The 120,698-nt window shown below is 43.2% G+C and overlaps 1 protein-coding gene across 7 annotated transcripts; it reads right to left on the bottom strand.

The window, feature by feature from the left end:
* Window positions 1-911: 911 nt before the first annotated feature.
* Nf2 (NF2, moesin-ezrin-radixin like (MERLIN) tumor suppressor) lies at window positions 912-100,642 on the bottom strand. Of its 7 annotated transcripts, none has more exons than XM_057771458.1 (17): window positions 100,075-100,642; window positions 62,058-62,183; window positions 60,055-60,177; window positions 57,755-57,838; window positions 47,801-47,869; window positions 45,735-45,817; window positions 42,854-42,929; window positions 39,078-39,212; window positions 32,757-32,831; window positions 31,009-31,122; window positions 27,623-27,745; window positions 26,106-26,323; window positions 23,131-23,236; window positions 20,256-20,383; window positions 17,769-17,934; window positions 15,930-15,974; window positions 912-3,130 (listed from the first exon to the last, which is right to left on the bottom strand). In XM_057771458.1, exons 1-16 carry the CDS (start codon window positions 100,186-100,188, stop codon window positions 15,939-15,941), a joined length of 1,776 nt encoding a protein of 591 aa, XP_057627441.1. In that variant the 5' UTR covers window positions 100,189-100,642; the 3' UTR covers window positions 912-3,130; window positions 15,930-15,938. The 7 variants fall into 7 exon arrangements, with proteins under 7 accessions (XP_057627441.1, XP_057627440.1, XP_057627444.1 ...); XM_057771464.1 differs by lacking the exon at window positions 912-3,130 and adding an exon at window positions 16,401-16,405 and having other exon boundaries at window positions 15,862-15,967; XM_057771457.1 differs by lacking the exon at window positions 15,930-15,974.
* Window positions 100,643-120,698: the final 20,056 nt, after the last annotated feature.

Raw genomic sequence — 120,698 nt, 5'->3', positions numbered from 1 at the left:
GTTGGGGAGACAGAGGAACAGGAGTTCAAGGTCATCTTCAGCTGTGTAGTGAGACTAAGGGTAGCTTGGGATACAGGAGACATTATCTCAAAAAAAATGTTTTGCCAGGTGTAGTGGCATACGCCTTTAATCCCAGCATTCAGGAAGCAGAGGCAGGTGGATCTCTGTGAGTTTGAGGACAGTCAGGGCTACATAGTGAGATCCTGTCTCAAAAACAGTGTGGCCTAAACTGGGCATAGTGGCGCATATCTTTAATCCCTGCTCTCAGGAGGCAGAGGCAGAGGCGGGCCTACAGATTGAGTTCTTGGATAGTCAGGCCAGAAACTCTGTCTTGAAAAGCCAAACAAAACCAACACCACCACAAAATACCCCCTCAAATAAGTGTGGTTTAATCAGTTATGCTACCATTGCCAAAACTTTTATAATTCTGTTATAACTTCATTCCAAAATAGTATTTAACTCGGACACTGGGAAATATGCATCCAGGCATGCATCACCCAGTGATTTCTGAAATGCAGTGTTGGATCTGTCTCGTGATGGCACAAGCACACTCACACAGAGCGCCAGTCATCAGGCTATACAGCATAATGACTTAGTTTATTTAGGGGACAGGTTAGCCTCAAACTTGTAATCCTCCTGCCTCCTGAGAACTATATAGGTGTATGCCATAGAGTATTTGTGTATGAGTGTCCTGCCTGCAAGCATGTGGCTCGGCAATTAAGAGCACTTGCTGCTCCAGGGCAGCCATGTTCAGTTCCCAGCAACCACATGGTAACATACAACCATCCACAACTTCAGTGCCGGGGTCCGATGTCTTCAGACCTCTGTGGGCAACAGACATACATGTGGTGCACATATATACATTCAGATACAATATACAGAAAACAAAAAGCTAAAACAAGTTAGGACACTAATGACAGACTCTAGCAGCTTAGAATTTTTATTAAAACAATCACTTAAATTACAATCACCCCCACCCCAAATAGAAAACAGCTTCATGTTCTGGGCCCACAGGAGTGACACGGGCCTCACAGGAAGAGCTGTTTAATAAGAGAACAGAGGAATGGAAACCCGCGGGCGCTGGCTTGGCCTCAAGGCACCTGGGAGAGGCTGCACACCGCAGCCCCACATCATGAAGGCGCTAGCCCCAGGGGCTTTGAGGCTCTGGCCCTGCTGGCAAGGATAGTTAGCCACTGCTGTTGGCTGGCAGCCTCTGAACTTTTTTGAAATCTGTCTATAAGATGATAAAACAGTAAATCAAGTAGTGCTATGTACATCCACGGGTGTGGTTTAGCAAGGCCTGGCAAGTACACAAGAACTCAGCAGTGACCTCGGGTCAGAGTGCTGCTGTGGTTGAGGTATGGCCTCAGTGTCCTGCACTGAGCAGTGACTGTTTCGGCATCACCGTTCCTCTACACGAGAGCTACTTCCCTTGGTCTTCAGAGATGTCCTTCCTTGACTGTAAAACTGCCTACCACGAAGAACTCAGCCGCAGGCTCAAAATGGGTACTGTTTTCAGTCCTCCTCTACTGGGGCTGGTGGTGCTTTGGGGACCCCAGCCTCTCTCTCCAGGGACGCTCAGGTACTCGTGAGTGAGTGGGTTTCGGGCCCCATCCACCAGGTAATGGTTACACCTGCCACTGCTCAAATACCAGGGTTCCCACGTGGTTATGTAGCTTGGCATTCCCCAAATTTGAGATACTAACAGTAAATTAAAAACAAGGCCTGACATAATTGTTATAAACCAGCATCGTGGTCCTGTGCTCCACGGCCATTGTCAAAGATTAAATTCACAGAGAGGAAGAAAGTCAGTCCTGGAGGAAATTCAGGGATGGGCTGCAGGTCAGAAAGACAGCTCAACATCAGAGCCATGGCAAACTTGACAAATGCCAGCATGTCGAGTCTGGAGGACTTTCCCTCAGCCTTAGGTTCCAGACTAGAGTCCTAGTCCCAAGGAGGCTAGGGTGACACTCAGGGGTGCCTAACTATGGCAAAGTGGCCAGCCAGTGGGAACAGAGTAGCGTGCCTCAGTTTCTCAAAACCAAATTGTACTGTGGAGCATACCTTTTGCTCCCAGTCCCTAGACTCAGCTGCCTTCAGGAACATACATCTTTTCATGGACTGAGGCATATCACCTGCTCTGTGAGGACCTCAGGGTCCCGACTGGCCACAGGAGTGACACCCATCCCAAGAAGGCAGACCTAACCATGGAGTGTATGAGCCACATGGTGTGCGCCTGCTGCCCAGCATGGAGCAACCCATAGGGTTAACACGTGAGACCGCTGACTGTGAGTGGACACCTCTGTCAGGCTCAGGGAAGACAAGGGTGATAGGGCCTAGGTATCAGAGAGAGCTGGGCAGAGTATGATGGGACGGGCAGCAGAACTCTGGAGGTCCACGTACTGAATGGGGTAATGGAGGCCGTGGTCACTGATGGGAAAGTGACCAGGAAACCCCTGGCATAGCACAGGCAAGTGACTGAGTCTGAAGGGAGTCATGATCCCCGCATGGGCTCCTTCAGCTAGCCAGCAGCCTTTCACCACAGCTCCTATCGTAAGCCTGCTTCCTGCCATCAGACAGCTACAACACGGTCTCAGGGGAGCCCGGCTAACGAACCCTCTTTGCTGTCTCTAAGCTAAGTCTGTCCATGCTCCTGCACTGTGTCAGGTCCTCACTGTGGAGGGGGGCACATCTTAGAACCAGTGGGGCAGTCGGTAGCACCAGTATGATAGATTTTAGGCAGCCTCCACACTGGAACACTCACACCACAATGCCTAGAATGTGGGAAGGATGGCATCCATGTACAACAACAATTCTAAAAAAAAAAAAAAAAAAAAAAAAGAGAGAGAGAGAAAAGAAAAAAACAAAGAAAAGAAAGATGCAGACCAGGAGAACTAAAACACCTTGAGAGATCTCTACAGGGCCAAAGTCCAAAACCAACTGCACATGAAGAGGACTGGGCCCTCTACTCAGAGTTCCCAGACAAGCCGGCCCTGTTGATGGCTCCCATGGGGTCAGGCCCACCCTGTGGCTGTCAGGGGCAGCAGAAGTGGCAGTTCCTGAGGTGGCCGGGTCACTGCTAAAGTTCTTCAAAGAAAGCCACTCGGGACTTGGCGCTCTGCAGAGTGAGCTGTAAGAAAGAAGAGAGAAACTGAGAGGGGCTCTGGGATTCACAGCCTAGCCCATCTTGCTGTAGGGCAACAGAGAAGTATGTCCAAATAGATGTTCAAGATACTGGTGGTCAAGCCCGGATAAGGGTCCAGATTGACCCCAGGATTCAAATGTAAATGACACGCCAGAAAGGATGGCTGGTGGGCAGATACACCGCAGCGCAGCGCAGCACAGCGCACCAGGTACACGTCTGTCACACAACCTCCTCCCAGAGGAGGGAGTCTATTTGTGACTCTCATGTTTCTTCTGGCTCCGAAACACCGACTCTCGTCCTGTGCTATCTGGAGCGCACTAGCTTCCCTGGGCTGAGGCCCAGGCTGGCACTACAAGTCTTACACCTAGGCAAGGCGCATGGAGTCAGGCAAGGAAGGCCTGTGACAGATGGAGAGTGTTCTCTCTGCTCTAGATCAGGGCGACTTCAAAGCAGACCTGCCCATGGCCTAGAAGCCAAGAGGCAACAGATCCTCCTTCTCCACAGGACCGGTTACCCCAGTGTCTCCCAGGAGGGTACCACCCAAAAAACTGGAGAAGGGCAACAGAGACAGATATACCTCCCTCTCCACTCCCTGACTCTGAGGCTGCCTCCCAGCCTCTCCTCTGACAGAAGCATCTGGCACAGGCACCTATTTCAAACTATTTCTGAAATAGAGCCCTGGGGGCAAGATTATATGTTCCTGATGCAGCCCAGGGCTTCCCAGAAAGGAATGTGTCAGTAACTGTACACTGTCCATCTTCATCCCCCAAAACATTTACCTTAGAGCTTGGCTCTGAACGAGAGAATAGACTATTTATTGAGCGGATGGAATGGGATATGGGCCACTATTGTAACTAAATGGGAGACACGAGGTTGTTTCCATTCAAGCTCACTGTGTGGCCTCAGTAAACACCCTTGACATCTCTGAACCTCACTCCTCTGGAGGTAAGCCACGGGGCAGGCTACCTGGTCTGGTCCTTCCCTGGGCCTTGGGTAGTCTCTGAGTCTGAAGAATCTGCAGTACTCACCAAAGCTCTACAAAGGGCAGGAGAGGGAGACTGTGAGCCCACCTCACCATCAAAAGACAGGCAGCATTAGTGTGCTCAAAATGAGACAGCTTGAGAGCCGACTCTTTAAATCCTGCCAAATCTTTTGGCCTTGAAGTTCCCGACTAACAAGCTGAATGCAAGGAGGCATCTGAGCTGTTTTCTTCAGCGGAACCAATTCCAGAAGCTCTATAGAAGCCCAGTTCTGCCAGGAATGGAGAGGGCTTTTCTTTGCTGAGGCAGAACACCCTCCAGACAGGAACTGCATTTGGCTCGGTTTCTCCACAATGGCAGAAGAGAGGGGACACTGCGTGTGCGCCCTGTGATAATGGGGACCAGTAAAGGAGAGGAAGATGCCAGAGATCTAGGACAAAAATCTTCCCTGGGGAAGCCTTAAATCAAAAGGTGTCCCCACACTTCTAGGACAACCTTAGGATAAGACATACCCACAACTACTTCCAGTGAAATCTAAGTACAGTGAGACTTAAGGATCTGTCTGTGCAGTGACCAGGTCACAAACCTGCTGGCCTAAGTTCTCAATGGTGACACAGGGCAATACAGCCCCCTCTCAGGGTGGCAGAGAAAATACCCAGCACCGACCTGGTTCATACTGAGAACTCTTCAGCTGTCATATAACTGTGGTGTCAAAGCCTTTCTAGGGGAAGCAAATCAGAGCAAAACCCTGGTTAGATAAGATGCATTCAGAAGAAGGACCATGAACTAACTGTGCCAGCCTCTGAGCCAGGACAGACATTGCCCTGAGAGGCCTGGCTACTTCCCCAGGCAGGACGCCCAGGCTGTGGGGGCCTCTGAAAGTCTCTTGCCTGTTTCCACAATGTTGGCTCCAAGAATTCCTGGATCCACTATCCAAGCATGTTGGCTGTCCCTTCAAGGTGCTTGGGGAGGGTTTTGGCAGCATCTGACTTCAGGTACTCAAGCATGTACTTGTTAGGATGCAAAGCTCTCTTTTTGGGAAGCTGCTTCTACCAGAACCCCACCAGTGCTGCACTGCAGGGTAAAATGACCTATTCTGTTACCAGAACGGGTCTGTCCTTAGGACAGAAGAAAGTACAGGCTGAGAGCACAGCCAATACTGCAATAGCATGCGGATGAGTGGCCTTTCAGGAGCACTGTGCAGGGTAGCTGAGAGCCTCCTGTGGTCATCGCCCATTTCGAAGGGAGGCCTGACTGCCATTACCTCACATTCTACCCTTACCATACAGTTCCTGGCACTTCTAACTCCATCAGGAAACCCAAAGTCTGACGAATTTATAGCATGTGCTTGCTCACTTCCCACTGTGGGAATGCTTCCAGCGGCCACCCTTGACAACTTGTCCCTCAGCAGCACCCTCTATCTTAGGACATCAAATGTCCTCCTTCCGGCAGGACCGGAGGGCAGAGCTCATGCAGGAGGCAGGCAGTGGTTCAAGGGTATTCGGGGGGGAAGTCTTGAGTTTCTTCTTTAGTATATGTTCAAGGAACCCAGGAAGGAGGCATTCCAGAGCCCCCAAAGCCCTTGTTTTGGGGCACTGCTACCTGTTTCTGTCGACTGCGCTCCTGGTTAGGCACTCTGTGGGCAAGCTACCCCCATGGGATCTATTGTTACCTGCTCTCTCTGACATAGGTAGGGCTCATCCGAGAAAGTTGGTTACCACACTACAAGTAGGAGATGCTCATGAAAGAAAAAATGCAGGTTCAGAGGAAGTGGAACTTTGCTTTAAGCCCTCCTTCATAATACCAGTCAAAAAATTTCCTGGGTTTCTTGTGAAACTCTCACATCCAAAAGTCCATGAGCCCCCACAGCAACCCTGGGGCTGTCTTGTTGATCAGTGATAGGGTTGGATCTCTATGCACAGCACAGCAACATCTCTGCTTGTAGGATCCAAGAGTGCCAAGGAGACAACTCCACTAAGGTCCCAGCCTCAGCAGGACATGGTGGCAAAGAGGCAGGAGGATCTCTGAGTTCAAGACCAGCCTGGTTCACAGAGATAGATCCAGGACAGCCAGGGCTACACAGAGAAACCTTAACTTAAAACAAACAAACAAACAAAACACCAAAACAAAAGATTCCAGCCTCATTTCCTTTCACAGGAGCCTTATATCAAGTTACACTGAGTTGAGATTTGAACCCACCCAAGTCCCAGCCACCAGCAGAATCCCAGCCATAACGTTCATACGCTGTCTTAGGCTGTGGAGGTGGGGTGCATAATCCCAGCTATAGTGTTCACATGTGCTTTGGCTGTGGAGGTGCATCCCTTCAATGTGGGGTGCAGAATCCCAGCTCCAGAGTTCAATATATACCCTTTGGCTGTGGAGACAGACATCTTGAATGTGGGGTACAGGTTCTGCTCATACCACTAAGATACCTGGGAGACTGTCTGGGGAACGAGAGTTCTCTATTTCATCAGGTAGTAAAGCTGAGATGTTCAGGACATGGATATGCCCAGGTCCAGTACTCCATGCTGGGACCTGCCTTCTATGAACAAGCTATCTGAGCACGTGCTGACCAGTGACCATTCTGCTATGCAAAGTCCTTCAAAACTCACAGTAGATCCAGACAAGGTCAGCCACAGGATCTGGACAATCAGACCTGGCTGTCTGGGAAGGCTGGAAACCATGAGGAACCAGCTCCCTGAAGATGACTAAAGAACACGTAGCCTCCTCACCAGGCCCTAGGCTGACTGCTCTCTTTAGCTGTCTTCACGTCTGATGGCATCAGCCCTGTGGATAACACAGGAGGAATTAAGTTCTCTCCTGTTGGAACCGGCCGTTAGTCTGTCACTAATCCAATTCCAACCTGAAAAGACCAATGTCCTTTTCTTTCCTGCAGCAGGTCTTCGTGGCTTTGTTTTCATCCTATGGGTCCCTGGTCTTCCTTTCCACCTCGACACACACACACAGGCTCTAGAAGAAGCACTTACCCACCAATGACCAGGCTGTGGAAGGCCCCTTTGTGTTATATGACAAAAATGGACAAATCATCAACTTTAAACAATCTGGATTTGGGAGATATATCTGTCTTCTTAAAAAGACAGGAGTGCCGGGGCTGGAGAGATGGCTCAGAAGTTACGAGCACTGACTGCTTCTTCCAGAAGTCCTGAGATCCATTTCCAGCAATCACATGGTGGCTCAAAACCACCTGGATTGAGATCTGGTGTCATCTTCAGGCCTGCGGGGACACATGCAGGCAGAACACTGTGCACACACTAAATAAATTAAATCTTTTTTTTTTTTTTTTTTAAAGACAGTGAGAAATGGTGGCTCACGCCTTTAATCCCAGCACTTGGGAGGCAGAGGAAGGCAGATCTCTGTGAGTTCAAGGCCAGCCTGGTCTACAAAGCGAGTTCTGGAACAACCAGGACTGTTACACAGAGAAACCCTATCTCAGGGGAAAAAAAAAAAAAAAAAAAAAAAAAAAAAGACAGGCATGCCAAGCATGGTGGACACACCTGTGATCCCAGCACTTATGGGTAGAGGCAGGAGCTTGAAGCCAGGCCAGCTAGAACTACACAACAAGACCCTATTTCACCAAACCAAACCCAAACAAATAAACAAAAGACAACAGGTGCACTGGCACATTCCTGTACTCCCAGGATTCAGGAGGCTAAGACAAGAGCATCCTAAACAGTAAGGTCAAGGCTAGCCTGGACAACATAGACCCTGTCCTAGAAAAAAAAGAAAAAAAAAACTGGCTGGACTTGCTCGTGTTAACCTTTAAATATCAGCACTAGAGAAGCAGCAGGAGAACCTCTGAGTTTGAGGCCACCCTGGATTACACAGCAAGTCCCAGACCAGCTAAGGCTACATAGAGAGACCCTGTCTCAAATGAAACAAAACCAACAACAAAAGCAACAAAAGCCTGGTTTTTCTTACCTTCAAAAAGGACCTGCTACCCACCTGGTTTCCTCTAACCTAAGCAAGGATCTGCAGACATAGCTGTCTCCTGCTCACTGTATGATAGGGATTCCATTAAGATGCTCCTGAGAGGGCTGGAGAGATGGCTCAGAGGTTAAGAGCGCTGACTGCTCTTTCAGAGGTTCTGAGTTCAATTCCCAGCAATTCCCCACATGCATCTATAACGAGTGCCCTCTTCTGGCCCGCAGACATATATAGGGGCAGAATGTTGTATACATAATAAATCTTAAAAAAAAAAAAAAAAAAAAAGATGCTCCTGAGAAACACCTGTTGATGGTTAGAACTACCAAGGCTCTAACATTGACCCCCCCCAAGGATGCCCCCTGCTGGAAACCCACTGTGAGAAGGCAAACTGCCAGCTCTACTCTGCCCATCTCTCCTCTAAAAGTCCCAGAGTGGCAGGAGGGTGACTAAATGGATTCCAGGATAAAGCCCGCAGCAGCAAGGCTGCTTGATTAAGAATGAATTACACTTTCATCAGAACAGAAAGAAAATTGATTCACAAGGCTGCATTGTAACAATCTTGTCCTAATGCTAAAGGGAGCACAGAGGCAGACAGGACAGAGGCACTCTGGTTATCAGTGGGGAGAAAGGAAGCTCTACAATTAAGCGGAAAGAACAAAACTAATCAGGGCACCAGGATTCCTTAAACTAGTCTCTGGGGGCCTCGCCTCAATCCACTTACCCCCAGGGAGAAGAGGAAGATGGGAGGGGGCTGTCTAATTCATTTTAAATAATAAGACCCACAGTGCCAAACCCATTTTAGATACTAACCTAATAACTCCCAGTGCTGAGACTCAGCTCGTCCCATAAAAATGCAGCAAAATTGAAATGCAAGCCCTAAAATCATGCTATACTTCCTCTCCACCACTACATATTGAAAATGAAGGAGCGGGGGAGGGTGGAGAGAGAAAAGGACATGCAGATTCTCTGGCATGAGGATGCACAGGGTACAAGCAGACTCGAGCAGAAAGGTGACAGCCACAGCCAGCACCAGCAGATCCAACATGATCTTCGTTTGGGTAAGATAAACATTCCCCTTTCTAAACTGGAGTCAAGATGGGGAGTACTAACACAGTGGGAAGGGCACTGCTATAAGCCAGGTACACTAAATTCTTCTGCAGTCTTGCTTGTGACAGCTTGCACACAAATGCCTTCTTCATGATGTGTGCATGGAGAGAGCTGTCCACATGCTCATCCCTAAACAGAGGTGGAATGAGAGGCCACATCCATCCCAATAAACAAATCCAATTCCTTTACAGAGAAATCTGCCCAGGAAATCCCTGGGGAATCCACTCTATTTTAATCCCTAGGGACATAAAGCAGCAGCAACGTGCCTGGAAATGTCTGCCTGTGTCTCTTCTGCCCTGTGATGCTAGAAGGGCCTTTTGCTACTCTGTTCTTCCACCTAACAAATGAACTCATTGGCCTGATTCACCTCACTGGGCAGATGGAGGCTAAATGCGCTCTACCAAGCACTCTGGGCAAAAGCCTTAGGAAAGAGGTCCAGATATACTGACATCACTTTTAAATTGCCAATCTCCAAAGAGAAATCATGGCAAAGCTCGTAAGAACAGAACCCCGAGCCTGCAGAATGAGTTTGCATCCCAGCTTTTCCCTCCCACTGTTGCAGCAACAAATCAGGTGCCCTGGGAGCGCTGTGCTGAAAGGAAACCTATCTTCAGAGCCAAGGGGCCAAATGGAATGTTTTACTGCATCAAATAAGGCCCAATAATGGTCACAGGCACTTTCAAATAGTCATAAAACATTCTAGGCCACAAGGCAGGGTTTGTAGGCTCAACACTTCCCAAAGCAAACTCCTTTACAGGGTAAAGCTTCCCAATCAAAACCAGGATCAGGCTGTAGCCTCAGATAGAGGCTGGCAGACTCTTCTATCTGGACCTACCAGAAGCAGGCAAGAAATCAACACCCCTCAGCAGCCACAGGACTCTCAGCAACTGTGTGTTAGAAATGGCTTTCAGGAGTGAGCCCACAGGGTGACAACCAAGAAGAGCACTCTTTTAAAATCTTATTTTATGAGTGTTTTGTCTGTATGTATGCCTGTGTCTGGTACCCAAGGGTAGAAGAGTATGTCAGATCCTCAAGCTGGAGCTACAGATAGGTTGTGAACCTGAGGTGCTGGGAACCAAACCTGGGTTCTCCGTAACAGCAGTTAGAGCTCCTAAATGCCGAGCCATCACTTCAGGCCCAGGAAGAGCTCTTTTGAAACCAGCCTTCAAGCCGGGATTGGTGATGTACACATTTAATCCCAGCACTCAGGAGGTAGAGGCAGGCAGATCTCTTTGAATTTGAAGCCAGCCTGGTCTACATAGTGAGTTCCAGGACAGCCAGGTTATGTAAAGAGATCCTGTCTCAAAAAATAAAAACAAAACAAAACAACAAGACCAGCTCTTAAGGTCTTCTGTATGCTTCCACAGAGCCTGGGCACTGAGGAAGGATCCGGAGGCAATGAAGTTTCTCCTGGGTCTCCTGTGCTCATATCTAGCCTCACTGCTGCCGCCGCCCCACTTCTCTTTCCCTTCTTCCCTGAATGTAAAATAAAGGGAGGATTCTGGAGCCTGAGAATGCTGGTTTTTGTCAGGACTGAGGATGTTCTACCAGACAATCCCCATTTCTGAAGCAATCAGGGTCACTCAGTCCACAGGCTTACAGTGAAGGCTAGACACATGAACTGTGCATTAAACTTCTTAGCAGCAATCTTTGAGGCTATCCATGTATACTAGAGGGAACCAGAGAGGCCCTGGTTGCTTGTTTTAATTGTGGGAGATGCCTTTCACGCATATTCAATTTCTCCCTGTGATTTATCACTTCTCCAGGTGCCTGAAGTGTCCTACTTCATTTCGCAAGCCCTGCATCTCCAAGGAGACTCTGCAGAGATTGAAGATGACATTGGACTTTTCTGTCTTCCTGATCCAGGAGGCAGCTGGGCTTCCGATAAACATCAAGGCTCTGCTTTTCCTGCTCCTCCACAGTGGGAAATGTGGTTCAACACTGACAATCTAAACCATCTACAAATGAAGTAAGCTTTTTCAGCTCCACAACCCCCATAATTCCTCATCTGTCAACTTCCTTTGAAACCCTCTGCTCTGCTGGAGGCTATGGGCATGACGATTTGTTTGCTGGCTCTTGGCCCAATTTCAAATCAGAAGACTGACTTAGGAATCTTGAGAGAATGATGGGATGGCCCCAAAGGATACCTGCTCCAAGATGTTTTCACCTCCAGAGGGCGGTGGCTAAGCTAACCCATACCTGGTTACCTGTTATCAGCACTGTGGCTCTGAAGCCCAAACACTCAGGTCAAAGGTGGTCTGTGTGCCCATGCAGCTGGATTGCTGGGTTCCCTCTGTAACTCAGGGCTCAGATGCCAGGAACATGTGTCTCTGTCTCTCTGAGAGTGAAATAAATCCTGGTTCCCCAGGGCAGCTTGCTGACTCAGACGCAAATGCCACACCAGTTGCTTTAATCATCAGTCGGAAAAGGTGGAAGATGTAGGGACATCAGATTAAAAGGAGGAGAAAAAAAATTGTAACCTTGTAGTCTCAAAGCTACAACTGGAAAAGGAGTCAGAAAAACCAAATCTGGCTCTAGAAGTTTTTTTTGTTTTGTTTTGTTTGTTTTTTGTTTTTGTTGTTTTTGTTTTCGAGACAGGGTTTCTCTGTAGCTTTGAAGCCTGTCCCGGAACTAGCTGTTGTAAACCAGGCTGGCCTCGAACTCACAGAGATCCACCTGCCTCTGCCTCCCAAGTGCTGGGATTAAAGGCATGCGCCACCATCACCCAGCTGCTTTAGAAGTTTTTCACCTCTATCATGTCAGTTAACACACCTACTGCTGACTACCAGTGTAGACTTAAATGTGGTGGTGCAACCCAAGATTGCTCCTTCTTCCATCATCGCTGGTCCGCAAGCAGATGTTCCTTTTCATGCTTTAAACCCTCACTGTGCAGGAAGTGCTTCATGTGACTTTTCTCGTTTGACCTCAGAACAACCCTGGGGATGGGGGAAGGCGGAGGACAACGGTAACGATGGTGATGATCTGAGGCAGGGTCTCACTGTGTAGTTCTGCTTGGCTTGGGACGAAATACCTGGTGAATTACTTTTATGATCTCCGTGCTACTGGGATCTAACACAGGGCTCCACACATGCTAGCAGGCGTTCTTCCTCCCACTGCCCTCTCTCTTTGAGACAGTATCTTGCTTCATTATTGAACTGTCCTTGAGCTTCTGATTTCCTGCCTCAGTCTTTTATGAAGCTGGTTTATGAGTATGAACCACTACTAGGCTTCATTTATCTTTCACAGATAAGAATTCTATCTTTTAAAAAAGCAAAAGCTTTTTTTTTTTTTTTTTTTTTTGAGTGATGGCTCAGTAGTTAAGAGTACTGGCTGCTCATTCAGAATTCAATTCCCAGCACCCACATGGTAGCTCACAACCACCTGTAACTCCAGTTCCAGAGGATCTGATGCCATCTTCTGGCCTCTGTGGACACCAGGCATGCACATATTATACAGACATACATGCAGGCAAAATATTTATACACATACAAAATTTTAAAAAGAATGTAAAAGCTACTGAGAAAGGATGAGAGCCCCACTATTTGACATTCTGAGTGTCAGGTCCAGAAGAAACTTAGAACAAATGGCTAGCTGTGGCGTCTATCAGCATACAAAGGACGAGCTGGCCCACGGAACACTCAGTACCTGTGGCCCTTTTCAGCTCCTCACCCCATGTCCCTATCCTAAACTTCTTCAGCTCATAGGTTTCTCTTCCCCTTGCTCTTGCTTCCTATATAACCCTGACATTTCAGCCATGTGCTCTCTCAGCCCCTCCCTCTCTCATGGTCTCTTTTGCCCACACTCTTCCTTCCCTTCTCGCTTTCCCCCACCTCCTCTCATGGCCATGGTCAGTCTTTCTCTCCCTGCTCTGGACTCTTCCAGATGCCCTGGCTCCACACTTTCTCATATCTACAATAAAAACCTCCTCAACCATACCTTGGAGTGGTCATGTCCTCACTTTATACACTGAGAAACCCAGCCTCTGAGTTAGCTTTGGCCTTTCACAGCCTCCAAGGAACCTCCATGGACCATGTCCAAAACAGCTCCTTGGTGAAGCAGAATAGTGAAAGAACCACCCCTGGATTACATTGAAAGACCTACTCCTTGAAGAAACCTATGATCAAAACTCATGAAAACAGAACAAAAGTCACTGCTGGCTAGTTTGGACACAGGATAACAGGCTCTCAGGAGACTGAAAGCGCTCCAAGTCACCATCAGCCTTTATAGCTCTATGGTGGTTTGAATAGGAATAGCCCCCATAGGCTCATTGGATGCCTGGTCATTAGGGAGTGGCACTGCTTGACAGGGATCAGCAGGTATGGCCTTGTTGGAGGAAGTGTGGCTTTGTTAAAGGAAGCATGTCACTGAGGTTTTGAGGTTTCAAATGCTCAAGTCAGGCCAGTGATCTCTCTCTTCCTATTGCTGCTGAGATGCAGAACTCTCATTTACCTCTCCAGCACCATGTCTGCCTGTATGCTATTATGCTTCTGAAGTAAAAGCAAGCTTCAATTAAATGCTTCCTAAGAGCTACCATAGTCATGGTGTCTCTTCACAGCAAAAGAAACCCCGACTAAGACAATCTCTCATCCCCAGAGCTCTTCCCTTGACATGTAGGAACTCACAGTACCAAAGTCAGAAGGCTCACTTTTCTGCTAGGCTAGCATTGTTCAGACAGTAGTGGGAATGACTTGTGAGCCACCTCTACACAGGCAGGTGCCCATCAATCATGAGCCTTTGCTAATACCTATGAAACTTTCTTCAGACTTCCTGTACAGCGAAACCTACCAGCATTTAGTTTAGAATTGCTGAAAGAACTTACATCATATTGAAAGCCAAGTTCTTGCTTTTAGTAGTCCCTGGTTAATCAGAATTCTTAATTAAATAGAGCCTAGCAACCTGTTTTGAAAACAACTTCACATTAAGACATTCATGTGAATGAATGAACAAACGTTTCCATATATAGTCACTTGCTGCTTGATGATTGGCCATGCTGTGAGAAATGTGCCATTAGATGATCTCATCACTAAAGGAAAATCATAGAATGTGTTCTGAGAATTTCGGGAGGCAGGATCGCCATTTCAGACTGAGGTAGAGGTTAGAGCCAATGGCTGGCTGTTTAGCTTTTCTGGTCCTCAGGCTGAACTCTAATATCTGTCTCTGGGTTTTTATTAATCATGCTACAGACCAAAATGGCTACAATGCAGTCAAATTCAAACTTATACAACCACCACTATGTACTTGGTCTGTCATTAGCCAAATGTCACTATGGCTATATAATAATACAAAGCTGACTAAAAAGGAAACTTCCTTTGTCTATAACAACTCAGTGAGAACCGATGAGCAAAACTAGGACCCTGAAGAATGTAAATATGCTATATCACAAAAAAGATAAACCCACATTCACATGAAACTGGTTAATTATATGCAGGGAATATCTGATGCATTAGGTAAAAACAAATCAGGATTTTCTGCTTGCCCTGTGTTAACCAGAGTTCATGAACCACCACAGATCCACTTGTACCTTAGTGCCATGGGGTCACCACTTAGGCAGAGATCCACCTGTCCACCTGTTCTGATGGCCTGCTCAAAACACACACTGCATGGTGTCAGGTTAACAACACCAAAGTGGGCATATGAAGCTGAAAAAATAGGAATCTATTCACTGTCAGGCTCAAATGACACTCAAAATTGTGTTCAGGTCATGGGTTCTTGGGACTTTGTAAGTTCCTATTCACCTGATGAAAGATCTACCTGGAACTTCAATACCTCTTTTTCTGGGACAATGAGCAAATATGAATCTCCTGGGCACAAGGTTCAGAGTTTCTTCTACTTGACTACAGTGAGGCTGCTAAGGGAAAGAGCCTACACTTCTGTCAGAAAGTGTCAGAAGCACAGTGGTACGGGGATGACTGGGATGACTGGGGATTACGATAACAGAGGCAGGGTGACAGTTTAATACTAGTCCTGTCCTAGGCAAAATAAATTCCTTCTACTGCCTAGGCATGTTGAAAGAACAATCTGCGATGCTTTGATTAACTGACTCAACACAAATGTTGCTTGCTCATCTCCTGGGTATCTGCAATAGGACTGTCCATGTGCAGTTCCCTCCATGCTGCAGGGGGGGTGGAAACCAAAGTGACCTTAGAGTGGCCATGGGACAGCCAGCTCATGGCAACTGACTCAAAGATGCACAGTGCTCTGGGTTTGCTGGAAGAAAAGAGGTGTGCAAAGAATGGGAAGCTTGAGAGAAAAATGAGAACGAGTGACCCGCACCCAGAAGCCACCAGCTGTGATAAGTCTGAAGAGTGCACCACCACAGGGTAGGAGTGATCTTGGACGAGAGACACCAGTCTTAAAAGCATCAGAATTGACCCCACTCCATGCTAGAGTTATCTATCAAAGGAGTACACCACCAAGAAGACAAAGGACTTAGAGACAGATCTGATTGGACAGGAAGCCATGACCTTCCGCAGCCCAACAGTGACACAAGATAGACAAAGCAACGGGTCCTGCAGCCCCATGACATGCTCTTCAGAATGAGGCAGCCTTCTGGGCCCCAGAGGCTGGTCTGGGCCCCTCAGGGTGGACACCTGCTCTCACCCTTAAAGCATGCTGTGGCCAGGCCCCAGGCTTCACCTGCCCTCGGGAGGGCTCCATGTGGCCCGAACACAGAGACAGGCAAGCTCATGCATGGGTTAGTATCACAGACGGCAGGACCATCACCACAGACAGAATACCTGGGAATAACCTACTTTGAGGACTCAAATGCAGATAGGTCTTCTGCCTTGGGCTTGAGGCTAAACCAGCAAAATAAAATGAAAAAAACAAAGATATACCCTGTGAAATCAAAATGTCACATGTGTCATTTGCAAAATGCTCAGAAATTGAGACAAGTGACTTCATGTACTTTCATGGTTTGAACACTGGCCTCTCTGGTTTTCAGGACTCCAGGCTCTTGTGGCTCAGAGGCCAGCTCACCACTGAGCGGGAACACAGGTATCCAAAAGACAAGGAGGCACGATGAGGGTCTGAGGTTGCTCCCTCAGGGCTGTTTTGGCTTAAGGGTAGAGGCTTCCTTTTTACCTTTTTATTCCCCTCCCTTTATAAGACAGGGTCTTATATATTATATAGCACAGGCTGGACATGAATTTTTTTCTTTCTTTTCTATTTTTCCTTTTTTAAGACAGGGTTTCTCTATGTAGCTTTGAAGCCTGTCCTGGAACTTGCTCTGTAGACCAGGTTGGCCTTGAACTCGCAGAGATCCACCTGTCTCTGCTAGGATTAAAGGCATGCGCCACTACCACCCAGCACAGGACATGAATTTTCTATGTAGCCAAAATGATCTTCAATTTTCCTGCCTCCTCCCCCTGAGTTTGGTGTGCCACCATGCCTGGTTATAACCCCCCTTTGACTTTTAATAATTTTGTTTGAAAGGAGAAATCCAGAAAACAACAGGGGCTGTAGAAAAGAGGGTGTGGAGGATGCAATGCCTCCCTGGTAGGTCATGTGACTGCAGTGGCTCTCTACTTGGTGTCCACTGTAACATTGTTTATCTATCCACCTACCTACCTACATACCTGTGATTATATATATATATATATATATATATATATATATATATATATATATATATAGAGAGAGAGAGAGAGAGAGAGAGAGAGAGATATGATGATGATGATGTGATGGCAGGGAGACATAGGTTTCTCCAAATTTTCAGTAACAACTTAATCATTGAAAACAGAGACAGTCCTTAAGCTGGGGACTGCTTTACCAACTGAAATAAAGCATGAAACTTAACCACATTGGTTATCATCCAAACTCAAGGAAAAGGAGACAAGGTCTTATTCTGTAGACCAGGCTGGCCTTGAACTTGCAACTCCAGCCTCTCCCTCCTAAATGCTAGGGTTACAGCTGTATGCTACCACAGCAATCACTTTCTAATATCTGTCTTACAGGGGCGATCAGCTAAAAGCAGAGCATTAATTGGCCCAAATAAGAGGTATATACATTCTTGTGCTGATAAGGAAGACTGAGTAACTCCTAAATCCCTACAATGATGAGCACTCTAAATATTAGGAGAGACAGATGGGATTCTGTGAGCCTCAGAAATGAAGTCTCATCTTATTAAACATTAAGGCTCTCCTCTATACTTCCTTTTAAGTATGAAAAAGTTGGAGATCTAGAACATGGTCTTACACAAAGACTAGAGGGGACTCCATTCAACAGCCTTTAATTCATTGTGCTCTCTCATTAAGTAAGGCAGCTTCCTTGAACGTAAGTCCCACTGGCTTTAAAGACAGAATCGCTTTAGTGCTCAGTGATAGATCAAAACCCATCCTCAAACAGGGACTCATTTCATCAGAGCTCTTAACACAAGCTCTACTTCTATCAAGCCAATGGGTTCATGGTCACTGGCAGCTTAAATTCTTTTTCTGTCAGGAGTTGAAAAACTCCCTCAACTAAGTACATGTTTTAAAAAGAAAGAAAGTAAAGAAAGAAGGCTAATGACTGGGCTCCTGAGGAGACTAGATGCCAACTTCACATTTCATTAATAAGCACCCTGTTCAGCAAAACCCAGGAGACTTGGGTACCTTTTTAATGGTATTGTGCTTGCTACTGGAGCCACCCCTGTCTGAGTTCTCGTTGTGTAGGATATCCAAGGCTGTCTCCCTCTCTTTGAGTTTCAAGGCCTCGATTTCTGTCTTGAGTTCATTGAGCTGCTCTTGCAGATGCTTGCTCTTCTCCATGTACTCCACTCTGTCAAGACGAAACCATGCATCAGAACTGGGCAGACATTGAGATATAGAAGAGACTTGCCATGACTCACAAGTTTTCAGGAGCAGCCTGGGGTTCATACCTGAACCTGTCCACTCAGAAGTGAAGGAAGCTTGGGCTACCCACTAAACTGCTATGAATCTCTTTCCACATCTGTGCAGTTGGGAAAATAATTACAGGGCCTCCAGGCAGGAAGAAATAAAGTGTAGGAAGAAAGCTCCATATAAACTTTTGGAGTGCTCTCCAAATAACCTCTGCTACAGAGCGCTTTCAGTTCTGTATGAAAAGTCGTATCAGGGCTGGAGAGATGGCTCAGAGGTTAAGAGAACTGACTACTGTTCCAGAGGTCCTGAGTTCAATTCCCAGCAACCACATGATGACACACAACCATCTATAATGAGATCTGGTGCCTAGAACACTATATACATAATAAATAAATTAAAAAAAAAAGAAAAGTCACATCAAACAAGGCTTCTGAACCCCACTCTTCTGCTTCTACCCTTCCTGAAGCAGTTAACCACATCTACTCTCCCGCTTATCTCGAGACCTTTAGGAAAAGATGGCAGACATTCCACTTAGCCAACACTGAGAAGAAATAGGTTGCCATTTTCACCTGATGAGGTTAAAGTGTTTAACTATAAGCGTGAACAGAAAACATAAGCAAACATTCCGAACAGATTTCTGTAGCCAGTCGATGGGCTCTGCAGCTTGTGTAGAAAATAAGTGCTACGGGCTGAATATAGTGTTGTCCCATTCATATGCCGTGGCCAACTCACCAATGTGTTAGGAGGTGAGGCCCTGGGCAGTGATTAGTTCATCAGCTTTATGATGGATTTATGGCCTTAAAAAAGAGACCCTAGAGAGATCCTGATACACATGGGCACACAGCAAGGTACCATCTATGAACCAGGAAGAAAACTCATTGAACTCTGAGTTGGCAATGCCTTGATCTTGGATTTCTAAGCCTCCAGAACTATGAGAAGTAAATTTCTGTTGTTTATAAGCTTTCCAGCCTCTGGTATTTTGTTATAACAGCCAAACACACTAAGACAGTAAGAAAATACAAACTATAAAAAACCACAACACAGGACAGGATGTGGCCTTATGCTGATCACAACCACATAAACACGTCCATCTGGACAATGAGAAAGGGACTCAGTCTGATGCTAGCAGCAGCAGCTCTGGATCACAGCTCCTTAGCTGTCCTCAGTAGAGGGATCACACACAGGAGGATAGCCTGGTTCTTGACGGTTCATGCTGGACTGCAGAGCACTATTCTGAGTACCACAGTGAGTAAGGGTTTCAGTCCTTGACCTGTTCCCCATCAGCTATGTGATGCTGGGTGACTCATTAAACTAAATCTAGTCTATTTTATATGATCAGAACACTACAGCAGTTTTTTTGGAGATAGGGCCTCATGTAGCCCAGGCCAGACTTAAATTTGCTATGTAGCCAAAGATAATCTTGCAGTTCTGATCCTGCTATCTCTACTTCCTGAGTACTAAGATTACTGGTGTACCATGCCTGACCTAAGCTGTGCCAGAGACTGAACTCTGGGATTTGCGTATGTTAGGCAAGCACTCTACCAACTAAGCCACACCCCCAGTTCCTAAAACCCGCCTTTGATGCCAGTGGGATGTTTGTTAATTAGTATGAATTAAATGAGACTCACAGGCGCTTAATCCATAGGGCCTCTGTGATTGTTCTCTGCCAGCTGTGGCTATTAACCAATTTACTTCTGGCTCAAGGAATGAGAGGATCTTACTTAGATTTCATCTACAATGAAACTCCTCTCCATCTCTGTTCCACTTCTGACCACAAAGTGGAAGTGGAAGCACTTGACAGAAGTGGCTGTGGTCTGGCTAGTTGCCAGCATAGGGGAACTGGTTCCACCTGGACCCAGGCTTTGCTCAGCCTAGAAACCGTGTTTTTTTCCTTTTTCTTCACCTTTGTTCTAGACTTAGGAAGCACTGCTGAAGAACATGATCAGAAGAAAACTAGTTTAGTACTATGCGAACAACAGTCTGACTGAGGGGATAGGACCCAGTCCTATTCTTCAGTCAAGGTTTGAACCGCTATAAATTCCAGGCCACCAATCAAATGTTATTTTTATCCTGGGACACTGACTGCTGTCTTGATCTGTTATCTTTAATTTCTAATTAGGAAATTTGTTCTCTAGTGGGTAACAACAGATCAAACCTTTGCAGGGGTAATATCTGGCTGCTGTGGTGACCTCTGTGTCCCTAGGCCAAATCCACTCTCATGTGCATGACTGCCCCAAGCAGGCTACAGAGGGTACGTACTTTTCTTTCTCTATCTCCATGGAAAGTCGCTTCATGTCAGTATCCTTGAAATCAAATGACAGGCTGTCACCAATGATGTTGAAGCTTGGTATGTCAGGAGGAAGTGGCGCTGGGATTGGGTTCATGGGCTGTCAGTGAGAAAGCTCAGATTAGGTGGTTTAAATTACACAGGACAAAATCCTCTACACTTAGTACTGCCAGGTAAGTGGTCCCAAAGCACCCACATTCAGAGAAGTCACTCTTCTCTTCTCAAACCTCATCTTTCCACGATCACTTCAATCAAATACAAACTTGCATTCAGCTTTTCAGGAAAGAAACTCCCAGGCACGGGGCTACGAGCTGGACAGAGAGAAGATACGCTCCCTGGCTCTAAGCACATAAAAGTCTTGTTCAGGAAGCAGATGTCTGCAAATCCTCACAGTTCAGTAAGGTGAACAAGAGCCAGGGTGAGAACAGCAGCACGGTTGTAGATAGGGTGGAGTGGGTCCAACAGGAGCCCTGGGCATCTGTAGTGCCCTGTAGGGAGGCTGGTAAGAGATTGGCTTTGGACCAAAAGGTTTTTGCACATATGTTAAGGGCTTAGATTCAGAAGACAGAGCCAAAGGAGGGCTTAAGATAAAGTAAGATGAAGTCATTAGACTTGTTTTCAGGACCTTTTCATTCCAGAACAAAACATCACCTAATATACAGCCCCTATCTGCTGCTCAAGTGTCCCAATAATTTGTCCTGTTAAATTATAAACAGTACTGCTTTTTATCCCTCGGGGCATGGCCGTTTTCCCATCTGTGTACTTCTGTATATTTCCTTCTTTCTTTTCCTCCCTGCTGCTCTCCTCTCTCTTCCTCTTTCCTTGTCTTTTTCTGTGGTACTAGGGATATGCACGCTAGGTAAACACTACCACTAAGCTATCTCCTCACCACATATCCCAAGCTGGTCTCAAACTGGTGAGACTTCTGTCTCAGTCTCCTGAGCACTAGGATTACAGGTGTATGCCATCATTTCTAACAAGTTTTCCATTCCTTGTTCAAGGTTCTCAACTCCTTCAGTTTCTCACCAAAGCTCTTCAAGACCCCTCTTGGCAACATGGCTGCTTTTCCCCTTTGCAGTTCTTTAGCACAGTGTGCACAGTGCTGCTACAGGTCTATAGCACGGTGTGCACAGTGCTGCTACAGGTCTTTAGCACGGTGTGCACAGTGCTGCTACAGGTCTTTTTTTTTTTTTTTTTTAAATATTTATTTATTATGTATACAATATTCTGTCTGTGTGTATGTCAGCAGGCCAGAAGAGGGCACCAGACCCCATTACAGATGGTTGTGAGCCACCATGTGGTTGCTGGGAACTGAACTCAGGACCTTTGGAAGAGCAGGCAATGCTCTTAACCTCTGAGCCATCTCTCCAGCCCCTGCTACAGGTCTATAGCACGGTGTGCACATTGTTGCTACAGGTCTATAGCACAGTGTGCACAGTGCTGCTACAGGCCTTTAGCACGGTGTGCACAGTGCTGCTACACTACAGGCCTTTAGCACAGTGTGCACAGTGCTGCTACACTACAGGTCTTTAGCACAGTGTGCACAGTGTTGCTACAGGTCTTTCCCTCAAGCCCACACTGCAAAGTTCCCTCCTTTCATGTCTTTGTCTTTCTATGTCTACAAACTTTCTAAGGGCACACTCTGTCTTTTTCATCCTTGGATCTTTTCCCAGTATGGAACAGTGTGTGGAAGGAACCTCTGAGCTTTCATTTATGGCAATGAGGTCTAAGGCAGGGAAAGTGGCAATTGTCAAATGTGGCTCTGAGCAGGGACATCTCAGTGCTAAATATACTCTGTTTTCAGGAATGAATGCTGGATATATGAGAGAGTCTGGCCTGTGAAAATCCATCAGGCTGGATAGCTATAATTTGGGTGCATCTATTTATCTTACACGTCAAAAAAAAATTCCCAGAAAAGAAGAGCACTAGCTGTTACTCTTCTGGTGAGAGCAGAAACAAGCATAATCTCTTTGGTAAGTATCACAAGTGAGCACCTGACCTCACAGTTCTACTTATGAGAACTGATTCTACCAATACTGTCAAATATATGTGCAAAGATTTGTATTCAGGGATGTTCAGTGCAGTTGTATTCAAAATTGCTACAGAAATCATACTGAATACTCATCTATAGGGACTGGCTAGCTGAATTATAATCCACCCAGAGGACATGATGTCATTAAGGAACTGGTGTTTTCTCCTCCCGGACACATTACTAAAAGAAAGAGCAAAGGGATAGTAATTTATAAAATTTGTTCCAATAGATGTTTAGACACATCTATTTCAGGTACATAGCCTAGCTGAGCCCTCATACTGTCACAGTCCCAGCTGTCACAAGAATGTGACCATCTGAGAGATCTTGAGAGAAGACATGAGTCTGATTAACACACCATGCCCAAGAGACAAATAAATGGTTGCTTGGGGTTATCTGTTACTCAGGAGTAGATAACAAGGACACACGGCAATAGCAAACTGCTCACATTTCTCCAACTCATACCCTAGGCACTTATGTCTGTGTCCTGAATGCATCTGTGCAATATGTGAATGTGCCACGTGCACAAATGTGCACTGTGTCTGTCATGCACAGCACTCTCTTGAAGGTAGAGACTGGAGTAGTAATAAACATTCCAGAGCTGGAAATGGCCCTATGGTCTGTTATCTAAGTAACAAGAGTGGTAACTGACTAGTCAGTCCAGGCTAAATGGAAGACTAGGAGGGTTCTATTCAGGCTCTCTATTTGCTTTGCTTTGTCACCCTGAAGGCACTATGAGGTGAACTAAAGGGCTGTGAGGCTTAAGGAAGTTGCTAGACCAAAGCAGCCAAAGGCTGCTAGACTCAGCCCAGACTCACTGGATATGTAGGCTTGGTGGCGATTTCCAAGAGCTTCTGCTTGGCTCTTCGCTCTGCTTCTCGGGCTTCCTGCAGGTCTTGCTTTAACTGATCGGCCTCTTTGGCTCTGCAAAGAAAGAAAGAGACATTAGCTTCACAGAAAGGGACAGGGAGAACATGTAGACATTTACCTTACATCTAGAGCAAGAACCTAACTTAACCCCATACATGGCACCTAACAAGGCAAACAAGGACAATGTGACAGGAACATTTACAGGAAGCCAGAACTTCCAAAGTAAGAACAGTATTCCTGGGTATTGTTCATCTCAATGGTAAAGCTAGATTATAATATGGGGTAGCTGTTGGGAAACAACCAAAGTGGCAGTTTTGCAAGCCAGCAGAAGTACAGTGGTTTGTGCCTATGGTGCCAGCTACCCCAAAGGCTGAGGCAGGGGAACTGTGTAAGGCCAGGAGTTGGAGGCCAGCCTGGGCAATAGAGGCAGATGCAATCTCAAAATAAGAAAAAAAAAAACCAAAAAACAAAAAAACTAGTGTTGGTAGCCCATGTCTTAAACTCCAGCACAATGAGGCAGAGGCAGGCAGTGTAGAGTTATTTCATTTGTATTTTAAATAAATAAAGCTTGCCTGAAGATCAGAGAGTAAAACATCCCTATTGATCAGTCTTATAGACCAGGCAGTAGTGACACACACCTTTAATCCCAATAGTCACACTAGTTGCCATAGAAATCGGGTGGTGCATGCCTTTAATCCCAGTGGTGAACACTTTTAATCCCAGCACTAAAGAAGAATATAAGATGGGGGAGACAGCTCTCAGACACAGTCTTATTCTGAGATTCCTGGAGGCAGGATCGCCATCTCAGATTGAGGTAGAGGTAAGAGCCAGTGGCTGGCTGTTTTGCTTTTCTGACCTTCAAGTTGAACCCCATTTCTATCTCTGGGTTTTTACTAATCCTGCTACAAAGCAGATTTCTGAGTTTGAGGTCAGCCTAGTCTACAATAGTGGATTCTAGGACAGCAAGGGCTACATAGTAAAACCCTGTTTCAAAACAAAGAAACAAACAAACAACATCAGCAACGAAACCAACCCACCTCTGAAACAGGTTGAGAAAAGAGAGAGTGGGAAGGGCCCAGAGATACTATGCTTATTTCTGGGTGAAGAGTGGGCGGGGCAAAGGAGGGCATCATCACAAGCCTTACACTGGGGCCACAAAGGGAAGAGCGTAAAAGAGTTTTTCCTTCATGTCCCCAGTAAAACACTTGTAGGCTGGGCTGGAGAGATGGCTCAGAGGTTAAGAGCACTGACTGCTCTTCCAGAGGCCCTGAGTTCAATTCCCAGTAACCATATGATGGCTCACAGCCATCTATAATGAGATCTGGTGACCTCTTCTGGTGTGCAAGCATCCATGGAAGCAGAATGCTGTATATATAATAAATAAATAAATAAATAAATAAATAAATAAATCTCAAAAACAAAACAAAACATTTGTAGGTCAACTGTTAACTTTTTTGGGCAGGAAGAAGTCCTGCCACTGAGTCTTGGTGTAGAACCCTGCTCTATGAGTTAGGTGTAGTATAGAAGTCTTGTACAGGAGTCCAGTCCTAGAGATATGGATCCATATCCATATCCCTATGGGGCCTGGGGTGGGCAGGCATCAAGGAACCATATTCTCATAATGACATGCAAAAGTGGTGAGAGGAGCTGGGGAGATGGAACAGCAGTTAAGAGAACTGGCTGCTCTTCCAGAGGTTCAATTCCCAACACCCACATGGCAGCTCACAACTCTAACTCCAAGATCTGACAGCCTCACACAGACATATATGCAGGTAAAATACCAATGCACATTGAAAAAAAAAAAGTGGTGAGAAAAACTGTAGTGAATGTACCTTAGTAGCTAAGAGCCAAATTCAAATGCTCTAAACGAACAGAGCCAGATGCTGTGGGGAATGTGCCAGTGTTTATCTGAAGGCTACAGGACTAGAACAATCCAGAGCCTAGAATAGTCTAAAGACTATAGACAACAGTTCTGTCCTTCAACCTGGCCACAAAACACACAGCCGCTCTGTTCCCCTATCTAACTGCCTGAAAAACTGTAGGGAAATGGCACTTAGTTTCTGTTTTGAAGTAAATAATTACCATTGATCTGCATCAAAAGGAAAGAGAACCAAGCTGATTATGTGGGTGTGGGCAGGTGCAGAGGTCAGTGTGGGATGTAATCCTCTACTGCTCTCCACCTTAGTGGAGAGTCTCTTACTAAATAAGTAGCTCATTAATTCAACTAGCCTGGCTGGTCAGTGAGTTCCATGGATCCGCTTGTCTTTGCTTTCACTCCTAACTGTGTGCCGAGGCTATGGATAAATGTCACTGTGCTTAGGTTTTACATGGGTGTTGGGATACAAACACAGGTCTCCTTATGCTTGTGTAGCAGGTACTTTACTGATTAGGCCATCTCCCTGGCTCCACTTCCCTCTTGAAAAATTATTTTATTATGTGTATGGGTGTTCTGCCTGCATGTATGTTTGTGTACCAGGTGCATGCCTGCTGTCCATGGAGGCCAGAGAGGGGGTTGCATCCCCTGGAACTGGAATTATAAATGGTTTTAAGTCACCATGTGGGTGTTGAGAATCAAACCAGGTTCTCTGGAGAGTAGCTATTGCTTATAACCTGTGAGCCATCTCTCCAGCACACTGCTTCCCCCCCTCTTTTAAATGTAAAAAAGTCTCTTCTCAATTCTTTGGCAAACAACAGTCTATGGATATGTTTAAATGTTTTTTTCCTGCAAACTTCACTATTAGAAGGTGTAGAGGCATGACAGACAGGTTCCCTAGGCAAAATAACTATGTTCTATCCCAGTACTTCCATCCTACCAGCCTGTCAAGGAAGGAGTCATATAGTCCTGTTTCCACAACACAGAAGAAGGTTTGGAACCAAGTAAGCAACCTTTTACCAGGCTCCAGTGCCGAGGACAACCACTCACCTCCTCTCTGACTCCTCAGCCATCTTCAGTGCCAGCACTTCAGCCTCCAGCACCTTCTGCTCCATCAGGCGCTTCTCCTCCTCTGTCCGAATGGCTGTGGCCTTGATTCGCTGCATCTCTTGTTCAGCCTCTGCAGCCTTTTGTGCCAGAAGTTTGGCCTCCTCCTCCGTGATCTGTGCCTTTTCGGCCAACAGGTCAGCTGTTTCCTCAGACCGCATCTGGGAAGGAAAGTACTCTCAGATAGTATATATGCTTATCTTCCCACAGACTCCCCCAACACAGCAACAAGAACAAATATTTTTATGTATAGGTGTTTTGCCTGCATATATGTTTGTGCACCTGCACGTGCAGTGCCTTTGGAAGCCAGAAGGGGCCAACGTATCACTTGGGGCTAGAGTTATAGAAGGTTGTGAGCTGCCATGTGGGTGCTGGGACTCAAATCTAGATCCTCTAGAAGAGGAGCCAGTGCTGCTAACCACTGAGCCATCTCTCCAACCTCCAGGAACCAGTCTTAACCTCCCTATGAATTCCCACTGAGAGACCCCCAGTCTGTCACACTAACGATTCAGCCCTGCAGGCCTTGCAGGCTCCACCACAGGAAAAAAAAATCATCCTATATAGAGAATGCATTTCAGCAGAAGCTTATGTTTGTGGGGGAATAAACAATTTAAGCTCTGTTCTGTCCCTTTCAGTCAGTGATTCAAAAGTAGGAGTCATGCCCACTGTCTACTCCTGAACAAATGTCTGGAGACTATTTTCCTGCAGTGCTGGACAATCAAATGTAAGATAAGCTGGGCATGGCAGGTATGCCTCTCCTTCAATCAGGATCTAGAATACATAGTTTTCCTTGACTTTATAATGAATTCAAAGTCCAGTCCAGGGCACCTGAAACTTGTCTTCCAACTCATCACACCGCCAAACTGAATACATAAAAATGAGTAAAAACGTAGAGCCTTGGCGGTGGTGGCAGCGCAAACCTTTAATCCCAGCTCTTGGGAGGCAGAGACAGGCGGATCCCTGTGAGTTCGAGGCCAGCCTGGTCTACAAAGTGAGTTCCAGGACAGCCAAAACTAACAGTGAAACCCTGTCTTGAAAAATCAAAACCAAACCAAAACAAAAAACACTCCACATAAAGTCTTGGGCATGCTAGAAAATAGCTCTGCCGCTGAGCCATATCCCAGTCCTAGGGTATTTTTAGACTGGAACGTCATTACTGGCAGTTAGCAGGTAGAGGTAAGGACATAACAAATATCCTTCAATGCAGAGAACCATTCTGTTAGTAGTACCAGATTTTGGTTGGTACTACTTTCCAAAAGTTGGTAGGGCCAAGGCCAAGAACCCTGACTCAGAGGCAAGTCAGTTATGAAAGTGGAGTTTGACTGCAAATGAACTGAACCTAAATTTTCCAAAAAGAAAAAGTACTGGTGTTTTAAAAAGTGAAATAAATTCACAGTCCACAGAAGGCCTAATTCACAAGTCCCATGTCACCTCCAAGAGCCCTAACCCTCAGAAATCACCAGAGCTTCGTTGGCCATTGTCGCTTCTTCTTTCATCTGCAGAAGCCTTCTCTCTAATTCGTCCCTCGTTCGCTCGGCCTCCTCCCGCATCTGCTTCTCTCGAGCCAACCGCTGACGCTCCATCTGGGGGTAAAAGAACAGTTCCAAGTCACAGTGCTGCAGAAACCCAAGAATGGGCAGTTTCTGGAGCCTTACTCTCCTCTGGGCTTCTTTCCAGTGTCTTCACTTGAGGTAGCCTGGGTCATTCTTGTTGTCTGCTGCTCTCTGTCCTAAACTAACTGCAGAATTAAAAGATGTACTTCTTGAAACAAATTCCAGTGAGTACAAATTACAAAACCCAAATTCAGTCTCCACATGAAGAGAAAAGAGCATACTTGTACACAATATGATATGACCTTACAAAGCTCTGTTATTTGGGAAACCTCACATGGCTCTGTTCTCTGAATGGCAGTTCTCCATACAGGTTCCTCCTCCCCAAAACAGTGGCCCAGAAAAACACAGCTCTCTTATCTGTTCAGATGAGCTACCTTGACATTTTCGGTCCCTACGGCCCCTTCACACAATTTCATCCACAATAGCACCACTTCCCCCTCTGCTTACAGAGAATGATAGTTCCCACTCCGAATTTCACAGCAGGAAGCTGCAGTGGCTTTGTACAGTCTTGTACAGCCCCATGTGGAGGCAACTCACAGGCAGGCAGGAACACAGACCCCATCCTTACAGAAACAGTACAAAGCCTCTACTGCCATCTCCTAGCCTTCGGGATCACAATGTTAATTGGGCCACCTGCCAACCTTAATAAGTGGACCAAGACTAAAGACAGCACAGTTCCCTGTAATTCCAGGACACTGAGTTCAGAAAGCAGAAGCCAGAAGTGGCCAATGTACTATTTTCTGCCTTAGATAACAAAATCATGTTTAATTACTCCTTCTGGCTTCAATCTCACCCAAACTCTAGTACTACAAGGCCACCCTTTCTAAATATGAAGTTCCCTAAGTGCCCTGTAATTGAAAAAATCATGCAAAATAGATAAGCAATAAAGTTCTTTGATTTTCCTCTTGACCTCAGTGAACAGTTGGCAATCTGTTCTTCAATTTCCACTAAAATACAATTTCCATTTCCATTATTCTCCTTTTGGGAAAAAAAAAAAAAGGACCAGGCTGTCCCTAGTTCCCAGCCTTGTACTTTCTATGAGACCTTCACCTAAATAATAAAGGACTTCCTGTCCTTATGAAGATTTTCAGATGCAATCCGTCCTCTAAAAAGAGGCAGCACCAGTTCCACTTGACAGATGAGAAAACTGAGTCACACAGATGAAAAGATTTAGCTTCAAGGTTGCCATGTTCCACCGGGCAGCATTTGCACTATTTTCTCCCAGGGCCCAGGGGCCGTCATACTCCTCTAACTTCTAAACTTTCCTCTGCTGAAAGTAAGGTCAACGAGTATGTTTCTTAAAGTTGTCACTACTCCTCCATGCTAGCGTAGTAGCACTTTTTTGTTCAGTAGAACCTATACCATTATCCCTAAAGCATCCAAAAGAAGACACTGATGGTCTACTATTCCAGAAAGCAGAGGGCAAGCTCACAGCTCACTGCCTTACACTGGGTATTTCTCTCTAAAGCCTGGGGCTAGGAGCCAGCCTCTCTGGGGTTCCCAAATCAGAGAACACCACACAGACTAATTATTACACCTCTGAGCTTGCAAGTCCTGAGGGGAGCCAACTGCAGCTGTAGCTACTCCATCAAACAGTTCATCCCAGACCACAATTGAAATTCTCAGCAGCAAGGCTCAAACTAGCTGTGGATTTCAGTGAGCAGAGAATGTCTGTGAGTAGAAAACATCAATGCAGCCAGTCCAGTCTGCTGATAGGTGCTGCCAGCACCTCCTGCAGAGGCCCAGCCATGTGCGTCCAGCTGACCTGCAGCAAGGAGTGCAGCGGGAGCCTTATTAGCATCCACAACATGCACTGAAATGCCGACTTCTATTCTATCACCATCTAATTAGAAAGGGCACTGACTTGGCAGGGAAGACAGATGTAAAGAAGGACAGCTAGACAGACAGGGAGACAAAACCATGCCTGGTTACCTTGTCCCAAGTCTGTGATAAGTACAGAAATGACTAATGATCTTGGTTTTTGTTTTTTTTTTTAAGATATGCTATTGGAACTTAGTATGAATTTCCCTTAAAATTTTTATTATGTCTATTTTATTCATATACGTAAGTGTGCACGTGACAGCCATAGAACAACTTGTAGAAGTCAGTTTTCCCCTTCTACCATGTGACTGCCAGGCATCAAACTCAGGTTGTCAGGTTTGGTGGTAATTACCTTTACCCACTGAGCCATCTCGCCAGCCCAAGTGCTTAGTTTCATAGTCGACAACCCATTATCTGAGCATTAGCTAAAAAAGATCCAACAGGAATGGAATAAGACAGGAATTATCAGGCTGACAACAGTCATCCTTTATCTCGTAGGCTGAGACTGACCAAAAGTAATATCAATTAAAACAAGGTCTTTAGGTCGGGTGGTAGTGGCACATACCTTTAATCCCAGCACTCAGGAGGCAGAGGCAGGCAGCTCTGTGAGTTTGAGGCCAGTCTGGCCTACAGAGGAAGTTCTAGGATAGCCAGAGCAGTTACACAGAAAAACCCATCTCAAAAAAACAAAAAACAAAACAAAACAAAAACTAAACCAAATCAAAACAACACAAGATCTTTAATGATTATTATTCATTAAAGTGTATGAGAACACGGAGTTTGCGGCGCATGCCCTATGTGATGTGTGGATGTCAGAGGACAACTCTGTGGAGTCTGCTCTCTTTCCATCTTTCCATAGGTTTCAGATATCACATGAACAATGTCAGGTTTGCACAGCAAGTACTTTTCCTTGATGAACCACCTTGCTAGCCCTAAAACCGTGTCTTAGCTGGGCATAGTGGCATGTCCGTGATCCCAGAATTAGGGAGGCTGAGGCAAGAAAACTGTCTTGCGTTTGAGGCCTGACTTGGCTCCACAGAGTGTACCAGGCCAGCCAGGACTACATAGTAAGAATGTGCCTTAAACAAAGAAGATAGAGACTGGAGGGATAACTCAGTTTTAAAAAAGTACTTGCTATGGAAGTATGAGTACCTGGGTTTGATCCCTAGCACTCACAAAAAAGGTCAGGCATAGTAGTAGCATTCTAGGAATGTAGAAACAGCCAGAGCCTAGGGCTTGCTGGCTTAGCTTATCAGTAAATCCCTGGCCACTAAGAGACTTTGCCTCAAAAGATAAAAGTAGATGTTCCTGAGGAATAATACCCAAGTTTGACCTTTGGCCTACAAAATCAAGTGCACAGATACATACATACACAAACCAATGAAAGAAACAAAACCTGCAGTCTTACTCACCTGCTTCCTAGCCTTCTCCTCCCGGGCCTGGGCTTTCATCTGCTGAACTTCTAAAGAGTCAGCCTTCCTTCTTCTCATAAATAGGTCGTGGTTCCCAATACATAGCTGGAGAATCTATGGCACAGAAATAGGAGGAAATATGGTAAGTATATAAATTTACTTTGCGCAGCACTCGGGAGGCAGAGGTAGGCGGATTTCTGTGAGTTTGAGGCCAGCCTGGTCTACAAGAGCTAGTTCCGGGACAGGCTCCAAAACTACAGAGAAACCCTGTCTCAAAAAACTAAACCAACCAACCAAATAAATAAATAAAAATGCCATTTAGCTGGGCGGTGGGTGGTGCATGCCTTTAATCCCAGCACTTGAGAGGCAGAAGCAGGTGGATCTATGTGAGTTTGAGGCCAGCCTGGTCTACAGAGCTAGTTCCAGGACAGGCTCCAAAACTACAGAGAAACCCTGTCTCAAAAAACTAAACCAACCAACCAACCAAATAAATAAATAAAAATGCCATTTAGCTGGGCGGTGGTGGTGCATGCCTTTAATCCCAGCACTTGAGAGGCAGAAGCAGGTGGATCTATGTGAGTTTGAGGCCAGACTGGTCTATAAGAGCTAGTTCCAGGACAGGCTCCAAAAGCTTCAGAGAAACCCTCAAAAAAAAAAAAATTTACTTTGCTGTCTACCAGCCCACCATGGCACAGCTGCAATCTGAGGAAGAAAGGATGGAATAAAACACAAAAGCCGTGTTCTCAGTTCTGGGAGCATACACAGTGAATAGAGGATGCTCCATTCATCACCACAGTATCCTAAGTCAGGATGTGGCAAGACAGATGGCAGATCAGGGACCATCAGCCAGGATTGGGTTGAGTCAAAGATTATTTATATGGAAGGAAATAAGCTGGCTTTCTCCCCCATACCAAAAAGCTGATTCCAGTTTCAAAAGTAACTTTTATTTGAAAACACAGAGTATTTTTTTAAATCAAGATAAGACGTCAAGTAAGAAAACACAGAAGAACAAATGATCGAGGTTTTTTTTTTTTTTTTTTTTTTTTTTTGAGGAGGGAGGTTCGAGACAGGGTTTCTCTGTGTAGTCCTGGTGTCCTGGAGCTCGTTTTGTAAACCAGGATGACCTCAAACTCACAGAGATCTGCGTGAGATCCGCCTGCCTTTACCTCTCAAATGCTGGGACTAAAGGCGTGCGCCACCACTGTCCGCTCAGTTTACGACGGAGATGTGTTGACATGAAAGGTGGAAATGTTTACTCGCCATGACATCATAAAGAAGGAAAACGAGCCTCACAAGGAGGATAATAATTAATAAAGAAAACAAACAAACAACCCAAGAGAAAAGTGGTCAAAAGACCCAAAGCAAGAACTGAACAGGAAATTAGATTTGATCAACAGGTATAAAGATGTAACTTCATTAGTAATTATAAAATGCAAATCAACATGGCAAGTGGAGAGCTGAGATGTACCTCAGGTAGAGTGCTTTCTGACATGCACTGACATGCACTAAGCTCCAGATTTTATCTCCACTTCCCACCTCCCCTCCCCTCAAAAAGGTTAATTGTATAGGTTAAACCAAAGAGAAAAGTATTTACCAAATCAAATGTCATTTTATAGTTCTTAGCAAGAGAAACTAGGGCCAGCTCCCTGGCAGAGAAGCATGTGTATGTGTATACATTCATACACACAGATCATTTAATTCCTTAGAAAAGTTAGTTCTCTGTCATGAAAACCAGGCTCTCAACTTACCAGCTTATTAACACGAAGCTTTGAGGAGTTAAATTTGAAGACATCAATTTTCTTATCCAGTGGCTTAATAGTAAACTGGAAGAAAGGAGTACAGTTTCATATGACATCAACCGGGAATCCATAAAGTAGCAACTACACCGCCTCTAGTCCTGGCCTCCTGGTGCCCAGGAATAAAGCCTTGTGTAAGTCTGAGGCATACAGGGCCCAAGATTGGGGCTACAGAATTTCATGACCCTAACCGTCTTGGGTAGCTATGAGGAACTGACAGTGGCACCCAGTCACACTGGCACAGCTCCTTGCCTTCATAAAGTTCGCAGTCTAATAGGACTTAATCCAACAACACCATATATCAGTGTCTCATTGGTGGGACATGTCACAAATACCCTAGAGGTTTAGAGCAGATCTAGCACAATGGGAGGTATTACAGTTGGTCTTAGAAGTATATGGCAGAATAGCTAAAAGACAGGGTGGAGGGGCATTCTAGACAAGTCAAGTAATAAGAATAAACTCAGTATCTAGCACTGAAAAGTAGAAGAGGAGGATGGTGAGCAGGATACTGACCATATTAGCTCTTTAGTAATTTGCACTGATACAGCAGGCTTAGATGGATAGGAATGCTGATAGGTGGTGAAGAAGAAAAACCTCAGAGGGGGTGACTGTTGTGGAATATTATTTTAACTGGGCAAAGATGTGTTACATTTGCTTATGCTGTGGAGTATTTAACTGTAAAGGTGTGTGGCATTTGTTTCTGCTGCATTTGTTTAATTATTAAAAGACGTGTTGCTGTTTCACATTGCTGGCCTAAGGCATCTGATTGATCTAGTAAAAAGCTGAATGGCCAGTAGTCAGGCAGGAGAGGGACAAAGCTGGCAAACAGAGAGAATAAATAGGAGGAGAAATCTAGGTTGAGAAGAGAAGAGGAACAAAGGAGGTAAATAAAGAAGAACAAGTTAATTTAAATTAAAAGAGCTGGCCAGAAATGAGTCTAAGCTAGGTCAAGCATTCATATCTAATAATAAATCTCTGTGTCATGATTTGGGAGCTGGTTGGTGACCCAAAAAAGAAAGCTTGGTATAGGTGACACTTAATACAGCAAGTTACTATGGGTTTCTGAACATGGTCAGTAGGTAAAAGATGCTAAGAGAAGAAATACAGTATGAAGAAAAATAGATTGCTGTAAAAGAGAAAAATACAGTTCCTGAAATCAAAAGGATTTTGACAACTTAGAAAGAGAAACTTAAAACACATAGACATACAGAGACATACACACACACACACACACACACACACACACACACACACAAAGTCAACTGCTACTCTGAACCACTGAGGAGACCAGAGAGCTCCCAGATTCCAAGAATGCCCCTGGAAATGTAACTCTCAGCTGAACATGATAACACACACCTTTCACACTGGCTCTCAGGGAGGAAGATCATATGTTCGAAGCCAATCTGTTCTATATAAAGAGTTCCAGGCCAACCAGAACAACATAGACCCGCTTCAAAACCAAAACAAGGGGCTGGAGAGATGGCTCAGAGGTTAAGAGCACTGGCTGCCCTTCCAGAAGTCCTGAGTTCAATTCCTACAACCACATGGTGGCTCACAACCATCTGTAATAAAATCTGGTGCCCTCTTATGGCCTACAGACATACATCAGGCAGAACGCTATACATAATAAAATAAATCTTTTTTTAAAAAGCATATCTAGATCAAATATATTTTTTAAATATTTATTTATTTATTTATTATGTATACAATATTCTGTCTGTGTGTATGTCTGCAGGCCAGAAGAGGGCACCAGACCTTATTACAGATGGTTGTGAGCCACCATGTGGTTGCCGGGAATTGAACTCAGGACCTTTGGAAGAGCAGGCAATGCTCTTAACCGCTGAGCCATCTCTCCAGCCCAAGGTCAAATATATTTTATATGCACATATAAAAATGCCTTCCTGACACCCATTACTTTGTACAATTAGTATATGCTAACAAATACTGTAAAAGTACACACACATTCCCAAGAAAGACTTGTACAGCCACCCCTAGCAAAGCCGGAAAAAATTTAAAAAATGATTGAGCCAGATATACAGGTCTTGCCTGCATGTGGTTTCCATTCTCAGAACCACTAAATATAAAACAGAAAATGGAACAAAAAAATGAGTTGCTTAGCAAATAAACTTGCCGAGGAAGGCAAATTCTTGGATATTTCTTTACATGTTTCTATTGTCCAATAAGAAATGAGCACACATAGAACGATGACAAAAAAATTCTTTGTTTAGACTTTGGACAAGTTAATTTAGTCATAGTATTGCTCTGGTGTAGAATATTATTTATGAATTTCATAAGCTTATATTTAGCCTTGCTAATGAACCCTAGAGCTGTGAGTGGGAAGTCACAAAAAGTACGGAAACCACAGACAGGCTCTCTGTCACGTCAGGCCACACACAAAGAATCACTAACTGTTTTAGCAGGATGACTGCTATAAATAAGTCCCATAAGGCATGCCCAAGTAGCTTGGAGTCTGCTTGCTGTGCAAGATACTGATATGATAGAACATGATGGAACCCCGCCCCTTGAGAGGGCACGTTAGAGTTGGTTGTGTCACGGGGTATACTAGGGGACCTTAATCCTTGAGCTCTGAAAAACAAGTATTTGAGTAACCATTGGCGAAAGCGGGAGGCAAAGGACTAGTTACACAGTGGAACACTGACTACTTTAAGTCACGCGGAGATTCCAATTTAAGAACCTGAAAACAAACAAACAAACAACTACCTAATGCTCACTTCTCAGGACAACCAGCTACAAAACCAACTGTCAGAATGTTTAGATTAAGAAATGCAATTGGCCTGGCAAATGGCTCAGCAAGTAAATAAAGGTAATTGTTACCAAACCTTAAGAATGGAATGTGACCAGGCAGTGGTAGTGCACACCTTTAATCCCAGCACTCAGGAGGCGGGAGCAGGTGGATCTCTGTGAGTTCAAGGCCAACCTGGTCAACAAAGTGAGTTCCAGGAGAGCCAGGCTGTTACAAAAAAAAAAAAAAAAAAAAAAGAGTGTGACCCCTGGTACCAACATGGTTAGGGAGAGAAACGACACCTAACAAGTTGTCCCCTGAATTCTATACACTCACCCTGGCACATACTACACCCCCTTCCTTCAATAAGTAAATAGATAAATGTAAAACAAGCAGCTCACTTTGAGTTCGGTGTGATAATGCCTAACCGTAACACCAGCATTTAGAGGTGTTGGGACAAGAGGACTGCTAAGTTCCAGGCTATGCAGAAAGACCCTGTCTGAAAGGCAGAAATAGAGGGAGAGGAAGGGAGGAGGAAGAAGAGAGGCAAGTACAATTTGCTTCAGCAAGCATGGTTGAGTAATCTAAACCACAGACTGGAAACAAGGGCCTAGTATTGCTTTCCTTGAGCTGCTAAAATAGAAAGAAATTTGCTCCAAGACCTGCAGACAACATGAAACATCACTGTCATTCATGGCCTACTCTGCGTGGATGTGCACAGGCCAGGCTGCCTGCTTCTGCCTGGTGTCTTGTGTTCTCAGGGTCCGTCTCTGGAACGCCCTGATAAGCAGAAACCACTCTGGTTCCCAGGCCTTGCCACTCTACCCATCAGACACAAGATATCAATGTACCTGTTTTCTGGTGACATGGATATCAAACATATCCCTGCCTTTACAGTAATTTCTTCTGAGAACTTGATCAGACAGCCAGAGTTAATGCACTTGTAATGGAGGCCCTCCACAACAACATCATCAGCTCCTCACACTTTACTCATTTATTTATTTATTTACTTACTTACTTAAAGAAGGGTGGAGTACATGCCCAGGCAGATGTGTGAAGGTCAGAGACAACCTGTATAAGCTAGTTCTTTTCCTTTTCCATCATGTGGGTCTTAGGAATTGAAGTAGAGGTAGTTCGGCTTGATAGCAAGTACCTTTACTCACTGAGCCATCTGAGCAGTCCACGTTGTATTTTATGTACTAGAGCAGTCAAGGCATTACTGACTGGCGGGCTAATGCTGGACTTTCCTCATTTCTGTTTGCTCTCTGGCACAAAGCAGATGTTTAATAATTCTTTTAAAATTAATGAATAGGAAGCCAGGGTAATGCTCAGTAGGACAGCAAGAGTCTTGCATGTGCAAGGCTCTGGGTTTGATCCCCAGCACCGTATAGTAAAGATTAAAAAAATAATAATGAATACATAAAACATAGGACTGCTGCATTTGAAGAAAGTCATCATCCTATATAGAAATATATGAATCCACTCTGGGCATATGCCTGTGATCTCAGAATTTAGGAGGCTGAGGCAGGAGTATTGCTGTCAGTTCAAGTTATTTTGGGCTACACAGAAATATTCAAACCTAATGAATGTTACCTAAATTCCTTAAACTATATCCCCTAACCCTTCTAAATATAGATGGCAGCCTGCTATCTTCACTCCTGTTACTGCTGAGAGAAATACCCACTGATGGCTAATCTTGGTTGTCAATTTGAGACTGCACCTAGAATCAAGGAATCAATTAAAACCCAAGCTGCTAGACACTCCTGTGAGGGCTTTTCTTTTTTCCTTTTTCCCTTTTATTTTTTGTTTTGTTTGGTTTGTGTGGTTTTTCCAGACAGGGTTTCTCTGTGTAACAGTTCTGTCTACACTAAAACTTATTTTGTAGACCAGGCTGGCCTCAAACTCACAGAGATCCGCCTGCCTCTGCCTCCCAAGTGCTGGGATTAAAGGCGTGAGGGATTTTTTTTTTGTTTTGTTTTGTTTTGTTTTTTCGAGACAGGGTTTCTCTGTGGTTTTGGAGCCTGTCCTGGAACTAGCTCTTGTAGACCAGGCTGGTCTCGAACTCACAGAGATCCGCCTGCCTCTGCCTCCCAAGTGCTGGGATTAAAGGCGTGCGCCACCAGGGATTTTCTTAACCAGATTAGGAAGCAGGAAGACCCACCCTAAATCTGGACCATTTTTTTTCTGGTGGTAACCCACATAAAAGGACATAGAATAAGGAAACTTTTGCCTGCTTGCTCTCACTCTTGCTAGCAAGTTTATATATATCCCGGTGCTATAGCATTCCTTTACCAATATTAGAGCTGACTTCAATGGGATTACAACACAGACTAAAAACCAGAAGTTCTTCAGGAATCCCCCAGGCCTTCAACAAACATTGAGACGGCAGAGACATCTAGCCTTGTGGATTGAACAACTTCTGGATTCTCAGTCTCTCCAGTGAGATGGCCATTGCTGGGCTACTTGGGCTGCAGGCTGCAAGCCAATCTAATGAATACCTTCTAATATACATATTCATCCTATCTGTTCTGTTTCTTTAGAGAATCTTGACTATACACCTCTTGACAAAAACAAAATATATAATGATGGAGGAGTTACTTTCATTTAATAAAGAAACTGCCTTGGCCCATTTATAGGCCAGCCCTTAGGTGGGTGGAGTAAACAGACAGAATGCTGGGAGAAAGAAGCCGAGTCAGGAGTCGCCATGATTCTCCCACTCCAGACAGACGCAAGTTAAGATCTTTCCTGGTAAGCCAGCTCGTGGTACTACGCAGAATATTAGAAATGGGTTAAATCAATATGTAAGAGCTAGCCAATAAGAGGCTGGAACTAATGGGCCAGGCAGTGATTAAAAGAATACAATTCCGGTGTAATTATTTCGGGGCATAAGCTAGCCATGCGGGCGTCCGGGTGCCGGGGACACAGCCCTGCCGCTCTTATTACAACAATATAACTGTCAACCTGGCATGGTGGTTCACGCCTTTAATCCCAACATTCAGGAAACAGAGGCAGATCTCTGAGAGTTTAAGGCTGGCCTGGTCTACTGGTCTAAATAGCAAATACAAGGTCAGCCAGGACTACACAACGAAACCCTGTTAAAAATTAAGACAAAGAACCCTCCCTCCAACATGCGCTTTCTCTCTCTGTCTCTCTCTCCCTCTCTCTCTCATGCACTTTTCCACTACATGCATCAAACACAGTACATAGAGAAGCTTAACATAGACCACACTTAAAACAAAAGAAATAGAAAGTCAAGTTATCAGAAATGTTCCTTTTTCCTTCTTCTGTTCTTTGGGGTTTAGTCTTGACAAGTTGAGCTGCTCACTCTCCTGTTAGTCAATAGTGGGCTTTAGCCATGCCCTTTGAAGAAGGGATGCCAAAACCATTCCGTAAGTATTTTAAAAATCAACAACCAAAGTTCTAAAGCCTGGGAATTAAAAGACTTTCACTGACAAGGAGATGGCCTGGATTGGGACCTTTTGCAGGACCGCTGTACCACAAGTGGCACCTGCAGTGTAGACATGTCCTACCTCCTTGTCGCTGTAGGAGATGTTTCGGATTTCATTCCACGGGAAGGAGATCTTGGGGGTCAGCCTGTTCTCGGGGTCATAGATATGAAGCCCCAGAGCATCCACACCAAGTAGCAACTCTGTGCCCTTTTTATTCTGCAGAGCCAATAAAGAGCAGCTGTTGTCAGCTTCCAGCTGGGGATTTTAGTCAACTTTCTAAAGAATTTGGCATACACTGTTATATTTGACAAGTTTCAACAAGTCTCAACAGAAATCACAGCTCTCTTGTAACCCAGGAGGCTTCCAGCTTCTGAATTTAGGGAAGCAGAGGTAAAACAACACCATTTTTGTGATTGGTGTGTCCCCTTGAGTCACTGTGGACTCAGGCTCTTGTCACCGGCTTGGTGGTTGAAGAAATGGTAATTTAAATGTTGTGAATACTACTTAAATAACCAGATTATCAGAGGAGGACAGAATCCACATGTTTGAACATTTCTCCTATTATAGGAAATGGTAGCATCATGGTGCCGCGGTTACTTTGTGGCAATGTTCTTGTCTGGCACATACAAAGCCCTGGCTTTGATCATCATCACACACATAAAAGTTGCTGGATGGCTAGAAGGAAAAACTTCAGTCTAGGAACTAGATGGTTTTATTTTAGATTACAATGCAGTCTTGTAGTTTTACTATACTATAACCCAATATGGTAAAACATTAACTGCATTTTGGGGGTAGCTACATGGTGGGTATATATGGCATTCATTGAAAACTTAATTTTCCCATATGTTTCAAATGCCTGATAATTAATGTTGGAAGAAATGTATACAAATTATACTTCAATGAAGCTGTTTAAAATACCAGTTAGTTATATAAATGCTGTATCTCTGAGAGGACTCCTGGGCAGCAGTTAGTACAACCAGAGGCTTAGTGCCCTGTGCTCCATGTTACTGACCCAGCTATGGAGCCATTGGCTCCATCCTCACAGGCAGACCAATTTGCCAGTGTTGTTTAGTCTTTGTAGTGGAAAGAAACTCCCTGTACACACAAGGACACGATAGCTCCTGACTCCTTGCTGACAATAAGGAAATTGAGCCAAGACTCAAGGGTAGGACAGCAAATCTGCACACTGAGAAGGTACTTGGTCTGTGATGAGAAGTACCAATCTAACAGCAGGTGTTGGATGGGGAGGTGTGTGCTCTAAGATAAATCTCTCTACTCGTTCTAACACCTGAAACCAGGCACTGCCACCCAGGCACAAGAGTGTTCTTGTCTGCAAAGCTTTTCAAAGTGATGTGCTAACAGAAGTGAGACTTGTGTTCTTACATCTGTACCCTGTTTTGGAAAATAAGATATTTCTTTATGTTTCTGATGATTTAATTAAAAAAAGAAAGGATTCTACCTTTCATTATCATTATGACTACAACACTCCTAGAGACTAGAGAGGGTAGCATAATAACTCCTCTGAGATTGTTTTAATCACCTAGTACCCCATTAATATGTTCAAATACCTAATTATCAGTTAAAATAAAATGTTTTAAGCATTTATCTTTCCTAATGATAGAATTTAAGATCTCTAACATAAAACTACTAAAATGTCTTTAACTTTGTCTATTGTTCAACATAAAAAACAAACAAAAAGTAGTTCATGCTCATCTGATTCATGTAGAAATATTCCTATGAAGAAGCAGCAGCTGGTTTGGAGACTGCTGAGTACTTGGTAAGTCAAATTGCTTACTGCCACACCTGATGACCTGAGTTTGACCCCCCAAAACCCACATGGTAAAAGAAAACTCTAGCATATGATCCTCTGCTCACCACCAGGAATAAATAGATAAACAAATGAAACTATATATATATATATATATAAAATTTTTTTCTTCTAAGTAAAATAAATTTATAAGGAACATTAGTTTGTTTTTTTTTTTTTTTTTTTTTTTGGCTTTTTGTTTGTTTTGTTTTATTTTATTTTTGAGATGGGTTGTTTCTCTGTGTTGCCCTGGCTGTCCTGGAACTCACTCTGTAGACCAGTCTGGCCTCAGACTCAGAGATCCACCTACTTTTTGCCTTCCGAATGCTGGGATTAAAGGTGTTCACTATCACTGCCTAGACTAAGAGGGTTTTGTTTTTTGTTCTTGTTTTTTGGAGACAGGGTTTCTCTGTAGTTTTGGAGCCTGTCCTGGAACTTGCTCTGTAGAATATAGGCTGGCCTCAAACTCAGAGATCCGCCCGCCTGCCTTTACCTCCCAAGTGCTAGGATTAAAGGCATGTGCCATCACTGCCCAGCCCTAAGAGGTTTTTTAAGGACTGCAAAATGTTTTCTTCTTTTCTTTTCTTTCTTTTTTATTTAAAGACAATTAATAGTGGTGGTGGGTAACGGAAATTAGGTGGGTTGACAAAACCACAGAAACCTACTAAATTGGCCTAACCTCAAAGAAGTGAATGTTATGAAGAAATGAATGAATCTTTTAATTATTTAATATTTATTTACTTATATATGTTGAGTCTGTGCATGCATGTTTATGCTACAGCATACATGTGAAGTTCTCAGGACAATATACAGGAATCAGTTCTCTGCTTTGATCATGTAGATTCCATGGACTGAAGTCAGGATATCAGGCCAGGCAGCAAGTGCCTCATCTACTACTCATGAAACATTAGAAACAACCTTCTACATTCTTTTTTATTTTTTTTAAGATTTGTTCTTCTTATTATTTTTAGTTAGATATTTATATGTCTGTACACATAAGTGCAGGTGCCCTCGGAGGTCAGAGGCATCAAATTCACTCTGGAATTGAAGTTTCAGGCAATGTGAGCCTCCCAAACTGGGAGCTGGTAACTGAACTCAGGTCCTGATGCAAAAGCAGTGTGTGCTCTCAACTACGGAGCCGTCGTTCCAGCCCCTGCAACCTTCTGCATTCCTATAAATACCTTTTTAGGCACCTGCTTATTATAGCAGAACATTTCAGTGTGCCCTGTTTTGTTTTTTATGCAATGAAATCCACAAACCCTGTATTTAGAAAACAAATTAAGTAGAAAGCTATACTGGATATGTGCTTAATTCCATTTACTCCAAGTTAACATAAAGATGTAGGAACCTGAAAAAGGAAAGCAAAGATCAACTGGAATCATAAAGACAGAAGATGACTGCAGGTGATCTATTCATCTGTGGCCATCTTAACAACCACTCATCCACCAGGGAAGAAAAGCTTGGGTGTACAGCATGGACTCTGTTGGAAGAAGCCATGGATAGATACACTGCAACCAGAAGCCAAATCCCACAACAGGAGAAATGCATACTCTAGGGCCACATCTGAACAGAACACAAATGCCTTTCTCTGCAGAAGCACTGGTTCCCAGAGGCCTGGGGACCATTAATGGTCTGAACAGAAAACTAATTAGCCTCGCAGTGAGAATAAGAGTTCCACCCAAACAAAACAGGAATCTGTAAGAGCAACCTTACTTTCTATGGGCCCCAGGGAAAGACACTATTTCCAGGTGCTCCTTGGATCTCACAAGAGGCCGGAATTATCAAATATTACATGGTCAGCATTCCAACAAGTTTCGCTGAAGAGAACCAGGTCTATGTCCCAGAATGTACCACTAGCAATTACCTCTGATCTAATTTGAAGTCCCCAAATAAAAGAGGAGGCTCTAGATCCCTGTCTTTCTCTTTTCTTGTTTACCACTGAACCATAAAAGACTCTAACTACCCTGGAATGAGGAAGTAACCCACTGGGCTCTGTGGCCCTGGCTCAGTCTATCTGGTAGCCCGGAAACTTGGGGAGGAGTCAACACACCCGGATTGCAAAGTAGTTCACCCCATACATCTCCAGGTCCTGCGCTATCTTCAGATACTCCATTTCAGCTTCATCCCTGTAAGGAGAATGGAAGAACACGGTCACTGGGGCTAAGTGACAAGGGTGGAGGACAGACACTTGCCAAGCCAAGTATTCTCAGCATGCCTATCCTATGGATTTACGACACTTGCAGAAGATAGGAGACAGACGAGACACCAGCAGAGCTTTTCCCAATCCAGAGTCTATTAAACACAAGCAGCAGAATTTCCCATCCCCGTGAAAATAAGAAAACAGACTCATTACACTGTCTCTTGGCTTCAATTTCACAATCTGCCCTTGGTAAATAGTGGCATCTGTCTCAAGTGATTAAAAAAAAAAGAATGTGGGGGTTGGGAGTGTAGCTTAGTGGTACAGCACTCACTTAGCACGTGCACAGCTGAGTTTCATCCCTTGCAATAGTAAAAAGAAAAACCAAAACCATGGTGTGTTATTTTCAACCTCAGATGAATTATTTAAGCTGTTGCCTTATCTCTGTGCACTTTCTTAACCCAGAGGTTTTAGGAGTGAACAAGCTTTTCTACACACTATGACAGCTTCTATTTTCCTGACTTTGTCTCTTGGGGTTAAGAGACAAAGGGGTTACTGTTGAAGGTTAAGGCAAGAACTATCTAAGCCATGAAACCCAGGACAGTGGATGAATATTTTGTGTTATAACTCAAACTTAAAGCAAGCTCTGAAGCAGCAGTGACTTGCAGAAAACTCCCCAATAGTTAAATGTATTGAAGTAATTCAACTCAAGCTTCCCTATGTGACCTTGTCCTTGTCCTTCTCTCTCTCTCTCTCTCTCTCATCTCAAAACGCTCTCAGATGGATTTTAAAAATTCACCCTGAGAGAACGCCAAGTGTTGGCAAGCAGGTGGAAGAACCAGAAATCACACACACTGCTGATGTAAATTGATTCAATTACTTTGGGAAACTGTTCAACATTACCTATAACAGCAAAAACCAAGAAACAAACCAACAACTCAAGAGTCCTTCAACAGTAGAATGGATAAATAATCTCTTATACTAGTATACTGGAATTCTGCACAGCCATGAAAATGGAAAAATTATTGCTACATGCCATGTACTCAAATCTCACACGATGATCTTGAGAAAAAAACAACTTAATATAGAAATTGGTGCATTTAAAATGGATGATGGTGGACTAGAGATGCAGCTCAGTGATAGAACGGTCAGCTGCCCAGCATATGAGAGATCTTGTACTTGATCCTCAGCACTACAGACTAGAAATATAACAACGGTAAATAAAATAAAAAAATCAATGGGCAACACCGGTCTATGGGAACACTAATTAGAAACTGGGAAACTGAATTAGGTGTGATGGCACAAGCCTTTAATTTCAACACTGAGTAGAGGCAAGTGGACTTCTGTGAGTGTAGGCCAGCCTGAAATACATAGCAAGATCCAGGACTGCAAGAGCTACATAGTAAGACTTTGACCATTAAAAAAGAAAAGAAAAGAAAAGAAAAGAAAAGAAAAGAAAAGAAAAGAAACTGGAAACTAGTTATCTCTGGGGAGAAAGTCATGGGCTATTTCTTATCTTTTTGTGATAAGTGATCAAACAGTATACTTATGATCTGTCCATTTTGTAGGTATAAACAAAAGAGATACCTCAGTAGTTAAGAGCATTGTCTGCTCTTCCAGTGGACCCACGTTTAATTTGTAGCACCCATAGTGCCCCAAAACCATCTGTAACTCCAGTTCTGGTGCCGCTTTCTGGCATCCTCAGGCACCAGACATGCACACCAGGCACGGTACACTGACATACATATAGGGAAACATCCATATACACACAACAAACAAAAAATATTGTAGGAAGCTGATTTGAAGGATTAGGGTGTGGGCTAACACAAAGATGATCAACATTTAAAGCTACCAAAGGAATCCTTACAACAAACTACAAATTTTTGTGTTTTAATTTTAATTTAGTAAAATTGTAAGTTGAATAAAAAATATTGAAAGAAACCTAGGATCGCTTCTCGGCCTTTTGGCTAAGATCAAGTGTGAAAGAAACCTAGGGTAGTGGGAACATTTTACTAACACTGGTGATGGACATGTGCCAAAAGGCACAAATTTTTATTTATTCATATTATTATTTTGTCTGTTTGTATGTCTTTCAAGACAGGGTTTCGCTGTGTTAATAATTATGGCTATTCTGGAACTCGCTCTGTAGACCAGGCTGGTCTCAAACTCAGAGCTCCACCTGCCTCTGCCTCCAGAGTGCTGGGATTAAAGGTGTGTGCCACCCCTGCCCAATTACAATTATTTAGAAAGTAATTTAGTTTCACCTATCAAAACACAAAATGTTCACGTTCTTTGATCACTCTCCTCCAAGAATCTACCCTCAAGTCTTATACAATTATGTAACAACATAAAATTATACATTGCAGAGTAAAAGTGAAAAGCAGTCAGATATTATAAATGCCATCAATGTAGGCCTGAATATAAAAAAAAAAGGGCCTTCAGACAGAATGTTAAACTAAACTGCCAGTGAATGTATCAGACTTGGATATCCTGATAGGCAGAGCACAAGACCACTTTTAATTAATTAATTTATAAATTTGTTTTTCAACCCAGAGTCTTACACAGTCTAGGCAAGCACTCTACTACTGAGCTACATGCCCAAACTGTCATATGTCATTTTTATAGCACAACAACAAGGATGCACATGAAACTGAAGACCAACATTATTCCCAGTTCTCGCTTTTCCTTTTATATACTTCAGGACTGCATTTTGTCCTACAAGCATGTCCTAGTTTTATAGTTCTTTACGGGGGGAAGGTATGAAGAAATGTAAACAAGGATGAAGCAGCATTACCTGGCTCTGCCCCGGTGCTCCGCGTACCAAGCAGTAATTCTCTCCTCCCACATTTCCGGAGTCATCTGATATAGATTTATCACCTACCAAAAAGACAGCAAGAGAAAATCCACATGCAAAGCAAGTCTGGATATTGTTTGCCATTTTTATAATTATGGTTCATTTTTACAAAACAGCAAAGCTATTTTTAAAAAGCTGCATACAGGGAGAGTCACACACAGAGGTGGGTGTATACACAAGCACCATTCCGCTGGAGGATCAACCTGCAGGCTGAAGCATTCCTCAATCCTAACTGCACTCCTGGGCTGCCAGGGTGTTCATCTCAGGGACCACCTCTGACAGTAAAGCAGTGTTTACTTACGTTGGCCTTCAACTGCAGAGAAGCCATCAAAGGATAGGTAAAGGCAGGGAAGGATTGGGGAAAGTCTTTATTACCCAGTGACAGATGATAAGCAGGGCTATAAGAAGGGAAACAGCCAAAGGCTGCTTCTGTGTCTAATGAGTAAGATGAACAAGAGGATTAAAAGCCCCTCCACCTCATTTTCTCCATCCCAAACAGCTCAATTCTGCACAGAGAACACAAAATCTCAAGGCTCCTTTAAGTCAATGCTACTCAACCGCCTTTAGAAATTGCCACACCAGAAAAATAATCTACCTGCCACACACTTCCTAGCAATTCGACATTAATTCCACAAGCTCTTGCATTTTCTCATTTGGAGACTGAATCTCACTCTGTAGTTCAAGCTGGCCTTAACCTTATGATTCTCTTGCCTCTCTCTGCCTCTTAACTACTGGGAGTTCAGGCATGAACCATATGTGCAGCAGCATCTTTTGCTTTTCATATGCTTGATCAAGTGCAGTGGTATATACACCTGTAATTCTAGTACTCGGGAGACTGAGGCAAGAGGGTAGTGAGTTCAAGACCAGCCTGGACTACAGAACAAGGGCCTATCTCAAAAAATAATAATAGGAGCTAGAAAGAAAGCTCAGTAGCTAAAAGTGCTTGCTCTGCAAACATGTGGACTTGAGTTTGAATCCCCAGTAATATTAGGAATTGATAGCTCTTGGGAGAAGGAAAATCAATTTTCTTAAAGTAGAATGACCACAGCCCAGGCAGCACACTCAGGAGTAGATGGCTAACACAAATTGGAATCCACTACTTTTAGTGGTTTCTGTTGTTGTTTAAGAGAGAGAAGAACATAAAGTTGGGTGTACAGGGAAGTGGAGGGATATAGGAGGAGGTGGAGGAGGAGAAAGAATATGATCAAAATATATCGCATAAAATTCTCAAGGAGCTGGGTGGTGGTGGTGGTGCACACCTTTAATTCCAGCAGAGGCAGAGGCAGGTGGATTTCAGTGAGTTCAAGGCCAGCCTAGTCTACAAAGTGAGTTCCAGGACAGCAAGGGCTGTTACATGGAAAAACCCTGTCCCAAAAAACAAAAAACAAAAACAAAAAATTTAAGGAATAAGCTGGGTGGTGGTGGTACATGCCTTTAGTCCCAGCACTCAGGAGGCAGAGGCAGAGGAACTCTGTGAGTTCCAGAACAGCCTGGTCTACAGAGCAAGTTCCAGGACAGCCAAAGCTATTACACAAAGAAACCCTGACTTGAAACAAACAAAAAAACCCTCAAAAAATAAATAAAAACATTAAAAAAAACATAAAAAGGGCAGGCATGATTGTATATACATGCCTATAACCACAGCACTGAGGGGTAGAGACAGATCTGGAATGCTCACTGCCTGGCCAGCCTAGCTTAAATGGAAGCTTCCAGCTGAGAAACCTTGTCTCATGACATAACAAAGAGAGAATAAATAGAGGAAGACACCTGAAGTCCTGCTCTGGCCTCTGCATGTGTGAAAGGGCTCATACACTTGCATACTCACAGGCACACACAACACAACACACACTAATAAGTAAATATGCTTAACCAAGAGTCCATAGTCTTTTCAAGATTATGAACTATGTAAATGAGCTTGCTTTGTACTTCCAACACTTCTTCAAGTCATTCAGAGGCTTTCATTCAGCTACATTTGCTGTTTTCCCAAAGAGAAACTGATTTCTTACCCTTTTTGGAAGCAATTCCTCTTGGGCTAAAAATCCTCGTTTATGCACAGAGGGGTCATAGTCACCATACTGGAAGGAAAAGAAAAGAGATCGTGTGATAGAGATTCTAAAGACTATTGTCATTTCTGAACAAGGCTCAACTCAGTTGGTCCCTCCTTCCAGTTCCAGGGAGCAATTCAATTCTGATGACAAGATTTCAACCTTGCCAGTTTGTTATCCTTGAATGAAAATACAAAGCTGATTATATCTATGGGCAGAGTTGCAAAATCCCATAAGGGATGGATGGGTGATGTGCTAATAAGAATGTGACATTTGTATGGAAATAGTCTGTTTCCTAACCCTCAAAGAAAGTAGTCATTTCCAAACATTAGCGTTGGAATGGAAACACCAAAATGCACCTGTGAAAGTTGTGATTAGCAAAGTGTGATAAGGGCCTTACCTACAAATGCCTCTAAGTGACTGGTAATTGAAGCCAATTGCTAGATGGGACCAGGGAATATCGCAGGCAATATTTTTAGTACTTTTGCTCAGGGCTCTGAAAATTGCTTTTGGAAGATCTGCTAGCAATATTCTCTGTCATTCCTACTGCACAAAGAAACAAAAGGTTAACAGATACAGCCAAAGCTGTAGAGCTGGGAACTAGTGGGACTTGCGATCTACATTTCTCCTCCAGAGGAAACAACTCAGATATTTATTCTCTTTTTTAAAAGAGTACTCCTTTGTTTTGTAGAAAACTTAGGTCAGACCAGAGAATCGTATCAAATCAAAGAACGGGCCGGGAATGATGCTCAGTGGCACAACACTAGCCTAGCATGCATAAAGCCCTAGGTTTAAGCCCCAGGCCCAGGTATAAAAAGAGACTGTGGTTCAGCATGGTGGTACACACCTTTAGTCCCAGCCCTTGAGAGGCAGAGGCAGCTATGAGTTTGAGGTCAGTCACGGTTACATAGTGAGACATTGCCTCAAAGTAAAATAAAAATAAATATGTGAGAGAGACAGAAATATATGCACAAAATCTATCTCTGAGCAGTCAGCAGTCAGTGGGTTCTCTCTCTTTTACATCTACTTATTTGGGCGAGAGTACAATGCCTCAGTGCTTATGTGGAGTCAGTCCTTTCGTTCCACCATGTGAATTCCAGCGGTCCAGCTCAGGTTGGAAGGTTTGGCAGCAAGTGCCTTTACCCAATGAACCACCTCAGCAGTCCAGTGTTTTATATCTCTCTTTTCTTTAATTAAAAGTTTTATTTCATTTTATGTGTATTAGTGTTTCACCTGCACATTGTATGTCTATGCCCCATGTGTGTGCTTGCTGTCTTTGGAGGTCAAAAGAAGACATCAGATCCCTGGGAACTGGAGTTACAGATGGCTGTGAATCACCACATGGGTGCTGAAACTCAAGCCTGGTTCATCTACAACAACAGCTCCAGGGAAGTCAGCTCCCTATACTGGCCTCTGTGGGACCAGGCATGCACACAATACACATGCATACCACAACATAAAACATTCATACAAATAAATTAAGAATCATTTATGTATGTATGTATGTATGTATGTATGTATGTATGTATGTATGTTTTTGTGTGTTTGTTTGTTTTTGGAACAAGGTTTCTCTGTGTAGCTTTTAGGAGCCTGTCCTGGAACTTGCTCTAGATCAGGCTGGCTTCTAACTCACAGAGATCCACCTGCCTCTGCCTCCCAAGTGCTGGGGTTAAAGGTGTGCGCCACCACTGCCCAGCTAAGAACTAATAATTTTTTATAAAAAATTTAAAAGAAAAAAGATCAAATCTCTCCAAGTCTAAGTTTTCTTAAATGAGAGCACTGGTCCTGGAGGACCCTGAAGAGACCACTAGAGGGCTGCTACAGAGGTCTTTAAACAAGGCATCCTTTCTTAAGCCATAGCATCCTCACCTGGAAAGCAAGGAACAAACTGTAAAGAAACCCAGGTAAGCATTCTGGGGTGGTGCTGGACCCTGGTGAACGTCAGGCATGAGCATTATGGCGACCTGTGCATTATTGAAGACTTCATAGAGATGACTGAAAACCATGTTAATTGTATTTGCAAGCTTTTCAACACTTGCGAACCAAATTTTAATGCAAAAGTAAGCATATATGCAAAGTTAAAGTTGTAAATTCAGGTCTCAAAAGCTTGTAAGATTAACGACCCCCATTATTAAATTATACCAAGCTCCCAGCTACTACACTGATCAAATATATCACATCTGAGCAATGCAAAGGTGGTGAAGATTCTGCTGAAAGAGTTTCTTCACCGAACTAACTCCACTCACAACATTAAAGCTACCTTGATGTCTATTTAAACATCTATTTAAAAAACAAAGGGGAGCCAGGCGGTGGTGGTGCACGCCTTTAATCCCAGCACTTGGGAGGCAGAAGCAGGTGGATCTCTGTGAGTTCGAGACCAGCCTGGTCTACAAGAGCTAGTTCCAGGACAGGCTCCAAAAAAACCACAGAGAAACCCTGTCTCGAAAAACCAAAAAAAAAAAAAAAGGGGGGAAAATGCTGGTGTTGTGGCAGTAAATATAAAAGAAAGCCATACCACACTACAGATGGAAATGACTATTCCTCATTTTTTATGTAACAGAAGCATTATGATAAGATTAAGGTGAATTTACTGTGAAAGTAAGAAAGCTGAAGTCTCAAAGCTCTGCAGCTTTGAGGATCTGTTTGTAATCTTATATTAATCATTTGGTATTCCTGTATTAAAGAAAAACCCCTAAATTTCCTAAATTTCAGAGCCTACAAAACCTGTTTTTAGGGGCTGGAGAGTAGCTCAGTGGTTAAGAGCATTGCCTGCTCTTCCAAAGGTCCTGAGTTCAATTCCCAGCAACCACATGGTGGCTCACAACCATCTGTAATTGGTCTGGTGCCCTCTTCTGGCCTTCAGGGATACATGCAGACAGACTATTGTTTACATAATAAATATTTAAAAAAAAAAAAACCTGTTTTTATGCTGCCCCTTATAAACATCTTAAATTTAAATGCAAGAAAGGGAAGATTGGGGATGTAGATCAGTGATGTAGCTTAGCATGTAAGAGATCCATGTCCAATTTTTAGAATTAAAACAAACCAAGCAAATATCATCACTTTGAAGAACTGACAATTAAGATAAAATTCTTGGGGTTGGAGACATGGTTCAGTAGTTAAGAGCACTTGCTGTTCTTGTAGAAGACCTGGGTTTGATTCTTAGCATCAATATAGTGAATGATAACCATCTATAACTCCAGTTCCAGGATATCTGATGCCCTCTTCTGGTCTCCTTGGACATTGCATGCATATGATACATAGACATACATGCAGGTAAAACATCCATACACATAAAAATAACTAATTAAAAAAATTTTCAGCCGGGCAGTGGTGGCTCACGCCTTTAATTCCAGCACTCTGGAGGCAGAGGCAGGCGGATCTCTGTGAGTTTGAGGCCAGCCTGGTCTACAAGAGCTAGTTCCAGGACAGGTTTCAAAGCTACACAGAGAAATCCTGCCTCGAAAACCAAAATAATAATAATAATACTAGTAATAATTTTTCTTGGGTTTGTGATATAGCTCAGCAGTTAAATTTTTGCTGCTGAGTCTAGTGACCTAAGTTCTATCTCAGGAACCCATGATGGAAGGAGAGAAATAACTCATGGAAGTTGTCCTCTGACCTCTACATCCATGTCTTGGTAAGAGTTGCATCCCATCACACCCTCACCCCTGCTAAATGAAAAAAAAATATAATTTTTAATTATTGAAAAAACAAACAAAAACCATCGTACGTCTGTGAGATGCCTCAGCAGGTAAATGTGCCTTTGTTGAGTCTGACGACCTGAGTTCAATTCCCAGGACCCACATGATGCAGGGGAGAGAACCGACTCTTCTAAGTAGTCCTCTGACCTCCACATGCACGCTATGGCAGGCACACACACAATAATACATAAATATCTAATTAATTCTTTTAAAATATCAACTTCTGCCAGGCAATGGTAGCATACACCTTTAATCCAAGGACTTGGAAGGAAGGGGCAGGCAGATCTCTGAGTTTAAAGTCTACAGGGCAAGTTCCAGGACTGTCATGGCTACACAGAGAAACCCTGTTTCAAAACCAAAAACAACAAAAACAAAATAATTGTTCTTTGCTGCTTTGGGCTGGGAGTAGAGCTCAGTGGCAAAGTGCTTACTGACCTGAGTCTGACCTCCAATACTACAATGTCAAAGAACTCACCATTTATTTACACAATTCTCCCTCTCTCTCTCTTGCTCTTTCTCTCCTATTTTCAGGAGGCTAGGTGTGTGGGTATCTCCTATGTTGCCCAGGCTAGCCTCAAACTCCTGGGTTTGAGCAATTCTCCTGCCTCAGACTCCCTAGGAGCTAGGGACAAGTCATCTGAAAAGCCTAAGCTAAAAGGAGTCTCTTTTTGGGTATTGATTTCCTCTCTGTATGCAATGGAAAAATCAGACCAAATGTTCTAAATGGGTTCTAATAAACAAAGTTTGACATTTATTTTTCTTAATCTCTCTCTCTCTCTCTCCTTCCCCCCTTTCTTTCTATTTTTTTTTTTTTTTGAAACATGGTTTCTCTGTGTAACCCTGGCTGTCCTAGAGCTCCCTATGTAGACCAGGCTGGCTTCAAACTCCTGAGTGCTGGGATTGAAGGCATGTGTCATCATTCCCAGTTTATATATTTTCTCTTCTTTTCTTTGTAACCATCTGTGTAAAACAGATATCTATTACATACTAAATTCCATATAAATCAAGGATATAAACCTATAAACAAAAATCCATAAAAGTACCAGACAAGAGAGGGTGGGAACAATAGTGGTTGGTGAAGTCATTCTCAAGACTGACACAGAATAGCAGACAAAGGTTGCTATCACCATAGATGAGCTCCTATAAATCAATAAGACAAAGACAAGAACATAGCAGAAAAGGGGCAAATCATAAACAGTCACTGCAGAGTAAAAAAGAACAAATGCCCAGTTAACCCAGGAGATGCTTAGTCCCACTGCAAATCAATACATTTAAAAAAAAAAAAAACAAAACAAAAAATAAAAAAACAAAACCCACTGTTTTTCTGAAACAGGACAGCGAAACTTCAGAAGACTGACCATATTCATTGTTGTGAAGGATGTACAAAAGCACGTGTTCTCAAATGCTGCTGCTGTAAGTTAGATCAGAACATACTTCTAGAGGCATTATTTGAGGAAAAATTTACCTACAAGAAATTTACTGAGTTTTTCTGACACAGTCCCACTGTGTAGTTCTGGCTGGCCTGGAATTCACTAGGTAGACCAGGTGGGCGGGTCTTGAGCTCAGAGATCAGTCTGCCTTGGCCTCAGAGATCAGTCTGCCTTGGCTAGTGCTGGATTAAAGGTATGTGTCACTACGCCTGGACTGTTCTGGTTTTGAGACGGGGTCTCATGTAGTGCAGGATGGCCTTGAACTCAAGCTTCCTATATAACAGAGGATGGTCTGAACTTTAGTTCTGGGAGTTGGACTCTGCCTCCAGGATTATATACATGTACCACCACTTTCCATTCGTATGTTGCTAGGTGCATGTTAGGCATTTACTACTAACTAGGCCACATCTCCAATCACCTCCTTGATATATCCATTATTACCTGAGGTGGGAACCTCACAGTCTCTGATGAGGACAACCACTACAACTTTCTATAGATCTCCCTCACTGTTTCTAGACTTGTCTCACTCTGTAGCCTTGGCTGGTCTAGAATTTTCTATATAGCCCAGGCTGGCCTTAAATTCATAGAGACCCATCTCCCTCTACCTCCCCAATGCCAGAATTAAAGGCTTGTGGTGTAACACTGGGCACTGATCTATCTGTTCGTTATGTAGGCACCAAAGGCTCCATGTAAAATATAAACCCTTCACTGGCTCAGCAGCACCGATGGGCTCATGGGAAGACCTTTCATGATCTCTCCCTAAAGGGCTTTTGTCTTCAGCTCTTGCCACTGTACGTGTTTTATAAGTACTCAATTTCTTACTGAATTGCATTTAACCACTGTCCCTGACACTTTAGAGTAAGAAACACTAAGCTTCTCTCACTGTTTTTTTTTTTTTTTTTTGGTTTTGTTTGTTTTATTTTTGAGACAAGGTCTCTGTATGTAGACCTGGCAGACCTGAAACTGGTCAAATGCTGGCCTCAACACTCACAGAGATTCTCCTGCCTTTGCTTCCCAAGTGCTGGGATTAAAGGTACGCACCACAAAGCCTGGGAAGACTTATTTATTTTTAATTTATGTGTATGTGTGTGAGCCTTTGTGTATGAGTATATGTGTACCACATGTGTGCAGGAGCCCTCAGAGACCAGAAGAGGGAACTGAATGCCCCAGAATTGGAGTTACAGGTTTGTAAACTGCTGAGAAGCAGATCCAGGTCTGATTCAAGAACAGTAGGAAGCACTCTTAGTTGTTGAGCCATCTCTCCAGCTCCATCTCACACTATTCTTTTCTTCCTTCTGAAAGAGCCTACAGGCAGCACAAAGTTTCATGAATGATACCTTATTCTCTCCTAGTAATTTTCAGTACAAACATATTTCAGAAAGAAAGAAAACACACTTGAAACACTAAATTGTCCATATAAAATCAACAGGTGGCTTAAAAACTGCAAGATGGTTTTGCTTGTCATGTGACTGATCTATTCTTTTGATTCTAGCATAACTCAAACAAGAACCAAGAAATATGGTTCTTGTTGACTGAACCATGTGATTAATATTTGTATTTATATTTTGAAGTTAATTGTTTCTTTATGCTTTGGGATTAAGTGTGTCTATATCATCCCAACAGCTGAAATACTGTAATGAATACATTTGCACACAATTATGTTCCATGTGTTAATGAGCTCAGTTTCACTTCTCCATATTTCTAGAATTTCTTTCTGTTTCAGAATGGCTAGGAAGAAAACAAACTGTACATAATGGAAGGAATAAGTATGGATTACCTAAAAGTTCAAGTTGTTTTTTTGTTTGTTTGTTTTTGTTTTTGCAAAGTAAGAAGTCAAAGTGTATTTATTTGAAAATGACATGATAGTATACATTATGACCCTAAAAATTCCACCAGGAAACTCCTACTGATAAAAACTTTTATTCAAGTAGTTGAATACAATGTTAACTCACACTCCTATGTGTAAATGAACCAAGAAAGAAATCAGTAAAATGACAGCTTTTTCAGTAGCCACAAATCACGTAAAATATCCTGGTGTAATTCTAACCAAACAAGTGAAATATTTACATCATAAAAACTTAAAAACTTAAAGACATTTAAGAAGGTATCAGTGATGACGGGCAGTGGTGGCACATGCCTTTAATCCCAGCATGTGGGAGGCAGAGGTAGGCAGATCACTGTGAGTTCGAGGCCAGCCTGGTCTACAAGAGCTAGTTCCAGGACAGGCTCCAAAACTACAGAGAAACCCTGTCTCAAAACACCAAGAAAAAAAAAAAAAGGCATCAGTAAATAGGAAGATCTAATTCGTAAAATTAATATATTAATAATGAGCATCCTACCATCAAGTTGTTTTTGTTTGTTTATATTTTAAGTGAATTGGTACTTTGCCTTCATGTATGTCTGTGTGAAGGTGTAAGATCCCTGGAGTTAGAGCTACAGTTAATGGTGAGCTGTGTGTGAGTGTTGGGAATTGAACATGGGTCCTCTGTAAGAGCAGACAATGCTTTTACCCACTGAGCCATCTCTCCAGCCCCAGTGTTCATCTTGTAAATGAAACCAGAATTTAGTGAAAGTTAATGTTTGACCTCCACAAACTTCACTAGACAGTGAAGGGGCAGGAACAAAGTGCTGGGTCAGGCAGCCTAGACACCTGGGTTTCCAGCCTGGCTCTACCCTTCGTCCCACTGTTTCAATCTTCACAAAGAGGCATGTACGGTAGAGCACTTGCCTCACATGTTGGGCTTTGGGTTTTGTCCCCTGTACCATGAAAACAAAACACAACAAAACAAGTGGCTTGTACATTTCATAAGTATAGAAATAACATAAAAGCATTTTGACCCTGAACAAACCATTCATCTTTTTTGTTTGTTTTGTTTTTCTTCAAGACGGGGGTTTCTCTGTGTAGCCCTGGCCTGTCCTGGAACTCACTATTATAGTTCAGGCTGGCCTTGAACTTACAGAGATCCTCCTGCCTCTGCCTCCCAAGTGGTGGGATTAAAGGTGTGTACCACTACGCCCAGCTCATTCATCTTTTCTAACCTTTAATTCTGTCAGCAGGAAAACAAACATAAGCTTTGGCTTCCAAAAAATACTACATGGGGTATCTTGTGAAATAGTCTGCTGAGCACTTTGATAAACATTATAGGTAAGGCTCATCCTACATATGTGCTCACTATTAACCAGTAGTCTGAGAAGCTGGTAACATGATTTCCTGAATGCAAACAGGGCCTCACTCTACAGCCCTTGCTGGCCTGGAACTCACAGGGATCTGACTGCCCTATCTAGTATTAAAGGTGTACACTACCACACCCAGCCTGAATACAGACTTTAAAAGCTAGAGATTACCTGTATTTATAATATTTCTAAATTTAACACCGGAAAAAATAGTTCGAGCACCTACCTCCATATGAACCACATATGTTGTCTGTGAATCACTTTCATCTCCAAATTGGCAGAAGGCAAATAAGTAGGGCTTTCCTGCAGTGAAATCTGTTCAAGCAAACATCTGCTGGTTCCTTGAAAACGATCCCACCCCTCTGCTCCCAAATAAGTGGCCTTTGAATTTGTGACCCAAAACCCATAGCCTTTGAGACTGAGGTAATATCCTTGAGAGCTTGGTTGGGTTTCACATAGGAGAAAACATGCAAAAAAGGAGCTCAACTCTGAGCCAAGTACATGGATTTAAGGAAAGTAATGACTGCTTTGTCACTGTTAGGACTGAAAGGATACATTTTTCCTGTTACTAATATTCTTAATCAAAGCAAAAAAGGAGCATAGGCTTTACTTGAACCACAGCCCATTTTCTGTTTTCTCAATGATTCCTTTTTTCAAGGAAGGTATAAAATATAACTCTAAAGCCATAGATTCTGTCTCTAGCTTCACCCATGAAGCTACCAAAGACCTTGGAGAATCACTGAGGGCAGAACTTGCTCTAGCGCCTGCATCAGACAGTTAACAAGCCTCATGTCTCAAGCCCTGTCCAACTCGCAGACACTAATGTGTCATCAAATGACTAAACTGACTCTGTGCTTCTACTGGCCTGACCAGCACACACACTTTGAAGCCCTTTTCCCATTCCAAATGGCAAACAAGTCATTCCTGGCTTTGATCTGAAAATGTGATTACGGTGGGAAACTCAAGGGTCATGAAACACTCTAGTTGGCCTTATACATGGGACAGACACTCAGTGATGCTCCTCTCTCACCACTCCTGGTCTGCTGTCTAAACGAGAATAAATGACTTTAGGCTGGTGAGACAGCACCAATGGGCCCAGCAGGCTCAGCAGACCCAGCTTCTAGCCACATGCACAAAGTATACTTACTGGGGCCTCACCAGGAGTGTGGCTTCTAAGAATGTATTCTCTGGAAAGATGAGTTTGGATAGAGAATCTGGGTCCTGCTCACCTAAAGGCCTCATTTGATCATAATTAGAGACCATAAATTCACTTTCTCTGACTAATAAAACGAAGCTGATGCAATGAATGTAATGAACCACATATGCATAATGAGATTACATAGAAAATCCATCTTTTTGAATGAATTAACTTAGAATGAATTGTAAGTCATTAGAATGATATGCTTGTCACTTGTATACACAATATACATATACACAAAATATGCAGAAGTTGTGGCAGCAACAGTAGATACCCAACTCTCATGACATCTCATTTTCGGGGGCAAGTTGTTCTGAAGTCTCCAAAATCCAAAAAACATGGAAAACTGGAGCCATGCTGTGGCATGTTAATGTTAAGGAAGAACGCATTTTTCTTTCTTTGGACCCACCTTGGCCTGGACAGCATAGGAAGCCAAGAGCACTGAAGCCTCAGGAGGGCAGTAGATCTTTTCATCCAAAATCTGTTTCTTCACCTGAAAGGGGCAAAGAGAGAGAGAGGAGAGAGAGAGACAAAGACAGAGAGACAGAGACAGAGAGAGAGACAGAGAGGGAGGGAGGGAGGGAGGGAGATTATGAGATGGCATGTTTGGAAGATAGCAGTGCCGCCTGGTCACAGCAGATGGCTGCAGGGTATTCTAAATGAGGACTGCCAAAGCAGCCTATTAATGATTTTCTGACAAAAGAGACTTTTTTTTTAAAGTGTTGCAGACCAGTTGAGAATTCAGCCACTAAGAAGTTACCAGTAAGCTTGCTGCACAAAAGCCCTCATCTCTTCTCCTCACAGTCAAGGCTGGAGAGTAAATACGATCTGCTTGACTACAGCAGAGACTGACGGGGGTTATGGCTAAGGGTGGCTGCACTCTGTCTCAGTCTTGGGCCCTGTGGAGCACACACAGTCCTAGAAGAGATGGAAACTACTTTCAAATCTTCATACAAGACAAAAGGCACCAAGGCCACTGAATTATGACTGTAGAAAAAGTCATCTCTTTCAATGTGCTGCTCTAAGGAAAAAGGAAGCAATAAAATTTGATCGATTCAACTTTTAAGTACACATGAGGTTCAGGAAATATAATTCCTAAGCCATAATATTGAATTAACATATCTCACTGCACCTAACTCTGTACAGTGGTGCAGTATATGATGTTTCAGACACAAGAACAAGAGAGCCACATGAAGTGGGGGTACATTAAGGAAAGCCAACTCTTTTCACAGATTCCTATTAGCAGACGTTGCCTTGCTTACTCACAAAAACAATCTAACATCTCAGTATGAAGGAAAATCAAGCAAAAGTCACAGGAGGACAGGTGCTGCCTCAAGTACTCACAGGAAAGTCATTCCTATAATACTAAGGTAGTCTGGTCTCGTGTAGCTTAAGGTGGTCTTGAGCTCTCTATGTAACTGAAGATGACCCTAAATTTCTGATCCTCCTGTGGATTACAAAAGTTCGCTATGCTCAAGGCTTCATGAATACAAGGCAAGCACTCTATAGAGCTATATTCCCAACCCCAAAGAAACTTCATGTGGCTTTATTCACACATACAGTTCTCCCCAGGTTTTAAACTAAGTGAAAATGAAAGCTGAGATGTTCTAAAGCAGTGAAACCTTCAGATCTCCTAGTTTCTTTACAAAAAGATAAAAAAGAAACCAAAATACAAAAAATCTGAAAGGGCTACCTTTTGACCTAAAACACACATGTATGCATGCATGCAGGAAACTCCTTTGTAAAAGAAACTAGTTAGCCAGGCATGGGGCACACATTCCAGCATTCTAGAGGCTGAGGCATATGAGCCTTAGCTATGGAGTGAGATCTTCTTAACAACACACACAACACAACACAGCATTATACAGAGAGTAATGTCACAGTTCACAATCTATACCCTGAACACCATACAGAGGCTCCATATTACAAGGATTGTGTGAAGAATCACAGGTGTACTTCTGGGAAGTCAATGCATTTAATGCCCTGTTACAATCTGTCACATCACAGACAGTGGGCTACCTTGGGGCACATAAGCAATTTCAGCATCAATCACCAGAGATAGCCATAAAACTGAGGAGGCTCTCTGACAAAGTAAGGTTTCCATCCTTAAATAAGCAACTCCCTGTGTCCCTAGATGGTCAATTTGTAATTCTGGAACGCCCAATTTCTTCAGTTTGGTTGAAGAATTATTTAAGAATACCAACTGTATATTCAACAAGCCTATCTTTAAGGGGCCTGCAATCCAGTGAAGGAGGAAATGACAATATACACCCAGAGTAGCACAGAGCAGGCTGTTTGAAATGCCTTTGGCAAGGGTCAGACCAGAGTCACTGCCATTCAGAAGAACTGCCTTGATGTCGGCAGTTAGAGGAACTAAGCTAAGCCTCTGAAGCTTTTCTTTATAACCTCAGAGTGCTTTCAAGTTAGCTAGAAGAAACTGGGCTCCATGGTCACGGAGGTTTATAACCTGCTTCTGTCTGTGCCGCATCATCACACCTCTGCTGACACCAATTCTCATCACTCGGGGAAAGGTCTATTCTGAAGATTTTTTTTTCCATTACTGAACCAAAAGGACTATTTGGAGGCAGAATATTTTCTGCGGTATAGAAGCATTTGTGGTCAACTCCAAGGGGTTGGCCTGGGCTGCTTCTGTAAACATACTCAAATCGGTCCTCTTAGTACTGGGGGAGATAGCATGAGCCAGTGTACCTGTAAGAAAAATAAGTGTTGCGTGATCTCTTGAACTAGCTCCTCCTCAGCATTCTCAGGATAAAATTTGGCCAGGAAGTGAAACGTAACCGGTTCTTCCTTGGAAACATCATGATCCAACACCTGCAGAATTTCAGACAAAAGACAAGCTGCGCTGGCTCCTCTTCTTCACGTACTGTCATCAGAGTATGTTTTGCAGGGAAGGTATGAAATCCCTTCCCTTGTTACAAGCATCCCATTTCCCAAAGGTTGGTTGTATTTTTACAATTGGAAGGATTCACAGAGCCATCCATAGCAAGAGATAATTTCCACTTCGCATAGGGGGTTCTGAATCAAACAATCAATAAACTCAAGGGGTGACCAGAGCTACAGAGACAGCAGCAGTGTCAAAGCCACAGAAAATAGTTATAAAACTAGAATGTATAACTCAAAGATCTTGGGCATTATCCTTTATGAAAAACTGAAGATTTATTCTGAAATAGTAACATCTTCCTTTATTATTATTTTTTTTTTTTACTGACCACTCTAATAGGTTCCCCTGGAAGACAACTTAAACACAATAAACTAGATCTTTGTGACATCATTATATGTTATGAATACTAGAAGTAAAACATGGCCATCACGGCAATGCTTTGTTGGTGGAATCTTTCAGAGATGATCACAAAATGCTTGTCATGCAGTAAGTAAACCACTGTCTTTAATCTTCTAACAATCCCACCACCCCCTGAAAAGATTGGACCATCTGCTCTCCAGAGTGAATTTCATTTCAGGACATAAACATGCTACCAGGCTCGATTAACATGTGTCATAATTTATTTCCTTTGAGCAGCAGGTTCTATGACTCCTGATGCCCCCAATCTAATATCCATTTGGCTAACATTCAGGTATGATTTAAAATTCACTTTGCTGAGAATCATAAAAAGACATAGAAAGTTTTGCTGTGTTTCAGAATTCTCCATATGCCAGCCTAAATTCCAGTGGCAGTCTCAGGGGACTCACAATAAGTCTAATTTAGTTGCCCTCCTCAGCACTGGCTCTTTGTGGCATCTGGAGTTTCTAATCATTGGAACTGACCACGGAAACTGACAATGATCGGGAGTTCTAAGCATGAAGGCAATCACCACATACATGCTGTGAACACAATTTGAATATCTCACTTAACACTAGTAAGATGAGACTTTTGCTGGTTATCACATTATGCAGGAGATAATTTCAGGGGCAATTGACAGGGGCACCATTTAGGGTCAGAATTGGACATGGAGTCACTTTGGGAATCAGAGGTCTTTTGGCCATGTTCTCCAGCTGTGTTCACTGTTAGGTAGTCAGGAAAATAGACAGGTGTGTCTTTGTGTGGATATATGAGCCCATAAATGGGCAGCCTCCCTGAGCCATTTCCAAGCCACCTTCAAATTACTAGAAACCTAGATTTCATGTGCTTAAGAAACCCCAGAGAATCCTGAGGAGGAAATGGGCATTGCTCCTTCTCCTCAGGCTCTTTATTCCTTAAGTCTTGTTAATGATTAAGTCAGTTGGGTCTTGGTGTTCTCAAAGACTTATTTAAAATAAAAAAGAAAAATGAACATGAGCCCTAGGAGAATCTCTCAAAGGCATAAATTGTTGGTTTTTTTTTTTTTAAAGTATACAAAGGTAGTAGTAATGTTATCCATAAAACCTGACTAGTGGTTCAATAAACAGAAGGGCATAATGCCAAAAAAGCAGACAGGGTAGTGACAATGGGTAGAAAAGCTGGTCAAGGTTTAGACATGGTGAATCCTGCTTGTCTGGGAGAGTCTTTGGAGAGCAGAAATGCCTGTAGGACTTGTTTTCTAAATATATGACTTAATATTAAAAATTGCCCTCTTCTTTACTATGTCCTTGTGATGCCCCAACAATAAGCAAATAAGCTAAGTGCACGCTCAGGAAGAAACCAAACAAAACAACAAAAGCAAAACAACTGGAAAGTACAAGCCTCCCCCACTGGTTTCATGGAGATCTAGCCCAACCTTCTTGTCCATTTTGAGCCAGGCCACAGTGTCCTTGATTGTGTACTGCAGTCCAAAAAACCAGGTTTCCCGAAGCCCCAGTGTCCGGCACACCAAATCAAACAGGTCCTTCCCTTTCCACTTCATCTGCAATATAACAAATCAACAGGGAAGGACGTTGTAAGCAAAAATCATAATCAATTCATACACAAAACTGTTCTCAGCACTCTCTACTGTCACCAAAATGGCTGATGAGCACTGAATTCCTCAATAATTTCAAAGCTTCCAACACAAAACCATGAATGGGAAAATACCAATTAGAGCTTAATGGCTCAATTGCTGCGGAGCACACATAATACCTCCTTGGACAGTTCTGTACAGATCGCAATATCCCTGAAGCTGCGAGTTTAGCAAACCTGGTAAGTAAGTAGCCTCATTTAGGAGAGTCAAGCATCCTAAATTAGCCCAGGAAGATGGCTAGATGGCTAGTTTGTGAAATGCTACCTCCCTTGAGATTGGGTTTTTGTTTTGTTATTTGGTTTGTTGAGACAGAGTTTCACTGTAGCTTTGGAGCCTGTCCTGGAACTAGTTCTTGTAGACCAGGCTGTCCTCAAACTCACAGAGATCCACCTGCCTCTGCCTTCTGAGTGCTGGGATTAAAGGCGTGCGCCACCACAGCCTGGCTTGAGTTTTTTTTTTTTTTAAATCATGACTCTGCCGTTTGATAAAAGGTTAAGTATTCTCTTTTTAACTTAAAGACTAGTCTTACCAGAAAAAAAATTAAATATATGGAAATTATAACCAAAGCCACAAATTGTAAAGCTGAAGAATCATGAGAGAGCAGATAGGCCAGTTGCAGGTCTCTATCAGGATGCCTGGTTGGGCCCAAGCAGAAGCAACTTGCCCACAGGCACAAAAAGCAATTCCAAATGCTCAGTGTCCAACCCATGTGATGAATATACAAATTAACTATGGCATGTTTATTCCATAGCCTCACTTTCAAAAACACTTAAATCTCTGCTAAACCATTTTCTTTTTCTCTGCTATTCAATGGTGTAGGTGGAAAAAGCAAGTTCAAACATCTTCATAGGAAAAGAGGATGCAGGGCAGCTGAGTAAATGTTGCCACCTAGTGGATTTCAGTCAATTAGATTTTTCCTATATTACCTCTTAGTTACTGCTTACTGGATATCCACTCCAGCCATCCCATGTATCAAATAAACATTCAAATAAACACTTGAATACAGTTATGATCATATGAAAAATATGCAAGAGCAATCCTGAGATGTGAATGTAAAGGAATAATAAGATCACCTGACTATAGAAGTATCTGCTCTTCTCCCATCCCCACCAGGAAACCTCCACCCTCCTGCTCTTCTCCCATCCCCACCAGGAAACCTCCACCCTCCACCAACCTGAGTTGGAACCCAGCACTCATGTAAAAAGCTGGATGTGAGCCTAGCGGTGGTAGCATATGCCTTTAATTCTAGCACTCAGGAGGCAGATCTCTGTAAACTTGATACCAGCCTGGTCTACAGAATGAGTTCCAAAGACAGCCTGGGTTACACAGTGAAACCCTCTTGAAACACCCCCACACAAAAAAAGTTAGTTGTGGTGGCCCATGCTTGTAATCTCGGGGGTGGGGGCGTCAACCAGTCTAATAAAGGAACCCAGGTCCCACTGAGCATAAAGCTCAAAAAAAAAAAAAAAAAAAAAAAGGAGCCAGCAATGGTGGTGCAGTTCTTTAATCCCAGCACTTCACTTCAGAAGCAGAGGCAGGAGGGTCTCCAAGTTCAAGGCCAGCCTGGTCTACAGAACAAGTTCCAGAACAATCAGGACTACATAGAGAAACCCTGTCTCCCTCCACCACACACCATGGCATTCACATCACACACACCCCCAATAGATAAACATGAACAAGGTGAATGGCTCCTGAGGAACCAGAGGCCGACCTCAATGTTTGTGTCGGGTATGTGAAATGAATGTGTGGAGCTACATGGCTCTGGGGACCAAACTCTTGTAGACAGGCTTGTACAGTAAGTGTTCTTACCAACTAGACATCTTGCCCACCCCTTTACCATTCCCCTCACTCCAAGTGCTAGGGATCAAACTCAGGATCTTGCACTTCTTAGGCAAGTATCCTACTACTGAACCATACTCCCAGCTTTAATAGATGTGAATGTAGAGCCTTCTTCCAGCACTCAACAGGAAAAGCCAACTCTCTGTGTGTTTGCAGTCAGAGTCAGCAACCCAAATGGTTGGACACCAAGATCACAGCACACAAGTGGCATATTGGCTTTGGTCCTTTACCAAGCAAGGCATTTCTCCTATCTGTCCTGCAACCTTGGCCCAAAACCCTCTCTGACTATAATCAGGTTCCTCAAATACTACAAAGAGGAAAATCTTAAGATTTTTTTTTTTTTCCGAGACAGGGTTTCTCTGTGGCTTTGGAGCCTGTCCTGGAACTAGCTCTGTAGACCAGGCTGGTCTCGAAAAGATTTTTGAGTAGGTAAAAAAGGTTTTATTTTATTATTATTATTATTATTTATTTTTGTGGTTGTTCGAGACAGAGTTTTTTTTGTAGTTTTGGAGCCTATCCTGGAACTAGCTCTTGCAGACGAGGCTGGCCTCGAACTCACAAAGATCTGCCTGCCTCTGCTTCCCGAGTGCTGGGATTAAAGGTGTACGCCACCACCACCCAGCTCAGTTTTATTTATTTATTTATTTATTTATTTATTTATTTATTTTGGTTTTTTTCGAGACAGGGTTTCTCTGTGGCTCAGTTTTATTTTTAAAATATAATTACTTTCCCCCTTTTATAAGGCTGGATAATAGACACACCCATTTGACAACTGGATGGAGAGTTTTTTAAATCTTTGAAGATCTTAATTCCTACAGGCAGACTTAACTGAAAAAATGTTATTTTGGAGAACTGGAAGCTTCAGGATGCTGATTATCCTCTTGTCTCTATTTTAAGCAGCACACAGTATATAAATTATAAATGCCTACCTTGCCACAAGATAATGTGCCACTAAAGAACAGGCTTTAACTCCCGGAAGTTAAACACCCAAGGGCCAAGAGGATCAGGATATCACTCCCAATTCACCATAACTCACTGGCACCGCAAGGCCTGGCCTTGGCTGTCAGAAAGCAGGGTGAGTAGAGCCCTGGAAGGAAAGTGAACTTCCATACTGGAGAGCTGAAAATCTCAACGTAATACAGTATTACTGCAGCTTTCTTGTACCCCTTCCAATTCTTTCTTTTTAAAATGCGGGCCTATTTTTTTGTTAAATGCAAAAAGACAATGTCATTGCCCTATGGAGCTTGCAATAAAGTGAGGAGACAATTCTCCAAATAATCCAGAATGCCCTACTTACATTATTTTCCCTACTCATATCTTAACATTGGTGCAAAGTACTACTGATTACTGGAGCTGGAAAGGAGCCTCCGGAGTCACCACTGTGAATAAATGCTCTTGTAAAACTAAGTAAGTAACCTGAGCCACCAGCTATTTGGCAGTCTACTAAAATGAACACTGGTCTGTTTTTTCATGGTGATCCAAGGTAGGCAAACCCCTTATCTCACAAAAAGCCTTTTCCAGCTCTGTGATCATCAAATCTTTTCGCCCCTACCTTGGCCAGTAATGACCAATACTGAAACAGAACCCCTTCTGAGAAGAGTCAGACACAGCTCATTCACAGCTCTGTGTGAACAGAGCCTGTTTTCCAACAAGTACTGTAGAGCATACCCAAGTGTCACACACTGAGGCTACACAATGGCAAAAGCAGGGTGTCTAGAGGAGAAAAAGGCAAGAACTCAGGTCAGAGGAGAATTGAAGAACAAGTGAGGGTTCAATGATGGAGGGAAGTAACACTATTTTAAAAACAAAACAAAAGACCATGATCATTACAGGGAACTGCAAATCTATGTGATGGGATTGAAACTCTCAGGCAACCTCAGGGGTGGGGATGGCGGAAATGACACTTGATGCTGGAGCAGGTGTCTCGCCTCAAAGAACAACCTCAGGCTTTATGCCAACAGGCTGAAGAATAAGCTGCGGGAAGGAACAGTTGCAGGATGGACAAGAGCACAGTGCAGGTGACCCCTCCAGACCAGCCTGGTCTACAGAGCTAGTTCCAGGACAGGCTCCAAAGCCACAGAGAAACCCTGTCTCGAAAAAACAAAAAAAAAAGGCAAAGAGAGAGAGAGGCTGAGAAGCAGAAGGAGGCAATCCCAGAACCAACACTTCAATAGGCTAGAAGGAGAAAAACTCCAGGACACCTACCTGCATTTCCAGCTGGAGCACCTGGTATCCCACTGAAAGAAAGAAGGAATACAGAAAAAGCAGCAAGTTTGGGGGGAAAAGATGAACATTAAGTTTTAGACAAGATTAGTTAAACTAAAGAAAGCAAGTGATCTGGTGGAATGTGCCTTTAATTCCAGCACTCAGGAGGCAGAGACAGGCAGATCTCTGTGAGTTCAAGACCAGCCTGGTCTAAATAGTAAGTTCCAGGTCAACCAAGTCTACCCTATCTCAAAAAAAAAAGGAAAACAAGGAAGGAAGCAAAGTAGAGATGTCCTAAATATATTTAAGATATATATATATATGATAAATATATATCAAGCTCTCTGAGCTGAGGAGCTAGTTCAGCCGCACTGCCACAAAGCCTAAGAACCAATGTTTCTTCTCTGAGACCCACGTGGTAGGAGAGAGCTGACCACCAGAACAGGCAATAGGTCATCCTCTGACCTTCGTATATGTGCCCCCAATACAGACACAAAGTAAATAATTTTAAATATTTTTTAAAGAACTTAAAGACCGGGGCTGGAGGCCGGGCGGTGGTGGCGCACGCCTTTAATCCCAGCACTTGGGAGGCAGAGGCAGGTGGATCTCTGTGAGTTCGAGACCAGCCTGGTCTACAAGAGCTAGTTCAGGACAGGCTCCAAAACCACAGAGAAACCCTGTCTCGAAAAACCAAAAAAAAAAAAAAAAAAAAAAAAAGACCGGGGCTGGAGAGATGGCTTAGTGGTTAAGAGCATTGCCTGCTCTTCCAAAGGTCCTGAGTTCAATTCCCAGTAACCACATGGTGGTTCACAACCATCTGTAATAAGGTGTGGTGCCCTGCAGGCATACACACAGGCAAAATATTGTATACATAATAAATAAATAAATAAATAAATAAACAAACAAACAAACAAATAAATAAATAACTTAAAGACCTTCATTTATAAAATAAAACATCCTAAGGTGAGTCAGGAAGATTCGTGGAGCCCAGGAGTCTAAGATAACCCTGCATAATACAGTGGGGCCTCATTCCAAAACAAAAGAAAACGTTTTACATTTGTCTTTAAGCAATTAGTAAGGTTTTTGGCCAGACATGTTGTCTTACACCTGCATTCTTAGCACTTAAGAGAGACTGAGGCAGGAGCTTTGGCTAAATGGAGAGATTAAAAAAACAAACAAACAAACAAACAAGCAAAACAAAACCCAGTCAAACAAAGAAAAAAGACCAAGAAGTTTTGTTTGGTTAAATTTAATCTCCATGTTACCTGTAAAAGGTTGTATTTTCAAAACTCAAATCCAAATGGATCAAAGACCTCAACATAAAGCCAGCCACACTGAACCTTATAGAAGACAAAGTGGGAAGTACACTTAATGCATTGTCACAGGGAACCACTTCCTAAATATAACCCCAGCAGCACAGACACTGAGAGAAACAATTAATAAATGGGACCTCCTGAAACTTAAAAGCTTCTGTAAAGCAAACAACATGGTCAACAAGACAAAACAATAGCCTACAGTATGGGAAAAGATCTTCACCAACCCCACATCAGACAGAGGTCTGATCTCCAAAATATACAAAGAACTCAAGAAATTGAACACCAAAAGATCACATAATCCAATAAAAAAAAAAATGGAGTACAGACCTAAACAGAGAACTCTCAACAGAGGAATCTAAAATGGCTGAAAGACACTTAAGGAAATGTTCAACATCCTTAGTCATCAGAGAAATGCAAATCAAAACAACTCTGAGGTTACATTTTACACCTGTAAAAATGGCTAAGATAAAAAACACTGATGACAATTTATGTTGGAGAGATTGTGGGGAAAAGGGAACACTTCTTCGTTTTTTTTTTTTTTTTTTTTTTTTTTTTGGTTTTTTTCGAGACAGGGTTTCTCTGTGGCTTTGGAGCCTGTCCTGGAACTAGCTCTGTAGACCAGGCTGGTCTCGAACTCACATAGATCCGCCTGCCTCTGCCTCCCGAGTGCTGGGATTAAAGGCGTGCGCCACCATCGCCCGGCTTAAAAGGGAACACTTCTGCATTGCTGGTGGGAATGCAAGCTGGTACAACCCCTTTGGATGTCAGTGTGGAGATTTCTCAGAAAATTAGGAAACAACCTTCCTCAAGACCCAGTAATACCACTTTTGGGTATATGTCCAAAGAATGCTCAATTGTGCCACAAAAGGACATGTGTTCAACCATGTTCATAGCAGCTTTGTTTGTCATAGCCAGAACCTGGAAACAACCTAAATGCCCCTCGATTGAAGAATGGATTAAAAAAAAGGTGGTACATTTATACAATGGAGTACTACACAGCAGAAAAAAATGACAGCTTGAATTTTGCAGGAAAATGGATGGAGCTAGAAAACATTATTTTGAGTGAGGTAACCCAGACACAGAAAGACAATTATCACATGTACTCACTCATAGGTGGTTTTTAAACATAAAGCAAAGAAAGCCAGCCTACAAACCACAATCCCAGAGAACTTAGACAACAATACACAAAGAGAGACTTACATAGATCTAATCTACATGGGAAATAGAAAGTATAAAAAGACAAGATCTCCTGAGTAAATCAGGAGCATGGGGACCTTGGGGGAGGGTTGAAGGGGGGAAGGGAGCGGCAGGGAAGGGAGCAGAGAAAAATGTAGAGCTCAATAAATATCAATAAAAAAAAACAAAGCAAAAAGATTTAAAAAAGGTTGTGCTTTAAAACATGTTCTTCTTCAAATGCACATCCTTTGTCTTCCTTATTTGAGTTTTGCTTCTCTATAAACAAGAACTGTTAACCATGGGTGCTCTAGAGAGTTTTCAAGTTCCTGTGGAAGGGAGGCTGGGCTTTCTTGGTACAAGATGGCTTGCCTGAACATGATTGTTTGTTTTAAGTTATGTTGATGCTTTGAAGCGACTCAGTGGCATCTGAAGGTCTCTAGACTGCAGGCACCTCTAACTAGGACAAGCATTAGTCATCATCCCCAGTGACCAATGTAGAGTATACAGAGTACACAAGACACACTCAACAGCAGCTGTCTAATATGACTGACCAAATGACTTTAAAACCCAAGGCCCAGAGACATAGCACACAGCCTATACATCCACTCCTACAAATGTACAGTGAGCACACACTGTGTTCAAGTACAGCCCAAGGCACAGAGGTTCATTGGGGAACAAGGGACAAGTCTTCAATGTTTTGAACACAAGTCAGTCAACAAGAGATGTTCATCACAGGTAAGGGTTTTAGCACAGAAACACTTGCATTTTTGACAGGGATACCCAGGAACTGTGGGACCTCCTAAGAAAGAAAGCCACCTTCTCACAGAAAGACATCTAAATTGACTCTGGAAAAGAGAAGCCAAGTGAAGACTGGGTTTGGAGAAGAAAGCAGGGAAGGGTGTTGCAGGCGAGAGAATACTGTATGCAAAGGTCTAGAGCAAAAAGGGTCCTTAGGGGAATCAAAATATTTTAGTTTGATTGGAAAATACATCTGAATTTACAAAAGAAGCAAACGAGCCTGTGAAACAGTTCAGAGGTAAAGGGACCCTGCCACCAAGCCTAATTTGATCCTCAGGACCCATTGATGGCAAGAAAAAAGAAATTTCCCATTTCCTCAGCACAAGTGAGCCCAGGAGACTTGGGGGAAGGGAGCTTTACTGAGGAGACACTGGATGAGCTGAGGTCTTGTGGAGAAAGGACAAAAGAAGAAACAGCATTCCGGACTTGGGTCCAAGGAGCTGCAAAAGGAATGTTCTTTGTACTTTCCTAAATTTTCTGACCTACACAACTATACAAGCTATCTCTCTCTCTCTCTCTCTCTCTCTCTCTCTCTCTCTCTCTCTCTCTCTCTCTCTCTCACACACACACACACACACACACATAATGAGAATCACATCTATGGTCACACATGGTATCACACACCTGTGATCCTAGCACTCAAAAGGCTGAAGCAGGATGACTGGGAGAGTTCAATGTCAACCTGAGTTATATAGCAAGACTCTCTCAAAAAACAAAAACAAGGGACAGGCACTGGTGTAGCAGCCCACAACTTTAATCCCAGCACTCAGGAGGCAGAAGCAAGCAGATCTCTATGAGTTTGAGGCCAGGCTGGTCTACAAAGTGAATTCCAGTCCAGTCAAGACTACATAATGAGACCCTATCTCAAAAAAACAACAAACAACAATAAAATCCCTAGCATCTAAACACAATGTTTTGTCAGCTGTCTAATTTTACTTGTGGCATCTAACCACAGAACCCAGAAACTAATCTGGTGACTATTTTCTCCAGTCTCCTAAGGATAGAACACAACTGGTACCATTCTAGACACACAAAAGGCAAGTTAAATCATTACACAAGATAGATGCCTCAAGATATCAGGGCTTCTTTCCAGGAAAAGCATAGGTCAGTGAGTTATCTGCCACCAGTATATCTCAGTACTGTTACTGTGTGACCTTGGGCAAGTTATTGAACTTCCTCATGCTTTAACAAGGATAATGAGCAGAACCTGTCTCAGCAGATTGATCTAAGGATTAAGTGCATTAATACATTTAAAGAGACTAAGACAGTGCTGGACCCAGAGCAAATAAGGAGTAGTTATTGTTAATTCCCACTCTGTCTGCCTGTCTTGATTCTCAAGTGGTGCTGCTTAAACCCTCCCAGCCCCACTTCATATCACAATGATGGATGGCAGATGGGAAAGGGCACCATCGATTCTCATCGAGCTAACCATCCTATCACTCATTTGACAAACATTTATTGAGCACCCACTATGTCCTAGTCTTTGTGCTCAGCACAGGAGATAAATGATGACTTCAGTCAACACATGGTCCCTGCGCATGTCTGACAAGGAAGACAGGTAGTAAATGGATAAGGAAAAACAGAACAGGCTGTTGTGGGAACACAAGGGAGCCCAGGAGACTTGGGGAGAAGGGGCTACACTGAGGAGACACTGTCTGAGCTGGGTCTTGTGGAGAGAGGACTGACAAAAGGAAGGTCATGCCAGCCTGAAGGAACAACGTGCCTTCACTTGGGTCCAAGCTGTTGCAAAGTAAAGGAATGTTCTCTGCACTTTTTCTAGGATCTGACAAACAGCATGATTTCCAATCTGCGGTACTGAATGTTCAATGCAGGAATGAATATGTAGCTTTGGCCTGGTACATGTGACAATTCTCATTCTGCACAATCGGTCTGGGACCAGGCTGCGTCAGGGCACTGGATCAACACATCCTACGATAATATCTGTAGGAGTAGAAGCCAGGATGAGTGGGATGAGTCTATTTATTGTCCTATTAAAACATTCATACCCTTGATGGTACAAGTCCCTAATTGTGGCACTCTGGAGAATGGACACAAATTCTGAGCTAGCTTGAACTGTGGAACAAGATCTTGCCTAGGGAAAGAAAAGTGTTTCTGATACTTAGGCCTTTCAGATCTACATTTACACTATGATACAACTTTAACACTTTTGTTCTATTTTTGATTATTTGAGTATGTATGTGTAACCACATGTGGTCAGAGGACAATTTGTGAAAGTTAGTTCTCTCCTTCTACCATGTGGGTCCCAGAGTTTTTGAATTGAGGTCATCATGCTTGGTGGCAAGTGCCTTTACCTGCCATGAGAGGGCCCTACAGACCTTTAAAATAATCTTTAAAATTGCACTTATTGGGGGTGGGGTGCATACACACATGTGGAGGTCAGAGGACAGCTTGAGGGAGTTGGTTCTCTCCCTCCACCATGTGGATCCTGCAGACCAAATTCAGGTCACCAGGGTGACTAGAGAGAAGGCTCAGCGGTTAAGAATACTTGTTGTTCTTGCAAAGGATACAGGTTCTGTTATCAGCACCCACATGCCAGTCCGTAACTGTCCTTAACTCTAATTCCAAGAGATCCTGACACCCTTTTCTGGATCTGGGACACCATAAACATATGCAGTACACATATAACACATGCAAGCAAAACATATACAATACACACAAAATAGAAATTAATAAATCTTAAAAAAAAAATCAGGTCAACACGCACCTCTACCCACTGAGTCTTCTTGCCAGCCCTGTACGTGGGGAGTCAAGGAAATCAGAACTGAGTGAATATGTAAATAGTGGATGAAGTCCTGAGTCAGTGTGTATCATTGACAAGGCCATGTCCATGTTAAGGATCAATGCCTCAGACCCACTGGAATTTAACAAAGTCTTCCCACTGTGGGGAGGCTTAAAATTGCAAAGCCTCCATCCAGTCCAAATGTCAGTGTTTACAAATGATTGACCAGCATGTGCAAAACCTAGGAACTGTAGTTTCTCCTCAAGGATGCTGACAGCCTGAGACTTCTTGTCTACAGGTGCCTCCTACCAAGAGTAGTCACCCACACTCTGCTGTACTTAACAAATACGCAATTTGTTGCATTTAGAGTTTGTCCATCAGAGCACACACAGCCCATTCAACCCCAGTTTTTCTGTGTATCTTGGTTGTTTCTTTAGTACCTGTCTTTTCCTCATTCCCTCACTGCCCCTAGTCAAGTCAAGGAGCCAAACTGTGTAGTATATGTGGTATCTGTAGGGTTTTTTTTTTTTTTTTGGTTAGGCTTATAGTCTTTTCCAAACAGTTTGTCAAAATAGAATTTGTCTCCGTTTTTCGATGAAGTGAACATTTAAACCGATCTCTTCCCATCTGGCCAAAGTAGTCTACTGTTCTACTCACTTCTGCAGCCCTCTTCCCTGGTCTTAGCTTAAAGAACAGGAGAGGCTAAGAGGCAGGTGTTCATTTTGCAGAAGGAAAGAAGGTGGTTTGCAGAAAGAAGAAACCCATGAAGGAGTGGAAATTCAGCCTCTATTAGGTGGAAGTATCCCCTCTGCAGGCCTCCTGTTCTCAAAGTGCCCTTCAGGCAGAGAGGCTATAGGGTAGACCTCTGGAAGCTGCTTGGCTCTGTGCTTGTGCTTGCTTTCCTGTTACTTTAACAGGCTGCAGTGTGATGTCATGGATATATATTGAGCCTGTATCAAAGACAGACGCGTATGAACTTTATAAACAGGACTAAGTGCTGTCAGCTTGTTATTTTTTATAGGGGCTAGATTTACAAGCTTTACCCAGAGTGAAGTACTTGTCATTTATCAACTTTAGAATGTTTTAAGTAAATAGCACTGAACACTTACCCTCCGCTGCGGGAATATAGCTAGAATGCAGTACTTTTCAGTTATAGGAAGCAAATGCCACCAATAACCCGTGGGGTTGATTGGAGTCTATTAGCTTGGAACAACCATCTTACCAGTTGGCCAGGGTTTCATGAAATCCTGAAACTGCCATTTGTTTTTTGACTTTGCCAGTCTTCACACTGCATTTTTTTGTCTCTGTAGCAAGCCCTTTATCAAACCCCTTGTACATGCCGACACTACATTGCCAAGTGAGAGGAAACTGGCCACAGGCTAGGGAAAGGCCACAGCAAGACAAGGTCCACTCTCTTGAAGAAACTAAACCCAACTTTGAAGCTAGATATAAAATGTCTAAGAAGTAGAGCCCACAGAAAAACTTAGGCTTTTCACCCAACTCACAATTGGAAGAGCCAAGACAGGCCTCTCTCAGAGATGGAGGTGGGTCCTCAACCAGCAGTCATACAATGGTGATGCTTCACTATTGACTCCAAAAAGGAAAAGGAGAACCAGAAAACCCCATTTGCTTATCATGTCCTTCTAATTATCTCACAAGCTGCTCCAGCATTTGCCATAAAAACTGTAGTGTTGGCTGGAGAGATGGCTCAGTGGTTAAGAGCACTGCCTACTCTTCCAAAGGTCCTGAGTTCAATTCCCAGCAACCACATGGTGGCTCACAACCATCTGTAATGAGATCTGGTGCCCTCTTCTGGCTTGCAGGCACACATGCAGGCAGAATACTGTATACATAGTAAATAAATAAAATCTTTAAAAAAAAAAAAAAAAACAGAAAAAAAAAACTGTAGTGTTGCGGGAGCTCCTTCTGCTCCTCCAGCCAATAGCCGTTGAGATACCAGCCCATTGGGGCGTGGTCTCTCTCCCTTTAAAAAAGCGGCCACTTCCCTCTCCTCTCTCTCTTGCTTCCTGCTCCGCTTCTGGCGACTAGACTCCCTTCCTGATTGCGCAGAGGGCTGTTGTCTGGGACGGTGATCTATAAGTTTTTTCCCCTTTAAATAAATAACCATTCTATTAATCATAATTCTACATTGGTGTGGGATTGTTTGTGACTTACGCCTTCACTGTAGAAAGGTTAGAACCCTTACAGACAGAGTGACAGAAGGACTATGCTTCCCTGGCTCAGGGCCTGTGCCCATGTGTACCATTATTCAAACATGGAAGACTCAAGATGACTGACATTTCCCTTTCAATGCTTATCTACAACTAAATTTGTAGTCACAGGTGGTCTATGAGAACAAACTTATAGAAGACGTGTGAATTTAAGATGGTTGTATAAAAGATTCAAACCTAAACACAGTTTTTATTTATTTACCTGTTTTGAAAAAGGAGATATCAACAGGCAAGGTTTGCACAGAGTTTGAATCTCAGTATATATAGGCAGAGAGCCAGGCAGCTCTTTATGAGCTCAAGGCCAGCCTGGTCTGCATAGTGTTTCAGGCCAGAACACACACACACACCCACAGAGACATAGCAAATATTTCAGCTTATATACTAAACAGCCAGGCTAAGCGGGTGGTGCACTCCTTGTAATTCTTATGAGGTAGAGGTAAGAAGATTACTAAAAGTTCAAAGCCTATTTATTATACATAGCTGGTTATAGGCCAGCCAAAACTACAGAGTGACACCCTGACTCAAAATATCAAATGCCAAAACAAACAAAAAACACAATGGAAAGAGTTATTAGGGGCTGGGAATGCAACTCAGTGGCATAATACTTACCTAGCATATTCAATCCCCAGCAACCTGCTCCTAAACATTTATATACATAACTTTGCTGTGTGACAAGTGAATAATGAACGCCATTAAAATCCAACTAATCAAAGAAAATTTAAAAAGCAAGGAGTAAAACCATATAACAAAAGCAGGCTTTTCTATCTCTTGAACTTAAACTGCAAAAACAGTTACCTTTTTGGTCTTGCAATTAAGAGATATCTGTTGCAAGTGGGCATTACTGCTCAGTATAGGGAAAAAGGGATCCTCCAAATAGAAACAAGAATATAGCAGAAAATTTTATTTGTGTTTGCTGCTCTGCCAGTCCTGAAGCCTATATCACTCATCACAAGCTGAAGCTTCCTCTTGGCAGAAAAAAAAAATAATTTAAAAAATCCTCCAATTTCCTACTCTGTCAGTTTCTGCCATAATCAACTACAGCAATTAATTTTCCTCTTCAAGTCCCCAGTCCTCCAATCATCTGTTATTGTGCCCAATCTATATAAATTATTAGTTTCAAGGTTTTCCACCAATTGCTTCTTCTCTCCTTCAACCAATTACCCAACCTTATTACAACCCAGTCTACACACTCAGCAGAGCTACGTGCTTCTAGACCTTTCTAAGAACTATTCCTTTAACTCTTCACTATTCACCCCATATCATGCAAGAATCAGCATGTACTTCACGTATATGGAAAAATGAGTTTATCTTCCCCAAGATTCCTGTCTTTTCTCCAGTGCTACAGATCACCATTCCTTGAAGCCAAGGACATAATGCACACTCTGCATGGATATACACACATACTTTAAGTCTCTCAGAATACAGGCAAGTGTTGCACAATCTGTGGACACTCCGATAAGTGCTTGTGGTTGGCTGGTGATGTTGATGATAATGATGATGATAGCTAGATGAGGCTTCTGAGCAGAACACTCCTAAGTAATGATTGCAATGAAGTAAGAATTTATGACACTCCTTATTAAAATTCTAATTGCATAACTAGGTCTTAAGATACATATTTCCCCCTTTGGTGACACATACTGATTCTCTCTTTCTAAAAATATCTTGGCAAAGAAATCTAAACCTCAAAGAACCAAGAAGAAAATTTTCCACAGAACAAAAGACACTAGGAAGAAACAAATCACAGCACTTTGGGAAGCCACAAAATGTAGGTTTTAAACTCTGGTTAAGTCTTTAGTCTTTCAAAGCAGAATAAGTTACTGTGTTTTAGGGAGCAAAAGTCCTGATGACTGCAGTTTCTGGCATCTTCCCTACTGAAGTAGAGAGTGACTATCAGATCAGCAGTGAGTCCAGAGAAGAGATCAATGTTCCAGATCCCTCCTTCAACCACCACAAACAAGCCTGTGAGTTTGGTCAACCATACTTCAAGTAGGCTCCAGTGTTTTCATCCCTAATTCCCCTATGCCCTGTGTAACCTCCAGATTTTGTGCTGGAGCAAATCAGCTGACAGATGACCAAGCAAAAAAGAAACAATTACAGTGTTATAAAAGCAAGATAGAGTCTGTCCTCCAAAAGCCAAGAAGAGTATCATCTGCAGAATTTAGCTCACAACATGAGAGCAATCATAGCTCTGTCACACAGCCACAAACACCTCAACCTGCCGTGTTGGATAAGTCACTTAACCTTTCTGGGGGCTTGACTGCTGTAGTCATCAAGTGGTCACCCCCTGAGTCCATGAGCTTGAGAGGGTTTTGTATAAATCATATAGCACTTTTTTCATTGCTGTAATAATTTTCTGTCAATTATTTAACAACCCATTCTGTTATCTTAAAATCATTTCTAGGAATGTAACAAATACTCAGTACTTCATTTATGTGTACTTTGTACAATATTTTCCCTTATTCTGGGTTCTGCTAGTATGGTCCTTATGCCTCACAATCATAATTATACTATATAGCCAGAATGGTATTGTATATCTGTAATCCCAGAACTTGGGAAGTACAGACAATTGAATCAAGAGTTTGAGCCAACCTTAGCTATAAAGCCAGTCTGGGATATAGAAGACACATTCTCAAAAGGAAAAAAAAAGTTGACTGAATAGATGTATTATGAACTCTCTAATGCAACAAAAATGGTAATTATAAATACTGCTGAAAAGTAAGATTTTAGCAGATAGCATGCTGTGGATAATATGCAATTAGCAATGATTACAATACTTGGCATACCGAAAATAACAATTCTCCAGAAACAATAGTAAGAATTGTTTGGTAGGGATAAGAAATGAAGCTAAGCCAGAAATGGTAGATGATGCCTGTATTCCCAGCACTCAGGAGCCTGAGGCAGGAAGACAACTGAGAGTTTGAAGCCAGCCTGAGCTAAAGATATTGTCTCAAAAAACAAACAGAAAAAAAGATACAAATCTGAATTTTTTACATTAAATTAAATTTTTTTAAAAAATTGGGAGACAGAGGCAGGCAGATCTCTGAGTTTGAGGCTAGCCTGATCTACAGAGAGAGTTTTAGGACACCTAGAGCTGTTGTTACACAGAAAACCCCGGCCTCAAAAAAAAAAAAAGTGTCCCTGTCTCAAAAAACAAAAATTATGTGTATCATTAGGATCTTCCCTGCAGATGAAAAAAGAAAAGCCAGACAATGGTGGTTCATGCCTTTAATCCCAGAACTCGGGAGGCAAATCAGACTGATCTTTGTGAGTTTGTGGCCAGCCTGGTCTACAAAGTGAGTTCCAGGATGGTCAGAATGTTACACAGAGAAACTTTGTCTCAAAACAAAACAAAAAACGAAAAGAAAAAATTATAAATTATATGTAATATTATATTTTGCCTGCCTGTATTCCTGGTGTATCAGATCCCCTGGAATTGGAGTTACAGATGGTTGTGAACCACCATGTGGCTGCTGGGAATTAAATCAGAGTCCTCTGGAAGAATAGCCAGCACTCCTAATCACAGAAACTTCTCTCCAGCTCCAACAATCCTAAATTTCAAGCCCCAACATTAGGCAAACTAGGAGATTATCAAACACAACCCCAGCAGAATGTTACCTAAATGATTATTCATGTCCTAGATATTGGTTTTTTAAGCTCCCAACCAGACTAGTGACACAGCTTCATGATTAGAAATATTCGGGAGGCTGAGGAGGAAGAGTATAAGTTTAAGGTTAACTTGAACAATCTATTGATACCTTGACTCCTAATAAATAGTAAAATAAATAAATAATGAACTACAGATATAGGTCAGTTAGAGCACTTACCTAGCACACTCAAAGCCCTGGGCTCAATCTCTAGTGCATAACCCAACTAACCTCTCAGTGGTACTGGGGACAAAACTCAGCAGAATAGCAAAGGCTGGGGAAGCATGGGTCCAAACCAAGCACTCCCTCCCCCCAAAAAACAAAACAAATCCTGTATAATAAAACCAGAGAATGCAAACCAGTTCATGCAGCATCCAGAAAATATAAACATTCTGTCTAAGATTTAACACCGACAAAACAGTAAGTTACAGGAGTGGGAAGAAGTGGTAAGAAGTTCTGTGGATGGATGAGAACTACTGAGGTCTGAAGACCTTTTAAAAAGCGTATTTACAAGACTGACTTAATCTGAAAATCAACAAGAGTAAGATAGCAGATAAAGACACTGCTGAGGAATTTAAAACCACAGATCAGTACAGATAAGTTCTACAATTACTCTAGATTCAGTTTTATCTGAAAGTCAAACTAACAAACTACTGAAACAAGAAGACCATAGCAACAAATGAATAAAGACTTTCTGTGAATTTCCAAATCTAGGCCCAAATTTGTCAAAAGAGAAAACAAAAATTGGAATTAAAGAGGTAAAGAGTTTAAAAAGCCCAGTGACTTAGAAAATACTGAGTTCTGTCGCCACCTAGTGGTGTCAGTGATTCCTGAACTGGGACAAGAAGCTTGAGCCTCTCAGAACCTGCTATTGTTTAAGGTTTAAAACCTGGGGACGTGAGTACTCTCTTAGATATATACAGATCGACATGAGAATATAATGTGGGAGTTGATGTATGCTGGAATTAAGTTTTATTGCCATTGGTTAATAAACAAGCTGCTTTCAGCTAATGGCTTAACAGAGTAAAGCCAGGCTGAAAAAGATAGAGAGAGAGACTAGGCAGACTCAGGAGAAGCCTTGTAGCTACTGCCAGGAACAGACACCTGTGCTGAAACCTGCCAAAACTTTGCCAGTAAGCCACAACCCTGTGGCAATACACAGATTAATAGAAATGGGTTAAATAAAGATATAAGAGTTAGCTATAAATATGCTTAAGTGATTAGACAAACAGTAATATAATTAAAATAATTTCTGTGTGATTATTTTCGTTCTGGGCACCCGGAACAAACAAACAGTCTCCCCCTACAAGAATATGTACACACACACATGAACTGCACATGAATGTTCATAATAGCTTAATTCACGCTTCTTACACATAGTACACACTGAAAATGTTACACAAATATAGTACGTGGAATAAAAACAAGCTCATTTTATATCTAAGAGAGTACTCATGTTCAAACTGTATGCAACTTACATTTATTGATTCCAACAAGAACTGTGGTGGTAGATCACTTTGCTGGACCCATATATATTTGTGGAGGACCATAGAACACAAGGAAAGTCATGGGAAGGATACTCAGTATCCACAGTCTAGACCTGAATGTATCCCAGCTGGAAGCCTGACACTGAAGTGACTGAGCAGAAGCAGAGGCCCAGACAAGAGCAATCCTGTTTCAGGAGGCTGCAGGCCATCAGGCGGTGCTCACAGCTCAGCCAGGGCAGGAACCTGAGGAGCAGATGCATAGAGCAGACAGCAAGGGAGGTTCCAGGATCCATCAGGGTTTCTTCCTCTCACTTAAACATGTTACACAGTCAATAAAGATCCCAAAGACCAAAAAAAAAAATAAAACCTGGGGACGTCCCTCGGTAAAAGAGGGCTTGCCTAGGGTCATAGAATCTATCTCCAACACAATAAAAACAAACTTTCTTCTTGAAAACCAGCATTACTTTACTGACAAGTTTCTGCATGCTAAAAGTATCCTAAGACGTGAATTTAGACTAAATTAGATAAAGCACACACAGGACAGAATACATCATCCTGTAACAAAACAGAGAAGCCTTGTTACTAGCGAGCTAGAGCTATCAGTAGCTCTGAGAAAATGCAGTTCTGGGTTTTCTAAGTTTTAAACTCTGAAATTAAAACTAAGCAAGTGCCAAAAAATATTCTCAGACAGTAATATAAAACTAGCACAAATCACTGGGGAAGTCATCAAAAACCAAGAAAAAGGTTGGGAAGGGTGATGTATGCCTGTACTTACTACCAGCACACAGGAGGCTAAGGTAGAAGGATCCAGAAAGAAGCCAGCTGAGTCTACACATTGAGATTCTGTCTCACAAAAACAGAAGGTGGGAATCATTCTTCTAAGGCAGAAGCTTAAGACCTTTGAAATGTGACTTCTTCCCTTCATTGTACAGATGAACAACTAGGGAAGGTGTTTAACATGCCCGAGAGAGCTCAGCCTAGAAATCAGGTCTTCAGAGCCTAGCTCCAGGCTCTCGATGATTTCATACAAGTGATAGAGAACCACATACAGAGGTGTGTAGACCAGAGCCCAACTCTAGTCAAGTTTGCCCAGTGAACTCCCTCCCACCGCAGGCCTTGGTTCTCACCCTTAATCTTGGGAACTATTCATATTTGGTAGAAGACTCTTGTTCTTACACTCAGTTGACCCTTACATCTGCCTGGTTTTGTTCCAGGACCCGCTGCTATACATGTTTCTAAAAAGTTTTTGCTTTGTTTTTTGTTTTTTTTTCCCCAAGGCAGGGTTTCTTTGTGTAGCCTTGACTGTCCTAAAACTAAACTAGCTCTGTAGACCAGGCTGGCCTCAAACTCACAGAGATTCATCTGCTTCCCAATTGCTAGGATTAAATTCATGTGCCACCATCATCCAACTTTGCTTTTTTTTTTTTTGGTGGTGGTGGTGGTGGCGGCGTTTTTGTTTTTAATTTTAAAGAGACAAAAATCTCAATACATTGCCCAGGATGGTCCTAAACTCTTGGGCTCAAGTAATTCTCCCACCTCAACCTCCTAAGTAGCTGAGACTACAGGCACACATGCCACACAGTACATGACTTCTATCCCAATTTCAGTATGATTCCAAGTACAAAATGTTTGAGGTGTATATGTGTATATACACAGAAACTTTTTACAGTATCTTTTCATATATATGTTTTGCATCTCCAACTAGACCATGAACACCTTGGAAAGAAAGTCAGTACCTTTCCTTGGTCTCTCTCTCTCTCTCTCTCTCTCTCTTTCACACACACACACACACACACACACACACACACACACACACACACACACACAGGAGCTATTCCGAAACTGAAAAAGTCATGCAACTGTAATATGCTTGTAGTCCCTTTCCTCTTACTGTCCAAAACTGTGCTCTGATGATCTTGATTTGGGCTCCTCTAAAACTGAACTATAGACACAAATAGAGGAAAGGGAGAGGCGAACTTCTAAAAAAATAAAGAAAATTAAAACAAGACTGGGGATGTAGCTCCTTGATAGAAAGCTTGTCTGGCATGCTGCAAGCCCAGGTTCCAACCCCACCAGGCAAAGAAAAGGAAACAAGGTAACCAGTTGATGTCTATGTGGGCACACGAAAAGTCTTGGAAGGACAGACTGAATACAGAGAAGAACCACTCGGACCATAAGGAATGTGAAATATTCAACTAGAAAATACTCAACTACTGTGAAATAAGCTTTACTTTAGGCCAAAAGCTTGAATTCCAAGCTGATCATGGGCAACTGAAAAAGATTCACTTACAAAAAATTTTCAGGTGACCCCAAGGACAAACTAGATATCCAGGCAATACAGCAGGGGTTGTTAGTCATATCATTACCCAGAAAATATAAGCCCACTGGCGAGTTTGCAAAATGGTTTTGAGATAGAATCTTACACCAAGTGCAATAAATAAAATAAAATAATGACAAAGACAAATAAGTTGTCACATTATTAAAGGTGGTGCCTGCCTTTAATCCTAGGCAGAGGGAGGGAATCTCTGAGTTTGAGGCCAGGTGGTCTACAGAGTGAGTTCCAGGATACCCAGAGGTACTCAGAGAAACCCTATCTAGGGGAGAAAAAAAGAAAAAAGAAAGAAAAAGTTTATTCCCACTTTTTAAACTATTTACCAAATACTTAAATGCTCAGAAGTCAGGGGGGTAACATTTCCTTCTTTCTGTGTGGAGATTCCTACTGAGTGTCATATATAGTGGAGAAAGGGCTGGCTTGAAAGGTTCCCTGGATTCAAATCCCAGGCCCACCTTTAAGTAGCAATGTGACATCCAGCACAAAAAGCAAGCTTCAACTGCAACCTAAATTAGTAATATTTAGAATCAGTAATTAATTTAAGAATTAATTACTAATTAATTTAAGAATTAATTACTAATTAATTTAAGAATTAATTACTAATTAATTTAGAATTATTAATATCTCTATTTCAGGAAACAAGTGAGGAAGGCATTCGAGTCACTGGGCTGGCCCATACAAATGCTCTGTGAGCAGAGACTGGGAAAGTAAATGGGACAAGAGGATGTGTGACAAACTGTAGGAGAGGCTGAAAGGAGCAGAGAAATGGTAAGGGGCTCAGGACATATTTCCACTTATGCAAAAGCCCTTATATAGTCCTACTTTGTGCCAGGTATTGGCCTAAGTATTTTGCCAATAATGATACAAGAAGAATCATGACAACTCCCATTGTTTCCTTTAAATAGTTTATTTATTTTTATTTTATATGGATTGATGCTTCACCTCCATTCATGTCTGTGTGAGGCTGTCAGATCTTAGAGTTATACACTGTTGTTAGTTGCCATTTGGGTGCTGGGAATTGAACCCAGGTCCTCTAGCAGAAGAGTCAGTGCCTTTAACTGCTGAGCTCTCTATCTTACAGGTGATACAAGCGAGAGGTAAAAACTCAGTTCCACAGAGGCAGCACCCTCTAACTCTATGACTCCAGGTCATCCTCTTCTACACAGCGAGTTCAAGGCCATCTTGGGACATCTGAGTTCCACCTTATAAAGATGGAAGGAAAGAGCCGAGTCCACAAAAGCAGTCCATGTGCATGCCCTTTCACCCCAGTAATGTTTTTTAGTTTAATTAAAATTAAAAAACTAGCTAGGTGGTGCACACCTTTAATCTCAGCACTTGGGAGGCAGAGGCTGGTGGATCTCTGTGAGTTCAAGGCTAGCCTGGTCTACAAAGCAAGTTCTAGGACAACCAAGACTACATAGTGAAATTCTGTTTCAAAAAGAAAACAAAACATTAAAATCAAATATAAATAAAATAAAACTAAACAAAAAATAATAGGCAATAGAAAATTTCTAGTTCTGCTATAAACTTATAGGGACACTACCATACATGTAATGGAGTGTTGAATGGAACATCATATGGCTAGTGATTTTAATGATGTGCCCATCCTTCTCTTCTTGAATAGACAGTGGTTCCACTGAGACATTAGGTAAGCTCTTTACTCTGTCTAATCCCCTTTCCCCCACCAGAAACAAAGTAAACAACACTCATGTCCAAAATGATGTTGATCACTACTAGGTGATGCTGGCTGCCTCAACCATGTGGGAACTCAGTATCTCCTGAATAAACAAATAAAGCCCTGTTGTACCAAATGGAATCATGCATTTAAAGCACTGAACATTTCACATGACACACAGTCATTGCTATTCCCTAGGCATTCCTCCCATAAAGACCAGACACGGGATTCATGGAATAGTACTAAACCAGCATGCTCCCTGCCTCTCCACTAGGTCACCCTCAACCTATCCTGTCCACATCACAGGCCACAGATCATTCAAAGGCACTGTTTATATCCATAGAACACACGTAGTAAAAGAGGGTGATGGCAGCCTTTCTTCTGTGATAAGAAATTCCTTAAGCCGGGCGGTGGTGGCTCACGCCTTTAATCCCTGCACTCGGGAGGCAGAGGCAGGCGGATCTCTGTGAGTTCGAGACCAGCCTGGTCTACAAGAGCTAGTTCCAGGACAGGTTCCAAAACCACAGAGAAACCCTGTCTCGAAAAACAAACAAACAAACAAACAAACAAATAAATAAATAAATAAATAAAAAAGAAAAAAAAATTCCTTAGTGCACACACGCAGTCCTAACATCCTATCAGACTACAAAATAGTCACAACCATAACTTCCAGGTGTTATTTGCTGACATTTTGGAAAGTATAGGAATAAATGTCCTACTAAAATTACCAAAATTATTCCTTCTGCCCTCCCATTGAAGGTTCTTTCTGTTACTGAAAAACTATGTCTACTTCTTATATAGTGTAATGACCTGTAATGCTGGCATTCAATTGATCATAAACACATTGGTTGTTGTGAAAACATTTAAAATGTCAAATAACATGAGAAAGCTTTGTTTCCTATGTAATACAGTATAAGAATCTCCCACAACTCAATTTTGAGACATTTTTCAAATTTGGCTATCTTACTGATAGATTGAATTATTAGAGCAAAATTCCAGCCTAGATAAGAAATAACAAATCCATTTAGCCTCCTGGCAAATTACATTCAGCACCCACTTTCTCAAGATGACAAATATCAAATCTCTCAAGTGGAAAATTTTTCTAGAGCATCGAGCCAATTGTGCAATGCAGCAAACAGAGCAAGAAAGAGAGTCCACCCCCATCTCTACAGCAAAAATCCTGAACTTATTGCCATAAGGTAACCTGACTCATATGCCAGTTCCCATTGGTTCTAAAATCGAGTCCTTCTTGGAAGGTCATTACCATCTGACCTTAACAAAGCCAAGAGTTCCACAAGTACCGGCTTTCTCTTTTTACTGGAGGCATATCTGCATCTCCTTGCAGAAGCTTGGCACAAAAGCATGGCAGAGAGTGAGACTATTTGCTTCTCCACGCTCCCTCTACCACCACAGAACAAACTATTATTACTTTTAACAGAATATTCAAACATCATTTATAAGTGGTGTTTCCACTGTAATTTGATGTCCAGGGAGATACAATGACTTAACAAAAACCACAAGAAGACAGTGCCTAAGGTGATGCAAGCCTCCTTGTTCAGGCCAGTTATATAGCCCTTTCTGCTCCTTCTTCCTTAGGCACTAAGCATCACACAATCTTGAAACAAGTGTGCAGGGCCAGCACTATCAGTCCCACTTTACTGGTGTGGAAACAGCCAATAGAGCATAAATATCACATCCTAAGCAGAAGTGGATAGGAAAAGAGGCAGAACTTTGAGACTCAGTCTGTCTTATTGCAAAGTTCATGTGCTTTCTATTGCTGCTTTGCTACTTAAATTGTGGTCACTGGGCTAGCACCACTGGCATCATCTGACAGCTAATGAGAAATAGATTTCTTAGTTCCACTACAGAATTCCTAGATCAGAATCTACCCAGGTTTTATTAACATCTCCACATCAACGGGCAGTGATGGCACATGCCTTTAATCCCAGCACTTGGAAGGCAGAGGCAGGCAGATTTCTACGAGTTCAAGGCCAGTCTGGTCTACAGAGCTAGTTCCAGGACAGGCTCCAAAGCTACACAGAGAAACCTCCATCTCGAAAAACCAAAACCGAAACAAACAAAAAATCCAAAACAAACAAAACCCCTCTGTGTCATTTGGAAACTGCCCTACTATACCATTATGCTTCTCTGACTACCACCACTAGTATCCCTTTCTACAGATCTGCACTGGGTTCTCAATGTTGGGGGGAACACTACACCAGGGACATTTAATGTTTGAATATATTTTTGTCACAACTGGAGAGAGTTAGATGAATACAGCCAGGATCAGAGGCTGGAGAACTTGATAAAAATCCTACAGTGCCTCTAGACCTGGTAGCCCGAGCCTATAATCCACACATGGAGTAAAATCCCTACAAGCTTGAGGCTACAAGTTTGCCGTCTAGACTACATAGTAAGTTCCAGGTCAGCCAGGCCTACATAGAAAACTCTTTCAAAAATACAAAACAACAAAAAGAATCCTACAGTGTACAGGAATGCTATCCATACAAAAGATTACCCTGTCCAAACATCAACAGTGCCAAATCTGAGAAACTACACCCTAGTTGATAATGCTACCTATTATTTATTTTTGGATCTACAGATCATTTTTTAAAGATTTATTTTTACTATTTTTAATTATGTGTGTATGTAGGAGTCTATGTGTAGGTATGTGCACATGAGAATCCAAGTGCATATGGAGACTAGAAGCCTAAGATCTCTCCGGAGTTGGAGTTACAGATGATCCTGACATGGGTGCTAGGAACAAAATTCAAGTCTTCTGCAAATTGCAACAGTATATGCTCTGTTTCTGTTGTTGTTGATTTTGTTTTTTCTTTCAAGGTTGGGTCTTAATATGTAGCTCTAGATGTCCTGGAATTTACTATGTAGACCAAGCAGTCTCAAACTCAGAGATCCACTCTGCCTCCTGAGTGCTTGGATTAAAGGTGTGTGCCACTGTGCCCAGCCAGAACATGGTCTTAACCACTGAGCCATCTTTCTAGCTGGGCATGAAGACACCTGCCTATAACCAAGCACTTGGGAGACAGAGGCAGGAAACAGGTAATTCAAGGTCACCTGCAGTCACACACCCAAGTTCAAGGCCAACTGGGCTATAAGAAACCTTGGTCTGCTTCCCTCCCCCAAAAGAAAGTGGTGTAACACTTGCCTGCTAGACATGAAGTTCAATCCTCAGTGTCACACACCCCTAAAAAAAGGTTTTCTTGACAAAATTATGGTTGAATAAATGTCGAACAAAATTCTTTTCCCTACTGGCTAGTCGATCACACTCTCTCATAACGTTAAGCAAGAACTTATTAGAGGCCATCAAACTATGGTCCATAAGACCCAAAATGTCCTCGGGAGGCAGAGGCAGGCGGATCTCTGTGAGTTCGAGACCAGCCTGGTCTACAAGAGCTAGTTCCAGGACAGGCTCCAAAACCACAGAGAAACCCTGTCTCGAAAAACCCAAAAAAAAAACCAAAAGACCCAAAATGTCCTTATTATACATAGAGCTAAGAATTATTTTTTACTTTATAAAACTTTTTAAAGAGGTATTTTATTTTATAAGTATTCTTCTGCCTACATGTATGTCTGAGCACCATGGGCATGCCTAGTGTCCATAGAGGTCAAAAGAGGGCATCAAATCTCCTAGAACTGGTTATTGGCAGTTGTAAACCATGTGGGTGCCAGGAATAAACCCCAGGTCTTCTGCAAGAACAAGAAGTGCTCTTAATTGCTAAGTCATCTCTAACTCAAAAAACTATTTTTTAGGGGCTGGAGAGATGGCTCAGTGGTTAAGAGCATTGCCTGCTCTTCCAAAGGTCCTGAGTTCAATTCCCAGCAACCACATGGTGGCTCACAACCATCTGTAAAGAGGTCTGGCGCCCTCTTCTGGCCTTCAGGCATACACATAGACAGAATATTGTATACATAATAAATAAATAAATAAATAAATATTTTTTTAAAAAACTATTTTTTAAATATTTCTTTATTATGTATCAGTATTCTGTGTGCATGTATGCCAGCATGCCAGAAGAGGGCACAAGATCTCATTATAGATGGTTGAGAGCCACCCTGTGGTTGCTGGGAATTGAATTCAGGTCCTCTGGAAGAGCAGCAGAGTCTCTGAGCCATCTCCCCAGTCCCTCTATTTTTTCGTTTTTATCATCCATAAAATTCAAATTTCTGTGTTCATAAAGTTTTATAAATTACAACAGAGTAATAGCCACTGCTTAGATTTGGCCTAAGATGGCTTTTATAAAAGTGTTTTTTTTTTTTTTTTTTTTCGAGACAGGGTTTTGCTGTAGATTTAGTCTGTCCTAAAACTAGCTCTTGTAGACCAGGCTGGCCTCAAACTCACAGAGATCCGCCTGCCTCTGCTTCCCAAGTGCTGGGATTAAAGGTGTGCGCCACCACTGCCTGGCAAAAAGTTTTTTTTTTTAAAGATATAATTCACATGCTTTTAGAATTCATCTATCTAAATTGTACAGTTCAATTTTTTTAGCATATTCATAAGGTTGTATAACCATCATGTAAGCCTCTCAAGTCACACAAGGAGCCAGACCCTTCCAAAGGCCATCTGTTTACCAGGTTCCACCCATAAAATACCCTAACTGCTGGAACTTGCCCCCACCCTACAAAGTAAAAACCTAATCTCTAGACATGAAATCCCACTAATCTCCAACCTGGAAGCTTCACCCTGAAAAATTCCACTCCCTTCCCAAGAAACTCTATACAAGTCCTGTTATCTTGTTTAGTTTGCTGCTGTTTATCGTCTAAGCAGAGGCAGCCTGCTGTGGAACATTATTTTACAATGTGTTACATTTGTTTATGATGTGGAACATTTGTTTTAATGATGCAAAGATGTTGCAATCTTTTATGTTGCTTTTGTTTAACTCTGTGAAGCTGTGTTACTCTGCCTGTCTAAAATACCTGATTGGTCTAATAAAAGAGGGGAACAGCAACAGCAAGGCAAAAAGATAGGTAGGGTTAGCAGGTAGACAGACATGAAAAGGAGGAGGACTCCAGGGGCCAGCCACAAGCCAGGCACAAAATAAGGAGGAAAGAAAAGATATACAGAAATAGAGAAAGGTAAAAGCCCAGAGGCAAATGGTAGACAGGCTAATTTAAGAAAAGCTGGCAGCTGGGCGGTGGTGGCGCACGCCTTTAATCCCAGCACTCGGGAGGCAGAGGTAGGCGGATCTCTGTGAGTTCGAGGCCAGCCTGGTCTAGAAGAGTTATTTCTAGGACAGGAACCAAAAAAAGCTACGGAGAAACCCTGTCTCGAAAATAAAAAAAAAAAAGAAAGAAAGAAAGAAAAACTGGCTAACAGGTGGTGGTGGTAGTGCACGACTTAATCTCAACACTCAGGAGGCAGAGCAGGTGGATCTCTGTGAGTTTGAGGCCAGCCTGGTCTACAGAGAGTTACAGAACAGGCTCCAAAAGCTACACAGAGAAGCCCTGTCTTGAAAGAAAAAACAAGAAAAGAAAGGGAAGGGAGAGGAGGGGAAGAGAGGGGAGGGTACGGGAGGGGAGGGAAAGGAGAGGGGAGAGGAGGGAGAGGGGAGGGGAGGGGAGGGGAGGGGAAGGGAGGGGAGGAGAGGAGAGGAGAGGAAAAGGAAAGCTGGCTAGAAACAAGTCAAGCTAAGGCCAGGCATTTAAAAGAAAGAGTAAGCCTCCAGGTATATTTATTTGGGAGCTGGGTGGCAGGTGTTTCAAAAGAATAAAGAGTAAAAAAGCCAACAATCTACAGATTCAACGCAGTGCCCATCAAAATCCCAGCAAAATTCTTCAAAGACCTCGAAAGAACGGTACTCAACTTCATTTGGAAAAGCAAAAAACCCAGGATAGCCTGTCAGGGCCCGTGGGCCCCGACATAGAACTATTTTCCCTAACTGGACCGGTACGGAGGCGCGAGAAATAACCAGACATAGCTTACACCGTCATCACGGAAGGGCATCTCAGGCTTCTCTCCATCCTGAATATCTACCTGCGTTTATTACCTCAAACATCTCTTAATCCCGCCCCTCCCCCATAACCCAAGGGCAATAAAAAAAACTTCTGGAGGCATCCCTGACTTCAAACTCTACTACAGAGCTACAGTACTGAAAACAGCCTGTACAGACAGGCGGACCAATGGAACCGAATAGAAGACTCAGATATCAATCCACACATCTTCGAACACCTGATATTTGATAAAGAAGCAAAAAATATCAAATGGAGAAAAGAAAGCATATTTAACAAGTGGTGCTGGCATAACTGGATATCAACATGCAGAAAAATGAAAATAGACCCATATCTATCACCACGCACAAAACTCAAGTCCAAATGGATCAAAGACTTCAACATAAAGCCAGCCATACTGAAACTTATAGAAGAGAAAGTGGGAAATATATTTGAACGCATTGGCACAGGGAACCACTTCTTAAATATAACCCCAGCAACACAGACACTGAGAGAAACAATTAATAAATGGGACCTCCTGGAACTGAAAAGCTTCTGTAAAGCAAACGACACAGTCAACAAGACAAAACAACAGCCTACAGAATGGGAAAAGATCTTCACTAACCCCACATCAGACAGAGGTCTGATTTCCAAAATATACAAAGAACTCAAGAAATTGAACACCAAAAGATCACATAATCCAATTAAAAAAAAAAATTGGAGTACAAACCTAAACAGAGAACCCTCAACAGAGGAATCTAAAATGGCTGAAAGACACTTAAGGAAATGTTCAACATCCTTAGTCATCAGAGAAATGCAAATCAAAACAACTCTGAGATTACATCTTACACCTCTAAGAATGGCCAAGATTAAAAACACTGATGACAACTTATGCTGGAGAGGTTGTGGGGAAAAGGGAACACTTCTGCATTGCTGGTGGGAATGCAAGCTGGTACAACCCCTTTGGATGTCAGTGTGGAGATTTCTCAGAAAATTAGGAAACAACCTTCCTTAAGACCCAGTAATACCACTTTTGGGTATATATCCAAAGGATGCTCAATCGTGCCACCAGGACATGTGCTCAACTATGTTCATAGCAGCTTTGTTTGTCATAGCCAGAACCTGGAAACAACCTAAATGCCCCTCGATCAAAGAAAGGAGAAGAAAAATGTGGTACATTTACACACTGGAGTACTGCACAGCAGAAAAAAATAACAACAGCTTGAATTTTGCAGGAAAATGGATGGAGCTAGAAAACATTATTTTGAGTGAGGTAACCCAGACACAGAAAGACAATTATCACATGTACTCACTCATAGGTGGTTTTTAAACATAACAAAGAAAGCCAGCCTACAAACCACAATCACTGAGAACTTAGACAACAATACGGACACTAAGAGAGACTTACATAGATCCAATCTACATGTGAAGTAAAAAATATAAAAAGACAAGATCTCCTGAGTAAATCGGGAGCATGGAGACCCTGGGAGAGGGTTGAAGAGGGGAAGGGAGAGGCAAGGAGGGGAGCAGAGTGTAGAGCTCAATAAATATCAATTTAAAAAAAAAAGAAAAAAAAAACCAATAGCAGCCACCCTCCTGTTTTGTTTTTTTTCTCCCAATAAATCTCTTGTATGAGGTTTGCTGTGGTATTCCTTGGCTCCCAGCTGCCAGATTACATATTGCCCATAGTAATTTTGATCTTATTTGTTTTTCATCACTGGGAATGGAATCTAGAGCCTTATACATGCTGAATACACACTCTAACCTTCAGCTTCAAGAACATTTTCATCACTTCAAGAAGAAACTTCATATCCTAAAGCTAAAATACCCCTAAACTCCCATTCGCTTTCTGAGTCCTGAGCAACCACTAATCTATAATCTGTCTCCATTAATATCCTACTCTAGATTTTCCATGGATGGAATTATATGTTCTTCTGTGACTCCTGTTTTAAAGGTCTGTTGAAACACGTATTGATACGTCATTCCATTTTATTGCCAAATCACATCCCATAGAATGCATAAGCTATCTGTTGGTGGACAGCAGAGCTGTTTTCACTTCTTGGCTATTGTGAATAATTCAGCCATGAGTTTCTCTGTAAACACATCATTTCTGTCTGATGGGTCTATGAGTAGAACTGCTAGAAACTATGCTGAGGGTGAGGAACTACCACACACTTTTTCACAATGGCTTTCTCCACATTCACAGCGACACTACATAACTTTTCATTCCTGGAATCTTGCTGCCTTTGCAGTAAAGCTCTCATGTGCTGCTTCTGATTTATTTACACTTTCTGATGATTAATGACACTGAGTATCTCTTCTTGTGTTTACTGGCTATATGTCTTCATTAGAAAAGGTCTAATCTGGTCTTATGTCTATTTATTAAATGGGTTGTCTTTTGATTATTGAAATATAAGAATTATTTATAAGTCTAGAGAGATGACTCGGCACTTATTAGCACTGGCTGCTCCTCCAGAGGACCCGATTCAATTCCCAGCACCCACATGGCAGCTCACAACTGTCTGTAACTCTAGCTCCATGAGTTCCGACACTTTTACACAGATACACATGCAGGCAAAACACCAATGCACATAAAAATAAAAAGAAATCTAAAAAGAGTTATGTTTTAGATGTAAGTCTGAATTAGCTTTCTTGTTGCAATAAAAAGCAAATCAGAGAGTTTATTCTGACCCACAGTTTCAGAGGATAGTCTATTATGGCAGGGAAGATATGGTGGCAAGGTCATTATTAGGCAGCTGCTCATATTACAGGAAGCAAAGAGAGATTCAGCTTGCTTTATCCTTTTTATTCAGTCTGACCGGAGTCTATGCGATGATACCACTCACATTCAGAGTGTGGCTTCCCTTTTTAATTAAAACTGTCTGGAAACATACTCAGATATTTTGGGGGTAAGAGCTGAGGGAATGTTAGACAGGATTTCAATATGTAACTTTGGCTGTTCTGTAGGTCAAACTGGGCTTGAACTCACAGAGAACCGTCTGCCTCTGTGACTGCTGGGATTGAAGGCTCAAGTATGTTTCTTTTTTTTTTTATGTTTTATGTTAGTACTTCTTTTTTTTTCTTTCTTTATTTATTTATTAAAGATTTCTGCCCTCCCCGCCACCGCCTCCCATTTCCCTCCCCCTCCCCCATCAAGTCCCCCTCCCTCGTCATCCCTAAGAGCAATCAGGGTTCCCTGCCCTGTGGGAAGTCCAAGGACCACCCACCTCCATCCAGGTCTAGTAAGGTGAGCATCCAAATTGCCTAGGCTCCCACAGAGTCAGTACGTGCAGTAGGATCAAAAACCCATTGCCATTGAACTCACCAAGGCCAGTTGGACTGGGTCTGAAAAAGCATGGGATAAAACCGGACTTGCTGAACATGAACATAACGGACAATGAGGACTACTGAGAACTCAAGAACAATGGCAATGGGTTTTTGATCAAGTATGTTTCTATGGTGATTATAAATCCAGTCAAGTTGACACTGATGAACAATCATCATAAAGTCCCTTCTCAACTATACTATTTGTTTCTTTTTCTCTTCATTTAACTCTGCCCTTTGAAGCACAAAAGTTTTAAATTTCAATTAAGTCTTTTTTTTTTTTTTTTTTTTTTTTTGGTTTTTCGAGACAGGGTTTCTCTGTGGCTTTGGAGCCTGTCCTGGAACTAGCTCTGTAGACCAGGCTGGTCTCGAACTCACAGAGATCCACCTGCCTCTGCCTCCCGAGTGCTGGGATTAAAGGCGTGCGCCACCATCGCCCGGCTTAATTAAGTCTATTTTTAATGTATGTAATTAAATCTATTTTTAATGTAATGTCATGTGGGGGGTACAGTGTATGTGTGTATACATGTGTGCCAGCGCACTGACCTGTGTCAAATGTCTTCTTCAAATTATACTTCACCTTTTTTTTTTTTTGTTTTGGAGACAGAATCTCTCACTGAACCTAGAGCTCAACAACTGGCTGGCCACAAAACTCCAAGATTTACACATCTCTACCGTGTTCTGACCGCCAAGTGCATTGTACACATGTGCTGCACATATATACCCACATGAAAAACACTCATAAAGTAAATTTAAACTTTTAATTTTCTTAAACATTTCCTACGCCAGACACTAGTGGCACACGTCTTTAATCCCAGCATTTGGGAGGCAGAGGCAGGCGGATCTCCATGAGTTCGAGGCCAGCCTGGTCTACAAGAGCTAGTTCCAGGACAGGCACCAAAAACTACAGAGAAACCCTGTCTCAAAAATTAAAATAAATAAATAAATAAATAAATAAATAAATAAATAAAAAATAAAAAACCATTTCCTTTAGGGTGTGTGTACACGTTGGTCTATATGTATATTTGTGTGGAGGCTGGAGGATAACTTGCTGCAACTCATTCTCTCCTTACACTGTCTGAGTTCCAGGATCAAACTCAGCTTTCAGACTTGGCAGCAAGAACCTGCTGGGCCATCTCATCTGCTCATTGATCTTACCATTTTAAATGAAACATATTTAAAATTTTATTGATGTCAGGTGTGTTGTGGTGTGCACCTTTAATCCCAGCACTTGAGAGGCAGAGGCAGGCGGATCTCTGTGAGTTCGAGATCAGCCTGGTCTACAAGAGCTGGTTCCAGGACAGGCTCCAAAGCTACAGAGAAACCCTGTCTCCAAAAACAAAAACAACAACAAATAGGTAAGGTATTTCATGCCTTTAATCCCAGTATTTGGAAATCAGAGGTAAATGGATTTGAGTTCAAGGTCAGCTTCTTCTGCAGAGCAGAGGCTACACAGAGAAACCTTGTCTCAAAAAATGAAAACAAACCCAAACCAAATAAATAAATTTTAATAACCTTTTTCTTTTTTAAAGAAAGATTCATTGTTTTGTGTATGAGTATACTGTCTGCATGTAGAATGCCACATGAATGCAATGCCCATGGAGGTCAGAGAGGACATCAGATCCCCTGGTACTGGAGTTACAGTTATGAGCTGACATATGGGTGTGGGAACCAATCCTGGAATTCTGGGTCCTTTGCAAGAGCAACAAGTGCTCTTAACTACTGAGCCATCTCTCTAAGTCCTGTGTTCATATTTTTAGATCTACTAAAAGTAGCAGCTCTGGAGCTTATCATATAATCTTAACTTATCAAAATCAACTTCAGGTTTACATTAGTTCACTTTAAGTGATCCAGAAATGTTCTAATGTGGTATTAGTATAGACATATATCAAATTTACATACACACTAATTCATTATTACAGCTATTCTGTAGTCATTTCCTTAACCCATTATAGCTTTGTTTCAACACATTTCTTCTGTTATTGTTACCAAATGTATTATACATAAAATACATATTTTATGTTTAACATTACAAGCACTTAAACATTTTTAATCAGTTAAGGAGAAAATTATGTGCTTACAGCATCTTATATGATCACATAATTACCTTTACTATTTTCTCATGCACATTTGAATTACTGAGGTCTCTTGCTTTCAGCCTGAAGAACCCCGTAACCCCTTGTAAAGTAGGTTTTTGAGCAACAAATCCTCCCAGTTCTTGGTTATCTCATCTTCACCACTCTGAAATGACTAACCTATATTCAACTTTATTAGATCTAATTCTTAGTTGACTTCTTTCTTCTGACAGTCCAAATTTATAACTGGGGTTCCTCTATTGAATAATTTATTCTAGCTATTGGACTTTTCAACTCTAGAACTTTCATTTGACTCTCTTTTATAATTTCTCTCTTTAGTGACAACCATTTGATCTGGCAGTATCCTGTTGCCTTATTTTACTACTTTGTGCTTCCCTTAAGTTCTGGGAATATATTTATAATGGCTAAATCTTGTGTGTGTGTGTGTGTGTGTGTGTGTGTGTGTGTGTGTGCATTCAAGAATGTGTGCTTATACATGGATGTGTACTTGTGTGGTGCACATGGAAATGTGGAAGCCTTAGGTCAATATCAAGTGTCTTCCACTATTACTCTCTACCTTTGAGTGACAAGGTCACTCACTGACACTAGAGCTCAATGATTCAGTTAAACTGGCTGGCCAGCAAGCTCCAGAGATCTTCCCGCTTCCACTCTCCAGCACAGCTTTTAGATGGGTGTTTAGGATCAAAGCTCAGATTCTCATACTTGCATGGCAAGCAGTTTAAAGACTGAACAATCTACCCCTCCCTGTAGATTTTTGTTAACTCTGACCCCTGTTCGCTCTCACAGGGACTTCTGTAGCTAGCTTTCCCATACCCACCTCCTCTTCCTTCCTTGTACTGGTCATATTTTCCCGTTTCTTTGCGTATCTCAAAGTTTTTGATGTTTTGGACATTTCAGTTAATATATTTTAGTGACTCTGGGTACAGATGCCCTAACCAGGGCTTTTATTTGGTGGGGGAAGGGCAGCACTCTGTCCTTGTGTTTTTGAGACAGGACTTGCTCTGTAACTCAGGCTGGCCTTGACTGCTCCATTCCCCTGCCCTCAGTCTTGAAAGAGCTAAGATTACAGACAGACCATCAAATCCAACTTCAAGACTTATCATTTACTTATTTGTTTTGTGACTGGTTGGATGACTTTAACAAAATCTATTTATCTCACAGTGTGAAGGCCTGTGACTTTTCATCACAGGGAGGTGTTTATTTGGGTAGTGAACCTTGAATGACATGGCTTTAGTCTTCCCTTTCCATGACCATCTAGCTAGCTGTTAAATTCTAATTGTGCCTTGTTTTTCTAATATTTGTAACAATGCCCTGGGGCACAACCTGTATACAAACTAGCCTACTGATTGCTGGTTACTCTGAGGGAGCTGCTGAGGTAAATGTTTGATCTCTATTCTTACCTAAGAAGAGTTCCCTAATAATTTCTTGCAAACTAGAAAACATGCAGTCTAGGCTGTGTCTTCATGAAATCCAATCTTTTCTCACTAAAACCTCGTACTCTCAAGACTGTCTTCAGGCATAAACTTTCCCACTGTTTTTCAGGTTGTTGGACCCTGAAGTCCATCTACTAGGAGGAGTCGCCCCAGAGACCACTCTCACACCACAGTTGATGTAAAAGCAGAGGATTTAATTCTGTCGCGACAGGGTCTTTCAGCATTCGAGAAGCCAAAAGACCCCAAATAGCTGGTATAGGCTACTTTTAAAGTAAAAAGCCATAGAAACAAGGGGGGGGGGACCCTCATCTGAGGCACGGCGAGAGAGTGGTTGCTAGATCAGGCGAGGTAAGAGGGAAACATCTGTGAGTCATCCTAACCATATCCGAGGAACTGAGTCAGTATCCCCTAACCAAGGCCGAGGAACTGAGTCAACGTCTAAGGGTTATCTTGCCCCAATCCCAATAACTGAGTTCTATTTGGAGAACATTCACAAGGACTCAGGGAGATGGGAAGTTCCCAACATTCCAGTACGTGCATGTGTAGTTGTTAGGTCTTTGGTTCCCAGGGGGAATAAGGGAGCACTACTGCTGAGAGGCCTCAGAAATGGCCTCAGACTTGTCCTAGAGTTTTTCAAGGTGAAGTTATGTCCTCTGGGGTAAGATTAGGACAATCTGAGTTTTGTCTGTTTGTGGGTTTGGTGCTAGGGGTTTAATCTGGGCCACTTGCATCAGCTTTATTAGAGCTATCCCCCCCTAGTCAACAACTCTGTTTAAGTCCTGCTCCCTCCATTCCTCAGGTAAAATCTGAACCAGGACTCTGGAGATGGGGACAGGGATAATGGCAAGCTTTTCTCTGTCCCTTTCCCCACCAATTACAGGACCAAGTTTTTGGTGGAAAAAAAACACAACAGGGTGAGGTTTCAACTTGCCTTTTCTGAGGTCAGTAACTGCCTCACAAGTCAAGGTCAAGGAAAGACAAGGAAAGAGCAGTTAGGTCCTAAACCTTCTGAGAATGCCACGCCCTGTTCCACAGGTAGGGATTGGGTAGGAAAATGCGGCCCCACTCTCCAGGACACCTTCCTAAGACTCAGTCAGCCTCAGCAACAAGGACGGAACCCATCTAACTCGTCCGAAGGGGGAAAGAAGCACTGCCAGTCTTGAAGTCTGTATCCAAACTACTGCCTCCATCTTACTGAACTTCCACTGATTTCTTGCTGTAGCAGTTGTTCACCCTTACAGCTATTTCCAAGGTGTGTTTTCAGAAGCATGTTCTCTAGTTGTGGAGTAGAATATATCAGTGGAGCTCCTGATACAGTCAGCTAAAACCAAAGCTGAAGAGTTGAGTAGTTTGTTCCAACAGTTCCCAGAGCCTGTAGAGCTGAAATGATTGACTACTACACAGCCATGTGTACAAACTATCTGCTAACTCCTGACTTACTGTCACTCCTACTAATGTTGCTGGTAGCAAAGACTAAATTAAGTACCAGCCTGGCTAGAAGCTTAGTCTAAAGCTCAAAATCTTGAGGCACTCTACATATGTAAGAAGGAAGGAAATATTAAAGGTTTTTTTCCACATTTTTTTGGGGGGGGTTGATTTTTCAAGACAGGGTTTCTCTGTGTAGCCATGGCTTGGCTGTTCTGGAACCGTTTTGTAGACCACCCTGGCCTCAAACTCACAGAGATCCACCTGTTGCTACTTCTGAAGGATCATCACCGCCCCTTTCAGAGGCTACTGTCACATTCTATAGCCCACCTAGCCTTGAACGCTCACGATCCTCTGGCTCAGTTTCCTAAGCATTGGGTGTGAACTGACACACCTGGCCAAAAATATTTCAACAAAATGTTAAACAATAAAAATTAAAAAGTTAAATAAGATGGGGGCAATATCAACCAATCAAACAATTCTTTCTTTCATCAGATACCAGCTGAGTGTCCTTTAATTGAATTCTGACACACTACTTGGAATGTTAAATCTCATGGGTTAAAGTGTCAGCCACATAAGTCGGCCTCCTGTGTCTGATGCCAAGCACAGGCTTCTGACTAGCAACAAACTGAGGTGCCACACTGCCTCTTTGGGTTCAGTTTGTTTAGTAGAGCACCCCACACTCATATTTACCTATTTTTTTAAATGAGGGATATTACAAAGGACACAAGATTATTACCAGCTTTCTTAAATGCATAAAGCAAAGAGTGTGGGAAAGGGTGCAGAGTTGTATGCCCACTCCTAGTACACATGTTCAAATGGAAGCTCTCTAAACACCTTCCTTTTGGGAGTTTATGGAGGCTTATTATAAAGACATTATTGATTAAATCACTAGCCTTTGGTGATCAATCTAACCATCAATCCCATCTTGAGCGAAGAATTGAGAAGTCCCAACCTTAAGGATGCTAACTAAGCCTTTCTGGCAACCAAGCTGTATCCTAAACTAAACCCAATTTATTAGCACGCAGAAGACACTTATTACTTTGGAGATTTCAAGAGTTTTAGAAGCAATGGGCCAGGAAACCAGATCGAATATATTCCAGGGTCATAATCCTGACTGATTTTTTTGGTGGTTGTTTTGTTTTTTGAGAGTTAAATGTATAAATGTCTGTGGATATAACCCAGTGATGGAGTGCCTGCACAGCACGCACACACATACACACATACACACACTTTCAACAGATGATAGCTATTATTACCATGTTAGAAACTACGGAAAGGCCGGGCGGTGGTGGCACACGCCTTTAATCCCGGCACTCGGGAGGCAGAGGCAGGCGGATCTCTGTGAGTTCGAGACCAGCCTGGTCTACAAGAGCTAGTTCCAGGACAGGCTCCAAAACCACAGAGAAACCCTGTCTCGAAAAACCAAAAAAAAAAAAAAAAAAAAGAAACTACGGAAAGTAAACGTAAGTCACTCTTTCCTCAGAGTTTTTTCTAGAAACTTTAAAGTTTTGAACAGGGAAAAGTACAAACTTTCAACAAAACTAGGTGCAACTTTTTGGTTTTTTGTTTTTGTTTTTCGAGACATGGTTTCTCTGTAGTTTTGGAGTCTATCCCGAAACTAGCTCTATAGACCAAGCTGGCCTCCAACTCACAGAGATCCGCCTGCCTCTACCTCCCGAGTGCTGGGATTAAAGGCGTGCACCACCACCTCCCGGTTAGATGTAGTTTTTAAGATCTAGCGTACATAATAATTCCTAATGAAAAACTCCCTGGAAAACTAAGCGCAAGCCCTACACACTGTAAACTAGTGCATTACTATGGAAGATTTCAGTTTTTTCCAATAACAAATGAATGAAAATAACTTTCAAGAAGTGCCAAACCCAAGAGACCCACGTTTTGTTTTTAAAAGGCAACAACTAGCTTTAACTTGTGATCTGGGCCTAGAAAGTCCTTTCCGGTTCTGACCATCTCCACCCTTGCCCAGAGATGGTATATACAGAATCCCTCAAGCTTCCACCTCGACTGTCACCGCAGCGAGGGCGCCCCGTGGGTGGGGACGCGCACTCCGGCCGGACAGGCAGGGATTCCGCGGCTCTCCGCTCATAGTCCGTCGGGACTGGCGGCCGGTTACCTCGCAGTTGAACTCCATCTCGGCGTCCATGGTGACGATCCTCACAGTGAATGTCTTGGGCTGCTTCCTCTTGAGCGAGCTGAAGCTCATGCGGGAAGCGATGGCTCCAGCCATGGCGCAGGGTTCTGGCCTGGGACCCTCTCACCCCTAGGCCCGCGCTCTGGGTCTATTAGCCCCCCTGGAGGAGCTGCACAGGCCTCAGGGCCACCATGGTGGCCGGCTGGCCGGCCCGAGACAGACCTAGGCTGCGTGGGTCCCCAGCGGCCACCATGGGCCGTGAGGACCCGGCCCTCGGAGCGGAGAGGCGAGTTAAGGACAGTCTCTGACGGCAGCGGGGACGGGACGCGGGCAGGAGCGGGCGAGGCCCGGCGCTCGGAGCCTCGGGCTGGGGACGCCCGGGGACGCCCCTGGGCTGGAATCCTAGACGGCTGCGGCGTCCTCTCAGCGGCCCGACGGGGGTCGCGGGGCCGCGCAGGAGTCGGGAGCGCACGCACGCGTGCGCGTCTGTCACCGGCTCGGCTCCGCGCGCCCTCGGGAAGAGTCCTCCACCAACCCCCACCGCAGCGACCCGCCGGGCCTCCGCCCCGCCCTCAGGCCGCTCAGAACGCTACACAAGGATGCAACCTAACCACATCTCAGACGCTATGATTGGCTGGAGTGCCAAGGAAGGCGGGACTTCCTCTACGTCCCTCCTCCTCCAGGGCCACTTCACCAATTGAAAGTTGCACTGAGCCAGGGGCGCGGGGTTGTGCTCGGCGTTGAGTGGCTAGAGAGGCGGTCACTCCGAACGCTTTTGTTCGTAAAGCGTACGCCTACTCTAGCAAGACTGGTGGAGAAGCGCAGGCGGCCCCTTTCCCGGGAAACCTGTGGACGCTCGGGCCGCACCTCACGAGGTGCTTCGTGGATGGAGACCGCCCCTAGAGAAACGCATCGTCCCGCCGAAATTCCATTTTGGCCCCCACTTACCTTCCTGATCCTCCAGCTTCTCTTTACGAGAACTGCAGTTACCAAAGGGACCGTGATTGTCCTTCCTTACCTTCTGGAGTAGTTGAGGAATTTGAAGCTTGTTTAACACATACAGCAAGCTTTTGAAAGGTGCCTGACACCTACTAGGTTGAATCCTATGAAACTGAGCTACATCAAAAGGGGTGAGAAAAATGAGAGCATTTTCATTGTGTCCTCTGCATTTTTTGTTTTTCCACAATACATACATGTAGTACTTGTGCCTTACTGCTATCAAGTGTTATGTATAGGAGAATTTCAGCTTTCAAGGAAAGTTGTAGAGTTTTGTTTGTTTTAAAGATCTATGTCCCAGTTACTGTCCTGTTGCTGTGAAGAGACACCATGGCCAAGGCAACTCTTCTAAAAGAATGCGTTTAATTGGGGGCAGGCTTAGTTTCAGAGATTTAGTCCATTATCATCATGGTGCTGGAGCAGTAGCTGCGAGTTATATCCTGATCTGTAAGCTTATAAAAAACTGATGCTGGGCTGGAGAGATGGCTCAGAGGTTAAAAGCATTGCCTGCTCTTCCACCGGCCCTGAGTTCAATTCCCATCACCCAAATGGGACAGCTCACAACAGCCTGTAAATCCAGCTCCAGGGGATCTGATGCCCTCTTTCTGGGCTCCTCGGGCACCTGCACTCACATGGGGGTTCCGACACACACACAGACCTAATTACAAAATACAACAAAACAAACAAAAAAGAAAACACCACTAACAACAACAAAAAAGCACTGACCGCTCTTCCAGGGAACCCAGGCTTGTTTTCCAGCACTTGTCTAGTGGCTCACCACTGTCCGTAACTCCATTTCCAGCAAATCTAATGCCCTCTTCTACCAACTCAAGCACCAGGCACACAAGTAGTGCACAGACATGAAAGAAAAACACATACCCACATAAAAAGTTTAAGGAACTGGAGAGATGGTTAGACGGTTATGAGCACTGATTATTCTTCCAGAGGACCCAGGTTCAATTCCCAGCACCCACATGGCAACTAGTTAATGTTTGTAACTCTAAGATATGACACTCTCACACAGACATACATGCAGGCAAAACACCAATGCACATAAAATAAAAATGTAAAAATCTTTAAAAAAAATAGATATGGCCATTTGTTGTGGAATATTAACTATGTAAAGATGTGTTACATTTATTTATGCTGTGGAATACTACTTTAACCGTGTAAAGGTTATGGTACATTTGTCTAACAATGTATGAATGTGTGTTTAATTATGTAAAGATGTGTTACATTTATTTATGCTGTGGAATACTACTTTAACCGTGTAAAGGTTATGGCACATTTGTTTAACAATGTATGAATGTGTGTTTAATTATGTAAAGATGTGTTGCATTTGTTTCACTTTGTCTGCCTAAGACACCTGATTGGTCTAATAAAGAGCTGAATGGCCAATAGCTAGGCAGAGAAAGGATAGGCAGGGCTGGCAGGCAGAGAGAATAAATAGGAGGCAGACTCTAGGCTCTAGAAAGAACAAGAAAGGGAGAGGAGGAAGGAGAAGAGAACAAGGGACACACCTGGGGCAAGACACCAGTAAGATGTACAGAAGGAAAGAAAAGTAAAAATCCCTGAGGCAAAAAGAAGATAAAGAGAAACAGGCTAATTTAAGTTAAAAGAGCTAGCCTAAAAGGAGCCTAAATTAGGTCCGGGTCATGGGTCATGATTTGGGAGCTGGTTGGTGGCCTAAAAGAAAAGCCTGATGGGGGTTGGAGAGATGGCTCAGAGGTTAGGAGCACTGCCTGTTCTTCCAAAGGTTCTGAGTTCAATTCCCAGCAACCACACGGTGGCTCACAACCATCTGTAATGGGATCTGGTGCAGAATATAGTATATGTAATAAATAAATAAGTTTTTTTATAAAAGCCTGATACAGCTCTTTTCGAAGTGACACACACCTTCAATTCCAGTACTCAGGAGGCAGAGGCAAATGGATCTTATGAGTTCCAGGCAGCCAGGGCTACATAATGAGACTGAGATAATAAAGGTTCACACAGAATCCTTTTGGTGGAAACACATAGAAGACGTGTTTTTTGTGATGCTGTTGATGTAGCTAGTTAATTCTGTGCTTGCCTAGCATGCACAAAGTCCTGGGCCCATGGTGCTGCAACCCTATGATCCTAGCACTCCAGGTGAAAACGGGGGGTTCACAAGTTCAGGGTCATTCTCAACCGTGCCGTGAATTTAACACGGACCAGTTACTTGTATTTCTAATGACCAGTTAAATAACATATTGAGATTTACAGCCTTTTAAAAGTAAAGTAATCTGTATACATCTTATAAAAATTGAAGCCAGGTTTGATGATGCACGCATGTAATTCTATCACTCAAAAGGCTGAGGCACTAACGATGGCAGGAGCTTTGAGGCCAGCCTGTTCTACATAGCAAGAACTTGTCTCCCAAAGAGGAATGGGAAGGGAATGAGTTGGGCAAGTCTGAGGAGAGAAATGAGGAGTTGGGGCTAGATATGATATCAAATACATTGTTTGCATGTATGAAATTATCAAAGAATAAATGTAAAAGGAGTTTTTTTTTTCTAAAAAAAAAAAACCCTCCACTTTTGGAGATAAAGGCAGGAGGATCTCTGAGTTCCAGGCCAGTCTAGTCTATGTGGTGAGGCCCTTTCTCCAAAAATGAAGAGGAGCTGAGGAGGTGGTTCAGTTAGTAGAGGGCTTGCCTTGTTTGCATAATGCCCTGGGTTCAATCCTCAGTACCAAGTAAACCTGTTCCAATAATTCCAGGATTCTAGAGGAACATCAGAAGTTCAAGGTCATCCTCCCTAACACAGTTTCAGGCCAACTTGGTATATACGAGTTCCTGCATCTGAAAAAAGGGGGGAGGCAGAGGATAGGAAAGAAAAGAGGAAGAGAATGGGGGTAGAGATGAGGCTGCAGTGTAAGGGTAGAGGACTAAGCTAGTGAATATGAGGCTAAATCCTATCTCTGCAGCAAAATAAAATCAAAAAGAACCAGTGAAATGGCTCAGTGGGTAAAAGCCCCTGCTGCCACGCCTGGTGACCTGAGTTCCGTTCCTGGGACCCACATGGTAGAAGGAGAAAAGGACTCCCAAAAGTTGTCCTCTGACCTGGGCAGTGGTGGCACGTGCCTTTAATCCCAGCCCTCAGACAGATTCCTGTGAGTTCAAAGCCAGCCTGGTCTACAAGAGCTAGTTCCAGGTTACTGTCTCAAAAAGTAAAATAAAAAAAAAGTTGTCCTCTGACTTCCACAGCTGTGCTATGGCTTGCACAGGCGCTCTCTCTCTCTCTCTCTCTCTCTCTCTCTCTCTCTCTCTCTCTCTCTCTCATACACACACACACACACATAGATAAAGGTAAATAAATGTTGAACAGAAAACTATCTCATTCTGAAATGACCTCCAGTGGTCCATGGCCTTAGATAATACACAGCTTCAAGTTGGAACAAACCCTATGAATTTGGCAGGATAGTCCTCTTGTTCTTTTTATGACAAAGGGATTTCAACACGTGTAATCTCTAATCTTTTGTGTTTATCGAAAGAGGCTGTGGTAGTGCCTTTGAGTAGGATATGCTGAAGAGGCAGAGGCAGGAGAATCACTAGTTTGAGGATAGCCTGGGCTACACGCACACACTTTAGGCTGAGAGATGGCTTAATAGCACTTGGATCCACAGGATCAGAGGATCAGAGGATCCACATTCAATTCCCAGCACCCACATTGTAACTATAGTTTCAGGGGATCTGAAGCCCTTTTGTGACTTCCTCAAACAGGAAACATGCATGTGGTACACAGATATACATGCAGGCAAACATTCATATAAAATAAATCTTAAAAAAATTATCATTTTTTTTTCAAAGGGTGCGGTAGTGCACGCTATCCTGGAACTGTTGACCAGGCTAGCTTGGAACTTGAAGATCTGCCTGTCTATGCCTTGTGACAACTGGGATTAAAGCCATGTGCCACTAATTCATCCAAGCCAGCCTTTCTTTTCTGTTTTTGTTTTGTTTTGTTTTGTTTTGGGGGGGTTGTTTGTTTGTTGCCTACACAGGGTTTCTCTGTGTAACTCTGACTGTCCTGGAATTCATTCTAGAGACAAGACTGGCCTCAAACTCCCAAGTGCTGGGATTAAAGTCATGTGCCATCACTGCCTGACTCTCTCTTTTATAAAAATTATTACTACTTGGTGGCATATGCCTTTAATCCCTCCCTCAGGCGTCAGAGTCAGGCAGATCTCTGAGTTCAGGCCAGCCTGGTCTACAGAGGGAATTCCAGGACAATCAGGGCTACACAGAGAAACTCTATCTCTGAAAAGACAACAATGTATTTCTGTTTTATGTCTGGGGCCTGAGGAGACAGAAGAGGGTGTTCAGACTCCTGGAACTGGAGTTACAGGTACCTGACAGCCTCCGTGCAGGTGCTAGGAACTGAACCTGGGTCCTCTGCTAAAGCATTCTTACCTTTGAACCCCTCTCCAGCTTCCTGAACTAACTTTTTTTTTTTTTTTTTTTTTTTTTGGTTTTTCGAGACAGGGTTTCTCTGTGGTTTTGGAGCCTGTTCTGGAACTAGCTCTTGTAGACCAGGCTGGTCTCGAACTCACAGAGATCCACCTATCTCTGCCTCCCGAGTGCTGGGATTAAAGGCGTGCGCCACCATCGCCCGGCTTCTGAACTAACTTTTAAAGGATCTAGAAGTAGAAGAAGTAACATACTCCTGCTGGCTGGGAAGAAAGCAAACATTTAAATTTTGAACTTCCTATGGGGCCTGAGAACAAGGAACTCTGGGTGGTCTCAGGGACCCAGAAATTGTCCCTAGCCAATAGTGAGAGGCCACAGGCTCTCAGTCCTGCAGTCATGAGTAGGTAGTTTCTCCAATAATCTGAGTGAGCTTCACGAACCTCCATGAGCTCCAGATGGGAATTGTGGTGTCGTGACACATTGTGTCAGTCCTGTGAAACCCTGAGCGGGAATTCCATGTTAGACAAGTGGATGTTTGGGTGCTCATAGGTTGTTTAGAGCCACTGAATATGTAGCAACTTGTTACCTAGCAATAGAAACTTGAAGTGGCCAGAAATCAAAACAGACTTCAATATGTATAATCCACTGGTTTTTGCATTCACAGGCTGTTTATCGTTTTATGATTTGCTGATTTTCTATTCATTAACATGTAGAGCTGGGTGTGGTGCTGTAGGCCTGTAATCTCAACACCTGGGAAGCCAGGGCAGGAGGACTGACACAGATTCAAGGCTTGGTTGGTCTCTGTGGCAAGTCAGAGCCCAATCAGAGCTACAGAGTAAGACCCTGCCTCAAAAAAAAAAAAAAAAAAGTAAACAATTTTTTAAAAATATTTATTTATTTATTTATTTTCTTTTTCGAGACAGGGTTTCTCTGTGGTTTTGGAGCCTGTCCTGGACCTAGCACTTGTAGACCAGGCTGGTCTCGAACTCACAGAGATCCGCCTGCCTCTGCCTCCCGAGTGCTGGGATTAAAGGCGTGTGCCACCACCGCCCGGCTTATTTATTTTTATTTTATGTGCATTTGTGTTTTGCCTGCAATTATACCTGTGTGAGAGTGTCAGACTCCCTGGAACTGGAATTATAGACAGTCATAAGCCACCATGTGATTGCTGGGACTTGAACCCAGGTCCTCTGGAAGAGCAGTCAGAGCTCTTAACCTCTGAGCCATTCCTTTAGCCCCAGTAAACATTTTTTTTAAATGTCATGAATATATTCCATATTATTAAATATTCTATGATATATTTTTCTAAGAGCTGCACAGAACTAGTGTAAGCAATCTTGTTTTCTTCCTGGAATTTGCTATTAGGAGACTCAGGACCTCTAGCAGTTCCACCGGGCTTTCCTTATGTCTGGCTTCGCTCTGTTCCTTCTGCCCTTATTAAGTTTGCGATGGCTTTCCCCTACCCATTGCTGTTTACTCATTGTACTAGTTTTATGTCTAAATTTACAAATCTCTTGCTTTAAGACTCATTTGGGTTTTTTTTTTCTTTTTATTTTATTGAGACATGTAGCCCAGGCTGGCATCAAACTGAGGATGACCTTGAACTGATCTTCCTCCACCTCAAAAGTGCTGGGAACACAGATATGTACCATCACACCCTGTTTTATGTGGTCCAGGTGATGGAATCCGGGGCTTTATGCATGTTAGGTAAGCACTACTCTCCCAACCCCTTGTTTTTCTTAGGTTAATACTTTATACTGTATCAATAACTAAGTGATTTTTTTCTTGGTTTTTCGAGACAGGGTTTCTCTCTGTAGCTTTGGAGCCTGTCCTGGAACTCCCTTTGTAGACTAGCCTGGCCTCAAACTCAGAGATCTGCCTGTCTCTGCCTCCCTAGTGCTGGGATTTAAGGCGTGCGCCACCACTGCCAGGCCATAAGTGATTTTTTTTAATAATTTATTTTTGTTTTATGTACATTGGTGTTTTGCCTACATGTGTCTGTGTGAGGATGTCAGACCCCCTGACTGGAGTTACAGACAGTTGTGAGCTGCCATGTGGGTACTGGGAATTGAACCTAGGTTCTCTGGAAGAGAAGCCAGTGCTCTTATCCATTGAGCCATCTCTCCAGCCCATGATTTTTTTGAGACAGAGTTTTACTATGTAATCTTAGTGATCTGGATAGCCAAGAGTTTGCTTTGTAGATCAGGCTTGTCAAGCAGAGATCCGCCTGCCTCTGCTTCCTGAATGCTAAGATTAAAGGCGTGCACCACCACACTCAGCCCACAGAGTTCTTTTTTTTTAAATATTTATTTATTTATTTATTATACAATATTCTGTCTGTGTGTATGTCTGCAGGCCAGAAGAGGGCACCAGACCTCATTACAGATGGTTGTGAGCCACCATGTGGTTGCCAGGAATTGAACTCAGGACCTTTGGAAGAGCAGGCAATGCTCTTAGCCACTGAGCCATCTCTCCAGCCAGCGCCCCCCCCCCCCCGGCGTTCTTTTTTTTTTTTTTTGGTTTTTCGAGACAGGGTTTCTCTGTGGTTTTGGAGCCTGTCCTGGAACTAGCTCTTGTAGACCAGGCTGGTCTCGAACTCACAGAGATCCGCCTGCCTCTGCCTCCCAAGTGCTGGGATTAAAGGCGTGAGCCACCACAGCCTGGCAAATAAATAATTTTTTAAAGGAGCTGAAGTCAAATGAGTTCAATGCCGCCCTGGTCTACAAGGCAAGTTCCAGCACAACCAGAACTGTTCCATAGAGAAACCCTGTCTTGAAAAATAAAAACGAATCAAAAACAAACAAAATATAGTGCTTTCCCTGCTACCTTTGCTCAGCTTGCCTTAATGTTGACTTCTTACTTTCTCACAATATAGTGTTCAGAGTCACAAGATTATTCTCCTGGAGCAGGGCAAGTAGTGCATGCCTGTGGTCCCAAATGTTAAAGGGGCCAAAGCAGGGTGATAGCGAACCCAGGAGTGTGAGGAGAGCATGGGAAACATAGGAGGAACATGTGACTTGTGCTGAGAGTGGAAAGTGCTTGCCTACCATACAGGCTGGGCTGGGTTCAAACTGCAGTGTCAGAGGTGGGTAGATGAGAAGACAGACAGAGGGGTGAGACAGAAGGATTGTTTGAGCCCAGGAATCGAGGACTATAGTTGTACTGGTTAGTCTTTGTTTACTTGACACATCGTAGTGTTGTGGAATATTTGTTTACACTATGTGAAGATGTGTCTTTGCTAACGTGCCTTTTGATTGGTTTAATAAAGAGCTGAATGGCCAATAACTAGGCAGGAAGAGGTGTGGCAGGATTTCCAGGGACAGAGAGAATTTTGGAAAGAAGAAAGGTGGAGTCGCCAGCCAGATGTAGAAGTAGAATGGGCAGTATGGAAATGAGGTAACAAGCCTTGTGGAGAACATAGGTTTAAAAATGGGTTAATTTAACTTATAAGAATTAGTAGGAACAAGTCTAAGCTAAGGCTGAATTTTTATAATTAATAAGAAGACTCCATGTCATTATTTGTGAACTGGTGGTCCCAGTGGGAAAGTAGTGCAATATAGTAGAGTCAGCTGAGAAAAGGGAACCTCAGCTAAGGAATTGCCTCTCTCAGAAGGGCCTGTAGGCAAGTCTGTGGGGGCATGTTCTTGACTGATGATTGATTTGGGGAGGGCGCAGCCAACTGTAAGTGGTACGTCCCCGAGACAGGTGATCCTGGGCTATGTATGAAGCAACCTGAGCAATCTAGCAAGCAGCATTATGTCATGGTCTCTGATTCAGTTCTCGCCTCGAGTTTCTGTCCTGCTTTCTCTTGATGAACTGTAGTCTGTGCAATGAAACAAAACCCATTTTCCCCCTACTGGTTTTGGCCAATGCTTTATCACAGCAACAAAAAGCAAACGTGGAAATAATACAATGTGCAGATGTGGTGTGTACAAGGAGGGGAATCCATATTGCCTAAAGATGTTTGAATGAGGCTAGAACCATGAGGTTGACATGGAGCAGGTCAAGCACATGCTGATCAGTAGTGAGATAGAACCTGTGAATAACCACTGTGTTACAGCCTGGGCAAAATGATGAGGTACTAGTCGCCAGCTCCAGAAATAAATAAATCAAAGCTGTTTGGTACAGTGGTAGACATCTATAAATGGGCATTTGGGAAGAGTGGGGCTGAGACAGGAAAATCATGTGTTCAGGAGCAGCCTGGGCAAACAAGACATATGGGGAGGAGAGGGGGGGGCTGGTGTTTAGCTCCAAGAACTACAAAATAATAACATTGAGATACCACATCTCATTAAAAACTTTATTGATATTTCAACAGTTTTTCCACTACTGTTCCTGTAGCATTTAGTTATTTCTCCTTCCTCTCCTACAGCCCATAATACTTCCATAGTCTTTCCATGCATTTTATGACCTTGACATTTTTTTTTTTCTTTTGGTTTTTCAAGACAGGTCTTCTCTGTGTAACCATCCTGGCTGTCCTGGAACTCACTTTGTAGACCAGACTGGCTTCTAACTCATTGAAATCCTTCTGCCTCTGCTTCCCAAATGTTGGGATTAAAGGCATACACGACCACTGCACAGCAATACATTTTTGAAAAAAAGAGAGTCATCCAAGCATTTGCCAAAAGTCTCTCAGTGTGACTTTGTCTTCTATTTTCTAATATTCTGGAAGAACTTTGTTTTGGTTTTGGAATCAGTGTCTAAACAAATGGCCCATCCTGAGCTGGAATTCAGTACCCCTTCCTCAGCCTCCCAAGTAGTCAAGAATGCACACTCAGCTCTGGATGTGCTTCTGTGAGTCGAATCCCATTTACTTCGTGGATGGCATGGAGAGAGAAGCCACGTAAGGAGTTGACCTGACCCTTTAAACATCCCTGGCCCGGTGATCTCTTTGTGATAGGGATGCTTTTCCAAAGTGCCATTCTGAGGCACTGAGTTGATTTTGTTTTGTTTGAAATAGAATCTCACTATGTAACCCTGCCTGGCTTACATTTGCCTGCCTCTGCCTTGAGAGGGTTTAGGTTAGGAAAAGGCTTGCACCATTGTAGCTGAGGCACAGAGTTGGAATGAAAGCAAGTTGCAGCTAGTAACTTGCTATGGGAAATGTTCTTCTACACTGTAAAGATTTGTCACTCATACTGGTTTAATAAAATGCTGATTGGCCAGTAGCCAGGCGGGAAGTATAGGTGTGACAACCAGATTAAGAGATTGTTTATGAATGTTTATTTTCATTTTAAAGGGTTGGTTATAAATGATTAATAGTCACAGTCAATTTCAAAGAAAAGAAAAAGAAGGGGGAATATGATATAGCAGTGAATGCTTTTGCATTGGTATGGATTTTGGTCTATTGATATAAATTTGGGGAAAAATAGAGTTAAAAATAGCCACATGAAGATGGAAAATACAGGCTGGAGAGATGGCTCAGCGGTTAAGAGCATTGCCTTAAAAGGTCCTGAGTTCAATTTCCAACAACCACATGGTGGCTCACAACCATCTGTAATGAGGTCTGGTGCCCTCTTCTGGCCTTCAGGCATACATGCGAAAGAATAGTGTATACATAATAAATAAATCAATACATACATACATAAATACATGAATAAATAAATATTTTTTTAAAAAAGATGGAAAATACACAGAGAGTCTGTATACTGTATGTTATTGTGCTTTCTTTGAATTGTTTAACTGCTAAGGAAGGAGAACAGCTGCTAAAAGACATTTGAGTATAAATGCTGCTGAATAAATCCAACCTATATATTTTGAAAATGCCTTGACTTAAAAATTTAACTCAAAAGATACATTACTTTGGAGAAGAGGTTTTGCTTTTGTTTCCACAGAAAATAAGAGACCATGGATTCATTCTGGGTTAAGAAAAATAAGGTTTGATGGAGGAAGGCCCCCTGAAAAATCTCCAGTGGGAACAAATGGCCCAGATGATCCAACATTTCAGAACACCTCTGTTGTAGTTTCCTCTGAGTTCTACATCCAGAATAGCTTCAGAACTGCTGGCTGACTCAATCAAGCCTCACAAAATTCTCCAGTCAAGACTTGACCATAATCCTAATTTTTTTTGTGTGTCCTTAGGAGAGTATCAGTCCCCAATCAGCAGGAAGTAACCTAGAAAACTACATCCACGTTCCCAAAAGTAACTTCCATGTGAAAGAGTGTTGGGGCCTGCAGACCACTAGACCCTGAATTTCTCGTAAACAACTTGTTTTCCTCTGCTCTGAGCAGCCTGTAGCTGCTCTGAGCACAAGACCCTGACGGCAGGGGAGTGGGTTCTGATGAGTCTGCAGCTGAAAGATCCTGAGAGCTGGGGCTACACCGAGCATAAGGTTGGCCTTCTTGTACCAAGGATGACCCGTGTCCCTGTGTCTCTGTCTGTGTGCATATGTTTTTAAATCTCCAGGCCTACTTGCCCATATTGCATACCATCCCATAGTGCAGGCGTTACAAAAGAGCAGTGTTAGGGAACCATTGTTGGAAATCCAGCTGCCCCTTGCTCAGTTGTGGTCAGAAAATGTTACACTCCAGACAAGGAAGTCTGTATGCCTTCAGCTGCATGCTGTTGAGTACTGTGAGGGAATCTTGCCCTATCCTGTCCTGCCCTACCCTGATCACCTAGAAGGTGAATCATCCCTTTGTTCCACTTATCCTGTCCTGGCTCTGGACCCACAGTTTTTTAAAGATAGCATGTTACTGGAGGAAGAGGACCTTGTCTATAGAAGCTACTGTCTAATCCATAATTACTGCTGTTTCTTTGTTTCATAAATTGATATTTTGGGGTTTTTGTTTGTTTTTAAGGCAAGGTCTCACTGTTTGAAATGAGCTGGCCTTGAATTTGAGATCTTTCTGCCTCAGGCTCTTTGGTGCTGAGATTATAGGCTTTCATACTGTTCTTCTCTTCTGTCGTCTTGTTCTGTTCTTCTTAGTCTGTTCTTCGTCTTCTTCGCAGCGAAAGGAGGGAAAGGAGGACGCAAGACACAACAAAACTCGGCACGCGAGGTTTATTGCTGCGTGCAGGAGAGAAGGGGAAAAAGAGAACTGACGGAGTTTCAGCCTTTTTAAAGGGTCCCCCACATGCGTGCATCAAGCGCCATGTTCTGCACCTGCGCAGCCTTCGCGTGGAACGCTAGGGGCTCCTGGGAAATGTAGTTCCCCAGGCGAGCCACGCTCAGGGGCCTTCTGGGGAATAACATTCCCACCCTTTTTAATTTATTAAAAATCTGGGGGGTTGAGAGTCTTAATGGGTAGGGAATAGGGGTGTAGCCCGGTCTCTCATAACTGCTTCCTGCTGACTTTGGGCGTCAAGGGGTCTGGGGAGTATTGATTGTCCTGGTGATGTCCTGTTGATCATGTCCTGTCCACTGACGTTCTGAGGTGGCTGATTGAAGAAATCGCATCTTGGCCATGTTTTTGAGCAGAGACGGATGAGTGTAGATAACTTAACGGAAGGAATTAGGGCGTGAGGCTGAAGAGCTTCCAAAAGCTGTCCTAGGGGAGAGGATGGGGGAACTGTTTTTGAAGGCTTAGCGCCCATGGTTAGAACCATGAAAATATCCACAGAAGGCACCCGAAGGTGCCACGAACACAGCTGCTCTGGACACAGGCGTCCGAGTGACCAGAGGGCCGTGCTATAGGCTAACTGACCTGATCCTAGTCTCCGACGGGAAACAGGGGTCCCGGCTAGGAGGGGACAGTTAAGCCTGAAGGCCGCCCGTTGCAGCCAAGGTGCTTGCACCGTAGCAAGCCCGTACATAAAGAGGACAGAGAAAGAGCGGAAAGGAGAGGAGGAAGGAGAACCAGAAGCACCAAACTTCTGGGCGCGGATAAAAACAGGTCTAGCCAAGGGTGGAAGGCCGGGGGAGGGGGGCTTAGCAACCGTACCCAGGACACACCAGAGAAAGCACGGGTCCAGCCGGACAATCTCCGGGTGAGAGGGGCAGTTCAGCTAGCTGAAAGGGAAAACTCGCGATTGAGCTGGTGGTGGTCGTGGGGCCGCAGATGGACTACGTGGGTCTCGTTGTGGAGCCGTCCTCGGTCCTGACCGTGCCCCGGAGCGAGGATGGAGCTCCGGGCAAAGCCAAAGCTCTGGCCCTGAATGGAGATCCCGGGCGAGCAGGTCTCCCGAGTCGTTCGGCACCAATGTTCTTCTCTTCTGTCGTCTTGTTCTGTTCTTCTTAGTCTGTTCTTTGTCTTCTTTGTCTTCTTCGCAGCAAAAGGAGGGAAAGGAGGACGCAAGACACAACAAAACTCCGCGCGCAAGATTTATTGCTGCGTGCAGGAGAGAAGGGGAAAAAGAGAACAGACGGCGGTTCATCCTTTTTAAAGGATCCCCCACGTGCGTGCGTCAAGCGCCACGTTCTGCGCCTGCGCAGCCTTTGCGTGGAATGCTAGGGGCTCCTGGGAAATGTAGTTCCCCAGGCGAGCCACGCTCAGGGGCCTTCTGGGGAATAACACATACCAGTCTGACACTCTTGGGTCTTGGACTGATACTGTATTACTTTCCTAGGGCCAGTTGTACCAAAGCCACCTTAAATGGGTCACCTAGAAAAACAGAAGTTTCAAGCAGATGATTTGGTCTGGTGGGTAACACTCTTGCCACACAGCATGGTATGAGTTTGAATCCCAGAACCCACGTAAAAGTCAGGCAATGGTAGGGTACAGAACTAGAATGCCAATGCTCCTGTAGAGACATGGAGGCAGAGAGGAGAATCCCTGCAAGTTTGAGAGTCTTGAGAGATGCTTGGTGTATGAAGCACCAAACACCAAAGAGAAGCTGCCTCAAACAAGGGAGAAGGCGAGAGCTAACACCCAGGGTTGCCTTCTGACCTCCACATATGCTGTGCTAAGCATAGACTCACATACACACCCACACAAACACAAGGAAAAGGAAGGAGGGAGGGAGGGAGTTTCTTGTCTCACTCTGGAGACAGTAAATCTAAGGCGGAGGTGTCAATCAAGACTGCATTTCCTCTGATGCCTACAAGGGGAAGGACCTATCCTCACCTTTCCAGTGTCTGGTAGCCCTAGACGTGGGGCAGCTTGACTTTATCTCCAGTCCTCACAAAGCCTCTTAGATTTCTTCACACCATTTTCCCTTAGCATTTGTCTGCCTCTGGTCAAATTTCCCTTCTTTATTATGACCCATAATACTACTGCTGTGACAAAATACCATGATCAAGCAATTTATTAAAAAAAAAAAAAAGCATTTACCGGGCTGTGGTGGCACATGCCTTTAATTCCAACACTCAGGAGGCAGAGGCAGGCTGATGGATCTCTATGAATTTGAGGCCAGCCTTGTAGAAGGAGCTGCAGGCTGTGTTCCTGCCATCCAGCTCCCGGCCGCCACAGCTCCTTCTACACAGCCTGATTTACAGAGTGAGTTCCAGGACAGGCTCCAAAAAGCTACAGAGAAACCCTGTCTTGTAAAACAAAAAAGAAAGAAAGAAAGAAAGAAAGAAAGAAAGAAAGAAAGAAAGAAAGAAAGAAAGGAAGGAAGGAAGGAAGGAAGGAAGGAAGGAAAGAAGGAAAGAAGGAAAGAAGGAAAGAAGGAAAGAAGGAAGGGAGAGAGAGAGAGAGAGAGAGAGAAAGCATTTAGTTTAACTGGGCTTATGGTTTCAGAGGGTTAGGGTCCATGATGGCAGAGCATGGTGGCAGGAATGGCGGAGAACTTCACCTGAAACCACAAGCAGGAGGTAAGGAGAAGCACTGGGAATGCCTCAAGTCTTTTGACCCCTCAAAGCCCACCCCCAGTGGCATTTCTTCTCCAACAAGACCACAACTCCTAATCCTTCCTGAACAGTTCTACCAACTGGGGACAAAATAGTCAAGCATATGATCCTATGGGGGGGCATTCTCTTTAAACCTTCGCAAGGTCCATTCTAGTGACTTCATTTTAATTTTATTACCTTAAAAAAAAAAGAAGCTTTTATCAAGGTGAATGTGTCTATGTCTGTGCCAGTAAGTGTGTGTACCTGCAGAAGCTAGTGGTCTCAGATCCCTTGGAGCTGGAGTTACAGGCAGAGCAGTACAAACTCTTAACTTCTGAGCCATCTCTCTCGCCTCCTATCCTTTTCTTTCTTAGAGACAGGGTTTCTCTGTGTAGCCGAGGCTGCTCTGGAACTCATCATGCAACCTAGGCAGGCTGGCCTCAAACTTGGGTCAAATGCCCTGGGCCAGCTTCCCAGTCATCCTTGTACCTCTGTTAAGGCCCTAAATTCAGTGAAGATATGTACCTATGATTAGAGCACTCAGGAGTCTGAGGCAGGAGAATCGTAAGTTTGAGGCCAGTCTAGGCTACATGGCAAGACTATGTCTTAAGAAAATCCAAACTGGGATTTGGGATTTAGCTCAGTGGTAGAACGGCAAGCACAAGGCCCTGGGTTCAATCCGCAGCTCCAGGTGAGGAAAAAAAAAAACACAAAATAACAATAAAAGAAAATCCAAACTAAGCCTAGTGGTGGTACATGCCTTTAATCCCAGCACTCAGAAGGCAGAGGCTGGAAAATCTATGAGTTTGACAGTGAGTTCCAGGACAGCCAAGGCACAGAGAAACCTTGTCTAGAAAAGCAAACAAATAAATTTAAAAAAGAGAGAAAATCCAAATGAAAATAAACAACAACAAAACATAAACAAGCAAACAAACAGGCTAAGGAGATGCTCAGCAGGAAAAAGTGCAGGACACCAAAACCTGACAACCTGACCTTGATCCCCAGAACCCATGGTGGAAGGACAGAACTGACTCCTTGAAAGTTGTCCTCGGACCCTCACATACATGCCATGGCACATTCACGTCCACAGGACATCCAACTTGCATGCACATATACACACACAAATTAAACATTTCAAAAAACAACCCTGTTGGGCAGTGGTGACACACACTTTTAAACCCAGCACTTCAGAGGCTACAGCAGGTAGATCTATGTGAGTTCAAGGCCAGCCTGGTCTACAGAGCAAGATCAGGACAGACAGAGCTGTTACACAGAGAAATCCTGTCTCAAAACAAAACAAGACAAAAACAACCCCAAAGAAATACTATTTCCAGTTAAGGCCACATTACAGGGTTAAAAGATCCGCATCTCTTCAGTAGGAGCGTAACTTAGCTGCTATGACTGAGCCTCTCTAGAATAGGCCTCAGCAACCTTTTTGTTTTGTTTTGTTTTGTTTTGATCCCAGCACTCGGGAGGCAGAGCTAGGCAGATCTCTGTGAGTTTGAGGCCAGCCTGGTCTACAAGAGCTAGTTCCAGGACAGCTAGGGCTGTTACACAGAGAAACCCTGTGTCGAAAGACACCCCCCCCAAAAAAAAAAAGTCTTAGCGACTGCAGCTGAGGACAAATCCTGTCAGGACCCCAAGAGCAGGCCAGTACAGATGCCTGAATACTAGCGATCCTCCCTTTTATTATAAAAAGGGGAACCTGGGAAAACTGGGGTTCTGGCCGCGTCCTGGAGTAACTGGCTGTTTCTCTTCACTGTCCAGGCTCTGTAGAATGGTCAGGTGCCGCCTGGACTTAGCAGAATGCTGGTCGAGGTGGATCCAAGTCGACTCCTAAAGGCTTAAAGCGCCTGGTCCTTTCCCACCACCACAGCATCGCCCGACATGTTTGGTGGTCTTGCGCCTCCAGCTCTGTGCCAACAGCTGGTAGTCTGCAATAACAGCTGATTAGGAATGGTCCGTGGGGCTCCAAACACATCCCAGTGGGAGCAAGGAGGTGCATGCCACAATTCCCAAAGATGAAGCAGAGGAAGATAGAGAAAGAAGATCCAAGGCCCGGATAGGCTGGCATCCCAGGGATCCAGGGAGGATCAGACTGAGTGGGCACAAGCTGTTTCAGTTCATCATCACGCAAGAACAGGGACCAAGGGCTCTGAACCCAAGAGACACAGTCACCTGATACCAGGACTTCGAGAAAAGGCAGGGAAAGGGCTGTGCTCCGGAAACGAAGCCTCACATTCAGGGGAATGGTAAGAGGTGGGTTGTAGGAGCCAGCCATGATAAGCTAAATATGAACAGATCACCCAAAGGAAGTTCTTTATTTCCAACCATTATCACCTGCCGGAGTAGGACTCAGCCATCCATAAGTTTAATAGAAGCCTGAGTCTCAGTAATTTACCCTGAAGCAATACCTTTTTTGCAGAAAGGACCATAAACTAAGATTACCTGAGCACCACCCAAGAACAGACCATCCAAAGGAAATGCCTAAAGTTCCAACCACTGTAGATAGAATCACCAGCACACACTCACCAGGACACCCCTAGACAAATATCATCTAATCAGGGGTCCTGAACCCCAGAAACCCCTCACCCGCACCTTTACTACTATAAAAAACCAACTCGGGGCTGGAGAGACGGCTCAGCGGTTAAGAGCATTGCCTGCTCTTCCAAAGGTCCTGAGTTCAATTCCCAGCAACCACATGGTGGCTCACAACCATCTGTAAAGAGGTCTGGCGCCCTCTTCTGGCCTTCAGGCATACACACAGACAGAATATTGTATATATAATAAATAAATAAATGTTTTTAAGAAAACAACTCTAACTGAGCTTGGGACTCTCTGTTTATTCTAATACGTTGGACATGCGGAGAGACCGAATTTGCAAACTTGCATAAAATAAAGGCTCTTTGCTTTTACATACAGAACTTGGTCTCCTTGTTGGCTTTTGGGGGACTTCGCGGATTTGGGCATAACACAGGTAACCCCGCCAGAGACCCAATTGACTACTGAATGGCAGCAAAGCCATCAGCGAACAAGAAAGCAGATTTGTTACAGGTGGAAGACAGCAGATGAGAAAGCAGTATCTAAGGTGTATTTGGACCAGATCTGACTGCAAAGGCAGATGAGTTTAGAAGCCCTAATGTTGGACACTGAGTGCAACAGTTCAGAGATATAGATGATGTCAGAATTCCCATGAGTGAGGCAGATAAGTGAGACCCAAGGGTCTGTAGTTCCTAGCATCCCAGGAATTCAGAGAGGGTTGATTTCAAGAAGACACAGGCTTCTCAGGGATTCATCAAACACAGCAGGGGCCAAGGGCTCCAAGCCCCAAAGAGCCATAGTTGCCTGGTACCAGCCCTTGATGAGGTCAAAAGGCAAGAAATCACTCTCAAGAGACAAGTCCTCACCCGTGGAAATGGCCAGAGGTGGAGAAGTGGGGGCTCACCAATCATGCCAGTATTTAATGGAAGAACCCAGTGATCTGTTAGAGAAGTGAGGTTGTCGTATGTGGACTGGGTTCCAGGGTCCCTGTGTGCCTCAAACTCTTCGGGCAGGAGGAAGCACCAGGAGAGCCTTTCCTGATCAGGGAACCAGGGTTGTAATTTAAAAAGTGGCATGAGAGAGAGAAAGATGATATGCAACAGAGTTCACGTGGAGGGTTTTTTGTTAGAGGAAAGGGAACATAAAAGGGGTGAGGGGAGACAGGAGCGGCAGAAGAGGAAAGAGGCAGAGATGGGAGGTGGGCGGGGCTCTTTTTAAAAGGGAATGTGCACGGGAGGTGCTCTTAGTGGCTGCAGCTGAGGATGTATTCTGTCAGAACCCCAAGGGCAGGCCGGTACAGATGCCTGAATACTAACAGACATACTCTCCATAAATAGTATCACAGGTCACACGGGTGGCCCAGTCTTCATCTTTGTTTCTTTTTCTTTTGTTTTTTTCTTTTGTTTTTTGAGACAGGGTCTCTCTGGATAGCTCTGGCTGGCCTGAAACTCGCTCTGTGGACCAGGCTGCCTCTGTCTCCCGAGTGCTGGAATTAAAGGCATGTGCCACCACTGCCCAGCTCATCTTAGTTTCCTTATCATATCCAATACCTACTCTGCATATGCTCATATGATGTTGCTGTTTCTCTTCAGTTTACGCTAAGTGAATGGCCGATAGACTAGAGTCCAAACAAACTATGGCTACAGTCACTCAGTAGAACCCATATTCAAGCTTGCATTTCCAGACCAAGGTGGTGCCATCTTGTGGCAATAGTTTGTGCACACGGTTTATAATTCATTCCAAGCCAACAGCTTTGAAATTGTTGAATACCTGAGATAAGTTTTGGGGAGCACTTGTATTATTTATCACTTACACACAATGGATTTTATTAATATGCTTAGTAGTACTATGTGAAAGTCACATTATTCATACGTGCATATGATGTCTGGGAACAAAGGGCTGGACTTAGTCTTCTGGCTCATGCCCCAGCAGAGGCATAAAAGCTTTCTAACCACCATCTCTCCTGTTGGGGTCCCATGGGAGCTGGAGGGTACAGTTCTCAGAGAGCAGTTGTGCCCGAGCAGAAAAGGCCATCAATAAGGAGCAGGTGACAGTGCCACAGCTGGGTAATTTGTCTCCGGGCTCTGCTGTAGCCTATTCGCTGATGATCTATTTGTCCCCGAGAATAGATGGTGGCAGGTTTGTCCATATTTCACACTTATGAACCTGCCTGCTCCTCTCTGCCCAGCGCTGCTCATCTGTCTCTGTCCCTGGCTCCTCTCATTTCATTCCGTGAGTGGACAGCAGGCCTTGGCAAAGAGTTATGAAGGTGGATTCTTAGAGGGTGGCTCGGGAAAGGGAGGGGGGAAGCTGAGAGCACGGGCCTGTTCCTTGCAGAGGAGGCAGGGATGGTTGGGAGACACACCCAAGAGATGTCCCAGACTTACAGTGGGTAGGAAGGTACCTCAGAGAACAAGGGGATGAATGGGAAGGTTGATAGAGATGGACGCCCTGAGACAGGAGGACTTGGGGATGCTGGGGAGGCTTGCTTGCCGAAGACAGACTAAAAGGACTGGGGGTAAAATTCTTGCTTTAGCATTCTTGTTATGCTGGGTTCTACCTTCAGACTGGAAAAAGGAGAACATGCTGAGCTTGAGGACTGAGTCCAATTCAAATCATTAAGATGGACCTTCTGTAAAACCTAATGTAGTAACCAATATGCCCTTGGCATTCTTGGATGTTGGCGTTCACACACTTGGTACTAAAAATTGAACCTGGGGTCTTTGTATCCTAGGCAAGTGTTCTGATAAACTAGATCCTCAGCCCTCTTATAACTTTTTAGTTTGAGATATGGTCTCACTAAATTGTTCAAGCCAGCCTTGAACTCACTCTGTAGCCCAGACATTCTTTGTACGTGAGATCCTCCTGACACAGGCTCCTTGTAGCTGGGATTAGAGGCCCAGCTGGTATTCACACTCTTGTATAGCCCACTC

The sequence above is a fragment of the Chionomys nivalis genome, chromosome 6, assembly GCF_950005125.1.
Source record: "Chionomys nivalis chromosome 6, mChiNiv1.1, whole genome shotgun sequence".
NCBI classification, from domain to species: domain Eukaryota; kingdom Metazoa; phylum Chordata; class Mammalia; order Rodentia; family Cricetidae; genus Chionomys; species Chionomys nivalis.
Note: the sequence above shows the minus strand (reverse complement) of the source record. Positions and strands in the feature narration are given on the sequence as shown.

What these genes read in the sequence shown, in the direction of transcription:
- Nf2 (XM_057771464.1), bottom strand. Translation starts at nt 100,188, where the DNA reads ATGGCTGGAGCCATCGCTTCCCGCATGAGCTTCAGCTCGCTCAAGAGG. An exon ending in AGATGGAGTTCAACTGCGAG is followed by an intron (nt 62,184 to 100,074) that starts GTAACCGGCCGC and finishes GTTATATTGCAG; the next exon opens with ATGAAGTGGAAAGGGAAGGA. An exon ending in TGAACTACTTTGCAATCCGG is followed by an intron (nt 39,213 to 42,853) that starts GTGTGTTGACTC and finishes TTGGCTCTGCAG; the next exon opens with AATAAAAAGGGCACAGAGTT.